Source organism: Cyanistes caeruleus, chromosome 14 (genome assembly GCF_971803275.1).
Source record: "Cyanistes caeruleus chromosome 14, bCyaCae1.hap1.1, whole genome shotgun sequence".
In the NCBI taxonomy this organism is placed as follows: domain Eukaryota; kingdom Metazoa; phylum Chordata; class Aves; order Passeriformes; family Paridae; genus Cyanistes; species Cyanistes caeruleus.
In genome coordinates, this window is record NC_141714.1 from 15,148,266 (window position 1) to 15,270,915 (window position 122,650).

The following is a 122,650-nucleotide window of genomic DNA, read 5'->3' on the forward strand; positions in this document are numbered from 1 at the left end:
AGTGAAAAAGGCAAATAGTGCTGATCTGCTCCTGACAAAGTTGATGAATCGGCATTTTTAACAATCCTGTTTTCCCAGCCCGATCTCTTTGCTCCGGCAGTGCAGCTGCTCCATCCTCCTGCACTCCTGGAGAGGCTGCTGGTCCTTGGGGCCGGTGATTTCGGGATTCTCCTCGGCAGTGGCAGCCCCTCGCCCCCGGTGTCGCCGTCACGGGGAGGTTGGCTCCAAAGGAATCTGTCACAGAAAATCCTCCCTCTCCTCTGCAGTGTCCTTCCCACCTTCATTTCCCTTTTCTTGCCTGTGGGTTTCTCGTGGAGGCACAAATTCCCTGGCAGAGCTTCTCCCTCTGAAGTGCTGGAGGACTTTGTTCCCTACCCTTGCCTCAGCCTACTCTGTTTCCTGTCCTTTCTCCTGCCTCCAGGCAAGTTCGGCTCCTCAGGGCTGAAAGGAGCCTTTGCAGCTCCCATTCCGCAGGCTCCTGCCCTTGGCCTCGCCTTTCCCGTTCCCACTCCCATCCCTTCCCTGCTGGAAAAGTTCCAGGGCTGTGCCTGCTGCTTTCTGCCAGGGCTTGGGCTTCCCATGTCCCCTCCAAAAGGAAGGACTCAGGCTTCCCCAAAATGTTGTGGCTCTTGGCATCCCTGCCCGTTCCCTGCCCTGGCACTGACACCACCAAAAGCCACTCCCAAGGTCCTGCCTGGGGCATTCCTGCTCGCTGGGATGCTCAGAGCTCATCCAGGCTGTGCCTGCGGGATGCTGGCGAGTGGAAAATGTCTCCCAGGGGGATCCTGTCCTTCAGCGCTGCTGGGACAGGACCCACAGCCCCCTCGGGGCTCGCTGGCACCACACCCCATTTCCAGGGCTCAGGAAGGGCAGCTGCCTCCAGCAAAGGATTTGGAAAATGAGGTCACTGCTGACCACATCGGGACATGGAGCTTTCCCTGCCTTGCTGGGAATTCAATCACTGCACCTAATGAGGGGAGCACAGGGAGCAAGAGCAAGGGGACACCTTTATTTTCCCTTGATGTCCCAGGGGATGCCCCAGTGAGATCCAGGAAGGTGCCCCCATCCCATTCCCAGGTGGAGAGGGGCTGACACCGGATGGGATTGGAACACACAGCCTTAATTTATCAGGAGAAGGCAAGAGATCCCCAGGGCCCCCGACCTTTCAACAGCCACATGCAGCCCCCTCCTGCTCCTGTTCCGCAGGTACTCCCTTGTTTCCAGTTGATTGAAACCTAAATAATGTCCTCAGCCTGATGGATCGCTGCTGCTCCACCGGCATCCACCTTCCAGGGGGAGTGGGAGGGAGAGGAAATGGTTCCTGTGCGCTTCCCACCCAGCCCAGTGCATGGAGACAGAACAAAGCACATGGAAAACATCATTGCTCCATGGAGAAGAACCGATTCACCCTCTGGAGCAGCTGGTGCAGTCCAAGGAAAGTCATGGATTTCATCCCTCCCTCAGCTCTTCTCTCCACCATTTGTCCTTTCTATTTAGATTTTGGACACTCATGGCTGCTTTTAACTATTTCCTGCTGGTTGGAGAATCTTAAATAAAAAAATCTCCCTTGTGCCAAGGGAGACACTGCAGGAAATCCCAGCTGGGAATTAGAACCACCAGGATCCACATCCAGAACTCTTTCCTTCCCTATTTCCCCACATACTTCTGCCCTAAAGCCCACAGCTCTGGGCCAGGTCAACATCCAGTGACCCTGGCGGGGGAGGTGACAGTCCTGGAGTGCTCCAGGGTGATGAGTGGGACCCTGGCAGGGGAGGGCACAGCTCAGCCCTTCGCAGGGTCAAGACAGCCGGGCAGGATTCCCAGATAACCCCCGGCAGAGCCAGGCGGAATTCCCAGATAACCTCTGGCAGAAATACGGCTGCTGCCAGGACCTGGCCTCCCTCCTCTGGTGAATTAAGGCAGCCCAAGCCCTGGGACATAAATCAGTGATGGGAATCAGTGATAGGAGCCAGCCTTTGGCCCGGAGGGGCCCGGAGCAGAGGGATCCGGAGCTGCAGTGCCCATCCCGGGATGCTCTGAGCCCAGAAAGGCAGTGAATTCCTGGCCAGCCTGGGGGCTCCTTTCCCCCCAGGAATGAGGGGGTGTTAATACCTGCTGGCCCTGAGGACACAGGTCAGGGACAGCTGTCCCAGTGAGCCAGGGGAGGTGGCCTTTGCAGTGACACTTGGCTGCTCCAGGCAATGTCACCATTGCCGGAATGGGGCCCCTGCACCCTGGGGATTGGGGGGCCCTGGGTGCCAGGCAGGCTCCAGCAGAGGGATGTGGGAACAGGGAACAGCAAACCCATGGCTGCCTTTGTATAGAGACCAGGCAGGAGGCAAAGATTTCCTCCACACTTTCCTTCCCTCATCCTCTCCTTGCTCACACAAGGAAAACCTTTAACGTTCCTGCCAATTCCCTACCACAAGAAACTGTGGAAAAAACAACCAAAAAAAACTCAGTTAAAAAACTATTCATGTGCACTGTTCAGACACAAGCACAGGTACCCCAGGGATGTCACCTGCAGCTTCTCAGGTCACCCCAAAAATGATGTTTCTCTGAAGGGATTGGGGCACTTTTGCCCCCAGATGCAGGCAGAGACACATCTGGTGAAGGGATGCCCATGGATTGGGACAAGGCAAGGGCACGGCTCCTGGACAGGGTCTGTGAAGCCCCCTCCCAGCACTGGGACCCCCCCACACCCTCTGTGTCACCCCGGCTGGCAGCACCTTAATAACCCCTGGCGCCATGAGCCGGGCCCTGAGCACGTGGGGCACTAATTAGCCCTGTGCTCATTAGCCCAGGCCCGGGGGTGGGGCTGTCAATGGATTTTGGGGGGATTAGAGCCCCACAGGGCTGGGACCCCCCCTTGCCACCCCCACCCCAAAGAGATGATGAGTCAGTGCTGCAGGGGGCAGGATCCCACAGTTCTCCACAGCTCTCCCAGGGACCGGAATTCTTTACCTGGCCGGAGTGATGGATGTCCCTGGAATGAACCCAAAATGGAAGAGGCCAAAGATTAAAACCACCCCTCCCCAAAAGCCCCCTCCCCACCCCCAGCGTTAACTTTTGGTTGAGTGCAGCAGATAAGAACAAGTTAAATTTATCTTCAAAGAACCCCCAAAAGTGACTCTCTCTTAACCCCTCCCTCGCCGGAATAAATCTTCCCCTTATCTGAATTTCCAAGGAGCAGGGCTGGCAGGGGACAGAGGGAATGCTGCAGACTGGGTTAAGCCAAACCCCTCTCTGGTTCGGATTAAAGAGGAGGATAAAAGAGCGCGGGGTCCCGGCGGGAGCATAAATAACACGGGATGGGCCCGGAGCAGGGATTTACACCCGGGAATGCTCTGAGCCCAACACAACAACAAGGGGGGAGCAGGGGGCTGGGCCCTGCCAAGGGGTGACGGTGGCTGTGGAGAGGGTGGAAAGGGCAGGAGGTACCGAGTGGGAAGCAGGGAAAAGATGGGATGCAGGAGGAATGGGAGCCTGGGGAACAGGCATGGTGTGATGTGGGATCCTGTGGCAGGAGGGAGGGGAAAAGGGGAAGGAAAAGAGAAAGAGAAAAGAGAAAAAGAGGGAGGAGAAGGGGAAGGGAATAGGGTAATGGAAATGGAAATGTGGAAGGGGAAGAGGAAGGAAAAGAGCAAGAGGAAGGAGCAGGAAAAAGGGAAAAGGGGAAAAGCTGAAGGGAGAGAGGAGGAGATTGGGGAAGACAAATGGGGAATGGAAAAGGGGAAAGGGAAAGGGAAAGGGAAAGGGAAAGGGAAAGGAAAAAAGGAAAAAAGGAAAAGAGAAAGGGGAAAGAGGAAAAAGGGAAGCAGATCCCTGCCCTGCAGTATCCATGCCGCAGTGTCCCACATCTCACATGCCAGCACATCCACATCCCTGCGGATCGGACAGAGGAAATCAGGCAGACACAGCCAAATTCCAGAAAATTATTTTTTCATTTTCTCCATTATTAGCTTTTTATTAGAGGGAAAAACAAGCAAGAGCTGCCTCTGCCCCAGCACAACCTTCCCCAGCCACAGCGGCTCCGGTTGGGCTCCAAGCGCTGCCCTGGATGGCCAGGAAGAGCCTGGATTTAGGAGCTGTTGGAACCCCCCTGCTCTGCTGCATGGGCAGGGGGTCAGGGAGGCTTCACCCCCCACCCACACACTGTGGATGCTCTGGTAAGAGGTATCCTGGGGGGCAGATCCATGGGAAAAACCCCCCTGGGATCCAAGTGCTGCGGGATCGGCAGAGGGGTGAATAAATCCACCTGGGATGGGAACATCCCTGCCAAGGAATGAGCTCACCATGGATGGTCGGATGTGGGGGGATAACGAGGACTCTCTTGCCTTGATGCAATCCGGGAAGACACAGCCCAGAGAGAGCCATCGGAAAAAGTCTTTGACCTTCCTGAACCCTCGGAAAGATTGAAGCTGCACCTCCGGCCTGGATTGCAGGGGGAAGGGAAGAGCGGGAGCAGATGTCCCTGCGGTGGGGGACACGTGCAGCAGCCGGGGAGGATGAGCTGGATCAGGAGGTGGGATGCATGGAATGGCCACCCACGGCCATTCCAGCTTGGATCTGAGCCCTGCAGCATCCTGGGAAGCTGATGCCCTTCCCACCATCCCTCCCTCAGCCGGAGCTATGCCACGATCCCACTGCAGCTGCAGGTTCCCCGTGCTGGAGGTGGGAAGGGCTGCCAAGATCCATCGCCCTCCTGCAAAACTGCTCCGGGATCTGGAATCAATTATTGTGCAGGCCCAGGGATTAGCACATTACAAAGGCACAGTGACTTCAGGAACCTGGAATGGGAACAGTTTTTGCTCAAATTGTCACCTGCTGCCCCTGCCTGTGCCCTGGGTGTGGGAAGGGCCAGGACACGGATCCCTGGGAGGGCAGGAACACCCTCTCCAGCAATCCTCAGCTCCAGCCCCTGGCCAAGGAGAGGTGTCCAGGGCTCACTCCCCATGTCACGGGGAATTTTCTCATTCCTGGGTGAAGCTCTCCAGAGCTCTGCCCAAGGTGAGAAGTGACCCTGGGGCTGCCACGTGTGTCCTCCAGCACGGGATGGAGGATCCCGACACCTCCCACCCGAAGCATCTCCCAGTTATCAGCAATTCCTCTCCCCTCCCCTGGCCACCGGGAAACATCCCACTGGGATTAGCGGAGTAACCCGAGGAGATACCGGTGGGGATGCTCCAGGGCATCCAGAGGAATGAATCTGTTTGGAAAAGCAGATTCTGCCTCCAGTGGCTGCGGGTGCTTGACAAGCTGCCCACACCAACACCCAACTCTTCCCCTTCGGAATCACCAATCATCCCATATTCCTCCTTAAACCTCCACAGAAAAAAGCTTTTCTAAGAGGAATAAACAGAGGAGTTCAGGTAGTGGGTGCCCCTGGGTGGGAGACACCTCACAAAGCCCCCAGAGCTCAGGCATCACCGGGGATCAGGGTGGGTGTTCATCCCCTGGTGTCATGGGTATAAACAGCAGCCAGAGCAACTGCCAAAAATTTTGGGAATATAATCCCCAAAGCCCAGGAAATACCGCAGATGGATGTGCAGGGATCATGAGGAGACCTGGGTGAGTTTCTCCCTGCAGTGCCCAGGGCAGCTCATGGAGCTGGGCATCCCAATGCCCTCTTCCTCCTCCTCCTTCTCTTTCTCCACCTCCTCCTCCTCCTCTGCCCTGGCTGCTGGCTCCAGCTGGAGCAATCCTGCTTTTTTGCCTCTCTCCCGCGCTAAGTGAGCTGGAGCAAATCACCCCGGGATTTGCATTAACAGCAGTCGCTACAACAAGATCCCAGCCAAACACAATACTCGGCTTTCCCCCTGTCCTTAGTGCTTCCAGATGGAGCCCCTCGCTCCCACCAAAGGCTAGGGGCCAGCTCCCCTCTCTGCTCCCAGCATGGACCTTTCTTTCAGCCTCGGGCTCCGGAGGGGGCGAGGAAGGACAGATCTGTCCTTTGTCCCAGCTCCGTGCCCGGTGCTGGAGCAGGGAAGGGCCCAGCAGTTTTCCCTGTTTCCAAAGCAGCGGATTTATTTCCGCTTACATCAGAGAAAGTTGAAAAAAATCATCATAAAAGAGAAAGAGATCAGGATATTCTGCAAGTCCCTTGGGATCTGTATAGGGGAAGACATCCTTGCAATAACATCAGCAGCCCCAGCACCGCCTTTGGAGCCGGCCAGGAACGGCCTCTCCGGGCACTAAAAGCACTCTAGCAGAGTGCTAAAAATATTCATTATCCAGGCGGGAATCGTCAGCGCAGCACAGGCCCCAGGTATTAAGTAGGTAGCAGAACCTGGCACTGACTCCTTGGCTTACACCTCCTCACACACATTTGGCTTTGTCATTAAAGCCTCCAGGCAGAGATGTTCCCGAGGAACGGCCAGGAGCAGAGGGGCTGGCTCGTCCCTCGCCTCCCTGTGCCAGGAGACCCCCATCCCATGGAGCTGACAGCTCCTTTATTGGAGCTGGAGCAGCTGGGTCTCTGCCAGGTGCTTCTGAGAAGAAAATCCATTGCTTGGTGGGGATGTGGGGTGATGGGGAGCACACGGACCCCCCACACCCACCAGTGTTGCTGTGTCCCCTTCCATGGACTGGAATTCCTCCTCTCAGATCCTCATCCTGTGGGAAGCTCATTAAACAACCAGGAGAAGTTTTGGCCAGACCTTGCATGAGCCCAGCATTGCTTTGGGCAGAGATTCCTGCTCTTCCCAGCCATTCCAATAGGAAATGGGTTCCACTGCTTCCTCCAGGTGGTTTTGTTCTTCCTCTCTTTTGTTGGGACTAAACCTCCTGCAGAAGTGCCATTGAATCCTCCTGGAATCACAGCAGCTCCCATCAGGATCACCAGCTCCAAGACTGCACAAAGAACCTTCACACAGATAAAAATCCCCAAAATTAAGTCACAGGTTCTTGTTTTTCACCCACACTTTTGCAGCTGCTGCTTCCAAACCTTGCATTGCAATCGTGAGGAAAGGGAGGCAAAGCATCCCAGCTGCACAGGGAGTGAACGTGGAGCCTCTGCACCAGGAATCACAGAATCACAGACTGCTTTGGGTTGGAAAGGGCTGTCCTTCCACCCCTTCCATGAGCAGGGGCACCTTCCACCGTCCCAGGCTGCTCCAAGCCCCTTCCAACCTGGCCTTGGACACTTCCAAGGATCCAGGGGCAGCCACAGCTTCTCTGGGTCCCCTGTGCCAGGGCCTCCCCACCCCAGGGGGAACAATTCTTTCCCAATATCCCTGTCCTAATCCTGGCAGTGGGAAGCCATTCCCTCTCATCCTGTCCCTCCATCCCTTGTCCCAAGTCCCTCTGCAGCTCTTCTGGAGCCCCTTTAGGCACTGGAAGGGTTTTTATATCTTCTTGGAACCAAACGAACCCCCTCAGTTCCCCCAGCCTGTCTTGCTGTCACACTGTGCAGGGGACACTCAGAATTGCAGGATCAGGATGCTCCTGCTGCAATCCCCCATCACCCCCAGCACCGCTGGCTCCCAGCCCCCTCCCCTGCTCCCCCAGGAGCGCTGTGTCCATGCCCCAGCACTGCTGGACAGATGCTCCTGCTCACGTCCTGTTTAGCCCAGGCTGCTCCCAGGTTTCCCAGCCCCCTGGACACTCTGCAAACCGGAGACAGCTGCAGCTGGAGGAGGGATGAGAGAGAGGGGTCTGAGCTGCTCCCCAGAGCTGGATGTGGGACAGCCCAAGGAGCTCAGCCTTGTTTATCCTGCTGTGGTTTTCCTACAGGGAACATACGTGAGCTCCTACAGGGACACACGGAGCATTCCAGCTTCCTCCCTGCCACGACCTCTGTGCATGTGAGGTCTTCCTTCCGTGAGAGAAGGACAGATGGGAGGGCTGCTAAATCAGAGAATCACAGAATGGTTTGGGTTGGAAGAGACCTTATAGCCCATCCAGTGCCCCCCTTGCCGTGGGCAGGGACACCTTCCACTGTCCCAGGTTGCTCCAAGCCCTGTCCAGCCTGGCCTTGGACACTTTCAGGGATCCAGGGGCAGCCACAACTTCTCTGGGTAACCTCATCCAGGCCTCACCACCCTCACAGGGAAGAATTTCCTTCTAATAGCCAATGTAAATCTCCCATATTTTAATTTAAAACTATCTTCCCTTTTCCTGTCACTGACTGTCCATGTAAAAGCCACTCTCCATCTTTTCCATAAACTCCCTTTAGACACTGAGAGGAAAGGCAAGAACTCTGCTCAAATCCTTCATCCAGCAAATGCAGGAATGTTTTCTCTGGCAGCTGTTTCCAATGTCACGTTTGAGGCTGGCAGCACCATGGAGGGGACCCAGAGCTGTGTCCCCTGGCAGGGCTGGCCCTGCAGCATTCCAGGCTCCGTTTTTATACCCATCAGATTTGCTCTGTGCTTTAAAGTAAAGCCCCTTGTAAAACCTGGCAGCCCTGAGGAGAGATAAGGGGGGTCTCAGGGAGCCTTTGGCTTGGGAAGGGGATATGGAAGGAGCTGCTGTGATGGAGAGCCAAGCGTGGGGGCGGCCGGAGCAGGGGGAGGCTCTGGGGCCACTGCAGAGCATTTGCCGGCCCCAATCCCATCCCTGGAGCCTGGAAATCTGCGTGGTGAGATCTAGGCCAGAACAGGGAGCAGAAAGCTCCTGCCTCCCCATCACACAGCTCATGGGTGGGGCTGTGGCCATGGAGGATCCTGGAGTTCCAGGGCATCAGGGACTCCCTGGAGTGGTGGAGCAGCTGCTTCACTGCTGGATCCTGGAGTGGGACCCATGGCTCTCTTTGGGTGGGAACTGGGATCAGGGGGATCCATTCCAGGGAGGTGCTGGGGTGCTGCAGGTGACAGCATGGGGGAAAAGCCACAACGCTCTGTTGTGGCAAATATCCATGAGCAGGATTCATTATCAGGATGAATTTTTTCATGGAAAGGGTCAGGCGTTGGAAGGGGCTGCCCAGGGAGGTGGTGGAGTCCCCATCCCTGGAGGTGTCCAAGAACAACTGGACATGGCACTCAGTGCTCTGAGCTGGGGTCAGGCACAGGTTGGAGTCAATTTTGGAGGGCTTTTCCAACCTCAGTGATTCCAGGATTCTGTGTTTTTAGGGATGCTCTGCATCTTTCTGACTTGTTGAGCAGGGCAGGGGGAGCTGAACTGGGTGCCCAGTGTGTCACAGCCAAGGAATAGGGGAGAGGAGAAGGTGGGAGCACAGGGCAGTGTGGAGAGGAGGCAGCGATCCCCCCATGGATAAGGGGGATATAATCCCTCATTTCACACACATGGAGATACCAAAAGCCAAATCGTGGAGGATAATTGCTCCAAAAAACAAAGGGGTGCTTCATATTCCTTGGCTCCCTGACAGAATTAGCACAGCAAGCGTTCCCTGGCTTTCCTTTCATTCTCCTCCAAAAACATCACTTTCCTGGGGGTGGATTTAGGGATGGGAGTGGGAAAGCCGTGAGCATTGCTGGGTCCTGGCAGCATGGGATGGGCAGCTGCCCACAGGAGCAGGGATTTGCCCACACCCCTTCCTTCTGCTCCCCCATTCCCCCAGCTCCCTGGACTCCCCCAGACCCTCATCCTGGGGGACAGCCGTAGCCCCCATCCCATCCCATCCCATCCCATCCCATCCCATCCCACCCCTGGGGCTGTGTTCCTGGCAGAGGTGGCACGGATCGTGGCAGGGGAGCAGCGTGTCAGCAGCACAGCCTTATCCACGGGGCTCAGGAGGCAAAAACAGCTGGGAAAGAAGAGCCTGGGAGGCTTTTTCCCAAGCTGGGAGAGCTCTCTGAAGCTGCTCGCCCCCGGAGCCAGGTGGCCTTTGAACGGGAGCAGCTCCGGCAAGCCCCGGCACGGGCGGCACCGGGAGTGCCCACAGCCAGGAAGGGCCATTCCTTACAGAGTTTTGGGATGGAACTCACCTGCTCGCCTCAAACCAAGTGTTTATAAACCTGCAGGAGGGTGGGTTAAGAGCTTTGGTGGAAGAACAAAGGGCACAAAAGGAGGGTGGTTGGTAAGAAGGAGAGGAATGGGAGGGGGTGAGGTGGTGGTGCGGGGCCAGGCATGGGGTGACAGGTCTGGTGACACCAGGGTACCGGGGAATCCTTGAGCTCTGTTTAACTTAATAAAAATACACAATGAGAAACCTTTTCCTGCTTTTGAGGTCTCATTTGAGGCCACCCAGTGACACCCTCCCCGTGTCCCCGCCACCCACAAGCCTCATGGGTGCCCCATTGCACCTCCAGCTCCCTTCTCCCCAGGTCCCTGTGAGTATCAGGGGACACAGTGGGGGCTCCCCCAGTGTCCCCACCACCAGCTGAGCCACCCCCAGCCCTGCCCCAGTCGCGTGAGGGCTGCAGCCCTCCAGGCCTCCCAGTCCAGATGGTTCTTCAGGGCTGGAATGAAAAAGCTGAAGTGTAAAAGAAAGCTGAAGGGAGCAGTGGAAGAACCGGATTTTCTTTTATTTGATTTTTTTTTTTCCTTTTCTGAAGGATGCTGTATTGAGCTGAACATGACAAATATGCCAGGAATGTTTGCCCTCAGGGCCTGGGAGAGCAGGGAAAGGCACTGCTGGCACCTTATCAATGCAGCAGCCCCGGTGTTTGTGCAAAAACAAGTGCTAGGGGCAGGTCCTGAGGCAGCAGCTGCCCGTGCCTGGAGCAGGATGCCAGCAGGAACCTGCTGTGACAAGGGGGGATGTCACCCTGGCACGGGAACCTGCCCTCAGCCTGCACACGGGGCAGAAGAAGCAGGTCTGGCTCTGCTCCCAAGGAACAAGGGACAGAACAAGAGGAAACAGCCTCGTGATGCCCCAGGAGAGGTTTAGGTTGGATATCAGGGAACATTTCCTCATGGAAAAGGCTGTCTGGTGGAGTCCCCATCCCTGGAGGGGTTTAAAAGCCCTGGGCACGTGGTACTTGGGGACATGGTTAGTCGTGGCCTTGGCAGTGCTGGGGCTCACTTGCACTCGATGATCTCAGAGGGCTTTTCCAACCTCAGCGATTCCGTGATTCTCTGAAAGAGCCGCGGCCCAGCTCCAAGGAAGCCATGTGCAGCGGGCTGGGGCCGGGGCTAATTAACAGGCCTCGTTAAAAATATATTGTGTTTGCTTTAAACAAGGTTCCCCCAAGCCAGAGGAAGCTGGTGAGGGACTGAGGAGAGATAGCGAGGGAGAGGGAGGCAGCAGGGAGGGGGAGGCGATGCCTGGGTGCATTTATTCCTTCCCTTCCTTCCATTTCTAACCCAAACCAAAGTGTCTCTGTGGCTGGAGGCGCCCTCTCGTCTCATAAAGTCCCACATAGGAAATTGTAAAGTACAGGAAAACAACCCAAACCCCCTGACCCCTTAACAAACTCCAGCCACAGCCGAAGTTGCAGGGTAAACAAAGCCAAGCCGCTGTCGCCAAACTCTCCTGGGTGCTGGGGCTGCATTCCTGGTCCCAACAGAGCCTGGATGGCCCTGTTGGAGGCTGGATGTCCCCAGCCAAGGATGGGTGTCCCCACAGCCCCACCCCAGCCACAGAGCTGCCCCTCAGCCTGAGGGTGCAGCTTCCTTCAAAGTCAGATGCTTCCTCTCCCCCCCACCACTGGAGATGATGATGCTCTGAGCCAGGGTTTGGTCTTCTCTCTCCCGTTCAGAGCAGGACTGATGTCCCTTGGAGCCTCAGGGTTTGTCCCCTGGGTCTGTCTGACACCCACAGAGAGGCACTGGCCCTGCTGCAGCGCCATTAGCGTCGGTGCCACCGAGGGAATGCTCTGTTTCCCTGGACACCGGTAATTCAGCCAGAACCTGCACAATTTTCTGTGCATAATAGTCCCAAATGTGCTCTCTGGCAGGCTCAGGAATCAGCAGCCCAGCGGAGGCAGCCTGGATTAATCAGGCTGGCCACGACTCGGAACAAACCTGCTGATGAAGCCTTGGCAGCAGCAGAGTGTGTGAGGGCTGTCCCTCCCCTCCTGCTCCCACACAGCAGTGAGGGACTGGAAATCTTAATGGAGTGACTGACCACATTCCTCCAGAGCTCTCTGCCACCAGCACTGTGCCTCCTGCTCCCTGTCCCATGTCCCCACACCGGCTGTGACAGGTGATGTGGGGCTGCTGCTGCAGAGGGGGGTGAAGGGGTCAGGTCATCCCAATCCTGGGACACTCTGCTGGATAATCCAGCCACACACCCCACCAGGAGCTGCCTGTGCTCCTGCCTGGAGCATGGGACAGGAAAGCCTCGTGGGATGCTCGGAGCAAGCCCACAGGTTCATTGTGGTCCCGAATCCTGGTGTTTCTCCTGTCTCCTTCTTTCAGCCTCCCGTCCTCTCTGCCTCCCATGCACGCTCTGGCTGAGATTCCACTGTCCATGGGATGCAGGTCAGGAGCTTTCCTGGGGTATCCCAACCCACCCAGGACATCCCCTTCTCTCTTCCCCCCAGCAGACACCACGTCCTCTCCCTCTGAAGGGCCAGCATGAGCCATTTTTGGCAGGTATTTGTCTTTTGGATGCTGCACTCAGGGCTGGCACTGGCAGCAGCCTGCAGCCAGGATGTCTCCTGCATTCCTGGGCATTCCTGGGGATCCTTGGGGTGACCAGGCAGGTCACAGGGACCATGCTGAGCTAGAGGGATGTTGGCACTCTCCTGTGCCTCCTGTGATGGGTGGGGGGTGCACAAGAAGGACAGCCCTGCAGAGTGGGAGGCCGGACACCTCCCCCCTCCTAAAGACACAGCAGGATGTTTACATGATGGATTCTGGCTGGTGAAGAACACACAAAGCCTCGAAAAAATAAAATGAATAACAAAAAACAAATTTCTTCTGTTGTTCCCTGCAGCAGATGGAAAATAAACACAGCTGCTCCTCTGCCCCGAGCAGCAGCCGCACACCCCGGCCCCCGCAGGTCCCCGTGCCCAGGACACACTGCCCAGGCAGCCAAATGCCCATGGGATCCATCCCACAGGAATCCTCAGCACCCAGGGGGTGACAGCGTGGCTCTGATGCTGTGTGAGGGCCGTGGGAGCTGAGGTGGCGCTGCCAGCCCAGAGGGATCCAGAGAAAAGGGATTGCCCAGCCCAAGGAGCCATCCCAAGGTGGTGCCAGTCCTGCTGGTCCATCCTCTGCTGTCTCTGCCGGATGGGGGGGATAATCTGACCCCCTGGAAGGAGAACCCTCTGAGGGGGTGTGAGTGGAGCAGGGGACCAACCCCCACCCAGCTGGAGCAGCAGAGGAGCGGGGACAGCGCGGGTGTTTGGGGACAGGACAGGCTGTGAGGCCACGGCTGCCCCATCCATGTGGAGCACGGGGTGAAGTGGAGGTTAAACACCAGGAAACACTTTCTGGCTCTAGATGGGAAGGGGGAGGCAGGGCCAGCTCCCAGCTGGGAGCCCCCTCTGCGGGAGACCCCCAAGTGAGGGCTGTGTGTCTGTCACGCTGCCAGGCCGGGATGTCCTGTATCTTTTTTCCTCCTGAATTTTAATGCCAGCAGCAGCTGCTTGCAGCAGGGCCTGCTGCAGCCCCCCGGTGCACAGAGCCCCCACCTCATCTGACCTGAAGCTGGGGGAAAAGAGAACATTTCCCATATTTACTGTGAAACCACAACAACTCTTGCAGAGGCAGATGCTCCCTGCAAAGTAACACTCCAGGTTCTGGATTTAAATAAAGTACAAGTGTCTACAAATCCCATGGACAAGCAGAAGTATGAAATACCCTGCAATTTCACCTCAGGCATCCCAAAACCTCTCAGTGTCCTGGTCCAGGGGACTTGAGAGTCCTGAGTGAGGTTGGGCTGTGCTCCAGGCTGGGGGATGATCCAGGTGGTTTGGAGGAATGCTGTCAGGGATGCCCGGGCTGCAGGGATGTTTCCAAGGATGCAGGGGTGCTGCCAGGGGTCTTTGGGACTGCAGGGATGTTGCCAGGGACTCCCAGAGCTGCCAGGGGCTCTCTGGACTGCAGATCTGCTCGGGGCTGGAAGAGCACTTGAGGCTGGCAGGGATATTCGGGATTGGCAGGGACTCAGGACCGGCAGGGATGCTCCGAGCTGCGGGGATGATCCGGGACGTGGAATGCTCGGGACCAGGGGTGACCATGGCCGGGCTGGAGGTGCCGGCGGGCGGGCAGGGGCAGCGGGGGCTCCTCCCGGAGCTCGCGTGGAGCTCGGCTGTCCTCTAGTGCACGCCCGGCTCCATGACACGGAGCCGCGGGGCTGGGAAGGGCTGGGAAGGGCAAGGAAAAGCTCAGAAAAGCAGGCGGGGCAGGCAGGGAGCACCATCAAGCCCCACCTCCCACTTCCTTGCAACCTCCGCATTTTTAGGGACTCCAATATTTATTCAGTACCCCTTTGTCCCTCGCTTTTTTCCCACGTCCCAGTCCCCCTTGCCCTTCCATCCCTTTTTTTGGCCAGTTTTCTATCCAATCTCCACTTAATTTAGTGGTCCCCAGTTATTCCTTAGGCTCCTGCTCCTTTTCAGACTCCCGTTTTTCAGCGGCCTCCACTCTTCATCTGCCTCTCAGTCTCCATTTCTCATTTTTATCGTCTTCCCACCTCTCTTTGGCTTCCCCCCCTCCCTTTTTCAGCCCCCAATTTTTCCTGATTTCTACTCACCCTCAATCCTCCCACACCTCTTTGGGCTCCCACCCCGTTTCGAGGCAGGGGAGCCACCACAGGCACATGGCATGGGGAAAGGAGGGAAAGAATGAGGGAAGAGGGATGAAGTGCAGGTCCCTGAGCACCGGGGGCTGTCACAGCCTCAGCAGCCTCACCCACACACCTGCCTGTGGCTCCATTTAAGCTCAGCCTCAGCTCCTTCCCCACCTCGCTGTCAGCGCTGCCTCCAGTCCCACAGCCCATCGAGGTCCCCCTGCCCTGTCCCCGCCGGGGCTTGGGCACAGGGGAGGCTCCCTGACTTCTGCCAGCGCTGCACAGGGGGACCCCTGTCCTTAAGCCACGGCGGTCGGTGGTGGCCCCTGTCCCCTCCATGGGCACCTCCATGGGTGTTTTGGGGCTCTTCTGAGGTCCTTTGGGGATCCCGGGTTGCGTTGTCCCCGCTCTGTCCCCGCTCTCTCACAGCTCTCTCCCAGAGCTGTCCCCGCTCTCTCCCAGAGCTGTCCCCGCTCTGTCCCCGCTCTGTCCCCGCTCTCTCCCCGCTCTGTCCCCGCTCTCTCCCAGAGCTGTCCCCGCTCTGTCCCCGCTCTCTGCCGGCACTGTTCCCTCTCTCTCCCAGAGCTGTCCCCGCTCTCTGCCCGCTCTCTCCCGGCGGTGTCCCCGCTCTGTCCCCGCTCTGTCCCCGCTGTCCCGGCGCTGTCCCGGCGCTGTCCCGGCGCTGTCCCCGCTCTGTCCCCGCTCTGTCCCCGCTCTGTCCCCGCTGTCCCGGCGCTGTCCCCGCTCTGTCCCCGCTCTGTCCCCGCTGTCCCCGCGCGGCGGTGGCGGCGGTGGCCACGCGAGGGCAGCAGAGCGCCAGGGACGGGCGGCGGGAGCAGCCCCGGGACCCTCGGCCGGGCAGAGCCACGGGACGGGTCGGGACCGGGACCCGAAACACCGCCCTGCCCACCCCTGCCGAGGGCAGCGACACCTCCCGCCAGACCAGGCTGCTCCCACCGCCGTCCAGCCTGGCCTTGGACACTTCCAGGGATCCAGGGGCAGCCACCACTTCTCTGGGCAACCTGTGCCAGGCCTCCCAGGATGCTCTGATCGAGCCAGGTGTCGGCTCCTCTCTCCTAATCGGGCAACTCCAGGACCTGGCATTGCTCACAAGGGCTTCTTCATCTTCAACCACCAAATAACAGGGGATTGAGGAGCCACCTGTGTCTGTGGATGCTGCTTTCCCCTCTACTCTGAGTCATTCACCTATCCTGTCCCAGCCCTGGCTGAGGAGCAGGTTTGAGGATCATTATTCCAGAGCTCCTTTGCTCCAGCGGGATGAGCTTCCCAGCATTTGCTGCTGCAGACCCGGGTCTATCAGCCTGGCCTCGGGCTCTGTGCCCAATCCGATATCCATGCATGACCCCCCCTCGCCAGCCCCCTCTCCCACCCCCACCATCTTCAAAGCCAAGGACCTGGCAGTGGTTCTGAAAGCTGGGCAGAGTCTCCATGCCATGGCTTGGCATGGAACTCAAAGGCTCAATTAGCAACATCTGCTCTTGTGGGCTGTAAAACCCTCTCACTGCTCCCCTCCCTTGCTCCGAGCGCTCACAGCTGGGAGCAGCATGAGGCTGCAGCCAGCCCGGCCAGGGGAGCTGTGCCCCTGGCTCACAGCTGTCATAGCTTGCTGTGCCACCTCTGCCACCGTGCCACCTCTGCCACTGCTCTCCAGATCCCTGAGATCCACAGCCTGATGGCAGCTGAGTGTGAGGGATGAGGAGCGAGCTCTTCTCTCTGGTGAGCAGGGAATGGCTGGAGCTGTGTCAGGGAGGGTAAGGCTGGATATTAGGAAAAGTTTCTTCCCCTAGACAGAGGGGTCTGGAGAACTGAGTGGCTGGGAGTGCTCAGGAGAAAAGGAGGTTCAGGGGAGACCTTCTCCACAACTCCCTGACAGGAGGGAGCAGTCAGGGGGGATCGGGCTCTACTCCCAGGGAACAGGGACAGGATGAGAGGGAACGGCCTCAAACTGCACCAGGGGAGGTTCAAGCTGGACATCAAGAGGAATTTCTTCATGGAAAGTGTGGTCAGGCATTGGAAGGGGCTGCCCAGGGAGGTGGTGGATTCCTCATCCCTGGAAGTGTCTGAGGAAGGACTGGATGTGCCACTGAGTGCTCTGGGCTTGTTGACCAGATGGAGATCGGTCAAAGGTTGGACTTGATGACCTTGGAAGACTTTTCCAACCTCAATGATCCCATGATTCTATGAAAACCAGCCCATGGCCTGGAGGCTGGCTGAGAGCCCCCGCCAGCACCCATTGTTCGGGAGCTGAAGCAATCGGAGCCCTTTCCCGAGGAGCCTGGCGGGCCGGGCCGGGCTGTCCCGGGAGGGCTGTATAGCAGCAGGGCTGGACACTGCTGTCATCATTCCATGGATGCCTCCAAACGCAGCCAAGCGGCGCCACACGAGGCCACCAAGGTCGGGAGGGCACGTAGCCAGCCTGGAATGGGATTTGTGAATGGGAGCAGGACAAGCAGTGCCTACAGGGTGAGACTGTGGGGCAACCCCTAGAGAGGGGGTCCCTGAGCCCCCACTTGGAGGCAGCCTGGTGCCAGGAGGGGACAAGGGAGTCCCATGGCAGCACTGATGTCTGACACTGGGCACCAAGCACTTCCCCGCCTTTCCCAGCCTCATTCCAAGAATGTCCAGTATGTCCACTCCTTCCCCACATTTTGGCCATTAGATCTGATTATCCTTGATTTACTCGCTGTCTGGGGAGCTCTCAGAGCCTCTCCCTCTGTACGAAGCAACCTCAGCTGCATTCTGGCTGCAGCAAAACATCTCACCCTGGGGACATCCCTTGGGAGATTCCCCAAAACACCGGTGCCCTCCTCAGGTGGCGGTGTCCCTCAACTCCTGCCTGGGAGCTGGGGGACAGCAGGGCTTCCCAGAACTGTCACCCCATGACAAACAAAGGATATGATCACAATCCCATAAAAACACATTATTGAAGCCCTTTGCCAAGGCCAGGCTGAGCCTTATCTGGTGCAGTGGGTGATGAGAAAACACCTTGTGCTTGTGGCGACTTCCTCCCTACTTATTTCCCCACCAAGGATCTGCCTCACAGGTAATCATGGAAACTCCAAATTCCCCAGGCAGTCCTCCCAAGCATTGAGGCAGAAGCTGGCAGAGCTGCCTCTCCCACCTGAGGAACCAGGACTTGAGTGCCAGCCTGTCCATATCTGTTTGGAGTGACAAAACCATCCATAAACCACATTTTCCTTGGAATGCCAGCAGTAAAACATCCACACAACATTGTCCTTAGTACACCAGCAGCAGCAGTAGAGGGAGAGAAGCCAGAGGAGGGCTGAGCAAAGCTGTTCTCTCCTGGAGGGTCATGTGTGAGCCGCTGGTTTTGCAGGCAGTGGGAGGAGCGGATCATATTTTCCCAGGCAGAGGAAACTCCTGGGTGGAAATAGCGCTGTGCCCTGGAAACAGAGCCATCAGCAAACAGGGCTGGTGCAGCCTCATCTCAGCAGGTGATGCTGAGCTGGGCACAGGCTCTGTGGTGGATGAACTGCTCCCGACGGGAATGGGAGAGATGAGCTCCCCCCATGGCCCTGTGGGAGCACAGGGGAGCCGAGCTCAGGGACAGGTAGAGTGTTCCTGCACAGTGGCTCTCTGGAACACCCTCTCCATGCCCTCTCTCCCAGTTTCATGCAGCCCCAGGTGCATAAAAGGACCAAGAGTGCTGGGACAGGAAGAAAGCTGAATCCACAGGCTGGGGAAGAAAGCTGATAAAGGAAGGGAACAAATGGAGCTTTGTGGGGATGGACAGGAAATAAGAGAGAAAGGACAGCGGGGCTCAGTGTCCCATAATTAATGGGGTGCACAAGGCTTGGAGAGGTTCTGTTACTGTCTCAGCTCTTCCTAGACCAGGACAGGACAGAGCTGATCTCCTGTCTGCAACACTCCCTCTGAGATGTGAAGTGATGGGATACGGGGGAATGGCTTTAAACTAAAGAAAAGGGAACTTTACATGGGATATTGGGAAGAAATTCTTCCCTGTGAGGTGCTAAAGTGGGGAGGTGCTGGCACAGGTTGTCCAGAAAAGCTGGGGCTGCTCCTGGATCCCTGGAAGTGCCCAAGGCCAGGTTGGACAGGGCTTGGAGCAACTTGGGATAGTGGAAGGTGTCCCTGCCATGGCAGGGGCATGGGCATGGTGATGTTTAAAAGTCCCTTCCAACCCAAACCATCCAGTGATTCCTCAAACCCCAGTCTGATCCTGTGCAAACAGCACAGGCACAGACATTCCTGGGAAAGAAACCCACCAGAGGAACTGCAGAGCTGCAGGAACAGCGCTCTCACCTATTCCAGCATCTCCTCCCAGCGGGGCCGTGGCCATGCTGGAGCTGCAGGAAGGGATGGGGTGGGAAATCCAGAGGGAGCAGCCCCTGAGGGAATCACAGGTGTCTGTGCCACGGCTCAGAAGAGCTGAGCCTCCAGCCTGTGTTGCAGATCCTTATATCACTCCCCGTGATGTTCAACATTTGTTCGTTCCGGCTGTAAAACCTCTCCTGGCTCCGCACCAGGTATTTTCCTCCCTCAGTGCCTCAGCCAGGGCCGAGCTGTTGGAGCGTGAGCAGCTCACACACCACAGCCTTTGTGAGTAATGGCACCAGCTGAGGTGACAGCCCCTCCACCAGAGCCCCTTTCCCAAGCTTTCCACAGGTTAGGATGGTAAACAGAAGAAGGATAAAGCCTCCAGTGTCCCTGTGCCCGCAGGATCCCACTCTCCTGAGGGAGCTTGGGTAACCAGCTCCAGCACCCCATGGCCTCGAAGGAACTGGTTCACTTTGGGACAGAGCTTGAGGAAATCCCCAGGAACAGAAACACCTGAACCCCACAATTCCCACAGCCAGGGTAGTTCCCGAGGCTGAGGGTGGCTTTGTGGATGGAGAAGGACCCTCTAAGCAGGCTCTGCCCTCTGTTCTGTGTACACTGGGGTTTCATGTCCATGGAATTACGGAATCATTTAAGCTGGAGCAGCTCCCAGAGACTGTTGAGTCCAGCCATCACCCCCCGCACCACCAATGCCACCATTAATTCATATTCCCAAGTGCCGCTTCCACATTATTTTGACCTCTTCCAGGGACGGTGACTTCATTGCTTCCCTTGGTGTCTGTTTCAATGTCTGACCACCTTTTCAGTGAAGAAATTTTCCCTAATATCCCACCTAAACCTCCACTGGTGCAACTTGTGGCTATTTCCTCTCACCCTGTCTGTTGTTCCCTGGGAGCAGAGCTCGATCCCCCCAGCTGTCCCCTGATGTCAGGGAGTTGTGCAGAGCCAGAAGGTCCCTCCTGAGCCTCCTTTCCTCCAGGCTGAGCCCCCACAGTTCCCTCAGCTTCTCTTTATTTTCCACTCCCAGAGACCTGATGGTCTCTCTGGGTTTAGCCATGCCAAGAACCCCTAACAGGGATTTGGGGACATGAATAAGGGACATCCCTGGAAGCTGCTTTTGCTGTCTGGTGATATCCCTCTCCCAGTCAAGCAGAAATGGAATCCTCGGGGGCTCTTTGTGGGGCTGAGGGTGCGAGGGCAGTGAGGGGACAGCAGGCTCTGCTCCCAGGGGACAGCACGGTGTGCACGGCTGCTGCTGGAGCCCCCGCCGCCCCTCTCCACTGGCACCTGTTGACACCGGGGATGTGGCTGGGACCAGTCCGTGAGGGTGAGGATGGAGGCGAGGATGAGGACCCAAGTGAGGGTGAGGTGAGGGTTAGGATGAGTACGAGTGTGAAGATGACGGCAAAGCTGAGGATGACGGTGGGGGTGAAGTGGCGGCGAGGATGAGCGATGAGGGAGAGCGTGAGATTGAGGGTGCGGATGAGGTGCTGATGAGGGTGCAGGTGACGCTCAGCGCGGGGTGAGGACGGGGCAGAGCGCGGAGCCGCGGCCGGGGCTGTGGCGGGGGTGTCCCGGCCGGGCCGGGCCGAGCGGAGCTGTCCTTCAGCACCTCGGCAGCGCCGGCCGGGCCGGGCCGCGGCCGTGCCGGTGCCGGCGGAGCGGAGGCAGCGCGCAGGCGCAGCGCTCGCGGCTCCTCAAGGTGTTGGCGGCGCGGCCGAAGATGGCGACAGACTGAGGGCGATGGGGCCGGGCGGCGGCGGCGGCGGGCGCGGCGCGGCCCCGGCACCGCGCCGGGGCAAGCGGAAAGCCGAGTGAGGGCGGCCGGGGCATGCCCGGGGCCGGGGCCGGGGCCGGGGCGGGCGGCGGCGGCGGGGCGCGGCGGGGGCGGCGCGGGCATGGCGGCGGCGCGGGGCAGGTGACAGCGGCGGCAGCGCGGCGCTGCCCGCCCGCCGCCCGCGCGCCCCCGGCATGATCCGCGGCGCCTGGATGTCCCCCCGCGGGGGCGCCGCCGGCGGGGCCGTGTGCTGCGCGCCGCGCCGCAGCGACAAGCCGGTGGCCGACCCCGAGCGGGCGCAGAAATGGCGCCTGTCGCTCGCCTCGCTCCTCTTCTTCACCGTGCTCCTCTCCGACCATCTGTGGCTCTGCGCCGGGGCCAAGCTGCGGGCGCGGGAGCGGCCGCGGGGCCGCGGGCCGCGGGCGCTGCTGGCGGCCGAGCCGGCGGGCGGCGGCGGCGGCGGCAGCTGCGAGGCCCTGCTGGGCAACCTGAGCCGCGGCCCCGGCGGGCCCTGCCCCGCCGCCCGCGGGGACCTGGACTCGGCGTGCGCCCGGCTGCTCGCCCCGCAGCGCCCGCGGGCCCCCGGCGCGCCCCTGCGCTCGCCCCCCGCCGCCGCCGCCGCCGCCGCCGCGCCCTTCTTCGCCTCGCCCTCCTCCAAAAGGACCTTCCTGCAGGCTTACTTCAGGAACTTCAACCTCTCCTTTTGTGATACTTACACGATCTGGGACCTGCTGCGAGAGATGGCCGGCCCCGACGGCCTGGACTGCAGCCTGGACAACCTGATGGTGGACCTGGTGGTGGCGGCGGCCGGGGCGCTGGGCGGGGAGGCCTGTAGCAGCTGTGTCCAGGCGTACCAGCGGCTGGACCAACACGCTCAGGAAAAATATGAGGAGTTCGACCTCTTGCTGGAGAAGTACTTGCAATCGGAAGAGTACTCGGTCAGATCCTGCCTGACGGACTGCAAGGTACGAGGGGCCGTCCCGGGTGAGCTGGGCCGCAGGGGGCTCTGTGCTGTGGCGGTACCGTGGTCCCCTTGCTCTCACACCTTTCTGCAGGCTGGGATCTCCCTCTGCTCTCCAAACCTCTCGTGACAGTGGTGGTGGGACAGCTCTGGAACACTTGGGAAGGCTGGACAGGGTGGTGGGACAGAGAAGGCAAAGCAGGACTTGGTCTGAATGAGCACTCACACATCCCTTCACACCTCTGCACACACGGGCAGCTCCCAACATTCCATTCCCATCACCCTGCTCCCAGCACCTCAGTCTGAGCACCAGCTCCTGACACCTCACTCCCAGCACCCCAGTCCTGACACACCACCCCCAACACCCCTCTCCTGACACCCCAATCCTGATGTGCTGCCTCAGTCCAAGCACCTCACTCCTGACGCCCCAATCCCTACCAGCCTCATCCACACCCCTTTCCATGTGCACCCCTGTGCACACTGGGGCTGAGCTGGGGCAGCTGTGGGGCCCCTCACCTTTGCCTCAGATGTGCTGCTGCTCCTGGGACAGCCCAGGGTTCCGCCTGGCTGTCATGAGATCAGCAGTGACCTGAGATGAACCGTGGTTCAGGGCCCCTTCCCTGTATGCAGCTGCTGTTTTCCAGCTCTTTCACCCTTTCTGCCCAGGGAGATGACCCAGGAGTGCTGGGATGTGCCTCCCATCTTGGTGTTCTCCCCAGTGTCACTGAGTGTCCCCAGCCCTGGGGTACAGCCCCTGTTCTGAAAGCTGATGGGTTGGTTGCATCTCCCAGCATCAATGGGATCGAGGCTCAGTATGGAGCCATCTTCTCTCCCAGATGAGAGTTGTGGTTGGATCTCCATAAGACCCCCAGTGTGGTTCTGCTGGATGTTCCATTCTTACAAGCCCGTGGTGCCTCCAGCTTCCCCCTGCTGCAAGCTGCCTGGCTCACCTCCAGACATCACCTCTGGGAAGAACAATGGTCTCCAGAATTAAACCTGCTTCCCTTGCTCGGAGCTGTGTCTTGGGCAGTGTGACAGCATTGTCCCCACAGGGATGGTGGCAGAACTTCCTCCCTGGTAGTACGACAGGGTTGGCTGCTCTTCTTCTGAGACAGGAGTTTTGAGGGACACTTGGAGTTGCAGGGAAGCTCTTGAAGTGATGTTCATGCCCTGGGAAAGTGCGGGAGCACCACCAAGAACAGCACTGGGACACTGAGGTGTCTTTCACCAAGGGCACATTGGTGAGATCGTGGCCACTACTCCAAGGGTCGCTCTGGTGAGGTGCTGGGTTTGAGCAGGAGCCTGTGCTTGCATTCTGGGCCTGGGCCAAGGCAGGTAATGACAGTCTGCTTCCCAAATTCCTCATGTTTCCAAGGGACATAGCATTCAGCCTGCTCTGAGTAGTTTGGTCCTACTGCTCCACTTCCACAGGGAGTTTGGTGCTGTCCATTGTGCTGCTCCTGCTTCCAGGGGCCCAGCAGGATCAGGATCTCCCTGTGCCATGTCTGATGGAGCATAAACATTTCAGATTCAGGCTTAGCTTCCATCTCTGCTGGGAGACCCAGAGAGAGAAGCAAAAGAGGTGAGAAAATAATCATCATATTGGGACTCCAAAATATGTAGAAACAGAGCCGTGCTTCAGTGAGTCTCCATTAAGTGTCCCTTGGTTTAACATCCTTATGGGAGAGCAGGAAATGTGCTGGGGAGATGCAGAGCTGGAGGCAGTGGCAGGACTCAGCCCTCTCAAACTGGTTCCGTGTTGTATCAGTGCATCCTTAGAGCATCCTTGGAGCATCTGTGAGCTCCAGCCTTGCATTCCACAGGCAGCACTTGGGAACAGGAGGCAGGAGGAGCAGGGACAACCTGTGCACACTCCCCTGGGCCACCCACTGGGAAATTCCCATGGGAGTGCCTGAGTCTACACACTCCCACCGGAGCCCTCACAGCTCCCATCCTTTTGGTTGCTCCTGAAAATCAAGCTGCTTTATTTAAGGCCATTCACTCCATATTTATGTGTCTTACTCCAGCCTTTTGCATCCATGAGACTCAGCTTTTCCCTCTCAGTGGCTGTTCCCCATCTGTGAATTGAGGCTACTGCCAGACCCCTCCAGCATTGTGGTGAGGAGGGAGTTTTGGCCTGATTTCATGATTTCTGGACGTGAGCAGGGACTGCAGTTACTCATTGCCTTGGAAAAATGTGGCTGGCGGGATTTTTGAAGCAGTTTGAATTTGTATTTCCCATCCAGATACTGCATGATACCTGTTTGTGAGGGATGGCAGAGCTATTGTTTGATGGTGATAACATCTGAGAGCAAATAACAGGAAAACAGGAGAGGAGTGGAGGAAAACAGAGTGGAATGTGCAGTTCAGCCAGTGTGAGAACTCCTGCAGAGCCCTCACAGCAGGATTCTGGCTGCATGAGCTCTGGAGTTGGAGAAACAGGATTTAAATGATAATTCTGGGACACAGGACCATGGGAGCGGGGCTGTGCATGGAGGGTTAGTGCTGCTTCCCATTTGCATCCCTGCCATTCCGTAACAGCAGCTGGAAAATAGAAGTTGAGGAAGCACAGCAGCTCCAGCTCACCTGCTCACAGCCTTCCTCTGCAGAGCCACGGATCCCTCTGGAATTCGGTGCCTAAGAAGTCTGGCTCAACACACAGCTCACAGGGAACTCTGTGGCAGCCAAACCACTCCAGTGATTCTGGCTCTTTATTCCACCTTATTTCAAACAGCAGCAACACCAAATCCCAACTGGAGCTGCCAATTCCTTCTTATGGCAGCAGGTTTGACCCCAAGCTAAAAGTTTGGAAGTGTCTGAAGAGTTGTGGATTGGTTTTAGGAGACACATAATCCCCTGTTAATAAATCATCTTGAGAGCTGCCCTCAGGTTTGGGGAGAAAAGGGAGGTGCTGCCGGGAGGGGAAACAGCATCCTAGGCATCCCAGCCCTGGATCCATCTGTGCCTGGAGATTGGGAAAGACTGGACCAAAGTCTCCCTGGGAGATAGGAATCCCATGAAATGGTGGGGTCTGTGTGTAATTCAGGTGCTGAGATTACTCAGTGCTGTAATACTCTGCCTCTTCATTCTCTGCTTGGGGATCGTTCCTGGGCAGATCCCACTTTCTGCACATGTTGTTATACCTGTGCAGCACTGTCAACTTCCAAATCACTCCTTGGAAATGTTTTATTTGTTACTCTTACAACTAACCCCAGAAATCCCTGTGGCTGAAGGACAGTAAATCATGAAGATGCACTTCTGGGGGTTATTTTTTGCATTTCCCATTTGTTGGGATTTTGGGGGGTCTGACTCCCACAGGGACACTCATGGACAGGAGGAAGAGAGGGAAGTGGGTCCACAGGGTCCATCCATCTTCTCAAATACATTTCACCTCATGTTGCAGGGATCTGCCTGCCAGCTGCTGGGTCACGGTGCTAGGTAGGGATGATGTGGATAAAAGGTGGAAAACGCCTGTGTTTTTCTGAACATAAGAGGGAAAAGTCATTAATTGAGTCAGGAGCAGCTGCTGGACACCTCCATCTCACCTGTTGCTATGTGACTTGTACCCTTTGTCACTGCAAGACACAATGAACTTGGTGCACAGTTGTGGGGACACTTTGGAGCATCCTCCTGTGACCAAAGGACGTCACAGCCTGGGAACATGGATATTGGACTTGTATATCCATCAGGAAATGTGAGGCAGCAACAGCACTCATATTGTCAGCCCAGGCTTTGCAGGACTTAATGCAGGAGGAAATCGCTGTCCTTCCAAAGCAGTGTCCTGCTTAGGGCTCAGTTGTGCCTTTTTCCTGTCTTTCCAAACAGGAAAAGAGCAGTGTTGCTCCAGCTCAGACACCAGATGAGAGCTTTGCTCGTGCCAAGGCCAAGCTCTGCGTGCTGGCTCCCACCCCAACAGTTCCCAAAAGTGCCCCCTCCCACCGGCGCTGGGGCAAATCAAGATCTATAGGACGAAGCCTGTGGAATTAGAGTCATTAGGCTGCAAGAAACAAAGCTGTGGTGAGAGAAGGGCTGACAGGCAGGAGGGAGCTGGCAGCAGAGCTGGGCAGGCTGGGCTGGACAGGACCTGTAGCATCTCAGATGTGATTAGATTATCAGGTTTCTCTGCGCACGGGCCCGTGGCTGTGGGATCTGGTTCTGCACCTCTGGTTTCCCCAGTACCCCTGGCAGGGCAGGATTTCACTCCTGAGGCTTCACAGTGATGTGGTGAGAAATGGAGGCTGCTCCTGCTCTGGCATCGCCCCTGGCACAGCCCACATGGAGCAGGGAGCAAATCCCCAGTGCCCTCAGCAGCCTCTGGGGTCCTGTTTTCTGGCTCTTGTTTAACCAGGAATAGCATCAGTAATCGGCATCGCTGCGGAGCGTCCCTCCCTGTGGAACATCCTCTGGAAACCCGAGCCTGCAGATGCCAGGAGCTTTAGAAACACCATGTCTTGGGGTTATCCCAGTGCCAGGGACACCTCTTGGGGGAATCAAAGCAGCGTTTTACCTTCACGAAAGTAGCTCAAGTTGTGGTTTTTTTGGGCTAGGCTTGTCCAAAATACTGCCTCAACCTGGTGCACTCCTACTCTGGGCCTGGATGGCTCCTTGCACAGAGGGAAGGTCCCTTGAGAACCATAACAAAAGTGGTTTCACCAAAACCTTGTGCTTTTTAAAGGGAGTTACTTTAGTACTGAGGCTTCCAGAGAATCTGTGGATGGGTGACTGCAAAGTTGCACCCTGGACCTGTTTCAGTGTGGAGCATTTGGTGCACCAGGAGCAGCAGCACCTGGGAGGGAAGAGGCTGCTCCCAAACACCTGCGTCCGCTCCAGAGCTTCTCCTCCAGAACCAGCCTGGCCAGTGAGGCATTTCATGAGGTGAAAAAAGGTTCCAGAGTGAATTCCAAAGTAATTCCAGCAAATCAGCGCAGTCATTTGGCAGCTTGAGCAGGAGCATATGCACAAGCTTAGTCAAGTGTGTGGCTCCATGTTCCCCACCCATTCCATGGGAGCAAAGGGAATTTTTTTGCAGCCCTGTACAAAGATGTGGTTCAGTTGTATAAAGAATTTGGGCTAAAGGACCATGGTAGGTTTGGTCTGCATGTGCTGTGGCTGCCCAATTCCGGTGCCTTGTGTCTGGTACCTCCTTGATGCTTGAAAACTGAGATCAAGGCTTGGAAAATAGGAGAAACAAAAACTGAACTGCTGGAATAAAAGATGTAGAGGTGTCAGGAATGTGCCTTGTGGTACTGGGACTTATGAGGGCTGCAAGCCAGCCGGGAGTGGGAATGCTCAGATGCTGCTTGGACAGTCTTGAATTTTCCTTGAGGTTGAGACCTGGGAGTGTGTGGTGGGCTGGAGGCGGAAGCTACAGAAGTGCTGTGGGGTGAAGCTGCCTGGGGTGGGGTCAGGGTGTGAATGGGAGGGGTTTATGGGGGCACTGGATGGTGTTTGACTGCCTTCTTTGTTCTGGTTGTCTGTCAGTCCTTGTAGTCTGCCTGTCCTCACTTGCATCTGTCAGTGGTGCTGCAGGGACAGCCCACAAGTTTCCCAAGGCAGCAGCAGGTCTCCATGGAGCAACAGGCAGGTCGGCAAATGGTGCAGGGACAGCGAGGGAGGGTGACATCTGTCTCCATCAAACTGTCACCAGTAGCTCCAAGTGCCACAGGCTCCGGCGCCTGTTCCTTCTCCGTGTGCTCCCGGCTGTGCCTGCTGCCATCTCAGCTCCCCTGCTGCAAGTCCGGGTTCTTCTCCATGTGTGCCCATGCCTGGGAGCACGGTGGGCATAGGGGCTTCACCAGCAGGGTGGGATGAGCTCCTCAGAGATGCCACCTCAGCAGCTGGAGATGGAAAGTATCCGGCTGCTCCGTGTGGTGCGGGAAGGCTCTGGGAGTCAGGAGCTCAGCAGCGCGTGTGGTGATAGCGGAATGTGAGATCTGGGAAAACCACACGACCCCCAACCCCCTTGCTGTGCACATCCATTGTCACAGGCTGCCTGTGGCTGTCCGGGTCAGGGCTGTCTTGCCACGCTGCTTTTCCTGCCAGGCAGTGATCCATGTTCCCCACGGACAAAGGGATCTGCTGGTGCCACGCTGACTTCCAGCCCTGCACGCATCTGGGAGAGGAGGCAGCACCTCCCACACCAGCACCGGGAGGAGGGAGAGGATGCACAGGGTGTCTGCTTGAACCCAGCTGGAGCTGCCCTCACAACGGGCTTCACCTGGTCCCTGCCTGAGGAAGGATTCTTTCCCGTCAGGAAGGGAGCCGTTCGTGCCCAGTGGGGATCACACGTGGCCTAGCCTGACCCCGGTGCTGGGCAGTGCCAAGCATCACACACAGAGAGGGTTTGTCAAAACAGCCCCAGGCCTGTCCCTAGGGATGGCTTTTCCTCTGCTGTGGGCTCCAGAGCTGCCCTGCAGGGTGGGAGGCAGGCAGGAGGCAGAGGCAGGATGTACTTGGCTGCCGGGGGGCTATTCCCGCTGTCACTGGGATGCCATTAGGATGCGACTCATGCCTGGCTCCACGCAGGAGCTCAGCTCTGCTGTCCTTTGAAGGGCAATGACTCAGGGACAGCAAATCTGTGAATGAGACACGGAGGCTGCCTGGGCAAGAAGTAGCCATCTGTCCACGCTGCTCCAGCCCCATTCCCGTGGGCAGAGCCAGCAGCTGCCTGCCTGGAATGGCTTGCCTGCTTCAGCCTCACTCCTCTTCCCAGCTCCTGGCTTTTCCCTGGGGCCTCTCTCCCAGCTGTGCTCCTGGGGTGTCACAGCTGGTCCTGGCGGCATTGACTCCCCCAGATGCTGCCAATGTGGCCACTCTGTTTAAAAAGCAGCATGAAATGGCCTCACCTGGCAAGGATTTGGTTTTCCAGAGCTCTGTCCGTGCCAGCATCCTGGTGTTCCTGGTCCTGGCTGGAGAAGGTAATGCCACCTGCTCTGCTCATCCTTTTGGGAGTAACAGATACACGTGTTTGACATCTTGGCTGGAATTTTATCCCTGCACAGCAGCTCTGCAGCTCTGCTGGTGGGTGGAGGCTGTGGATGGACAGGAGAGCAAAGGTAGAGATGGAGAGGGGGCCTGGAAGTGGCTGGGATGTGGGATTTCCTGGTGAGGGGTGTGCTAGCATCTGGGTTTGCCCAGATCAGCGAGCCTGGAACACCCTGTGCCCACAGGCACCAGTCCCAATCATTCCCCACTGCTGGTGTTTGCAGAGGGAGAGGAGGCAAGTGGAATTTTCTTGGCATTTTCTGAACAGCTGCAGTTTGGGAAGGACTGACTGGTGCTAGCAGAGCTGGAGCTGTGTTTCTCTCTTTAATGTAAGGAGTTCAACCCCCTTCAGACCTGGGCATCTCTCTGCCCTGCTCTTGGTCTTCAGTGTCATATTCCTTGGAGCTGGTTGTCTTCTGTGTCATTTTCCATAGATGTGGAGAGGAGGAATCCTCTCCAGGGAGACATTATCTCCAGGGATGTCTGCCTGTGTGTGCAGGGAGCAGCGTTTTCCTGCCATGCTGTGTTGCTTGTTATCATTCCTTGCTCTCCCATTCAAATGAGACTGTTGGGAAGCACCAGGAGCTCCGGGGTGGCAGCCTGGCTTGGAGTGTGCTCCTGGGACCTCTCTCCAGACATCCCTTGCTCATGGGAATGCAGGGGAAGCACTTCTACTCTGCAGAGCATAATCAGGGACAGGGATAGCCCCAGCCTGTCCTGGGCTTGCTCCAGGGGAGAGCAGCAGGAATGGGGCTTCCCTGCAGTAACGCATCCGTCGGGATTCGCTGCCTGAGGAGCGATGCCAGCCGGGAGCGCCTGCCTGCTGCTCACCACGAGACTGGGAGTTATCCTGGGGCTTTCCCTCCCTGGAAGGGAGCAGGAGATCTCTGCAAGTGGTGTTCAGCCAGGGATAGAAAAGCAGAGGTTGCAGCTCTGGGGTCTGACATGAGCCTGTGGTGTGTCTCCAGCAGTAGGAGCTGCCAGGAGTGCTGATAAGCATCTCAGAATCATCTTTGCTTGCATTTAAGGGACCTGTGGGCACAAGCTGAGGTGGCTGCAGGGCCCAGCATGAGCGTGGAAAACTCCACACTTCCCTGTGACCATGGAAGGTGCCCAGGAGCCGGGATGCTCCTGTCCCCCCACTGTTTGCTCCATGAGGGAGCAGGGATGGGCCAGATCCTGCTGCTTGCCCATCTCTGTGGGGTTCACAAGGATGACATGAGGGACCATGTTCCTCCTGCTGCCTTATACCTTGTCCCATTCCCACTCAAGCCAAGTGGGACCTCACGGGATGCTGTGCAGGGGGCTCCTGGCAGAGTACAGGATTATCCCCTTCCATAGGTGTTGGATGCAAGATAGTCCGTGCTGGGCTAGATGCTCACACCATCCTGAGAACAATTTTCCAACCTCACCACTTCCTTGGAAGGGGGATGAGCAGAGAAACTTCTCCCTTGCCCCCATCACTGGCGGGTAATATATGGCTCGTGGCACTGAAGTGTCTCGCCTTTATTTTTTTATATCCTATCTAATGTAACAGGATGTTCTCATTAGCTGTATAAATGTTTAATCCACTTTTGAATCCTGCTAAGCCCCTGGCTGCAGCAGGATCTAATGGGAGTGAATTCCTCAAGCCATTCTAATGGATTGCAGGGACCTCACTTTCCCTCTGTCCCCAACTCCATCGTGTTCAGCTGCAGTTTTGCAGAGGTCTTTAATTACTTTTTAAGTCATTGGGCTGGTAGGATGGGCTGGTATCTGACCCACTGGGGGCTCGCAGGTGAGGGATTGTACAGGATGGAGCTGCTGGAACAATCCTGAGGAGGCCACAGAGCTGCTCTGAGGGCTGGAGCGCCTCTGGAGCCAGGCTGGGAGAGCTGTGGGTGCTCACCTGGAGAAGAGCAGGCTCCAGAGAGACCTTAGAACCCCTTCCCTTGCCTAAAGGGGCTCCAGGAGAGCTAGAGAGGAACTTGGGACAAATACCTTGAGGGACAGGACACTGGGAATGGCTTCCCGCTGCCAGAGGGCAGGGTGAGATGGGATATTGGGAAGAACTTTGCTCAGAGTGTAGTGAGGCCCTGGAACTGGACTCCCTTCTTCCACCTTGGGGCATGGCCATGTGGTGTCACAAGGACAGAGCCCTCCAGATGCCAATAAGAGCTGCTCTCTCCCTGGCCACCAGCTCCTGTCTCCTGGTGTCCACCCCCTTCCCACACAAAGCTCCACACTCCATCTGGCCTTCCCTTCCTAACAAGTTTTACTTCTCCCCTCTCTCCCCTCTCCCCTCAGCCAAGACCCTTTTTGAAAGGGGAGAACAGAGCAGCAGCCTGGATTAACTGCAGCCTGGGAATGCTGGTCCCTGTGGCCTCACAGTGCTCCTCCCTGGCTGGGATCATGGGACAGGGACTGGCTGTGCCTGGGGTCTGGCAGCAGTGCCCACAGGCAGCCCACCATGGCTGGACCACCATGTCCCAGACACTGCCAGGGAATTCCCAGGGTCACTGCAGGGGACACAGCCAGGGTGTGAGGAGGGGGGACTGAACAGGAGACTGACATCAGGAATGCTGGGATAAGAGCTCACATCCATGAGCAGAGCACTGTCACCCTGTGCTCACCCCCCTTGGAGAGAGGATGCATCTACCCTGAGGTGGGGTTTGATAATGAAATGGAAATATTCCATGGGAATTGGGATGTTTTGTAGCAGTGATCTGGGAACAAGAGCCTCCTGCAATGGGCTGTAGGAGTGGTCGGGCAGGGCTGGGTGGCTGGACAGGGGGTAACCTCCAGCCTGCACTGGGAAAAGTGGGAGCTGTGGTGGGAGGGAAGGGGCTGCAGACACTGCTGGGCAGGAACATGGAGCAACCTGTGACATGCACGGAGACAGGGACTGGCTGTGGGAAGCAGGAGGGCCTGGCAGCGGTCACTGCCTTCCTGTTCATCCAGCTGTGCCATTAATTACTGTGATTAATCAATAGACACAGGCACATGGCCATGTCGGGGTGCCACGTGCTCTGTCCCCTCAGCACAGGAGCTGCCAGAGGTGTCCAAAGTGACTCCACAAGCTCTGCTCTTCCAGGGAATGCTCCCTGCTTCAGTACAACCATGAGCACAAGCTCTTCCTCCTGGGTTTGTTCCAAGGGGAGTGTGGCATCTGCTGGGATGAGACCAGACTTTTCCTTGGGCTCTGCACACAGCAGCCCTCGGTGCCATGAGCTGATGAGCAAAGCCAGGAGGCTGTGACTGTGGTGTCTGTCCCCTGACAGCACTGGCACTGCCCCTGGCACTGCCACCCCCCTGCCCATCACCTCTGGGTGCTGGGGTTGTGTGTGTGTGGTTGCAGAGACAGGTTGGGGTGCTGGTTTTCCCATCCTTTTCCACTCCACTCCTTCCCAAGGCATGTGTTGAGCTGCCTGATATTGTGACATAGTGTGACAGTTGTTACCTGGGCCTTGAGGTGTGTGGGGGTCACACTTTAAAGCTATCTTCTCTTAGTTTTGGCCAATGAGCACCTGAGGCATTGTGTGTCTCAGACTGGGTTTGAGTGGTTTGGAGGGGAAACTGGGGCCCTTCCCTCTAGAAGAAGGAGCATTCAGACAATCTCTTTAATCCAGGAACTGGGAATTAAAGCTAAAATGCTTTAAAATGAAAACTAAAAGTTTTAAACTTTAAAACTATCAGCTGCTTCATGAGGTGATTGAGTGGTGAGTGAGTAGCTCTGACAAATTGTTTCCAGGCAATTTGGAAGTGATTTCATCACTCAGGTCAAGGGATATGGTCTTGTCCTATGGGATGTAGGTGGGAAGCCACAGTTTGGGAGCGTAGGGGACATTCCACTGCCCAGGACCTTCCCTGAGGATGAGCCTGGTCAGTGCCAGACCTGGACCACCCTGTGCCCAGAAAAACACACAAGAGGGATGCAAAATGCTGTCATGGATGGGATGGCTGAGGGAGAATTTCTGGGAAAACCAGCCCTGGAGAGGGGTGGGCTGCAGGGTAATGGAGAGCCTGGAATGGGCACGTGCCAGCCAGCCCAGCAGCTCCATGTGGAGTTTCCAGTGGTGTCTGAGGAGCACCCACTCCAGCTGGGATTACCATCAGTGCCATTCCCTGCAGCCTGTGTGCATCCATCCCCATTCCCCCATCCCCATCCGTGTCCCAGGCATTCCTGCTGGCAGCCCCATCCCAGCACCCACCACAGCCGCCACTCTGTGCCCTCTGGAGCTGGGTACAATGGGCAGAGGCTCCCCTGGTTGGGAAACGGAGGAGCTGCGGCTCCAGTGCTGTCATCGCCAGGCAAAAGGCAACTTAATATTAAAAATGAAGGAAAAACAATACAAATCCCATAATCCTGCCCAGTTGTTGGGGTTTAGGGTTGGGTTGGTGTTTTTCTCCCCCCTCTCCTAACCCAGAGCATGTGAATGTGTCAAGGCAGGGATAACAACTCCAGAACTATCAAAGAAACCAAAAATCAGCTGTTCCAGAGATGATGCTGGAACAGCCCATAGCAAGGAGAATTTTTAAAAATGCCTAAAAGAAGTTGGTTTAAAGCTCCACATTGTTAGTGTCTGAGTTAATTGAATACAGTGGTAATTGGACATTGCAGATGTGTTTGTGACTCCTCCTGGCTGGCCCTGGACCTCAGCATTCCCTTAATCTTCTGCCATCCAAGGGGGCTCTTCTCTCCCCCCCAGCCTGTCCTGCTTCCCGCGCTGCATCCTGATGTGCCAGAGCTTGGAGAGCTGCCCAAGCAGCTCATTAGCAGTGCTCATTTCCCTGTGTCCAAGATTAATGAGGCACAGCCACTCCAGATGCTCCTCTCAGGCCAGGGTGGAAATGTGAGTCCCAGGAACTGCTCTGGAAGGGGAGGGGGATGCTTCAGGCTGGGGGTCTGGCAGGGACAGGCAGGGATTTTTCTTCCCATCTCTGCTGGGAGCCGGGTGCACCCAGTGAGAAGAGGGAAAGGAGGAGAGTCATGATGGTAGAGCCCAGCTTCCATAGTGATCCTCACCTCTGGTCCAAGCACACTCCCAGATCTTCTTCTGGGGTTATTTTGTAGGGAAAACAACACTATTTCCCTCTCTGCATCTCCCCCTTCCAGAGAAATGGATTTTGGGCTGGGGTTGCTGCCCCAACCCCTGCCTCTAATTAAGGAGAAGGGTTTGTTACATTTGTGCCATTAGCAGGATTTTCCTTGGGGAAACTTCCTGAGCATTGATTCCTGTTCAAATGGGAAAACAAACACACAGTTTGTTGTGTTAATTACAGCTGGCATTCCCGGTGGGCATCCAGACTATCCCAAGCACTGCATCCTCTGCAGTGGTGGTGTATCCTGAGAATGCTGCTCCATCCCTGCTCCTCTGCTGTCCCAAAGTGGAGCTGGGATGGTTCCACAGGCAGTGCCAGTGTTCCCAGCATACTGGCAGCAACTGGACTGGCCTCGAAGTGGCCAAATTTGTGCAGAAATCCTAAGGACACAGAAAGACTTTGGAGAAGCTCTTTGGTGGGGAATGCTCTCCTGTACTGACAGGAGACAGAAGAAATAGTGCAGGCAGGGAAGAATTCCCATTTGGCACAGAATTCCCTGTGAAAGCACCATCCCTCTGACTGCTGCTTCCAGATCCCACTGGAAGTGTGAGCAGACAGGGAGCTGAATTCACTATTAGAAATCAAATTCAATTTGGGTTTTTTTTAATGTCATTTATGATGAGGTTTTTCATCCCACCTGCAAAATTTTGATGTGGACAGATAGTCTGTCCTCTTCCTTCCATATAAATTGGGTGTCTGAAGTTGGCTCCTTTCCTAGGCAGCCAAATTCCGTGTGCTTTCTCAGAGTCATGCAGCCAGTCCTCCAGAGCTAAAAATGCAGGAAGAGGGCACCAAATTGAAGCTATTTTGGAGTTGAGGTCACTTATATTTACTTGGCCAGGCTGGAGATCTGCCAAAAGCCAAACCAGAATGGAGGGAACACTGATTGCAACCCAACCTGCTTCCTGAAGAATCCAGAGAGAGCAAGGATGAAAACTAGGGAGCTTTCCTAGTTGATCTAAGCAGGGAATCAATTTCTTCCTGTCCTAAATTCTCACATGTTCTTTCTAACAGCAGAACTAAGGAGGTTGTATGGGGTAAGCTTGGAGATACCAAAACCTTGAGCATCCCAGGTGATTTGCTCCTTGTCTGTGACATGGATTTCTGTGGGTGAGTGATGGGAGGACACTGGGATCTCCTGGAGATCTACCTGTGTCTCAGCCTGATCCCAGGGGAGTGGGAGAGCCCTGTTGGACCAGCAGGTCTTGGATGTCTCTGGTTTTGAGTACACACAGGCAGTTTCCGTCCTGCAGAGCTGCAGGAATTCCTGCTGCAGCCCTTGGAGGGTGCCACAAGGGAATGGCAAGGGCTGGCTGGGGTCATTGCTTCCCTTAGGGAAGGCAGGTGCTCTGGAAAGGGAAGGAAGAATGGAATGCAGCCAGGGAATCCTGGTTCAGGTCCTAGATGAGTGCTCCAGCTCTGCCCTCCCCGGTGGTATCACCAGCCCCTTGCAGTCTCTCCTTCCATATTTTCATTAAATTCATGGAATGTCCCTGTGTGTGTGACCCCAACACTCTGTCAGATTTCCCTGATGGAAATCATCACAAACATTCAGGAGGAATATGTGTGGATCCATGCAGAACCTGCTTGTGCCAACTCTGTTTCCACGTGAGAGCAGGATGAACCAAAGCAGCTTCCCACGAAACTCTGGGAAATCTCCTGTTCCGGCTGCCTTTTCCACCCAAATCTGGAGCTGGGACAGCTCAGGTGACGCCCACAATCCTGTGCTGGAGCACTCAGTGTACCCTCCATGCCAGGCTGCATGTGAGCCCAGGTGGGAGCTGGGATGTGACTGGGATCTGGGAAGCAGCGTGGGAGAGAGTCGGAGCTGGGAGAAGACTGGCAGGAAATGGGAGCGAGTAAATCAGCCGAGCTCGCCTGAGTTGTGACTAAAGGGGGAGCGTGAGACATCTGCAAATATTAGAGATGTGTAAACACGGAGCAGGGAGAGGGAATGGTGGAGGGAATGATTGAAGGGAGTGAACTTTTGGATGGAAAAATGTAGGTCAAGTATGAAGGAAAACTTGTAGGCAGCGAGATAAATGCTGTAAAACAACCTCCTTGGGAAACACGAGGAAGTCCCACTGATGGAGATGTTTATCCTGAGGTAGATGAGGGTTGGAAAAGAGGCTGAGCTGGAGGGATGGATTCAGGGTGTCCATCCCAGATGGGGCTGGGCACACCAGTGATGTCCATCCAGCTCCTTGTGTGTTCATAATTCCCTTTCAAACTACAGGCTGGTTGTGGTTTAGTTAATCCATCTGGATTTTAATCCTGAAGATTTCTTGGCTGTGGGAGGAATTCACCTGTCTGACTTCAGCCAGTTCAAATTCAAGCAGGTCATCCACACCAGCTGTCCAAAATCCTGGATGTTCACCAGGGGAAGGAGAAGCTCATCCAGCCCCTCACTGCCAGACACTCCGAGGTTTGGGGTGTTCTCAGGACACCCTCTCCTTGTTGCTATAAAGGCAGCCCAAATAATTAAGGTTATTAATAAGGCCTCTCTGTGTTTTGTTCCAGATTACACTGGAGTGTGTCTGGAGCATGTGGAAACAACAGCATCATGTCCAGGCAGGGGTTTGTTGAGTCCTCAGATTAGAATAAGGATATGGCCTGTCTGAATAAATCCCGGGCACTCAGTGGGTGCTTTGGAGCCCATTTTACACCCCCTGGTGCTGTGTCCCTTCAGTGTAAGGTGTCACTGTCCCCTGAGCTCTCTAACCCTCCTTTACCTGCTGTTGAGGTTCCATAGCAGCAGTACCAGCTCCTGCTTTCCCAATGAGAAAAACTCGTGGTGCTTGCAGAGGGCCATGTGCCACCCACTGAGGGGTCCTGCTGTGTCCTCCTTGCTGTCCCTGTGTCCCCAAGGGAGCAGAGGCCATCAGGGAGGGCAGTGTTGCAGTGGGGGTTGTGGCCCCTCCAGAGCGTGGCCTCTTCCTCCTCAGCTCTAGGGAATCAGCTCAGGCAGATCATGGAGTCGTGGAATGGTTTGGGTTGGAAGGGACCTTAAACTCATCCTGGCCCTGGACACTTCCAGGGATGACATGTTCAGGGATGCAGAACCAGACCACAAAATTCTCCTGCTTGTGTCCTCACACTCTGCAGTCATTCCCTCCTCTGGAGCCATTCTACCGTGTCCCAGTAATTAACATCCAACAGGACAAGGAGAACAAGCACCTGCATTCCCTCGTCCCAGGAGGAAAACCCTGGCCACAGTACTGGGGACTGCTCCAAAATGTTCACTCCATAAATTGTGTCCTAGTGCCCTTTATACTTTTTGGGATGAAAGTTTCACCAAAGCTAACACAATTCTGTAAAAATTCTGAGTTTCATGATTTGGCATTTTCCAGGGGAAAAAAAAATCAAACTAAAATAACTTGCCAAGAATTTCCCAACCAGCTTTAATCCTGAGACACTACCGTGGTCCAAACAAACGATAATAAGGATATTTGTAAAACATGGGGAAACAAAGAAGTGATGGCTTTAAAGCCTCCAGAAAATGAAAATGCAGCTGGAAGGAGAAGCACGGAGTTTCTCTAAGCATGCCAAGGAGGGAAACTCTTTCCCTTTGAATCACAGGGAGCCCTTTCTAGCTGGTTTCAAAGGAAGTTGGATGCGGTGGTGGAATGACCGCGGTGCTGTCGCTTGCGCCCACATGAGTTCATGGATGAGCTGGAAGTGCCACGGGTTTCTTGCAGCCTGAGGAATGATGTACACCAGGAGAAATGGGAGCTTTCCCTCCCTCTCTGCTGCAGCCAGTGGAGACAACTTCCCCTATCCCTGATGCTGGGGAGAGAAGGGAGATTTGGGAATATGGTTGTAACTGAGGCCATGTGCGCTATGCCCAGCTGTCTGCCATGGGCACAGGCACATGGAGGCTGGAAGGGAAGAGGGGAAACCCAGGACTGGACAAGCTGGAGAGGCAGGGAATGTGACACAGCCTTGCAGCTACAGCTGAGCCCCCAAGGTGCTCTTCCTTCTGGAAATGTTGCCAAGCACATCTTGAGCTATCAGGAAGGTGAACAGAGCACATGGAGACACCTGTACCACTGGTACATCCCAGTGCCAGAGCATCCATGGAAAATGAACAAGTTTCCCCCTTGAGCCAAAAGAAATGGCAAAGCAGAAGTTCCAGATGTCAGGGAATCAGGAATCTCTCCCAGGACCTGGTGGGGAAGTTGAGGAAGGTGTTATTTGGTGACAGAGAGGGACAAGCCTGAGGTGCACTGGCTGCATGTGCTGCATCCCAGCTGCTTTTGTCCAGCAGATTTTCCAGCAGGAAGTTTCCAGTAAAGACCAGCCCATGATGTGTTTTGCTGTCCCATGTCCAGAGCTAATGGGGGCCAAGGCACTTTAGAGGAGGTGAGAATCCCTCCCCTTCCCAGGAGAGCAGTGGGATGTCTTGGGGATGAGGAGGATACTCTGGGTTGGGTGATAAACAGCATTTGAATTTTTTTGATGGTCTGAGCTCTTGGGTCACTGATGTTGGCAGAATCTGTTACAGTGCCTGGCTGTAGGGGACATTATTCCATGTGGTAATTAGCTTTATTTTTGTGGTGGATTTAGCTGGATAGATGAGTTCCACCATTACACTCCAGTGGGTTGTTTGAATCCATCACTGTTCAACAAATGATACCAACACACATTTCCCACAGGAGCTGGGAGTTCTCCCCTCCTCTTCCATGCTGCGATGCTCCAGCAGTCCCAGTGCTTAGGAAATGACTTATCCCTCTCCATGATTTCCCCCAGGCTGTCTACAAGGCGTGGCTGTGCTCCGAGTACTTCAACGTGACCCAGCAGCAGTGCCGGCAGCGGATCCCATGCAAGCAATACTGCCTGGAGGTGCAGACCAGGTGCCCCTTCGTGTTACCGGACAATGACGAGCTGATCTATGGAGGTTTGCCTGGCTTCATCTGTACGGGTAAGGAGGGCCGGGCTCACACCGGGCACAGGGGGTGATGGTGAGCCCTGGGGAATTTCCAAGCCACTTCCCAGGTTTGGAAGTTGGTGGAGTGGGAGGAGGGACAGTGTAGAAACATTGCCTGATGCCAAAACACGGCCATCTCAAGGATATGGGATAAGGGGTTAAGACAGCAATATCTCAGCCCAGGAGGTGAAAGTCCTACCTCTGACTGAAAGCTGAAGCATGGGAGGAGCTGCAGATGATGGGTTAAAGCAGGGTGGGAATACTGAACCGCTGTGAGCAGGATTTGAGGAGCCCTGAGCTCGCCTTGCTGGTGTGTGCAGGCTCACAGATGCACTGGGGCCAGTCCCAGGGGGTGTCTGGGTGTCTTCGTTCTCAGGTGTGCCCATCTCACTGCTGGTGGGCACCAATGCTCGCTTCCTCCACAGCCTCATCCTCAGTGTCCCACTGACCCGTCCTTCTGCTTCCTTCCTTCCTGCAGGGCTGCTGGAGAACCAGCTGCCCAACGAGGAGGCCAAGTGCTGCGAGGTGCAATGGGACTCCTGCGAGCACCCCCCAGACAGCAACGAGGACACATCCCCCAAATCCACGGCGTCAGAGTCACTCCATTTCCACCGCCACGACCCCCACCTCCATCACCAGAGGCAGAACCACTACCACCTCTACCACCACCACCACCACCAGTACCACCAGTACCACCAGCCCCACTCCCCGTCCTTGCTGCCGGTCTCCGCGGGGTCTCGCCTCAGCAGCAGCAGCAGGATCAGACTGTGTGTGCTGGTCCTGATGCTCCTCCACACCATGGTGTCCTTCTCGAGCGTGCACGGCGGCGCTGGGGGGCTCAGCCTGGAGGCCCCACCTGCCCTGGAGGAGAGCGTGGCACGGGACGAGTGACACAGAGGGCAGAGCCGACCTCCAAGGAGAACACCAGATCTTTTTCCACAAGGGGGGCACATGCTATTCCTCCAATGGGAGGCACGGGATTGGGGGTGGCGCACACGCACCCCCGCACATCCCCCAAGAGCTGCTCGCGGGGCATCCCCGTGGTGAAGAGTCTCTAACGCGCACAGGGCTGCGGGACCCGGCGCCAGAAGGGTTCGGGCAGGGCCAGCATTCCCGGCCCCGCAGGCGCCGGGCGGGCAGGAACAGCACGGGGGCGGGGAGACCGAGGGGAGGGGTCCCTTGGAATCGAAGGGTGTCCCCATGGGACTGCCGAGGGTCCCCCGGCCGCTGCCGCGAGTGCCTTGGGCGCCCGCGCCTCCCCCTCGCGCCGTGCCGAGGTTTGACGGTCGGCCCAGCCCTCGTTCCTTTTCTCCTGGGTCTGTGAATCCCGAGGGAGCAGGCTGAGGGGCAGCACCTCCCGGCACAGCCTGGCCCACTCCTGTCCCAGGGAAAAGCCACCGGCTCGGGGCAGACTCGCCCTGGTGGGGTGCAGTGTCCTCAGTGTGGCGCTGCCTCGCTGGTGGCTTTTGGGGACAGGAGTGGGACGCTGTGACACTGCACTGTGGTACCACTCGGGGTTGGTCTCACTGCATCCCAGCCTGCTCCTCCAGCCTGGCCTTTCCTGCTCCTCTATGCGAGGAGGAGGAGAGGGAGGAGGCATGGAGCAGGAGGGATGTCCCCAGCATTCCCACATCCCACTTTGCCAAGTGTCCTGATGATTTGGTGTAACCTTTTCTGTTGTCCTTCCTGGCTGGTGAGACTGGTCTCAGTGAGGAGTTGGGGAGATGTGACTCCAGCAGCACACAGGCTGTGAGGGAGAGGGTTCCCATGTGGCAACAGTTTGGATGCAGGGAATCCCAAAGGCATCCTTCCATGCTTCCCGGCTACAAATCATTGACTGGATGGCAGGAGGACTGGGCAAACGGGCTGGAGAAATCTGGCTTGGAGGGAGAGTCTCCCACACAAAGAGGCACTAATAATGCCCAGCTAGGGAGGAGCATTTTTGTGAATAGTTTCAATCCATGGATGCCCCCAGATCCGGAAATTTCTGGGAGCCCAGCTGGACTTGGCCAGGCAAGGTGCTGGCTGGTGCAGCCTCATTCGGCTCACTTGGGGTGATTTTTTTTAACCTGAGCTCAGCATATCCAGGGATTCAGCCCCAAACAAACATCAGATCTCTAGGATCTGATCCCTAGGTCATTTCCTGGGAAACTCCCAATTCTCCACCCACCCACCAGAACTGTTCCCAGCATGGACACTGTGAGGTGGTGCCTCCGGGCCGGGCACCAGGGGCTGTTATTTGTCCTGGGTGTGGGCAGGGAAGGAAGAGAGGGTGTTTTAGCACAAGATCACGAGTTGGGTGTGAACTCACTCCCTGCTCCCAGAGGGGCTGGGATGGTCCCTCTGTTTCCAGACTGGCTCTTGACAGGAACCTACAGCAGAGCCCTGTGTGGGTCACTTCAGGAGACAGGGATGGAGCAGGAGGAATGTCCTGCTGCATCCCAAATGGATCCCAGATCCCTGTGAGGGTGCAAGAAGTCTCAGAGCTGATGACCTGTAGGAGTTTTGTAGTTTCTGGTCTGTTGAGGTGAAGCAGAGCCCCGTGAGCAGAGCCCCATGAGCAAAGCTACTTCCTGCCTGGCTGGAAGAAGGAAGTACCAGGCATCTCGTGGGAAGCACAGGTTTCCTGACATTTCCAGCCCATTTCCAGACCAAAGAGGCTCTGAGAAGCAGCTGAATGTTTGATTCCTGCTTTGACTTGAATCTCAGAGCTTTGGGGTGATGTTTACACACCACCAGTTGCCTGTTCCCAAAGTCCTGCAGAGACGAGGCCTGTGATCCCATTGTCCCATGGGTTTTGGGATGGGAGAGGTGGTGCTCATGGAAGTTGGAGAGTGTTTCCTGACCAGATTCCCTTGCTATTGCCACCCAAAAAGTAGGATGTCTCTCATTTGACTATTCCTCATGACATCCATATAATTTCAGCCTAGTTTACACCAATCAGAAGAGTTGGACATGGAGCAGTTCTGCAAACCGGGATCCAATCCCTCGGTTTTCTGTGAGCAGTGGGTTGGGGAGCTGCTCTGATAAGGAGTAAAAGCTCCCAGGCAGGCCAGGGGAGGGAGCACAGCCCCATCCCTGCCTCCAGACAGCCGGATCCTGAAGGAAATTAGATTTCTCCTGTACTGCCAAGAGTTAAGCTAATTCCAGGCGCCTCTCTCAGAGATAGACTGTGTCCAATCTTGGAGCGACTCATCGGGAGAGAGAAGAATAGCCCAGTGTGGTGCGTCAGCAAGTGGCCCTGAGTCACTGGCCCTGTTCATTGTGTCATGTGTGACACTGAGCAGTGCTGGCGGGCACGCAGTGGCCCGGCCTCAGTCCCTGTGCCTCATCCAGATCCGGCACCATCCTGAGGGATGTGTGTCCTTCTCCCTGCCCCGAAGCCCTTGTGCCCTACGGGTGATGGAGCATCAGACCAGGCTGGTGATGGGTGATGTGGGATTCCCAGAGAAGCTGTGGAAATGTCCAAGGCCAGGTTGTACAGGGCTTGAAGCAACCTGGTCCAGTAGGAAGTGTCCCTGCCCATGGCAGAGGGTGGAACAGCCTAAACCATTCCATGATTTCATGATTTCCACAGAGCTGCAGGAGTGAGATCCAACAACCCAAGTCATCTTCAGGGTGTGCGGGCAGGGATTTGCTGGGATAACCTGGGAGCTGTGAGAAACAGTTTCACCTTCCCTAACACCAACTGGAGGCTTCCCCTAGGAGGTCAGGAGCGTGTGTTGCATCCCAGGGAATATGGAAGTGGAGCCAGTGCAGAACTGGGCTGGTTTGGGTGGCTCCTGGAGAGGTTTGAGCCCCATCCACTGGGAATGAAGAGGCCTCTAGGGCAGGAGATCCACACGTTTTCCAGGCCGTGGCTCCCAGGGGGTGTTCCCAAGAGAATGAGATGCCAGAGAGAGCACAGGGGATGCAGATCCTCTCTGGGAGCGTGGGATGGGCTTTACCTGCTGCAAGTGGAAGGAAAGTGCTGAGTCTTCCCAGAGCCAGGCTTTGGAAGGAGATCTTTTCTGTAGCGAGTCTGGGCTGCTGTCAATAAGTTTTGTGGTTTTAGGGCACCATATGCTGCATTCAACACTTTGCCAGTCTCCTTAAATGGATCCAGACAAGGCTGTTCCCAGAGCAGGAGCAGCTGGAAGTGGTGTATGGAGCAGTCCATCATCAGGAGCCCGTCGGATAAAATTCCTGCCTTTGGTCTGACATTACAACCTCCTAATCCTCCGTCCCCGAGCGCTCTGGCTTTGCTCTCTGAGAGAACAGCCCAGGAAGCAGACGGTGACATTGTCTCACTTAACACCACTGGCATTATTTTTATTTCAAAGTGGAGGGAATGTGCCTGGAAAAGGAGGGAGTGTGCTTGGATAAAGAAGGAATGTGCCTGAATAAGGAGGGGAAGAGCTTCCTTACCCTGTGTGTCCAGGGATGCTTTGCCCCGAGCCCTGTGTCCACCAGAGCAGGGCCCTTTGCAATCCCAAATGCTTTTCACATTCCCAAAGCCACCTTGGAAAACGTGAGCTCTAAATGATTTATCCAACCAGGAACTTAAACCCAAGGGGCTTTGTCTTTTTCATCCAATGATCTTATCTCTTCTCCCTAAAGAAGATGCCCCATGTTGGGTTTAATGTAAAACTCAACTTTTCCTTCAGTGGACAAACTTCTCTTTGCTCAGAGAAAATTCCCAGTGGGAAGCAGTGATTCCTCCCTGGTGAGGGGGTTTCTCATCCCCAGACAAATGAGGGATGGTGATGTCTCCACAAGCTCCAGGTGTGGGCAGAGAGAAGGAGCAAAGGGAGCTGGGTCCAGTGTTATTCCCGGGTTTTGCACTTTCATGTAGCTGCCAGTTGTACAAATTAATTAAAAATAACTGAAGAAAAATCCCAAAGAAAGGCCCCGCTTCCTCTGGGGAACATTAATCATTAGCTGAGTCTTTTTCTTATGAAAATACAGATCCATGGTAGCCCCAGGCAGAAGATTCCCAGGGAGAGCCCTTACCATTCGTGCTCGGAGTTAGGGAAATCGCTTTGAAAGCATCTGACAACTAAAGCAGAACATGTTGAGTAACTTGGCAACACTGGGAAAACATCTGGAACTGGTTTTCCTTCAACACATTTTGCTTTGCTTCAAGAGGAGATGTCAGGGCAGTTCATTCACTGCCACTCAAGGCCATGGGCGGGGCCAGGAGACACTCAGCTGCCGCCTGGAGGAAGGGAATAAAGGGAAAATCCTGGACATCTGCCTCTCCTGGGCAGGATTCTGTGGGGCCAGGCCATGGAGTGTCCCTGTGTGGAGCTCTGCAGATGCCACCTGGTCTCTGGTGGCACCGATGTGGTGGTTTGGGATGGGCTGTTGAGGTTGCCTGGAAATGCTGTGGCTGCCCCATCCCTGTGAGTGTCCAGGGCCAGGTTGGATGGGGCTTGGAGCAACCTGGGATAGTGGAAAGTGTCCCTGCCTATGACAGGGGGTGGAACTTCATGATCTTGAAGATCCCTTCCAACCAAAACCATTCTGGGATTCCATGATTTCCACAGAGACAAAGGGAATGAGGTCCCATAGCCCAGGTTACCCTCAGTTGTGGTTCATCCTAATCCCATTCCTGCTGGCATCTGGGAAAGGAATGCCTGTAGGGCTTGGTGGAGACAAAGTCATGACAGAAACATTCCTGGATTCTGCCAGAAAGTGATGGGGCAGTGTACTAGTTTGAAAGCAAACCAGTGGGAGATTCCAAGTCAGAATTATGATTTAAGAAGAAAATTAAGATAAAGGCAGTAGTACAGAAACACTGGCTTGGACTGACAGAGTCAGAGCACGACCTGAGCCCCTGTCAGTCAGGGTGGTGGTAGCAGTCTGATTTAAAGGTGGCTGCAGTTGTATTGGAGTGATGGAGGGGCTTCTGTTGAAGCAGTGATCCTGCAGAAAGATCTGGTCCTTCTCTGGAGGTCTGGTGGTGGTTTTGGAGCTCTTGTCCTCTGGGAATCCAGTGGTAGTGCTCCCATGGTGTTCCAAGCCACAGATTATATCCAGGTAGGAATGTTAGGTTCCTGTCCTCAGGGCTGGGGGACGCACAATGAGATGATGTAATTTCATGAGTCATTCTGGGAGACCCTTCTTCAACACGTGTCACTTGCTCCTCCTCTTCTGGGCATCTCCCACAGTGCTGCTGGATGTTGTGGTGGTTGTGGAAGCAGAGCTTGTTGTTGTACCCCTTTTAGTGTCAGTCACAAATTTAATCTTTGCACGTTCCTTCTTGGCCTTCTCCAATTTGTCCATCTCAGTCTTCTGGGCTTTAGCTAGTGCCTCATAATTTGAATCCTCTGACCAGCTATGGGGATCAAACATGTCCTTTGGGTAATTTGTACCAGTTTCATCAATGGAACAAAACTGGATCAGTTTTTCATAGATGCTGGGGTTGCAAAATTCATTTTTCTTCTGGATGATATAGTTCATATCCATGCCTTCTTTCATTTTCCTCTCATACAACTTGCCAATTTTATCCTGTAATTGTTTACAACATCTGCCTGGCAGCTCAGGAGGGATTTTGATCTCATCTGGAGACACGTTCCACACTCTCTCTGAAAAAGAAGCAACTGGTTCCCAAGGATCTTTTTCTTCCACAGAATTCCTTTAGGTCACCAGCCTCAGGTTTTTCAGTTTGTGAATCATCATCTGCTGACAGCCTGCTGTTCTCATCATCCTCCTCTTCGTACCCTTCCCTATCCAGGCAGGTAAAGTCATCTTCTCCATACCCAACTCACCCCAGGCCTCCTTCCTCTCCCGTGGGTGCTCCCCCATCGATCCCCGCTGTGTCCGAGTCCTTGGTGCAAGGAGAGGACACTGCACTTCACCACTGCCTTCTTCCACCTCGGCCACGCCTCCAGGAGTGCCCCACTTTGGACACCAAAAATGTTCTAGTCTGAAAGGAAAACAGCAGGAGATTCCAAGTCAGAATTATGATTTAAGAAGAAAATTAAGATAAAGGCAGTAGTACAGAAACACTGGCTTGGACTGACAGAGTCAGAGCACGACCTGACCCCCTGTCAGTCAGGGTGGTGGTAGCAGTCTGATTAAAAGGTGGCTGCAGTCGTATTGGAGTGATGGAGGGGCTTCTGTTGAAACAGTGATCCTGCAGAAAGATCTGGTCCTTCTCTGGAGGTCTGGTGGTGGTTTTGGAGCTCTTGTCCTCTGGGAATCCAGTGGTAGTGCTCCCATGGTGTTCCAAGCCACAGATTATATCCAGGTAGGAATGTTTGGTTCGTCCCCTGGGTGGAGCATCTCACAGTGGGATGATGTAATTCTGCAAGTCATTCTGTGAGACCCTGGTGGCCCATTGCTGGTGATAGTGAACTGGAGGGAGTTACCAGGGCTGAGTCATGGGGAAGATAAAGAACACTGCCCCACCTATCTTTTGGTTACAGCTTACATTGTAACCCAAGACAGGCAGGGAATTCTGTGTATCAGCTTTTTGTGCTTTCCTAGGGCTTTCCATCCCTGGGGCTTAAATCTCTGAAACTAGGCTGGAAAAGTTGGGAGGGGCCATGTCTGATGTTCAGGTTGGATGTTAAGGATCTCCCTCAGCCCAAAAGTTAGCTCATGGACATCCCAGCTGGAGGTACCACCATCACACAGCCCCAAAACCATCCTTCCTCCCACCCAAGGAGCCTGCTCGGAGCTCCTGGATCACAGCAGCCCTGGAGCTGCACAGCTCCCACCATGAGTCCATTTTATTCCAGGAATGGAAGGATTTTTTGGGTGTTCTTGGTCCAGGTGGTTCTTTGGGTGACCTCCCAGCCCTACGTGTCTCTGTGAGGAAGGAGGAAGGGAGTAGAGGGAATGCTGCGGTAGGGGATGGACCATTTTTAATTCAGGATCATAAATAAGGAATATTAAATTTTAAGTTGTTGGGATTTTATCAAAACTCTCAGCCCCTCTCAAAGGCCTGGGCAAGAGATGGGTGAGATCCTGAGCCCAGTCCCTCCACCCTTTCCTGCTCCACATCTCCAGGACTTGTGTTCCAGGCGAGGAGCAGTTTCCAGCCTTCTTAGCACTTCAGGATGATCCTTTTTCAGCCCAGAAAGTCGACAACTCTGCTTGTTGTAAACTGAAACTCAGCAAAAAAACCCCAAGAATTAGGTTTGGCTTATGAAATTTGGGGTTGGTTTTACCATTTTTAAATGTATTTGGGAACTGGACATGCCTGAATTGCAAAACAAAAAGACAAAAAGAGCCAGACAGTGATTTTTTTTAATTTTGAAACTTGTCAAAACAAGCCAGATTGATCATTATGACCAATTTTTTTTTTTTTCTTTTTTTGCAAATTGAGAAATGCATCCAGAACAGCCCTTTCCCACAAAACCTTTCATTTTCCAAAAAGAATATGAGGCAAAAAAAAAAAAAAAAAATTAAAAAATACCAATCACACTTTTTCTGCTCGCACAGTTGGAACGGGCAGCAGCGGATTGGGAGAGAATAGCAATTTGTAAGGAATTCCAACCAGCTCTCCTTAAAATAGCATCCAGCCAGTTTCTCCAGGGCAGGAGGCTGGGTGGCTCCGTGGTGGGAACAGGCTGGAGTGAATCCTGGCTGAGCAGGTCGGGATAACACCTTGGGAATGCAGGGACACCTCCCCCGTGGGAATCAAGAGATGCTGACACTTGGGAGGAATTCCTGGGGAGCCCAGCCATGCCTCTGTGGAGGTTTGGTTTGGTTTTCTGTTCCAACCCAAACTGATTCCAGCTCCTCCGAACCTCCTGTTCGGACACAGCCTCAGGATGCCTTCAAAAGGGAGATGCTCCTGTTCCCAATTCCACAGGGGTGGAAATTGGGAACAAATTCCGTGTGCTGGTCCTTGAGGGAGCCAACGCCGTGTTCAGGAGGGATGTGGGAAGGGAGAGCAGGAGGAGACCCCAGCCCCTCGTGCCCTTCTCCCCCTGGAGCGTGTCTGAGCTGGGGCTCCCTGCCTTGTGCTGGGTGTCCCAGGGCCTTGGGGGGACCTGTGGGGACCTCAGGGGGACTGTGGGACCCGACCCCTGCAGTGCTGCTGGTGCCCGAACCCTTCTCAAGTGCTTGTGCCATGGGTGGTGACAGAGCTCGGCCTGACCCCAACGAGGTCCTTTAACAGTGCGTGGTGGTGAAACACAAACCAACATTGCTGAACTCAAAGTATCCTTTCTAATCCCCCGGCCCGGTTTCTCTTTCTTTCCAGCTTTTCCTCCTCCGCCTCCTGGACCCTCCCTCTGTTCCCACCCCCCTTCTGTTTCTCTTTCTCCCTTCTGTCATAAGAAAGTGACTGTGTCCTCGAGGGGACAGTTTTCTTATGCCATTTTATACACTGTGCTTCATGTTTAGAACTTTTTTGCACTAGTTCCTATTACATTTATTTTCCAAACTGGTTTGACAAAAAACAAACAAAAAAAACCCAACAAAAACACAATCCCATGCTATAATTCAGTTGTATTAAAATATTATCCTACTACTCTCTGTGTTCAATAGTCTCTGTACCTGTAATGCTTTCAGTTCTGTTGTATTTTGGGGCCGAGGTTTTCTCTGCTCCTTGTTTAACCCAGTAAAGAAATAAAATGTTAAGAATTGATGATAACTCCTCCTCCCTGTTTCTGCTGTTCATTGGGGCCACCAGGGTCCCACGGGGATGGGTTCCCCCCAGAACCTGCTCTAAACCCCAGCCACTGTCCCATGGGGGTTGTTTTTCTGCCAAATCCAATCCCAACTGGAGGCCAGAGAGGCAGGATGGAGGGACAATAACCCTGCCTTAACTGAATTTGATTTCGTAACCTTTCTTTATATTCTTTTGTTTCTTGCTTTCACATTTCTTGCCACGGGGCTCACCTCAGAACAATAGGGGCGAAGGCTGTCACCAAGAGATTCATCAGACAATAATGACTCAACCAGGGTATCCAAATTTTGCCCAGCTGAAGTCCACACCCACACATAATCTGGAATTAATTCCTCTGGACAACAGAGCTCGGCATGGAACAGAGCGAGGACACCGCGCTCCAAATTGAGCGCTGCGTGCCAGGCTGGGAAAGGCCACGGGATAAAGCTCTGGAGTTACACTGTGGCCATCCCCATCCCGAGCTGGAAACCCCTGTTTGGAAAGAATAGCAGGAAAAGGGGAAGAAATTGGTTGGGGAGGGAAATAAATGTTTCAAAAAACCAGATTGGTGCAGGAGGCAAATGGGGGAGGCACCAGCTCTGCTGGAGAGCCAAGGCACGGAGTGGGGGGTGAAGGATGGGGGATTTAGGGGGCTGGGGGGTCACTGAGAGGGGTGGGGGTGATGATGAGGGGGCAGCACTTCCCCAGCGTGGGCAGCAGGAAGGGGGGATTCTGTCCCTCTGCCCTGCTCAGGTGAAACCCCACCTGCAGAGCTGCCTCAAACTCTGGAACCCCAAAATCAGAAGGACCTGGAGCTGCTCTGAGAGTCCAGAGGAGGCCACGGAGCTGCTCCAAGGGCTGGAGTCCCTCTGGAGCCAGGCTGGGAGAGCTGGGGGTGCTCACCTGGAGAAGAGGACGCTCCAGAGAGATCTCAGAGCTCCTTCCAGAGCCTAAAGGGGCTCCAGGAGAGCTGGAGAGAGACTTGGGACAAGGGATGGAGGGACAGGACAAGGGGGAATGGCTTCCCACTGCCAGAGGCAGGATTAGGTGGGATATTGGGAAGGAATTCCAGGCTGTGAGGGTGGCAGAGGTTGTCCAGAGAGGATGGAAGAGGTGTTTGGCTCCCCAGACAGGAAAGCACCCACTGGAGCCTGTCCCCAGGAAGCCTCAGGTGCCCCAGGTTGTCCTGCTGCAGTTACAGCAGCCCAGGTGATTCCCAGTTCCAGAGTGACTCCTCCTGAGTGTACCCTAAGCTGCCCCAGTCTGAGAGCTCTGGGTCCCAGCTGGGCTTTAGCAACTACATTTAGGGTCCTGCAAGGGCCTGGGGTGGTGAGCAGTGTTGGGATGCAGGGTTAACCTTTTCAGGAGCGTGTTTGGGATGTTCTCCTTTGAGAATGCTGCTGGCAGGACGTGTCCTGGCAATCCTGGTGCCATCTCTCATTCCCACCAACCTCCTGGGTGCCTGGGGAGCATTGCTGCCACTCCTGAACTCCTAGGGAAGGGTTTTGGTGGCCACATGGTGCCCAAACTGCTGCAGCAGCTGCAAATCCACCCAGGAACGTGCTGCTTCCCAAGGATTGGATTAGCAGGGATTTGAGTTAAGTGGATGTGAGTTTTCATGGCTATAGGGCTGTGCACATCAAAGCTGGGAGGCAGCGTGGGGCCAGGGAGAAGTTTCTCAGCTGTAAATTTGCCTCGTGACTCCATAAAAACTGTGATGGGCAGCATGGAAAGAATTCTGCTGGAAAGAGCCTGGAAAATGCTGAGCCTCCGAGAAAAAGGCAGAAAGGGCAGCAGACCCAAATCAAAGTCCAGGCCTGGGAATGTTTTGAGGTGTGAGATGGGACTCTCCAGATGCTGAAATCCTGGGTGGGGTCTGGATTTTGAACCTCAGCCCTTCTGGATGTGGATTAGGAATTCCTCTTTTATGTCTTATGTTTATAGTTTAATAGATGGCACACCAGCTCCTGCTTTCTGGGTTATCAAAAAGGTAAAGGATCACTTTCAAATGTGTATTTCTGAACAATTTCAGACCTCCTGCAGCTTCTCCATCCTCCCTGAGCAGAGGAGAACTTGGGATTTATGGAAATTCAGAAACAGGGCTCTAAAAATGTGCTTGAGATCCCTGTTTTTCACATCAGCACTTGACCATGGGAGATTAAGAATTCTGAAGAGAAGATTCCTCCTGTCAGGAATGCATTTTCAGGGTGTTTTCCACCTACCAGGAAACTCCAGGATGATTTTAGGCCTTTCTAAGTCTGGACATTCTGGATACAGTCCAACTGGAGCTCCTGATGTTGGTGAGTTCTACATTTATTTTTCTGGGATCAGTCAGGTTTTTTTGGGTGTGTTTATGGCTTTTGTGACTTGACAATGTGATGCCACCTCAGCCAACTGATGAAAATCCTGGAGTGAGGAGTTGACGTTATTAATGATCGTCATTTTCCACATTTTTTGCCTGAAGGACTCCTTTGTTCTCTTCTTTTTGTCTCAAAATCTGTGTTAAGTAACAGCTTACAATTAATTTTTCATTCCAGCCCCTTTTGCCCCAGCAGAGCCTGGAGGGGCTGTGGAAGGTGGGTTTGTATGGATTTCCATGGGTGCTGTGAACCAGATGGGATTTACTGGGTGATTTCTTTCTCCCTTGTTCTGCTTTTCCTGGTTTCTCCTTTGGATCATGGCCTTGGATCTCTTTTGGTACCTGAGGAAGATCAAGGTTTCACTGATGTGTCTTCCCCATTGAAAACTCCATATTTTTATTAATTCAACTTTAATTGCAGTGAGGAGAAGCCCTTGATGGGAAAGAGCTGGGGAGGATTGGGTTTCCTGCTTACCCTTCACATTCTAATTGTCACCTTTCCAAGGGTGCTTGGAGCTTCATTCAGCTCTGATTTCTGCTCTCTGTGACCAGGGTCAGGATCCAAAGAATGGCTGGAGCTGTCAGGGCAGGTTCAGGTTGGATTTTAGGGAAAGGTTCTTCCCCCAGAGGGTGTCAGGCACTGAACAGGTTCCCAGGGAATGGGCACAGCCCCGAGGCTGCCAGAGCTCCAGGAGGGCTTGGACACCGCTCCCAGGCACAGGGTGGGATTGTTGGGGTGTCTGTGCAGGGCCAGGGCTTGGATTGGATGATCCTGTGGGTCCCTTCCAGCTCAGGAAATCCTGGGATTCTGTGACTCTCCTTCCTTCAGCATCTTCCTACCACCCTCTTCTCTCCCTCAGCTGTGTTCCTTGATCTTGTCTCCAAAACTCATTGAGATTGGGTTTTTTTTTAATAGAATTAAATTGGGTTGGGATCTTTGGGTCATTTCTACCCCACTCTTGTGCCTTGCTGAATGGGTTGTGTCTCCCCCAAATCCATTCTCCCACAGCTCAGAGCCCAGCCCAGGTGAAAAATCAGCCCCAGGTAAACCCAGCACAGTCTTGGAGCAAAGCCTCGCTGCCAGGAGATCCCCTGACATGTTTGTACTCATAAACTTGTCAACATTTGGCTTTTTTGTCCCTCTTGGGGGAAATTACTGCTGTTCCTCACCCCTTGTCAGCTCCCGAGCCGCGTTGGGAACGGTGCTAAAACCCCTGCTGTGGGTGAGGCTCCGGTGGGAGCTGTCACTACCTCGGGGTCAGGAAGCCAACGGGAACCTCTGTTCCATAAACTGTGAGTTTTTCATAAAAGCCTTTCTAATTTGTACCAAAGAGACTCCAGCACACCCTTGGGACTGGTAAAAATAATAATAGCTTGAGTGGTGGAAGACTGTGAATTTGAAACAGAAGGTTGTGAGATCCACGAGAATTACCCGAAACATCAACGTTGGACATCAATAAATGTAATTTAGATATACAATGAGATAGCAAAGATTCCCACAAAGAGCTGTCAGCTCTTACCTCTTCAGATCTCGGTGAGATAAAGCAGATGTTCCCATCCCATTGATCCGGAGGAATCGGCCCTTCCATCCCAGAGCGCGCTGCCTCCAATCGCACGGGAATTATTCTTCACCAAAATTACAGGGTTTGCTATTTCTCAATCATTTTTTTATTCATTCTGAGATGAAATGCACATGTTCCCATCAGCAGGTTTAGCTTAGGAATGCTGCATTCCCAAAGCCAGGAGTCTCCTCGTGGAGAAGAGGTGAAGGCAAATGGCGCTCGGAGCTGGAGCTGTTCCCTCTGGAAAGGTCCCTCTGTAACACCCAATTTAATCTTTACTATTCCATCCCCAACAAATGGCTCCTGCCCCTTCCCAAATCCCCTCAGCCAGGCTCACATGGAGTGCTTTATCCTGCCTTGATCTCACATGGGCTCCACAGAGGAAATTGCTGCTTTAGGGCTGTGTTCTGGAGGATATTCTGTCTGAGCCTTGTGATCTTTCTCCTCACTTAAATCCACAAGTGCTGGCACGCTGGGAAGAACAAACACGTGGGGTTTTCCTTCCCTGGTTATTGCTGTCATCTCACATTAACAATCCCAAGGCTGGAAATCGCTGAAATCCCGGGTCACCTGGAAACTAAGCCCCGGATGTGGGGTCCTGTAGCTGGATCAGGGCCTGGGCGTGCAGTTTCCAATCACTGTGAGCAGAAAAAGTCACTTCCATATGTTCTCCTTATGACTGCTCCTGCTTTGATATGAATTCCTTGGATTTACCCTTTTTGAAGCCAGGGCTTCGGTTCTTAATGCTGGACTTGCCCTGTCTTACCCGAAATGCTTGAAAGTTTGAGTTTAGGCCAGAACTGGGCTTTGGAAAAGGGCCTGGAGTGGCAGGAAAAGGGGGAATGGCTTCAACCTGACAGAGGGCAGAGTTAGAGATAATTTTGGGAAGAAATTCTTCCCTGGCACAGGGTACACAGAGAAGCTGTGGCTGCCCCACCCCTGGAAGTGCCCAAGGCCAGGTTGGATGGGGCTTGGAGCAGCCTGGGCTAGGGGAAGGTGTCCCTACCCATGGCAGAGGGTGGGATGGGATGAGTTTTAAGGTCCCTTCTCACCCAAACCATTCTGGGATTCTCTACTGGGGCTGGAACTGTGGCCCTGCCCCACAAAGGGTTTTAGTCACTTTATATTTGTCTCTCTTAATGCAGAAATTGCATCTTTGGGCTCAAATCATTCTCCACAGAATTTACATTTCTAAAGAGAGAGAAGCAAAAGCCAAAGAGGCTGAAATGGACACACTGGCCACAAACCTCGGGCAGGGGATTTCTGGGAGCTCTCCTGTCAGAATTGCCCCTTGCCCAGAGAACACACAAGTGGTGACACTGAGGTTCCAGTTTGCCATGCCCACAATTTGGTGCTAATCCCATGTGCTTCTGGCAGTGGGAATCCATTCCCTGTGCCCTGTCCTTCCATCCCTTGTCCAAAGTCCCTTTCCAGGTCTCCTGGAGCCTTTTTAGGCACTGGAAGAGGCTCTCAGGGTGTGGCAAAGCTGCTGCAAACCCTTGTGCTGTGAGAGCAGTCATGGTTTAGGTGGGGAAGGGTCTGCTTGGTGGGGGGGTCCCACCTGGACAGGGCATGGCTCTGTGGGGTGGCACCTTTTTCCCAAAGAGCCCCAAATCCAGAGCTGTGCTCCTGGACAAACAGGCCCAGAAAAGCACAGAATGAAGTCGGAAAATACCTCAGAGATCATTGAGTCCAACCTAGGATCCAACAAGGCCATGGCACCAGGAAGGTTGGAGAAATCCTTGGCACCAGGAAGGCTGGAGAAGTCCTTGGCACCAGGAAGGCTGGAGAAATCCTTGCCAAGGGGCAGGGAGAGGAGCCCCCTCCCTGTGGTCCCTGCTCCGGCTCAGCATCAGGGTGCAGCTCCTTCCTTTTCCCTGCCTTTTGGTGAGCGATCCGAGGGGCAGAGCAGGCTCTGGGCTCTCTGGCAGAGCATCTTTCATGTATCACGTCTGCTCCTCGAGGCACAGATCGTATCCTCTTTCCCTGGCACCAGCACAGCCCAAAAGTGGCACCCCCAGGACAATGCCTTGGCCGGCTCCGGCGCTGACCCGGGATGTGGGAGCCGAGGGGTCGGGATGAGGGGGCCAGGAGGCACCGGGGAGGTTGAATAACGTGGTGTGGAATATCATTGTTCCAGCCAGGATGAGTAAGAGCACAGCTGAGCCTGGTCACCGACGGCACTTCCATGATTCCGGGGGAGGCAGGGGCTCGGAGACGGCTGAACAGTTGAAAATCAAGACAATGAGTCTATAAAAGTTTAAGAACTGAATAGATCCCGAACATTTGGTTCTCATTATCACCAAATAACATATAAATAAACATACAACAGAACCAAGAGCAGCATCTTCCTCACCCCCTCTGCAAGAAGTTGTGTTTAGGCTGAACTCGGCCTCCTTGGCCAAACCTCCTCCGGCGTGCTCCAGGATGGAATCGTGGGGCTGCCAGGCCTCATCCTCCTTCACAACAGAGCAAAGCCTGTTCCATGCAGGAAAATGAGGTGTCAGTGTGCTGCTGGTCCTTAAAAGTCAGCAGTGCAGGGGGAAATGTGAAAATAAGCCCAGCAAGAGTCAGCACAGCTTGTTGTTGTTGTTGTTGTTGTTGTTGTTGTTGTTGTTGTTGTAAAAAGCCCATCCCAGCCCCTGCCATGGGCAGGGACACCTTCCACTAGCCCAGCTTGCTCCAAGCTCCATCCATCCTGGCCTTTGACACATCCAGGGATGGGGCAGCCACAGCTTCTCTGAGCAACTTAGTGCTCATTGTGAGAATTCATGGAGTAAGATGAGAGGGAGAGATGAATGCTCAGAGACACTGCGATGTCCTGAGAGGGAAAATCTTGGAAGAGTCCCTGGCAGAGCTAGGAAAAAAGCCATGAATGTGATTCCTTAGTACATCTTGCTCTTCTAAGATGAACATATTGCTCAATCCCTGCTCCTCTGGAAGCAGTTGGACACAAATAATTACCTTTCCTGCACAGACAGAGCTCACAGTTACTGAAAAAACAGTCTTAAGCAAATCAGATTGTATGGAACATCTTAGATCTCACTGAGGAAGAGTAATTGAGATAGCAGCGCTGGATGGAGGCTCCATAAAATCAGGATTCTCCTTCCTAAGGGCTCATAAACGCCTGTGGATGTGCTGTTGGAGTGCCAGGATTTCAAGTTTTAGGAGACTTTATTGTACTCATGTTGTTGAGAACATCACTGAGAGAGCAAGGGATGGCTTTCCTCAAAAGTCAGGAATTCCAAAGCTTTGAGGTCACACATGTTAAACTCGACTCTGCAGCCGCTGCAGGAATTGCAGATGCTGCCAAAATGTAAATGGGAAATGGGCTCAAAGCTGCTTTACATCACTGGAAGATTCCCTGATCTGTGGAATTCACATGGAGAGGGGCACTCAGACCTGCCAGGGAGTGCCCTGTGCTCTGCAGAGTTGTACCCATTCCAAAGGGAAGGGAAATCTCCTAAGCTACAGCAGCTTCCTCCCACCTGTGGTTAAATCCTGCTGGGGTGGGAAGGCGATGCTGGAAAAAACCCAGCAAGTTTGGGAACCAAGAGAAAAAGTCATTCCAGACATGTCCTCTGTGTGTTCTCCTCCTCTGCAGCCTCTGCCCACCCTCCCCAGGACCCTCTCAACTGCTCTTTGTTTTCCCATCCAGAGCATCAGGGATCCCTTCTGCATCTTCCCCACCCTCTGGCTCCTGCTTCTCCTGGACCAGGATTCTTGGAGCACAGGCAGGATACAAAAAACAACTTAAATCTCTGAAGTTCTTCATCCATGTAACAAAGTTTCTCAGGGATGGCAGAGGAAGGGGAAGGAATGCTCGGAAGAAGAGGAATTAAAATAAAATCCTGGAGAAACTGCAACCATGGGCTGTGGGGCTCGACTGCTCTGGGTGTGAGGATCCCACTTATTAATTATGTTTTAATTCCATCATCACATGGGATTCCTTTTTAATTAGTGGGATGCTGCTCAGCTCTTGGAGGCAGGAATCTCCCAATTTGGCTTAAATCCCTGATGAGATCTAGGCAGGAATGGAGAGCTCACATCTTCCCCCTGACCCAGCCCCAGGCTGACCTCTAAAATCCACCTTCAAAGTAACCTCAGTGACCCTAGAAAATGGGATGAGGCTGCTGCAAGTGTGGGTAGGTCCGTGTAGGATTTGAGTTGAGATTTTCATCTTCAAAAACAGGATTTTGGTGGTGCAGGAGTTGGTCTTGATGATCCTTGTGGGTCCCTTCCAATTCAGGATATTCTGCGATCCTATGAAAACCAGTAACAACACTGAGCACTCAAATAATTATAAATGTTCCCAGAATAATTGTAGGGTTTTGAACAGAGGGTTCATTTGTGTTTATTTTGCTTTTTGCTCCTCAGTTGTTGGGATTGGCAGCGCTTGACGTTTCCAGTTTTGCTCTCCCCAAATATTAGGGAAACATTTCTTTCTTAAATGAAAACAGAGACTCTAATGGAATTTCATATTTATGACACAGGACTATAGGAAGAAAAACCTTCCTGCAGGAAAAGAAGGCCAGGAAGGGCTGGGAAAGGTCGTCCTCCTCCCCAAAGGCAGGACAAGGCCACCAGGGGATTCTTTATGGCTGTGATCTGTGGGATGAAGACCCCACAAATTCGCAGACAATGTGTTCCAGGACTTGGAAGGGTTTCTCCTGGAAGGGACAGCTTCGTGGGAAACTCACCCTGCCCCCAGGATCTGGGAGCACAGACCTGGCACGGGACCACCCAGCTCTGGGAGCCCACCCAGGGGAGCTCGCCAGGACCCATCTCAGGGATGTGCTGGTGACAGCCCTTGGTGCTGGCCCTTCCTGGAGATCTGGGCATGGCTCTGACATCTCGCAGCACTGCTGACCTGCTCTGCATCATGTGATCCTCCAAAACCAGCTGGAATCCTCCTCTGCAGTGCCACCAACTCTGCTGCCATTAACACCTCGCATTTAATAACTTTTTGTCGTTTTTTTCATTTTACTTTTCCAAATCAAATCCTATTTTCTTCAGGCCACCTCTCAAGATTGTTCAGAACATTTCTAATTTCTCAAGTCAAATTTCCTGGCAGCCTGTGAGCATCACACAGCCCCTTACTCATCACATTATCCCTCTGGATATCGATTAAACCCCCTGACTGGGAATGGAACCAGCCCAGGCTTTGCCAACTCCTCTCCATGAGCTTTAAGATCCTTCCAAACCAAACCAGGTGTGATTTGATTCCGTGGTTCCCTCTCCAAACCCACTCCTCTCCCTGGTTCACTCTTTTCCAGGCTGTTTTCCAGCTTCCATAAGCTTCCAGCAGTGACAATCAACCTTTAAAAGGCTGGAGAAGGCAGCGACAGCTGCCCCAAAACACTCCCACAGCCCTGGGCACCCCGTGCTCGGCCGTGTCCCCCGGCAGAGCGGTGACAACGCTGCCACCACCGGGGATCTGCAAGCAGGAATCCTGGAACAGCGGCTGGCGGGACTGCGGTCACCGGCACCGGGATCGGGCCCGTCCATACCGGGATTGGGACAGGGATGGGGAAACTGACCGGCACTGCGACTGGGATCAGGACTGGACTGGGATCGGAAGAGGGACCGGGCCCTCCTGCACCGCACTGGGCACGGGCCCACCCATCCCCGCGCCTGTGCGTGCCGGGACAGGGACAGGGACAGGGACAGGGACAGGGACAGGGACAGGGACAGGGACAGGGACAGGGACAGGGACAGGAACCGGGACAGGGACAGGGACAGGGACAGGGACAGGGACAGGGACAGAGACAGGAACAGGGACAGGGACAGGGACAGGGACAGGGACAGGGACCGGGACAGGGACAGGGACATGGACAGGGACAGGGACAGGGACAGGGACAGGGACCGGGACAGGGACAGGGACAGGGATCGGGCCCGTGGCAGGGCGTGGCTCCAGCGCGCTCTAACCCCGCCCTTCTGATTTGCATATCCCCGCCCCGCAGCATCGCTGGGTCTGCCCAGGCCCCGCCCCCGATCAGGCCCCGCCCCCCGCCCGGACGCTGAGGCGGCGCTGCCCCGGCCGAGCCCCGCCCCTCCCGCCAGGCCCCGCCCCCCTGGCGGCCCGGCCCCGCCCCCCGGGCTCGGCCCCGCCCCCTGGCGGGGCGCTGGCGGCCCGGCCGCGCAGCCCGCGGTGCCCGGCGCGCCCCGGGAGCAGCAGCGCTGGGGCCGCTCCGCGCCGCTCCGCCCGAGCGCACCATGGGCGCGGAGCGCAGGGCGGCGGCTCCCCGCGGCTGCGCCTGCGGCGGTGGCGGCAGCTGGCGGCTCTTCCTCGGCTTCTTCGCGCTGTCGCTGGCGCTGCACGTCCTGACGCTGGGCTGTTACCTGGAGCTGCGCTCCGAACTCCGCCGCGACCGCGGCCCGCAGCCCGCGGCCCCGCCGCGCCGGGACGGGACGGCGGCAGCGCCCGGAGCCCCGGCCGGGGGCCGCCCGCAGCGAGCGGCCGAGGGCGCGGAGCGGCGCCAGCAGGTGGGTCCGGCCGGGGGCGGGGGCACCGGGGGCTCCGCGCCGCTCGGGGCCATCCCCCGGCTCCATCCCCGCGCTCCGGTGCCGCGCCGCGGGGCGCTGCGGGACGGCCCCTCGGCGGCGTTTGGGGGAGAAAGGGGGGAAAAGCCCCGAACTTGCGGTGCGGGGGTGAAACGCGCGGGGAACTCGTCTGGGCTGGGGGTGACGGGCTGCGGGGCCGCCTGTGTTCCACCTGCTGCTCGCCGTCTCCCTGTCGCGACAGACCCGCCGTGTGTCCCGACAGCCCAGCCTTGGCGGGGGGCAGCGGCTCTGCCCCGGCCCTTGCGGGGTCCCCCCGGGCGTGGGGTGCTGCTGCCGGGGAGCCCCGCACGGCTCAGCCCCGCACGGCTCAGCCCCGCAGCCGCCGTGCGCGCTGGGTCCCGGTCCCGCACGGCCTCCGCTCGCTCCCCTCCCTCCCTCCCTCCCTCCCTCCTCCTGCGCCGGCTTCGCGATTCCACCGCTCCCCCAGCCCCGTGCATCACCTTCTGGGTGATGCCGCGGTGTCCCCCCCGCAGCAGCTCCTCAGCCTGTGCAGGACAGGTGGGCAGCAGCCTCCCGGTTGTCCCCGCCGCTGTCCCCAGCCCCTGGCGGGGGTCGCCTGTCCCGAGAGCCTCTGGGAAAGCCGGAGCGGAGCTGGGGCCTCCGCTCGCAAACTTAGCTCATTTTTTCCAGGCACGAAACCTCGCTGCGAGCAGGATAAGCTGGAGGAAGGAGTTTCCTCCCCTCCGAGCCTCCCGAGCGGATGGCCCGCTCCCCCAAGGTGCCGGGGTGGCTTTGCCGCGGAGTCGCAGCGGGGTTTCGGGGGAGATGCCAAGCCCTGCCTCGGCACCCCGGCGGTCCTCGCCTTGCTGGTTATCAGCGTGTGGGGGGGAAGGACAAAAATAGCTTTGATAAAGCGGCGAGTTTGGAACTCTTCCTCCCACTTGGCAGCGGGAGCCGCGCCGGCCTCGGCTGCCCCCGGGAAAGCCGGGCGGGCTTGCGCTTCCTTCGCTGCCCGGATCCCGCGGCTTCCCATAATAAATCCAAGTCCAGCGTTGAGCCGGAGGGAAGCCGAGCTCCCGGGTCATCGCTCTCCCCTCGCTGCCCCTCGAGCAGTGTCAACACAGAGTGACTCGGAGCAGTTTGATGTCGTGCTGGGATTCCTGGGTTGCCTTGGAATAGCGCACGGCTGGAGTGCCTTTCGTGTTATCGTGCTGGATCTGTTTAGTCTTTCGAGCTCTTCTTTCCAGCGAGTGTATAATGAAATACCAGGGCAAACACTTGAGGCATTCATAAATTACAGCGTTAGATAATTTGTCTCTGGATGCGGACGGAGCTCTGAGCGTCGCTCGCTGCAGCTGACGGACTCCAGATAAGGTAACGCTAATTATTTATTTCTTTATTCTACATCTGGCCTGTCAGGCTTGAGATGAAATATTCTTTGGGGCACATTGAAGCAGTTGGGTTGGAGACGAGGGTTGCTGGTAGCGGGGACATGGGGAAGGGAGCCTGAGCGTCCCAAGCTGCTCTGGTTGCGAACGGCTGCCGTGACAACGTGTGATAAATGGGATTTTTAGTGGTGCTGCTCACCCGTTTCTCACTGATTTTTTCTGCCTTGAGTGGATGTGGAGCTAAAAACAAGCACTTTGGGTGTCCCGGGGTGCTGTGAGTGCATCCCTTCAGTGATTAAAGCAGCTAAATGAGGAGTTTGCAAACAACTTTATTTAGGAAGTTACTGTCCAGCTTTGGGGTGCGTGTGCAGTTCCTGGCAGCTCTTCCGAGCTGTGCTGCTGACAAACCCAAAGTGTCATCCCATACATGTGATGCATGCATAAATTGGGCTGAAATTACTGAATAATTAATTCAAGGGGTGTAATCGATGACATTTCTCTCCTGAGGACCATGGTCAGAGCCAGGGGTTTTTTTTGGGGAGCACCAATGACCACAGGGCTGTGAGCCCTCAAATGTCCTTCAGCTGCTGAGGTGTCCTCAGTGAAGAGGCCAAGTGCTGTGTGTGTTGTGATTGTACAAACTGACTTAAACCCAAAAGATACACCCCTTCCTGACCCTTTTTTCTTTATTTTTTTAATCATTTTATTCCACCCCCATCTTTCTGACCTGAGGCAGGAGGAAGAGGAGCACAGGGGGAAGGATGGGGAGCGATGGTCAGCGCTGAGATTTTGGCTGAAACCCCACCTGGCCACGTGCCAGAAATGACCTCATGACAGGAGTGAGATTTGGCAGCTCGATAACACCCCGCTTCCCTATCTCACAGGGTATCCAAATATGTAACTCATTTGGGATGGAAGGGCAGATTTTCATGGCAGAGGTTGAGGCATTGTAGTTCCACATCTTTGTCCCAGAACCCGCCGGGTGTTGCATCACCGCGTTGGCTGCGAGATGAGGAGTTTGTTAGAGCTGCTTTAATTCATTGACTCTTCAGTGGCTCAGAGGTGTCAGAGAGGGTTTGGGGAGTGGTGGAGCCTTGGCTGGTGGGATAAAATCTGATTAATCCCTCTGGATGGGTGTGCTGTGGGATGGGAGAGGGATTCTGTCTGATGAGCTTTGCTCATGGAGATCCACATCAGGGCACTGTGTCCCTTTTTTGGATTTTGTGTCAAAATTAAATCGTATTTTGTTGTCAAAAAATTATCCTTGGAATATTTGAGCTGTGCAGAGCATCACATTCCTGTGTTTTTTCTCCAACCAAATCTGTGTCATGCCACGCTTCTGCCAAAACTTGTTTTTTGGCTGATGCTGGGTGAAGTGTGTGCCCTGAGAGTGTCCCAAGATGGGGATAAAAACTGCCAAAGCCTGGGAATGGGATCAAATGCCATTGGTTTGTCAAACGAATTGTGGAGGAGCTTGCAGCTGGTGGGGGGGGGAGGGAGGGGAGGTGCTGAGTCATCAAAAAAAATGTGCTGAGCAGCAGTTTGCTTACTGGCATTTCACCTTCCCGGTGCCAAGGTGTCTGATCTGTCTCCGTTTCTCACTTTTACAACAAGGGATGTGCCCTCATCGGCGTTCCTGACCCTGGCGTCGCTCCCATGGAATCGTGGAATGGTTTGGGCTGGAAAGGACCTTAAATCTCATTCAGTCCATGGGCAGGGACACCTTCCACTAGCCCAAGTTGCTCCAAGCCCTGTTCACCCAGGCCTTGGACACTTCCAGGGATCCAGGGGCAGCCACAGCTTCTCTGGGCACCCTGTGCCAGGCCCTCCCCACTCTCACAGGAAGGAATTTCTTCCTCTTTTTTCCCCCCTCACCAGTGTGGAATTGCAGTTATTTTTCCCATTTTTTTTAGTCAGTTCTGGCTCCAGCATGAGAGGCAGCTCTTGGTGTGATTGGCACAGAGGCTCTGAAGGTGTCCAAGCTGCTCCTGAGGCTTCTCCCACCCTGAGCATACCTGCAGCTCATCCATGCGTCTTCATCCCCGTGTCTGCTTCCTGCATCCCAGCTGGAACCTGCCCAACGTGCTGAAAGCTTTGAGCTCCTGTTGGAAATGCTTCTCCAGCCTCCTCTGGAAGCAGCTGGTGGGCTCAGGCCTTTAAATCCCCGCTCAGGGCCTGTGTGCTGGGATTTCACAGCTCTGATCCCGGTTTAGGAAAAGGCTGGGTGTGTGCAGAGGGAAGGTGGTGATTAGGGAAGTGCCCCCACAGTGGGTTTTCCCTCAAATTTCACTTTGTGGGTCCTGGTTTTAGCTGGAAGAAGCTCTCAGAGGGCAATAAAGGGAGCCTGCAGAGCTCTGTGGCAAATGTCAGGCTCTGGTTACCTTCATTCACAACTCGAATTCTCGTATTCCTGCTGCTGTGCCTATGAATATTCCATGCAAAATCTGGCCTGAGTCCAGAACTCCTCCTGTTGAGATGCTGCAGAGTGGCAGGAGCGTGGCAGTGGCTGCGGGATGTGTTTGGGAAATTAATCCTTTGGAAAATTAAATCCAGTGTGAGCTCTTCCCGAGGGCTGGAGGTGCATCCCTGCATGTCCTGTGGGGCGAATTCCTGGTGTGAGGGGAAACCTTTGGCTGTGTGGGAACAGCCCAGCTGGTCCTTGGGAAATCACAGAAGGGTTTGGGGTGGAAGGGACCTCTCAAGGCCACAGAGTCCAATCTCTGCCACGGGCAGGGACACCTTCAACTCAGTCAGGACCTTCCCAAAGTCCTTATTCCCAGGTTTGTGGTGCTGCAAGGGTGCCTTTCCTTCTGCCCCCCCGGCCTCCTCCACAGCTGAGCTGGGGTTTCATTTCTGTTTTCCACTCATTCCATGAAGGAGGAAAACTGTGACTTTGTGTGAGGACCAGGACATTTTATCAGCATTTACTGAGTTCCTTGATGGAGAATGTTGCTGCCAGAGTAAGTGTTTGACTGACCCATGACCAAATTGCAGGGTTTTTCCACTATTTTTCGATGAGTTCCCTGGCAAATCCCTGAACTTGGGTTTTTAACAGCATTCCAAAGTTATCTTCCCCTTAACCCCAGAGTAAATAGTGCTGTATCAACCCCATATTATTTTAACCTTTTAACATTATTTTTCTTACCACATAATAACATAAATCTTCCCTGCTCTCCCATACACATGTAGTGTCTTGTAATGCTAATTAAACTGCACACCAGCCTAATTTTGCTCTCAGACTAATCCAATATATTTTTCTTGACTGGAAGCCAAACCCTGAGAGCTTCAGAGCATGCGGAGCTCTCATTCCAGTCTTATTGTATGTTAATGGCTTTATATTTTAATATCTTTCAACACTTGGGGAGGATGTTATTTTTAGAGGTGTCTGGCTGCAGAAGATACCGGTGTGTGAGGGGTTTGGGGGATGTGAAGCACTGAATAAACTCCATGCAGTGAGTAAGTGGGAAGTGTGTCCCTGGAGAGGTGGAATCTGTCAGGATCCATTGTGCACAAGCATGGAATCACAGGGAGGTTTGATGTGATTTTGCAGTGGTTAAGTGGAAGATTTGGATGCAGTTTTGCCCTGGTTAAGTGGGAGATTTGGATGCAGTTTTGCCCTGGTTAAGTGGGAGATTTGGATGCAATTTTATCGTGGTTAAGTGCCTTTATGGGGTGGTTGCAGTGGTAAGTGCTCTCTCGTTAAACTCTGGGTTTGTGTGCTAATGGTGCCGATGCCAGTCGGGCCTGGATGCTACTACAGCAGGAATAATCACTCCCAGATGGGTGTGGATGGAAACGAGCTCTTTCCCTAAGCCCAAATGAAACGCTGTTATAAGTGCAAAGTCCTAATGATGCAGGAGCCCATTGATGGGGTACCAGCCCTGTAACACCTTCCAAATGGAATTGCCAGCATCCTCCTGCCTGGCTGCACCTCAGCTCCGGGGATGGAGCTTGGAGCATCCTTGGGGATGGCTCTTGCAGTAGAATCCCAGAATCTGCTGAAGTGGAAAGGTCCCATCAGGATTTGGGTTCACTGCGTGGCGCAGGGTTGAGTTGTGTGACATTGTGTGACACGAGGTGGCATCGTGTGGTGAGGGTTTGTGTCCCTGGTGTGAGGGTCCATGGGGACGTTTTGTGTGGTGTGGGGATGGTCCATGTCCATGGGGATGGTCTGTGTTCTGTGGTGTGAAGGTCCATGTCCATGGGGACAGTCTGGGGTCCATTTCCAGGGTGTGAGAGTCCATGTCCATGGGCATGGTCCATGTCCATGAGGATGGTCTTGTTCCATGGTGTGAAGGCCCATGTCAATGGGGATGGTCTGGGTCCATGGTGTGAGGGTCCATGTCCATGGTGTGAGGGTCCATGTCCATGAGGATGGTCTGGGTTCCATGGTGTGAGGGTCCATGTCCATGGTGTGAGGGTCCATGTCCATGGTGTGAGGGTCCATGTCCACGGGGATGGTCTGGGGTCTATGGTGTGAGGGTCCATGTCCATGGTGTGCAGGTTTATGTCCATGGGGATGGTCCATGTCCATGGTGTGAGGGTCCATGTCCATGAGGATGGTCTGGGTTCCATGGTGTGAGGGTCCATGTCCATGGTGTGAAGGTCCATGTCAATGGGGATGGTCCATGTCCATGGTGTGAGGGTCCATGTCCACGGGGATGGTCTGGGGTCCATGGTGTGAGGGTCTATGTCCATGGTGTGAGGGTCCATGTCCATGGGGATGGTCTGGGTCCATGGTGTGAGGGTCCATGTCCATGGTGTGCAGGTTTATGTCCACGGGGATGGTCTGGGGTCCATGGTGTGAGGGTCCATGTCCACGGGGATGGTCTGGGGTCTATGGTGTGAGGGTCCATGTCCATGGTGTGCAGGTTTATGTCCATGGGGAGGGTCCATGCTCCATGGCTGTGTTGTGGTGGGAGCTCTGGCTCGGTGGCTTTGTGGCAATGGCTGTTGTGTGATGTGGCTTTGCCGTGGTGGATGGGGTGAGGGTTGTTTGTGCTGTGTGGGGCTGTGGTCACTGTGTGGTGTGGCAGGACAACGGCCACAAGGGCTGGAAGCTGCTGGACGCTCCCAGGACAGGAGGGAAGGACTGGGGAAGAGTTGCCTCCTGCCAGAGCTGCCTCTTGCCTGGCCCTTGGGAGATCAGACCCTTCCTGGGCAGTGCGGGTGCCCCAAGGGGTTAAATCCCATCCCTGAGTGACAGCAGGGTTAAATCCCGTGCCAGGCCAGCGGGGTGCTGTCCCTGAGTGCTGCCTTTGTCCTTTAATCCCTTTTTGCAATTCCTGTCACCTCTGGGCTTTTGGCCTCTCCGGAGGCACTCAGAGGGGAGAGGCAGGGAAGGTGTTCCCTGAGCTGGTGCTGGAAGTCAGATATACCTGGGAGCAGGTACAGGCTCTGTGGTTGTGAGTTATCTGCAGCTGGGAGGCTTGGGGAGCTGCTGTGTGGGACAGACCCGTTTGTGCTGCTTAATCCCAGAATGGTTTGGGTGGGAAGGGACCTTAAAGCTCATCCCATTCCCTGCCATGGGCAGGGACTCCTTCCACTTCCCAAATTGCTCCAGCCTGGTCTTGGACACTTCCAGGAACGGGGCAGCCACAACTTCTCAAGGCATCTTCCCAGTTGTCTCTCCTCCCTTTTCCATTCCTTCTTTTAACTGGATAATGCTGGCATTCCTTCCCAGAGAGTTGATATGATCAGAATGCCCTGTCCAGAAAAAAAATAAAAATTAAATACAGATCTCTGAATCTCATTCTTGTTTGATAATAATATTTACATTTTCTAAAAAAGAACTAAAACTGTGAATTCCTCTTTATGTTTCCTGATCCATGAGGCGGCAGCAGCTTTCCCTGGGTTTCCCAGGGATGTGGGGCAGGCACTAATGGCCTAAACAGACCTTTGTGATCCTTCCAGTCATCCCCACGTGCCGGGCTCAGTGAAATTAATCCAGGAAATCATTTCAGAGCAATTATTTCCTTGAACTTTGCAAACAAGTTGCTGAGCTACTGGTTCCCTTAACCAGCACTTTATTCTAATTTTCCCATGGGGTAGGAAAATAGGATAAGGCATTTAAAGCTGGCAGCTGGAACTGTTGCCAATCCAAGAGGATGGAACAGCTCAGACTCAAAAATGATGGGCTTATTTTGATTTTTTTACTGCAGTTGCTGATGTTCCTGTGGCTGCAGGAAGGCTCTGCCTGGAAAACTTGAATTCTCATGTTTTCCCCTAAAACATAACCTGTGGCAGAAAAGTGGGATCAGACAAGGAATCGCTGGATGTGCAGCTGATGGGGTGCATTTCCAGAGCAGGGTGAAGGAAGAAGTTGGGTTTTCTGCTGCAGCTGTTTGTATCTTTTGAGTGATAATGAACTCAGTGAGTAGTTGGCTGCCTTGGGGCTGTGGATGGGCTTGTTGGTGCTTGCTCTGGCTGTCTGGGGTGTTAACTCTTGCTGGGAAGGGGGGAGATCCCATCCAAAGGCGAGGGAAGCCCATCAGGAATTACCTCCACCTGCCTCAGTAAATAAATGCTGGCAGATTTCTAAGGTCAAAAGGAGGGGTTTTATTTTTTTCCTAGTGGGTCAGGAAGGCAAAGTTTAAAGATGGTAATTGTCCATTTTAAAGGAATGTTAAATCTTCCTTTGAGCAATATCTTTATTGCCAGCTTTATTGGGGTTTTCTCCTCTTGTTGACAAGAGTTGTTTCGGCTCAGAACACAGCTCCTGCAGAGATTCCTGGGCTGTGCAGGACTTGATGGTGAAAGGACAAGGGGTGATGGATTTAAACTTAGAGGGTTGATTTAGATGGGATATTGGGAAGGAATTCTTCCCTGTGAGGGTGTTGAGGCCCTGGCACAGATTCTGTGGCTGTTCCATCCCAGGAAGTGTCCAAGGCCAGGTTGGACAGGGCTTGGAGTAACCTGGGATAGTGGAAGGTGTCCCTGCCCATGGCAGGGGGTGGAATGGGATGGGCTTTAAGGTCCCTTCCCACCCAAACCATTCTGTTCTTCATTCTCTGGAAAGGGAATTTGTGCAGGAAAAGTCCTTGAACTGAAGGCTTCAGCTGAGCCTTGGGAGCTCAGCACTAATCCTGGCTCAGCTGAGCTTGGCCTCTGTGTCTGGTGAGACGCTGAAACCAAGAGAAAAACTCAACCTTTTGCTGGTGGGGTGGATTTTGCTTAGGAGATGGGAGAGCTACCATGCTCAGCCCCTGCAGGAATGCTGTCTGGTGTAATCCCTGGATCCCCTGGATGGAATCCAGCACTCCAGGCTCAGTCCAGTGCATCTCCCCTGTGTTCCCAGGGGCTGGTTCTTATTTGAGTCTCAGCACCAGCAGCAGAGGGGCAGGAGAGTCTCTGTGCCACTGCCAGGGATGCTGAGAGCCAGCACATTCCTAATAAAAGCAGGATTTGACTTCCAGCGCAGGTGCTGGGCAGGTCATTCACACTCCCCTGTGTGGCTGCAGGGCTTGGACAGTTCCAGATGTGCTGTGTCCGTGTCCTGGCTGGGATGGAGCTGCAGGAGGAGCTCTGGGAAGCTGAGGTCTTCAAGTGTTAAATCCCAAGTGCTGCTCCTGCAGGCTCAGCTCCGATCCCGGCGTCTGGCGCACGTTTCCAACAACAGCCTGGATTTGCCAAGGAAAATGACGCTGGATGCAGCAAAGAGCTGTCAACTCTTTCCTCCCTTCGCTGCCGGGCAGCTTTTCTCCTGCTTTCCAGAATAACTGGGCTGTTTGGAAGTGATATGGAATTTGGGGCTCTCAGCGATGCTTTGATCCCCTTGCCTCCATCCTCACCCCACTCCAGACAGCAGCGCCTCACACGAGCGCTGTGGGGTCCCTCTGCCATCCCATTGCTGAGGTGGCGGCTGAGGGTCACATTAACCTGAGAATAACTCAAGTTCTTCTCCTCTGGTACCTGAATGTTGGACTAGGGGGGTCCAACTGGGGCTGGAATATTAAAGAACTTGTTCCTAAGAAATGGTTTTTGAGCCTGGTTTTGTGCAGATGGGTTCAGGAGAAGTCCCCCAGGGACCCCTGGTGTCCCCCCCACTCACTGACCTTGAGCTTCTCTGTTCGGTCCTTCTGACTCAAAACTCTTTTTTTTCCCCCATCTCTGAAGATGCTGAAACCCCAATTTATAAATGATAATTCTGCTAACGAGGGTTCATGGGGTGTTTGGGGCAGGTCAGATCCCTTTAGTCAGATCCCTGTGAAGATCCCATGTGGCTTCAAGCTGGATCAGGTACTGAAGGAGTTAAAAAATTCCTGCTGCTGGTGCACACGAGCAGCGCCAGGTATCTCCCAGGGGATCCAAGTTTGCTTTCTGAAATCTGGCAAATAGCAAAAATTTTGATGTCTGTGAACAGCAATCACACCCCGAGGCGATGACGGCTGACAGGGAAGGGCTCCTGACATATTTACTGAACAATTTTCTTATCATGAAGTGCTCAAAAAGCCCAAACCTGGAGAACAATAGCAACAAAAACCTCACTGCAGGGTTTGTCAGCAGATGCAGCTTGGAGATAACAAATGATTTTTTTGCTTTTTGTTTGACTCCTTGGCATTTAGGGGTTAATTGGAGCGAGGCCAAGTATGGTGAGATAGTGCCTGAATCAGAGTTTTAAAAACACTGGGATTGGAAGGGTTTTAACTTTTAACTTCTGTGAGGCTCTTAGAGGCTGGTGAAGAGGTGGATTAGAAACTAAAGGAAAACATTTGGGTTGGGCAGTAAAACTTGACTTTGGAAGGGGTAGCCCTTCCTGAGACCCCAAAAGTCATCTCAGCCCTCACCCCAGCTGGGCTTCCCCTTGTGCTGGGGCTGGATTGGTCTGAGGTATTATTAAATGCTAATACATGGGAATTAAATGTGAATAAATGTTTCTGTGAGGGTTTTGTGTCACATGTTCATCCACCAGTCCCTCTGTCCTGGTTTTGCGTGTGTTTGAAGAATGAAGCAGAACTGCATTTGTGAGAAACGGGGACTTTGACACGAAAAATCAGGAATAAAGTTGTAATGTTGGTCCTGATCCAGCTGCTCCCTTTGATTTCGCTCCGATATAGAAAGGCACTGGCCTGAAACTGGTCCAGAGGGTGTCCAGGATGCTCTGTGAACTCTGGCATGAGGAATTCTGAGCAATAAAACTTTGGAAGTGTGGCCTTCGAGGGCTATTGTGGAAGGAAGGGCATAAGAAACATGACACTGGGATTGTGATTCCTGGCAGGAATGCTTTGCAATGGGGAAATTTCAGTTTGGTTTGTGTTGCTTACATGCCTTTCTTCTCGCTGAAGGGCAAATGACAGTGTCAGCATTAAATGTGAGGAGCTGACATCTTCCCATGAAATATGCCCGACGTCCCCAGAACAGAGCTGGAATTATTGCTGCTCCAGAAATCCGCCTTCCCTGGATTTTACTTTTGGCCTTACCCTGAAAGGGACCCGGCTGAAATGTCCCTGCTGATAACGAGGTTGGTTGTGGAGGGAATTGTGCTCCAGGGAGAGGTCTGAGAGCAGGAGGAGCCGTGGCTGAGCTGGATGTCCCCGTGTCCCTTTTGGCCCCCGGGCTCTCGTGTCGGGACGTGTCAGCCTGACGGGCGCCTGAGATGGAACAAAACCCAGGGCCATTGCTTGGATGTTTGGGGTTTTTTTTAAGGCCACTTCTCTGGGTTTGAAGATCTTGAACTTCTGTGGGGAAAATTTATGGCGGTTTAGAGATGGAAGAGATTGGCCATGTTCTCCGTGATGCCCTGTTGGTCCCGTGTCCCCGGCAGCTTCTCTTGTGGTGGCTTTTAGGTTGGTTGGTTCAGCTGGGCTTGGTGTAGCCAGGGCTTCACCCCACAGCGTGAGTGATTTAGGGAGCTCTCTTGACTGGGAGCCAGTGGAGAGATGTGTGTGGCAGCTGGGGCTGCAGGAGGATGAGGAGTCACTCAATTTATCCTTACATCCAGTGAATCCCATCGCTCGTTTCGGAGATCGGGAATTGCTCTCTGGGCTGGGCTGAGTTTGGGCCCCTCATGGGTTTTTCCACCACGATGTGCCAGGGTTGGTGTGCATGGGGAAGAGGAACCTGTCAGGCTGTTCAGGATCTGCAGAAGATCAGCAGGGTTGGGCCTTGTTGGCCATTAAGGGACACCTTGCACGGAAAGGGTTGTCCAGCCCTGGCACAGGAGTGCTGGAGTCCCCATGCCTGTAGCTGCATGTGGCACTTGGGGACATGGCCAGTGGTGGCCTTGGCGGTGCTGAGGGAATGGTTGGACTCCAATCTCAGAGGGCTTTTCCATCCTCAGTGATTCCATGATTTTCCTACTATCACTGCTCAGTGCTGTTGTACATGCTCAGATTGGAAGAACTTGGGTTATTTCATACAGGATCCTTGTTTTCTTCTTCCCCTCTGAAGTCTCCACAGCAGAACCATTTGCACATAAATGAAGCGGAGTTTTTGGCCAGCTCTCGTGCGCACCTGTGCACTCCAATCACCCGCCAGGAAATTGCTGCCCTGAAATGCTGCTCCTAAAATATTTGCCAAGGAATGGTTTGGGAAAGCTAAAAATTCTTCTTTTGAGACTTCTCCCGTGGTCAGTTGTGAATTAAGGCTGCACAGAAAGAGGTTGTTTGAGCAAATGAACTCTTCTTAGAAGCAGTGGGGTGGGTCAAGATGGGGCAACCCCCTTCCCATGGGCAGGAACACCTTCCACTATCCCAGATTGCTCCAGCCTGGCCTTGGACCTTTCCAGAGATGGGGCAACCACAGCTTCTTCCACAAAATGATGGAAAACACTGGGCTGGAGTGGCTCTGGTGAATATAGGATTATTTAATATACAGGATGATTTAATTTCTGTTTCAGTAGCTCTGTCTGCCATTGGGGGCTGGGGTCAGCTGGGGTGAGGGAGAAGGATGGAGGGGATGAGGCAGCGAGTCCCTGCTCCAGCAAGACAGGATTTCCAGTAGGAGAATGCCCTTGGAAGAGAGTGTGTTTGTGCCCACAGCCATTAAACTCCATAATCTTGGTGTCTGTATCGACTTACAAATGAAAGCTTGCAGTAATTTGGAGCAGCATTTGAATTGTGAGTGGTAGTGATGATGCTGAGCTTGTCTTTTAATGCTGAGTTTAGAGGCTTTGAGGTTTGGATTAAAAAAAACTTCAATGAAACCACAAAAAAGACATTGGAAGCATAGCTGAACAGGTGGAACAAATTTGTTAAATCTGTTATTGGGAAAACAGCAACTTGCTTTTAAGAAATAAATCAATCTGCAGCTCAGTGTTTCATAATGAGGAGTGGGATAGGAAAATCTAAAAATATCTCCAAATGAGAGCTAATGCTCCGAAGGAACAGATCCAAACTAGAATATAATATTGCCCATTGTGGTGACAATAAGGATTTTAAAGTTCATTGAGATCCTTGCTGGGATGCAGATGGGACTTGAAGAGCCAGCATATTTCCCTTGGCTGGGTCCAGTTTTTATTTGCATAATAACTTATTATATGTATTGCCAGTAGCTCGCAGAGCCCCTGGTCAGGATTGGGAAACCACGATGAGTTCATCCCCCTCTGCCTGCTGAGACAATATATTCCCCAAGAGCTGGGAGGGAGGCGTCTCTAGCAACTAAAGCAAGTGATTATGTGCTTGAAAAGGCAGGAAAAAGCAGGGTTTTAACCCCATGAACCTTTGTGTACCTCGGATCTTCTCACCAAGACCCATTCCAAGGGTCTTTGTCGTTGGGCTCCCTTTGTCCCCATCCCTCCTCCTGTGGCTTGAGCTTTAACAGCTGATTTCAATGAAGTTAAGGAGCTTTTCCAGGTGGAAAACGTGTCCTGGGTTTTCAGGAGGTGGGACATCTTTGCTGTGGTCTCTGTTGTTGTGGAACCATGGAATGGTTTGGGTCAAAAGGGGCCTTAATGATCATCTCGTTCCACCCCCTTTTGTGTTCCTTCCTCAATTTCCCCTGCGCTGTTCAGGCAGCAGAGCCAGCTCCGCTTCCATTTTTCTTGGAAAGCGATTCCACAGCCTCATCCCTCTCTCAGCAGGTTCTTCCCAGCGTTATTCCAGAGTTTCCCCTGCTCAGCAGAGCCTGGGTGCTCTGTCACACCCAGACAGGCCAGGCTGGGGCACTGCCATCACCTTTCATGCTCCATCGTCCCTTTCTTTTGGGACTTGCTGAGGGTTCCTGGGCACAGGGGGCTTCTTCCAGCGCTGCTGTGGAGTAGCTGCTCCCAACTAAGCAAATCCACATGGACAGCTGTTGCTCAGAGGGGAGTGGGTAAGTGCATCCCTAAAGTTTGGGATTTGTGCCAGAGGGAGTGCAGCCGGTGCACGGCTACGGCTCTCTGGGAGCCCTCGACACTTAAACCCAGAGAAACCAACCCCAAAACCTCTCCAACTTCCAGATTGTGGTTGAGGGAAGAATCGAGGTGTTGTGGGGCTGTAAAGGAAAATGCTGATTTTTCACAGCTGGGTATTCCCATTGCTCAGGGTCAGGGATTGTGTATGGCACAGCTTTGTTTTTGGGGGCAGAGAAGGTTTGCCTGAAACTGCTTCAGGCTGGATTTTAGGAAAAGGTTCTTTCTCCAGGGGGTGTTTTGACACAGAGCAGGTCCCCCAGGGAATGGTCACAGCCCCAAGGCTGCCAGAGCTCCAGGAGGGTTTGGACAACACTCCCAGGCACAGGGTGGGATTGCTGGGGTGTCTGTGCAGGTCCAGGAGCTGGACTGATGATCCACGGGGGTCCCTTCCAAGTCAGGATATTCCGTGATGCTGATTTTGGTGATGGGCAGGTTATGGTGCTGCTGTCCTCCTCTGTCCCAGGCTGAGGTGCCCTTGGGGTGACAAAGGCCAGTGCTGTCGGTGCCTTTGCCATGGTCAGATCTGGCATTTGGCCAGGTCCAACCCAACTGTTGGGGCTGCCGTTTTCCTTTGGAAGCATTTCTGAGTCCAGGGATGCTTTTCCACGGCTGGGATTCCCTAAGCACGTTGTACCATCACTTTCTGCCCCAAACCTCAGCTCAGCCTTCAAGGACTTATTTCTCACCTCGCAACTGTCACCGTCCCCAGCCTGGTCATTGTGCTGGGATCTGGATGGATCCATGGGTTTGGAAACTCCTCCTGTTGCTTTAGTGCCGAGAGGGGCTCGTGTGGTGCTGATTTGGGAAAGCCTGCTCTCCGTCTGCTCCCGTGGTTTGGGAGAGCTGGGATGGGATGCCCGGGATCCCCACTCCAACCACGCTGGCCCCGCTGGCCAGGAGCTGCCCAGAGTGGCCGGGAGGGAGGGATTTGGCACCCATGGGTGCTGCTGGAGGTGCCAAAGCTTTCGGGAGGTGCCAGGGACTCACTCCGGCCATGCCGACAGCGATTTTTCAAGGCTGAGGGGTTGGTGGAGCCTTTGTGTTCCTGCTTTGAAGCCCCGGCCTGAAAGTGTTGTAATGAGATTTTATGATGTATTCTGGCAAGGCCTGGTTATTTTGTGTGTGGATTTATTGTCTAATGAATTGAGTGATTTTGAAATGTTTTGTGCAACGCTTTTTTGGAAAGGACATTGTATTTTGTTTATGGGACGTGTGAGTTTTTATGAAACTTTATTTAGCTTTTAGCAAGAATAATCTTTATTCAACAAATAGTGCAAATAAATCTTTAATTGAACAAATATGTGCCAACTTTCAAACACAGTAACAAACAATGACATGAAACAAGGAAACTTTGGAACAATATACAACTTTAAACATAGTATTAAAAAAAAAAAAAAAGCAAAACCCAAGGAAAAAAAAAAAAAAACCAACCCAAAACCCCTAACAAAGCAGATTTTGGGCTGTGTAGAGGAGCGTGGATATGTGGGACCTGCCAAGAGCAGGGAATGTGGTGCCTGGTGGCTTTCCAGGGGTGCCCAGGGATTGGGGTGTCCCCCATTCTGGAGTTTTGGAGGGGATGGGAGCTGCTGGATGTGCCTGGGCTGTGGGAGCAGATGTGGAAACTTTCTTTGTGTGTCCCAGTCCTTCCTGAGCTGCCTTCCCAGTGGGGCATCCCCAGCCCCAAGGAGGGATGGGGGGCACCCAGGGGTTGAGGATTTGCCTCTTCCAGCCCCACGCTGTCTCCAGGCTCCCGGAGGGCACCCGAGGGGCTCTGAGGTCTGGGATGCTGCAGTGTCCTGTGTGAGCTGCCTGGGAAATGGGATGAGCATTCCCTGCTCCTCTTTATTCCTGCTCGGGCTTGACTGCTGCCACTTCGGTTGGGAATGGAGATTCCCATCCCCTGCACTGCATGCAGCTGGAAATCCCTGAAAAATTCTCAAATCCAACATGAAAGGGTTTGAAATGAGGGGAGGAAACCCTCAGCATTTGTTTCATTTCACTTTTTGAAGTGTTGGTCTTTAGGGAAGATGGGCAGAGTCACCTTTCTGTTTATTTACTTATTATTCTGATCCTACTGGATTTCCTTCCTTGTTCCAAGTATGGAACATTCCTTTTATATCCCTGGAAGTGTTTCAGGCCAGGTTGGACAGGGCTCAGAGCAACCTGATCTGGTGGAAGGTGTCCCTGCCCATGACAAGGGGTGGAACTGAATGGGCTTTAAGGTCCCTTCCAACCTAAACCATTCCAGGATTCTTTGCAAATAATTATCCTAAAGTATGGAAGGAATTTAGTACTGAAGATGCTCATACAGCTGCTGCTTTTCCCTGGAATTTCCTATATTGATGACAAAATTACTTGGCAGGAGGAGACCAAGCTGTGCATTTAAGTGACTTCCCTACATCTTCAAACCCCAGGAATATCAGGAATACCAACCCTGATATTTCTTCTTTCTCTGGGAAGAGCATTTTCAGCCCTTCGTTGCCCTTTTCAGGCCCTGGAATTGGAACAAAAGAGCTTTTCTTCTAAAAGTGAGCCGTGGAATTGGGTGTTAATGGAAACTAATTAATGCTGAATGGAAAATTCCTTCTCGGCTATGTTTTGCCATTCTCTTTTATAGCTCCAACCTATCAGACCTCTCTCAGGCTGCCCATACTTTTCCAGGAAGGATAAATGAGGCTTATGTTTCCAGAACCATCTCACCCCTCCATTCACCCTTGGCTTGATCTGACCCAACCTTCTCCAGACCTTTGAGTGGTCCTAGAAGGGCTCAGTGCTGCTCTGCACACCCACCTCACTTTCAAAGACTCCCTTTTTCCTTGGATTTGGCCTCATTTTCTGTTTCAGACAATCACAGGATAATTCAGGTTGGAGAAGCCCTCTGGAATCATTGAGTCCAACCCTTCCCCAGCACTGCCAAGGCCACCACTGGCCCACATCCCCAAGTGCCACATCCACGTGTCTTTTAAACCCCTCCAGGGATGGAGACTCCACCCCTGTGCCAGGGCTGGACAGCCCTTTCCATAAGAAATTTTCCCTAATATCCAACTAAACCTGCCTTGGTACAGCTTGAGGCTGTTCCCTCTCCTCCTGTCCCTGTTCCCTGGCAGCAGAGCCCGATCCCCCCCGGCTGTCCCCTCCTGTCAGGGACTTGTACAGAGCCAGAAGGTTCCTCCTGAGCCTCCTTTTCTCCAGGCTGAGCTCCCTCAGCTGCCCCTGGTGCTCCAGACTCTCTCCCAGCTCTGTTCTCTCCTCTGGACACAGGAAAAGCCTGGAAGAGCAGCAGGAGTTAGTGGGGTTGGGGAGTTTCACCCCATTCATAAATGGGGAGATGTTGGTGTGGCCAAAGTGGCAGAGTTGGCTGAGCCAACATTTTCCATTTGGATCTCCTGAGCACAGCCCTGAGCCACCAGCTCCAGCCAGAGCTCTGCCTGAAGCTCTCTGAGCCCTTCTGGCCTTTCAAACAGAGCCAAAAGCCCAACTGTGGAGGGAAACACCTGCCTGTGCTTTGTTTTGAAATCCATATTAAATCAGGAGATCAAGGAGTCTCTGTCCATGCAGAGGGATGGGGGAAAGCCATTGATGTGCCAGATGTGTGGTTGGAACATCTGTGGCTGGAGGTGCTCTGCCCAGGATTTCTCTGCTGAGGAAAGCAGGGAGGTGGTGCCTGAAGGGGCTGCGAGTGGTGCTCTCCTCTCTGTGGTAATTCCATCTTTTTCCTTAGGTAGGACATGGCTCAAATCCACAGAACAGCCAGGGGTGGTGTTGAGGATAAACTCATTGGATTCATGATTGGTGCTTTTAACTACTTGAATTCCCAGCTAGTCGTGGTGGGGATAATTCCCTGTAGGAGCAAACTGAGCATCAAAGCTGTTTGTCCTTGCTGAGCTGGGCTCAGACACAGCCAGTCTCCAGCAGAAAGTGGGATGGGGACTGTGGTGTTGGGAGCTGTCAGTATGGAGACATTCCACATCCTCGTCTCTGGATGAGCCCAGAGGAAAGGGACATTCCTCAGGCTGAGGCTGCATCCCATGAGGATCAGTGGGACAATTGCATCTGCCACTGGGGCTGCTGTCCTTCCAAAAGGCAGGAGGGAAGGAGCACTGGCAGGATCTTGGTGCTTGGCCAGTTTGGTGATGGATCCCAGTTAAGGATGGTGAGGTCCAGAGCACACACCAAGCTCTTCACATTCCCTGTGAGGAAAACCTTTCCCTTGCGCTCGCTGTCCACACTTCCATTCCTTTCCAGATCTCCCCATCCCTCCCCGTTTGTGGCTGCAGGGTGAGGGCCCAGAGCTTCCCCTTGGGTGGGAGGACGTTCCCACATCCCTGTGGGATGTGCAGGTGTCCGTGTGCCACAGCTGCCGAGCTTTTTTCGCTGGGATAGATCCCCGCGAAGCCTTGGCTGCCTCGGCTGCTGGAATTCCTGTCAGAGGATCACCTGCTCCCTGTTGGAAGTGGCAAGTCCTCTCTGTCCCCGTGTCAGCAGCATATCAGGCCCACAAGTGTCTTGGCAGGAAACTTTCCTCTCTCCCAGGCTCTTGGATCACAAGGGAAGGATCGACCAGATGTCCTCAAAATCCTGTGTATCCTGAGGCTGACCTGCAGCTGGCAGGGAAAACGTCACTCTGTGTCCATGGAATCTCTCCCAGGTTTTGTGAAGACAGAACCATTTCAGATCTCTCCATCCCTCCTGCCCCTCCTTGGTCTGTGTTGGGCTCCAGCCTCCTCTGGGGTGGTCAAAATGGAACCTTGTGAAAGACCAGAAAGGTGCTGAGCTTCTCCTGCAGGGGCTGCAAGGAATGTGTCTGACACTTCAGCTGGTTTTCCCTATGGATTTAAGGAAGGGGGTCAGGGCAGCAAGGTTTGGAGGATATCAATGATTCAACCAAAGAAGTAATTTATATGCACCAAGCTTGGCATTTGAGTGCTATTGGATAAGCAGGAATAATGTGTAGGATTCGTGGTACCTGTTTAAAATAGCTCTGTTGGAGCCCCAAACCAGACACGGAGGGTTTGCATTTCAGACCATCCTCTTGCTCCAGGATCTTCCTTTGGAAAGAATGCCAGAATATTCCATGCCAGCAGCTTGTGCTGCCCCAAAGATCCTCCTGTTTTTAGGATGCAGATTTTGATCTCAACCTGGGAGTCAGAGCACGCACTTGAACAGCATCTTAATGAGCTTATGGTTGAGAGCTATTTATTATCTGTTAGAACAGGCCTTTTATTCCACTGGCAGCCTAATTTGCATGGTTTGTTGTAATTAACACCATAAAATGTTTAAACAAAAGTACAGATAGAAATTAAATTTACAGGCATTGAATTCAATAACATCAGAATAAACCTTTGATTTGTTTTTTTCCTTTGGCAAGAAAGTGATTCACTCAAATTAAATTTAGGAAAAGCTCTCAGCTTGGAAGGAGGGATTTAATGAAAAAAAGGCATCCCAAACTGCTGGAGCAGCTCGGGGGAAAGCCGGGATTTCACTTGGACAAGGCTGCTGAAGGGAAACTCAACTGTTTTGGGTGGGAGAGGTGTCCTGAAATCCTGCTGCTGCTGGCAGCACACGTGCAGGCAGGATGGTGCCTTCACTGACCGTCTGCTCCATTTTTTTGTGCTCTGGCAGCAATTTTGGAGGCACTGAGGAGCTGGGATGGAGGCAGATTGATGGGAGTGTTCCCTGGAATTGTCCAGGGGTGGCTTGTGGAGCGAGCTGTGCTAGTGGATGGTGGGGAAGGAGTGGAACGAGATGAGCTTTAAGGGCCCTTCCAACCCAACCCATTCCAGGATTATTCTGATAGTTTGGAAAATCAACCTGAGACTGATCCGTGGGTGAAGGGGTTGGGAACTGCGCTGTGTCCCAGCCTTTCCTGAGGTGCTGCAGGCGTTTTCCATGGGCTCCTGTGGCAGTACATCCCCTCCTGCTGCAGAGCACGCAAGGTGGCTCTGGAAAAGTCTTTTATGGCACCAAAAGAGGCGTCACCACGTCCAACCCCAAATGAAGTCATCAAACCCAGGCCACTTCTGCTCTGATTTATGCGGCAAACATTATAAAAAAAAATATATTGTGAGCAAATGGTCTCTGGGTGAGGTTTAGATTCCCTTCTATTGTTTGGAATTTTGGGTTTAGTGTTATGGCTGGGATTTGTATAGTCAGAACTAATTTGTAGCGTCTGGGACCAAGGCTTGGAGTGGTGCAGGAGCTGGGGTTGAGCTGCTGGAGATGTTAGTGGGGGGGAGCATGTGTTCCCTGGGGTCGGGGCTGCTGGGATTTACGGCCTGTGGGTTCTCGGGAGCTGATCCAGCAGGAATTCTGGTAGTTGGAAAATAAACGGGGAGGGTTTAGCACATCTGTGCCTCTCCCTGGATCTTTGAGGCACCGAGTTGGGGTTTTTGGGGTCATCCACAGGTTCATGCTCTGCATCCCAAGGGGTTGGTCCAAAATTTCCTCAGTGAGACATTGCTGTAGAGGATATTCCCCAACAGGCTGGGTTTTGAAGCTTAAAAAGGTCAAGAAAGGTCTGTCCCGAAGGTTTGTAACATGAAAATTGGGGTAATGATGGAGCACATTGAAAGGCTCAGGTCTTTGCCAGCTCCTGGGCAGTTTGATAAATTTATAGTGGCTTTCTGTCCATGATTTCCTCCTGAAATCCCTCCTGGATTAGGCTGAAAACATCAAGGATATGTGTGTGTAGAGGACATGGAAAAACTGAGATAAGTGAACTTAAAGCAACTTTTTAAAAGAAATAAGGCTGACATGCATTGACCCCTCAAGGAGCAGTGCTGGAAAACACATTTTCTTGGCCAGGTCTTGCACAAACTAAGATTAATTAATTAATTTCTGTTGCTGCAGCAGGGAATTCTCCATGTTGGTTTATTCTTTCTTTTTAAGCATTTTAATTTTTACCTCTGGCTCTTACTGCTCCACTGGTTACATCTCATTCTTTCCCAATTAAACCTTTAAAAGGATCCATGAGGGTTGTGTCTTGTTTGGGTCTATTTTTTTTTTTCTCTATATATAATTATTTGGATTGGTTTGCCAAGAGAAACCCAGCCCTTCACCCACTGGGTGCTGCAGGTTCTGAGCATTGGCTCTACAGAAAATAAAAATTCATTCAGCTTGAGTTTTTTGACTTTGGGATAAGCTGGGAAGAAGGAGCATCTTGCTGTTCTCATGCCCAAACTGGAGATTCTGAAGCAGGAATAAAACTTTATCTCTCTCTTTTCAGTTGCTTTGTAGTGTAAAGGGCCAGGTAGGGCCCTCTGCTGGGGTTTGCAGCATTAATCAGTGATTAACAAAAGGAAAGTTGTGAAATTAGGAAAGACACAGAATTTAATGCCTGCAGTTTAATAACTGTGTGGTTTAGGGCTTTTTCACTTCAAATTAGAGGGTTTTGGTAACATGATAAGCTGCTGTTACATGTCAGAGGCAAAGGATTTGAAGTTTGCTTTTTCTAGCAGTGTTTTTTAAGAACATATTTTCCTTGTATTTCCTGTCAGTTCCTCTGGCTTCTCTTTTTCTTTGGAAATGATGTTTTTGGAATTTGGCAGGGTTGGAATGAGGTTTTTTTGACTCAGGCAATGGAGACTGAATTTTTGGCTTGCTGTCCCTGGTCAGGTGATGTGCCCTGTGACAGAGGTGACCCCAAATGTGTCCCTTTCACCCCAAACCCTCGTGTGAGTGTGGGACTCTGTGTCTCCATGTCAGAGCCCAGGGGAGCAGCTCAGCCTGGGAGCGTGTCTGGGCAGGGACAGGAGGGAAATGGGGAGCAGAGCTGCTATTAAAGGGATTATTCCCAACATTATTCATCAGCCAGGCTTGAGTGATGGCCTCAGATCTGGTTGTGTTTGTGTTGGGAGGTTGTGTGTGTTGCTGATGGGAAAGTGGAGCCTTGCTCTGGGGGGGAACTGGTTTTATACTGGTTTTGTAGCAGTTTTGGGGAAGTGTTGGTAAAGTGACTGTTTATATTTACACTTATGTATTGTGTACATATATCGGGTTTTTGGGGTAGGGGCACCTTCCATCTTTAACCCATGGACATCTCCATGGACACAGAGCCACAGAGGCTGTGGCTGCCCCATCTCTGGAAGTGTCCAAGGCCAGTTTGGATGAGGCTTGGAACAAACTGGGATAGTGGAAGGTGCCCATGGGAGGGGATGGAACTGGATGAACTTTTAATTTCCCTCCCAACCCAAACCATTCTGGGATTCTTCCTAACCCTCCTGGGGATATGATCTTGTGCTCTGGGCTTTGAGTGACCCAAGTTGTGCCAGTACCTTTTCCTTTTCCCTGGGTCAGAGTTTTCCTGGTCTGGTTGTGATGGGAAGATGTGACTGTCCTGACTGTTGGTGGAAAGGCCCCAGAGCCACATGAGATGTGTCTCAAAATCTGCTTGTTAGTGAATAACTGCTGCTAAAAGATATGAGCTGGCATAAGACATGAGCTGGCTGGATGTAAGTCAAAAGGAGATGCTGGAACATGGATGGAGCTTTAGCTGCAGCAGAGCTGAGGGTTCAGGAAAGGTGCTGGAGGTGCTAAACAAGGAAAAGGGTGGAGGAGCAGCTTCCACTCTGCCTGCTCACACATTCCCTGCCAGGAGTGTTCTGCTTGCACTGAGCGCTGCTTTTTCACTTCACAACATCACACAGAATCACTGGGGTTGGAAAAGCCCTCCAAGATCATCCAGTCCAACCTGGGAGCACCTTGTCACCCAGCCCAGAGCGCTGAGCGCCACATCCAGGCCTTCCTTGGACACCTCCAGGGATGGGCACTCCAAACCTCCCTGGGCCGCCCCTTCCGCTGCCCGACCACCCTTTCCATGCAGGAATTCCTCCTGATGTCCAACCTGCTCCTCCTCTGGCACAGCTTGAGGCTGTACTTGAAGCAAAGAGCACTTTTGCTCTCCTCGTGCCTCTCGTGGAGCGCGGGTAGCGACGAGCAGCCGCTGTTTGTTGTGGCTGTTGCCGCCTTTCCCTGGGTTTTCTGCCTGGCTAAGGAATTATCCTGATGAATACACGGAACAGACACAGCTCCTGGCTAGAGGGATGAGAGCAGCTAATCCACAGGAGCACAGCCCAGCCTTTTGTTGCTTCCCGTTGTGGGGAGTTGTGCAGGACAGGATTTGTCAACACTCGGGGCCTGACAAGGAGCCCGTGACGGCTGTGGGTGAGGCCAGAAAGCAGGGCCGGAGGGGAAGGTGTTGGGACTTGCTGCTGGAGCTGTGTCTGCACACACACAGCTGGTTCAGAAATCCCTCCTCTCCCGCGGGAATGCAGGACTGACAGTTCTTTTGGCATCCCACAAGGAAGCAGGTTCAGGAGGTGCGGGCGGCTCTCTCCGGCCACGGGGAGTTGTTTTTTAGTGGGGTGAATTTTGGGGGGTTCCACCTGGTGCTTCTGGGGTTTCATCCTTTTCAGATGTTCTTTCTCCTTTTCTTTTTTTTTTTTTTTTTTCTTCTACTCTAAAAGTTGAAAGAGGCCTTGGGTGGCTTCTCCTTTTGAAAGGTGACCTTGGTGCATAAAGTTGTCTGACTCTGTGCTGTCCGTGCCCAGTGATATATGGGAGCATCTGGGAATGAGGGGAGGCTGCTCAGTAATTCCCTGAATTTCTCTAGGATCACACACGGACCTCACGATCCCTTCCCAGCACTGGTGAAATGTTCCCCCTTTAATCCCAGCTGCCATGTGTGGGCAGAGCAAAGAGAAGTGGGGAATGGGCTTTTTTTGGGAGTTTGGCATATTCCAGTAGTGCCAAGTGTGTCTCAATTAGTCCAGTGCGTACATCTGTTATTTGACTGTGGTCCAAAGCAATGCATTCTCCTCCTGCCTCCCTGGCCGTGGTTTAATTAATTAAATTAAAAAATTCGGCCACAAGCTGTAGGTGAAGGTGCTGCTGGGGGAGTGGGAGCTGCTACCAAAATACCATTGTTAAATGGTGGTGTCATTCCCAAATAATCCACTTTATAAGGCTGTTTTATTGGTAGTTTCCGTACTTTGCTACTTCCAGAAGATCTCTCACCAGAGGCTGGTTCCTGCCCTGCTCACTCACTTCCCACCTCCACCCTGCACCTCTCCAGGCTAATAATAAAAATCAAATTGTTTTCTCTGCTGGAGAAAAAAAGGAGAGTCAGAACTGAGGCTGATGTGATCCAGACCAAGCATTTCCCTCTCCTTTGGGTGCTGCATGTCCGAATTCTCTGGAAATTAAAACCACCAGATGCAGTTCTGCCCTTGGGCACCCTGAGCTCCCTACAGCAGCATTCCCAGTATCCTTCAGTCCACATGGGATCCTCAGTCATTTGGTTCTTCCTGTTGCAATGTTACAAATTTCTGCTGCCCTGGATTTTATTTGTGGGTTTTTCAGGCTTAGCAGGTAATGGTTATAAATGGAAATTTGACTGCAGCACGTGGTTTCTGGCTGCAGTAAATTCATTCCCTGCGGGCTTGGGGACGGATCCCATGTGTTTTCTCCAGTGCAAATGGTTGTTTCAAACATCCATCTGCTTTATCTGCTGTTGTGTTTACAGTTCCCCTTTGTAGTTCCCAGCAGCATCTCCTCTCTCTCCTCTGCTTTTGTTTATTTAACGTTATGGTAAAATATCCCTCTCGTTTGGAGCTGTTTTGTGGGAGCCTTTCCCAGCTTGGCTGATCCCAGGGGTCAGGGGAATAAAATATCATGAACTGATCACCCCAGGGGAATCCCACAGTGGTGGTTCCAGCTGGTCCCTGGTGTTGTTGCTCCTCGGGAATGGGGACTTTAGTCAGATCCAGCCCTTGACCTTCCAGGGCTCTGCAGGCAGCATGGCTGGTCATTACTGAAAATTAAAGGGTTTAATCCACTCAGTTTGTAGCAAAATTTGACCAGTGGACTCATCTTTGTTTGGGTATTGAATTGTGTGATGTCCCCAGTTGTTTGTCTGTCCAGGATTGTTTAGGAAACCAGTTTCAGCTTTAGGAAAAAAAACAAACCAACAACAAAATAATACAACAAGCAAACCCAAACCAAGCTGTCTGAAAAATCCTAGGAGGATACATTTGATACTTTTTCCTGGCAAAAGTTAAACATTTTCCATCCTTCTTCAGTTTCAAGCCTTCAGAAGGTTTGTGGGTCCTTCTCCAGCACGTGGTGATGTCTCTCCATGTCCAGGCAGGAGCCGCAGGGAGCACCTCGGGGCTCCACAGCCTTTGGAGTTTCCCTCAGGTTTTGTGTCCCCATCATGGGCAAAATATGACCCAGGATGACATTTGGAGCGGTTGCAAAATTCTCTCAGTAAACAGTATTTTATTTCTTTTTTCCTTATGCTGAGCCCCAAGCAATGTCACTGCTTGTCTCGCACAGAGAAGTAGGAAAATAGTCCCTGGCTGCAGGATGGGGTTGTTTTCCTAATTTTCCTTCACCACAGCAGTATTTCCTGTTACTGGTGAGTGTGTGGAGTGCCCAGATGAGACCCCTCCAGCTCATGTGTCACCTCAAGCTGTGTTTTGTGGGACACTGGAGAGCGACTTTGGAGTGGAACCTGGAGTGCCAGGACAGGGAATGGCTTCCCTCTGCCAGAGGGCAGGGATGGATGGGATATTGGGAAGGAATTTCTGGCTGTGAGGGTTGTGAGGCCCTGGCACAGGGTGCCCAGAACAGCTGTGGCTGCCCCTGGAAGTGTCCAAGGCCAGGTTGGATGGGGCTTGGAGCAACCTGGACTGGTGTCCCCATGGCAAGGGGTAGAACACAATGAACTTTAAGGTCCCTCCAACCCAAACCAATCTGAGATCCTATGATCGTGAATTCCCCACCCTCTGCTGCTGGAATTGTCTCTTTTCCAGGGTCAAAAGCTGCTGGCCAGCTCCAAATAGTCCAAGCCAGCTGAGCCTCATTTTGGCCACTGGGTATGGACAGAACTGACCATGAAATTCTTTTTCTGGCTCCCTTTTTTTTTTTTAGCCTTACAGTTTTTTCAGTCTTCTGTTTTTTTTAACCTCACAGTGCCTCAGTACTACCATACGATGGAGAAGCAGCTGCTGCAGAGGCACGAGCAGCATCCAGGAGCTGAAATATTAAATCCTTTACTACTTTCCTTACTTAAACTCCTCTCAACAAACAACTCAGACAGCACAAAACCTTTTTCTTTCAGCCTCACAAAGTCAGAACATGTCATAGGGGATGTTGAGCTAGCGCTGCTCCCCTCCCAAGAGCTGCCCCAGCCCGACACGAGGCAGCTGTGCAGCAGCTGGCCTGGCTGCCTGGCTGCAAACATCTGGATGGGCTGCGGCGCATGGCGGGAGCCGCTGAGCCGATGCTGCTGTGCAGCCTCAGGCGCTGTTTGAAGACGTGCGTTGGGCTCTGCACTTCAAAGCCCGGCTCAGAAAGGCTTGGCTTGCACAAACTCACACCTCTGCCTCTGCTCTGGGGCTGCCCTGGCTCCCACCCGAAGCCAGAGACCCAGGAATGCCATAGTTGAGGTTTGTTTGCTGGGAGGATGATGGAATTCCTGTGCGCAGCCTCGAGATCCACTTGCTCGTGCTGTGCCAGCTGCTCGTGCTCGCTGGCCAGGCCGTGGGGGCTTGGGGATGGGTTGTTTGGATGGAAAACGAAGCTGTTGCCATGTGGAGAGGGAGTGGGGAATGTTGTTCTGATTAGGAACTGTCTGGTGCTCGCAGCAGCAAGTGGAGCTGGGTTTGGCGGCCCCAGAGCTGGGCCTAGAGGCAGCCGGGGATGTGCACAGTGCTGGGACCGGCTGTGAGATAGCGGCTTGTGGAAAGCTCGCATTCCTCAGCTCCTCCCAGCTCCTTTTCCCAGAGATTTTACAGCACATTGTGGTGCTTCTGGTCCAGCTCATCCCTCGTAGCTCAGGGTTGTGCTGCTCCAGTGCACAGGCAGTGGTGGGGCAGAGCCAGCCCGGTGCTCCCGGTCGATCCCATGGCACCGCTCCAGGCGCTCCACAGAGCCATCAGAGACCCCATGTGCCTCCTCGGACTCCCTCGGCTGCCCACATACCCCAGAGCACATTCCAAGGGTGAGGAGATGGCACAGCTGGCAGGTGGGTCAGGCTGCCACAGGTTTGCTTCTGGAAGGTTCCATCCCAGAAGTGCTGGGGTGCTGTTTTCCCCTCATGCCGGTGGTTTCGGTGGGTGCCATGGCGGTGGGAGCTGCTCCAGGTGTCCTCACTTCCAGAGGAGACAATTCTCGCTGCTGAACTCACCCAGGCAGGGGAAGCCAGGTCAGGAGGGGATTAAACAGCAGCAGAATTTGAGTTTTTTTACAGTGAGGGTGGATTTTTTACCACCACTGACCCAAGGTGCCCAAAGAGGAGGTGGATACCCCAACCCTAGAAATATTGAAGACCTGGTAGGATGAGGCTTGGAACAACCCAGACTAGTGGAAGGTGTCACTGCCCATGGCAGAAGGATGGGCCAAATGGTCTTGAAGGTCCCTTCCAGCCCAAACCATACTCTATTTCTATAATCCAATTTTTGGGAAGCAGGATGTTTATCTGGAGGCAGCTTCTCCAGTGCCACGTGCTGAGAAGCCCCTTGATTCTCCCTGAATCCAGGGTTTGAGGGGACATTCCCTCTTCTCCTCATTCCCATGCTGTGTCCCATTGGCTTCCAAGGAATCCCCGTAGGATCTGGAGTTTTGCAATTCCTGCATGAAGGAGCATCTCTGGCACCGCACCCAGCCCTGCCTTGCGGGGACTTGTTCCCGTGGCTGTGCCCGGAACGGAGCCTTGCAGAGCTCTTAATCCTGTCTGCATGAGGTCATTGGCTCCTTGACGTTAATTGCAGGGGATCTGATTAATTAGGCAACAGAGCATAATTTATTTGAGCAGATTATTGTATAGAATTAACCGGGCAGCCGCTGTCTCCCACCACAATTCCATGCATCCCTGCAGGTGTGGGAATCACCATTAAAACCTTCACTCTTGAAGTGGATGGCTGCGTAATAACTGGATTATTTCCCAGTTGCTGCAGTGGACTGTTTATCCACGTTATTTCATGGATGCATTATTTTGTGGGTGTTACATTTTCAGCAGACTTGTTTTCATTTTAATTCTATTCAGTTTGGACTGCTTGATTCCCTCCTCCTGTTTCCTTCACTTCCATTTTTCTTCTTCCGATAAAACGTTATAAAAATTAATCCCCACCGAAGGTCAAATTTAACATTCAGATTGAGAAAAGAGGATTTGAAAGCCCTTGTGCGGAAAAAAGGGAAAAAAATCACTCAGACAGGAAGTCTTGGGTTTGTTATGGAGCAAGGAAAAATGTTTTTAAAACTTTATCATAGAATTATGAAATCCCAGGGGGGTTTGGCCTGGAAGGGACCTCAAAGCTCATCTCATTCCACCCCTTTTCCATGGGCAGGAACACCTTCCAGTATCCAGGATGCTCCAAGCCCCATCCATCCTGTCCTTGGACACTTCCTTAAACAGCTCAGTTATCTGAACAGATGAAAGATTGAAAAACTATGAAGATTTTTTAAAATTTCCCCCCAAAAAACGATAGGAGGGGTTGTCTGAGAGCAAGGGCAGGATGAAGTTCATCAGTTCCAGTGTCTGACAGATGTTCTCCTGTAACTTTCTCCCGTATGGATCCATCTCCGTGAGTGAATCCAAACCAATCCTTTGTTGCAGCTGGTCGCACTCCAGGCCAACAGGGTTGTGTAGAATGGAGATAAAGGGCCAAATACCAGAGAACTGAAAAATGCCATAAATTTGGATCCTGCAGACACATTCCTAAGGGAAAGCTCCAGAGCAGGATCTGGTTGGTCACCTCCCGCAGGAAGAGGAGGCTTGGTCACCTGGAGTGTTTGTCTGCTTTGGAGATGGGTTCAAAAAGGGGCTGTTCATTGAATCAGCTGCTCTTCCCCAGTGTTGGAATTCCAGTGCTCCTGTCTCTTGAGAAAAGTCTGGAATAGGTGGGAGTTGAAGGAGTTGGGTGGCAGAGAAGCACCTTCAGTGGAGGTGATCCAAAGCATCCTCTGGGAATGATCCCCATGATCATAATGCTCCATGTTATGTTGGTTATGGGAGCAGCTGAGGTCATTGTTCCTGCCGTGACTAGCAGGGCTTCCCAGGAATCCCTAAAAGTGTTTTCAAACCTGGCAAAATGAGGTTTTCTCCTAAGGAGGGGCCCCAAGGGTGGTTTCAGGCTGGAGAGAGTCCAGTTCTACATTTTGCGGAGAACAGAGGTGCTCCAAGGGAAAGCAGCAGGGCCCTGAAGCTCTTTGCTGGAGCAGCTCCTGATCTGAGGAATATATTAAGAAGGATTCTGGCTTGAGGAAGATTGTGCTGTTGACCTCATGTTGTCCTGGATGTGCTGGAGAAGCTCCAGGTCGTGAGGAACGAGAGCAGTGGTGCAGCTGGAGAAAGGAAGAGGAACTATGGTTAACGTGGAATTGCTGAGGGTTGGGTTCCCCCAAATCAAGTGTGTGCTGTGTTTTATGAAATGCATGAATATTTTGGGAATATAACTGCTCAAATAAGGAAGGAATTGCTGTTGGAATGCAGGAGAAGAGCCCATGACCTCCATCTGGAGGGGGGCGTAGCCCAGCTGGCTGAAAATGGGCCTGAAAAGGGCTACAAAAGCTAATTAAAATGTGAAAAACTGAGAATTCCTGCTAATAGACAGCAGATCTCTGCCTGGCGCTGCTTCACAGCTAAATTTGATTTCCTTGGGAGGCAAAAGGAACTGATTTAAGTTCCTTACCTTGCTGACATTGATCCCTCTCAGCGTTCAACCAGCCTGTTCCCAGCAAGGAACTTCCCGCGGCTCTGCTGTGCCGGACCTGGAGCCTGCAGCAGGAATCTCTTACTCCTGCTACCAGTAAAAAATTCACTGCAGGTGTCTTCATGTGCAGTGTTAAACTCAGCTTTGACCTTGTTGTCTCACATCTGGGTTGTGTTTGAGCTTTCCCTTCGGTGCCAGCAGGTGTAAGGAGTGGGAAGCCTCAGCCGCTGCTCAGCTGGAGCCGTGTCCACCTCCGTGACGTTGTCCCCCCATCAAAGCCCTTGTGGGAGACACCAGCTCCCCTCCAGCACAAGGCAGCTCCAGGGAAAGGTGTCTTAGACAGGTGTGTGTGGACAAAGAGCCTCGTTAAACAAACTGAGGTCTTCCAGGCTTGAGGTGGTGCTGGTTTGAGGTCAAATTTAGTGATTGAGGTGCTCCTACAGTCAGGGGAATCCAGGGGTTTGGACTCTGGACCTGGTTCTGTTTTGTGCTGAAACCAATTTTCTGTGGAGGTTTAGGACAGAAAGTGTTTCTGAGGGTTCCACAGGTTATTCTCCCTGTGCTGAAGGAATGCTGGAACCTTCCTTTCCCAAGTTCCACTTCACTCCTCCTGTGAGGAGCAGATCCACCTGCCGGCTGCCTCTGCCAGGCTTACCTGCATTTGCTCCAGGTTTCTTCAGCTGATTGAAAGTAAAAATCAAGTAGTGTGTTCAGTGGGATCAGTGGTGGAAATGTAAATATTTGGGATGTTGCTTATTGAACTAAACTGAGCTGGAGCTGGGGAAGGTTTGGATTAGAGGAAAGGAGGAAATTCCTGTTCGGACTTGGAGCTGCAGGATGTGATCGCTGCTGTCATAGGTCCGCTTAAAGTCCAGCTCCACGTGGAAAGGAGGAAGGGAGAGGGGAGGTTTTGGTAAGGGTTTGCTTCTGAAGGGAAGTTTATAAGGTATGTTGATGGTTCTGATGACAATTGATTCCCTGTGTCCATTGCTTTGGCTTGGACTGAGAACCGGCAGTTGGATTTAGGGTTCTGTCCTGCAAAACACAGTGGCTTTCCTGGGTAATGAAGGTAAAATACCAATAAAAGCTTGGGAAAACCTGTTCCCTCCTCTTTCATTGGTCTCCAGTCGGTGTCTGTTACTGGAGTGCTTGGAAGAGCCAGAGTGTCGTTCCCTGGCCTTCTCCAAACTGGGATGGCACTGTCCTTGGGAGAGGCCTTCGTGCTCAGCACGGTGGCAGCACCCCAAATCCTGTTCCCAGAAACACTGGTGGCATGTTCAGGGTGTCGATGTGCTGAGGTGGGAGCTCCTGCCTCCCCCAGTCCATGGCATACCATGGTCCGTCTCCAAGTCCAAGGTCATTTCTGTTTTCCAGTGGTCGAATATTCCCTTGACTCCTTGGTTGGCATTTTTGTGAAGCTCCTCATGAGTGTTGGAAGGAAAGTGGCTCTGCTGTTACAGCTCCTGCCTGGACCAGAGCTCAATCCCTCCTCCCAGCCAAACTTCCCACCTGGATAAGCTCCTTAGCACCGCTGCTGTACCAGGATTAAAGAACAGCTTTGGGTGGAAAGTGCTTTTGAGGTTCCCTGCTGTGTCTGAAAACCTCGGTGAGGATCCTCGAGCACAGACTGGAATGAGGGGGAGTTGGGATTTTGTATCAACTCCTGCCTGAAGGATTGTGCCTCTGGGATCTCGGGCTTCAGGAAAAACAGCTGGAAAGAGCGGGAATGTGGCTGCCATTGGGAGGGAAGGATGACAGAGGTGAGGCAACAGGGACCAGAGGAGTTCTGGGCATCTTGGAGGACAAAACTGGAGCTTCACACAGAAAAAGCAGGGGTTTGTTATTGCTCCAGAGCCCTGGAAAGGATTCCCACAGCCAGGTTTGGGGAGGAAGGTGGGTAGTGGAGGTTGTACCATCTCTGCTCCCTCCGTCTCTGCTCCTCCCCGTCATGGTATTGATCACATTCGAGTTTTGCAGGCAGGGCCATGGCTTGTCCTGCAGACAAGACACGGTGTCAAAGTTCTGTCACGTTGAAATGGGAATTGTTCCCTCGTTTGCTCCTTGCATTTTTATGAGGAGCAAGAAACGATGACAAAAACAATTCTTAAAATATGTTGAATGGGGTTTCTTTTCAATAAAGCAAAGCTACTCCCCGAGCTTCTTTCTGGGCTGGTGGAATATAAATTATCTACTTGATCATTTTTTTTTTGCACATCGTGTGACCAGAGGCGAAGTTCTGGAGGACAATGGGGCTGATACTCAAGTAGCTGCTCCTCTGAACCACAGGCTGAACTTGAGAGCACCAGAAAAACAACAATATTGCTTGCAGAGAATGCTGCTGCAGAGCCTGGGCTGGTTCTTAGGCTCCTCACACCTCTGATCTCCCAAACTGCAAAGGAAATTTGACTTTAACAATCCTGTTAAACACTCGTGCAAGAGGGTGAGTTCATGCTTTTTTTATCAGGTGCTTTAAGACATTGAGCTGTGGGTTTCTGGATGAGATCTTTGGCTGGGTTTGCTTTGTCAGGAGGGATTGGGAGCCCTTGGAGGCAGAAAATCTTTAGGGTTTTTTTCACTTTTCACCCAAAAGACCTTGTACCCTGAAGGTTTGGGTGTTTTTTCCCTTCTGCAGGAAGAGGACACTGGTTCTTCCTACCAACTTAACCTAAGGAAAAATACACCCTTTGCATGGGTTGGGTTTTATTTTCCCACTTTTCTTCCTTTAAAGCTGTTTGACCATTGGAAATACCTTCCCTTGGTGTCCAGTGGCTCTACAAGAGACTTTTGTCAAGGGCATGGAATGATGAGACAAATAATAAATTATTTTATGAAAAACAATAATAGCTTTCTTTATCCTTACTTGCATGGAGTGTGGCATGTCCATCCTGCAAATGAGTTTGAGAGGCCCTGTTATTTTGGGAGTTCCCACTGTGCTCCCTTGACATCCATCCTCCAGCAGCTTTGTCCAACATTCCCAGGCAGGTTCTGCAGGGAAAACCAGCTCTGTGTGCCTTTGTTTTGCTTTATTTTGCCCAGAGAAACCAAGGCAGATCCGATTCCCTCCGGTGAGCAGTGCCTGTGCTATTGTTTCCCAGGTTATTTTGAGGAATGCCTTCCCCTGGGATTTTTCCTGTGTTGGCTTTTTGACCTTTTTGCATCCTATAGTGATTCTCTTGATTAAACCCATGGTGTTTCTAAAATTAAAGGTGGTTTGAGGGCTTTGGGTTGGAGGAGGAGGGAAATGGGGATTGTTTAGTCTGTGCAGGGAAAATACCTGCTCCCAAACAAGAAGCTGTGTGTGCTTGACTCCTGAAAAATTCTCTGGCTCTAAAAGTGCACAGGCTGAGAGAATCAGCTCTGTGTGACTGTGAGGATGAGGAGTTCCGGTGAAATCATGGACTAGGTAAGAATTCCTTTTAGAATTGCCCAGAAGGTGGCACAGCCAGGGTGCCCCATGAGCCCAGGGTCGATGCAGGGGAAAGAAGGAGCCTTAAAGATGATTTTGTTCCACCCCTGCCTTGGACAGGGACACCTTCCACAATCCCAGGTTGCTTCAAGCCCCATCCAACCTGGCCTTGGGCACTTCCAGGGATCCAGGGACAGCCACAGCTTCTCTGGGCACCCTGTGCCAGGGCCTCACAGGGAGGAATTTGTTCCCAATGTGTTACTGATATCTCGGGGGTGGCGATTGGAAAAAGCATCCGAGTGGTGCCGGCCACGATTCCCAGACGGACACAGACGGGCCCTTCATGGCCGAGCATCCCCCGACCTCCGGCAGCTGCAGCCCTGGAACAACGGAGCCCTTGAGTCCCTGGAGAGGAGATTGGCTTGGGAGGCTTGGTCACCCTTTCCCTGCCCCTGACCTTCCCAGGGATCTGAGCATTCCCTCCCTCCCGAGCCGGACCCCTGACCCCTCCGTGCCAGTCACTGGAGGGTCAGTGCCATTATTGGCGTAATTCAGAGCGCTGTGGAAGGTGTGACCTAGGGATGGGCCCCTCTCTCTGCTCACAGGGGTTGTGTCCATGCCCAGTGGAGTGCTGGTGTGTCACTGCTCCTGGAAAACACGCTTTCACGAGAGTTATCCCAAAGCAGCGGCTGCTGTGCTCACAATCAGTGTCAGAAGCTGCTTTATGGGTTTGTTTCCTGAGTAAAAGGTGTGATTCAGTCACTCACCTTCACTGTCGTTTCTCTTTCTGCAGAGTTTAATGGACAGAGTACTTTTAGCCAAAATTTAGTGTTTTCTGAGTGGTGAGTGACAAGTGACATCAGATTAAAACCTGGATCAGAGCAGGGGAGTTGGGGCTGTTCATCCTGGAGGAACAGCCTCTATTTCACCCTGTTCTGTAAAACTCCAGTAATGATCCAGGCAGCCACAGCATTCCAAATCCAGGCTGAGGATTTCATTGACACTTTAACCCAAACTGTAGTGCAACTTGTTCCTTCAGTTAGTTCTGCAGTGTCTCAAGGTGAGTTAAATAAGGTGTTTAAAGAGCAATTCACGTGTTCCCATCCCTGGCCCTGCTCTGGTGTGTCAGGAAAGGTGCTGGTGGTGCCTGCAGGAGCCTCCTGCTCCAGTGTTCCACACCTGGGGCAGTGCAGTGGGATGTGGGAGCTTTGGGAATGTGGTGCTTTGGGAATTATTCAAGCCCTTTATTCCTTCTTGTAAACAAGAGACTTCAGTCGTCCATCGAACCCTGTATGGCCTTCCTCAGACAGATGAATTTTACTCATTGTTACTTTTTAGGGATGTTTAAAAGCCCAGTAGTGACACTTTGGGAAGCTGATCCCAGGTCATCCCACAGCGTTTCGGGCTCCTTTCAGCCACAACACCATTGTAATGGCAGACACCCAGGAATTTTACAAACCTGCCTCCACTGGGACTGAAGAAAATAGCAAGAGTTTGGGAATTCGAGAAAAGCTTTGGGGGTTCTTCTTTGGAAACTAAAGGGTTTCCAAACACTTCCATTTGTGAGACTGCACCCGAGCTTGTTGGAGTAAAGCGAGGTGCAGATGTAAAATCTTGAGTGAAGGACTGGGATGCTGAGGTTGGGAGGGGAGCTGTGCTTGGGAAATACCTTGGAAATTCGGGGAAGAGGGAGGTGAGAGCCCTGGGGCTTGTGAAAAGCCAAGGGCCTTTTGCGATTATTGCTCTTGATAGGGACTTTTATGGGCTGGAGCTTAACGAGCCCGGCAATTCAGGCGAGGTGTTTGTTCTTCTCTGCTCTTTTCAAGATTGCTTTTGATGCCCCAGGTTTTGTTCTCAGAACAATGATGAGCTCAATAACCTTTGGGACTGCTTTTTGAAGCCTCCTGGTTCTTGTCTTGGGCTGTGTTTTTGTTTAGCTGTGTATTTACAGCTTAAATAACCAGGATCAGGTTTCTTCAGCAAGAAAACCCGTCCTGGTCGGAGCAGCCCTGGCTGCTGGATGCAGTAACACACAGAAGGTGTTTGGTCCCTAATTGATCTTTGACTTCCCTTTTTTATGAAGTGGAAATAACAGGAAAATGCTGCTGGTGATGAGCTGCCACACCCGGGGGTAGCTGGGATTCTGGTTTCTATCCCCAAATTCCAATTTTTAGGTGAGGATATTGATCTCTTAAAGAGTTTTTAAGGCAGCAGCAGTTCTTTCCTGAATAAGAGGTCGCTACATAAAATTTTTGCCTCTTGGCAAATCTCATATTACAAATGTTGCTGTAGGTTTAAAGTGTTAATTTATGTGGTATATTGGGTTGGATTTAAAGGTCCCTGAAGACCTTTGAATCTCAGTAGCTAATGAGGCTTGCAGAGAGGAGCTTGAGAGAGGAAAAACTTACTGGCAGTGAGTAATGCTGGAGAAGGAGCTCCAAGATTGAGCAAGTTTTGCAGAGAAAAATTAGGAATTATCGCATTGGCCTTTGAGGTGTTTGATTATTTCCAGCCATAGATCTCCCTGCATCCCTGGGGGAAGGATTCTCCATGCAGAAACCCCTCAGCTGGAGTTTTCCCAAGTCCTAGATGGCTTTCAAGGGGATATATCTCCTTGGGATGAGCTGAGATCCGCGAGCGGCCATCTCGCGTCCTCCTCGGTTCTCCTGCTCATCCCTGATGGAAAGGATTTGGCATTTTAGGCTCCAATATATAAGCTTGGCTGAACCAGCCTCGCAAAGATGCTTAAACTTCTTCCCTCTCCTTACAGCTGGCCTTGCTGAACTTCTTCCACCCCGAGGAGAAGCTGCACATTGGAGAAGAAGGGAGACGCGTCCGTCGGAATAAAAGGAGTAAAGGCAGCGAAGGGCCCGATGGTGAGTCCTGCTCAGTTTCTGCCTGATTTTGGTTCCATCCCAGATGAGGAATTCCAGGAGTTCTGATTTCTGCAACTGTAGGTCTTGTGTGAGTTAATGCTGCTTAGGAATTCTGTCCTTGACTCCTCGAACTGTCTTTAATTTGTACTTGTTTGCCTTTATTTGTTGTCCTGCACACACGGCTTTGCTTAAAATCATCCAGGGGATTTTCACAATCCAACAAAACAGCTGGGAACATCTGCATCCCAAACTGGTGACTGCTCTGAGGGGTTTTGAATTGCTGTGGAGTCTCAGGTGGCGTCAAAGCCCATGTGAAGGGAAGGCAAAGTTGTACAAAGTTTGGATTGAAAGAGCAGAAAGGTTCCTGATTTCTTTGTGAGGAATTTGATTTCCACTCCTGGAAGAGCTCCTGTGCTTCCCTACTGCAGGAAAGCACAGATCCCCTTTTATAGGAGCAGAGGAAGGACTGGATGCCAGGGCAAGCAGGGACAGGACTGATGGAGTCGTGGTTCTGTGCCTGGCTGAGCCCGAGCCCTAACTCCGTTATCGTCATTGGTCTTCCAGTTCAGCTCCGTGAGTTTCCCATCTCCCCTGAAACCTTTCACAGTGGAGAAGCATTTTCCTGTGGCTCTGCTCCAAGAAAGACCTTGGTGAAACTCCCTGGATTCCTCTTGCCCAGAATGCTGACAAGTCTGATGCATTTGGTACAGACTCCCTGAGTGATTCCAGCCCAGTGTGGGCCATCAGTTTTGGAGGCAGTGTTGCTCTGGTGTTCAGATGGCTCAGGCAGCATCCCAGTCCTTTTCCCAGTCTCCTTGAAATTTATCCCAGTGTCTTCACCAGTTGCTTGTGTAGTAGCAAGTTCCCACTGGAGGCGAGCGGTGCCGATGGAGCGCTGCCGGCAGATGTTGGGAGGGATTAACTTCACCCCTCAGGCTGCCTCTGCCTTGCCAGATGTGCAGAGAGCTGCTGAGGAGAGATAGAGAGGCTGAAGGTTGGTGTCTAACAAGGGTTTTGCCCATCACCCTTGTGCCCAGTGTCATCCTTTCATGACTGGCATTCCTTTCCTGGATTTCCCTGATGTTCCCTGGATGCTCAGAGTTGAGATGCAGAGCACTTCCACCACTTATCCAGTCCTGGGAGGGGAATGGAGCTGGGGAAGGGGCTGGGGCACCAGGAGCAGCTGAGGGGCCTGGGGGCGCACAGCCTGGAGAAAAGGAGGCTCAGGAGGGACCTTCTGGCTCTGCACAACTCCCTGACAGGAGGGGACAGCCAGGCAGGATTGGGCTCTGCTCCCAGGGAACAGCAGCAGGAAAAAAGGGAACGGCTTCAAACTGTTCCAGGGGAGGCTCAGGTTGGACATCAGGAGGAATTTCTTCTTGGAAAGGGTGGTTGGGCCTTGGAAGGGGCAGCCCAGGGAGGTTTGGAGTGCCCTGGTTGTGTCCAAGGAACACCAAGGCATGGCACCCCGTGCTCTGAGCTGGGATCGGTCACAAGTTGGGCTCGGTGGTCTCCGAGGCCTTTCCCAGCCTCGCTGATCCTGTGACTCTTACCTGTGTCTTTTTGAAAATTAGGGATTTGGACCCCACAGGTGGTGGAGCTGGGAAAACCTGCCAGAGTGGCAGTTTTGTCCCTCACTCTCAGAGTAAGGTTGTGTCCCTCTGGCTTTGGCAAGTGGCTGCCCCGTGTTTGGCTGTGGTGGTTTTAGAGCTGCATTTAACAAGTGGGAGCCATTAGGGCAGGGCTTGACCTTGTAACAACCATAAAATCGAGAAACAAACAGAGCCACAGCCTTGGGGAACTCAGGCTGTTTGTTTTAGACCTTCGTGAAGGAATCTTGCTGTCAGAGCAGGGCAATGAATCATTTAACTAATAAATAAAATCTTGTCATGGTCCTGATAACACCGTTTTCTTCGTGAGTTTCACAGAGGAAAAGTTGATCAAATCTTTGATCTCCAAAGAGCCTCTCGAAGATAAAAGTGGCTGAACTATAAATTCCCAGAAGGAAGGAGATGTGCTTTCCACTTGAGGCCTCGCTAATATTTGTCTGGAATTAATTTTATGAACTTTCAAGTGCTTTTACACATGCAGGGAAAGACCAAAGTGATGTGAGTGTGGAGGCTGGGGCTGGAGGGAGGCTGCTCCGACCCTTCCCGGCTCTTCCACTCCTGCTCCTCCTGGTCCCAACAACGGGCTGGCTTTGATGATTTATAAACATCAGGGAGAACATGGTTCTTTTCCCAAAAGCTTTTTTCTTTTTGGAGGATTTGCTTTCAAGCCTTTTGCTGTGAAAGAGGTGATTTTGGGGCAGGGCAGAGCTGGTTCTGTGCAGCCAGGGGAGGGTGGTGGCTCTGGCTGTGCCCAGAGCACGGAGCCACAGGGATGAGACAAGGGAGCAGCAACGCTGCTTTGGTGCATCTTCGTTAAAAAATCCAAGGAAAATTGTGTGAAAAGCCTTCAGTTGCATCCTGTCACTCCCCAACAGGACTCTGGAATTTCAGGGGCTCCTCCTTGGAGGACTCTGGTTTCAGCCCTCTGACCCCTGACATGTCTTATGGTTGGATTTGCTCAATTTTGGGTTGTGGCCCTGCACCCACGGTGCCCTGAGCAGCTGAGGTCGTGTCCTGTCCCTCTCCTTGTCCCTGCATCCCTCCAGCCCTGGGGCATCCCACAGGATCACTCAGGGCTGGTGCCTGTCCCAGTCCTGGGATCATCATCTTGAGGCCTCTTTCCAGTCCATGCCACCAGACCCAACTTTTGCACGGCTTTAAAAACTGCCACCAATTTTTCCAGCTTTTCAAGGCCCGGGGTTATCCCTTTCCACTCTATTTTTCCTACCTCTTTTGTCCTCACTGTCTCCATTTCCACCTGTTGCTTCATTTCCTTTAATTCTCTGAAATCTGCCCCTCTCCAATGCCTCTTCCCTGTTTTCTCTCCTTTCCCTCTCCTTCCCTTTTGCCCTGGTGTATTTATGCTGCCGTGGAACCGCCGCTGCTCCCAGATGAACAAATCATTCTGGAGCTGCTAATTAGCAACAGTTGTGCTAAAAGGAACCATCAAGGATGTTAAATTAGTCCACTTTTAAATAAACTGGGTATGAAATGTTAGATCTCTATTCCCAGAGTGCCAGTAAAAATGCTGCTGGCTCTTTGCTAACAAAGCCAAAATCTGGGAGTAGCGTGGTTGTAACTCCAGAGACAATTCCGTGCTCTGGAGGTTATAAATAATGACAGAGCATTTACAAAGCAGATGTCAATAGAACTCTTTAAAAAACATTGTTTTAAACAAATAAAATAGTTTCTTTTTCTCCTACTTTCATCTCTGTTCCCAGTTAGATCCCTGCCGGGCTGCTTTCCTGGTTTCTGGGTTTTTTTGCATTTTGGGGTTGGGATTGTTGGTTTGTTGTTTTTTGCATTTTTTGGGGTTTTTTTTTTTTCCTTCCTAGATTTTTTTCATATTGAGCTTGGGGAGAAACATCAGGGATTGTTCTCCAGGCTTTGATTGGGAGCATGGCAGCTGGGAAGAGGCTGAGCAGATGGCTGGCCTTAAGCTGACAACAATTTGGTTCCTACTACTTTGGCAGTTCTTCCTGCCGAGGAAAGTCCTGGAGGAGAACTCCAGCACTGCAAATGGCTTTGGGTTGAAAGGAAAATGAAATTCGGGGGGATTTAGAGCTCTTCCCCATCCCTGCTCCTACCTGGAGCTTTGGAAGTGATGCCCCAGCTACCTGGGTCCAGTTTCACCCTCTTAGGATTTGTTTGGTGGTTTTAAGGGTGATTTCAGTGTGGTTTTAAGATGGCTTTAGAGTGGGTTTTGGATAGGTTTAGAATGGTCTTACAGTGTTTTTAGGGTGGGTTTTGGATGGTTTCAGGATGGTTTAGTGGGTAGCTGATGCCAGAGCCTGGCTTTTAGAGTGGTTTAAGAGTGGGTTTAGGGTAGAATTTGGGTGTTTTCTGGATGGTTTAGCAGGGAGCTGGTGCCAGAGCCTAGATTTTAGGATGGAGTTTGGATAGTTTAACTTTTAGGATGGATTTGGGATGATTTCTGGACAGTTCAGCAGGTAGCTGATGCCAGAGCCTGAATTTTAGGATGAGTTTAGGATGTTTTCTGGATGGTTTAGCAGGTACCTGATGCCAGCCTGGCTAGGGGTGCCTCACTCCCCCCAGGCAGCCCCCAATCCCACAGGTGCCCTGTCCCAGCCATCCCCCTTTCCTGACCCAGCAGCGCTGACCATGCAATAGGGCTTTTTTTCCACTTTAGGATTTTTTTTTTAATATCCAGCTCACAATAGCAACTTTTCCTGCCGGCTTCCTCTCCTGTGGAAAGGGCAGGTTCGTCCCTCTGCCTCCAGAACAATGGGTGCCTTTGTGTCGGCCCAGTGCAATTCCCAGAGCCCCAGCATTCCCAGAAACACAGATGGATGCAGGGCGATAGAGCCTTATTGTGCTGCGAAACCATGGTGATGAGCACGCAGTAAATACTGGACATTTCCTGGATCCTGGAGCAAGGGAGACGCTCCCAGAAGGAAAGGCTCACCACAAAGTGCTTGTTCTTACTGATTTCCCTCAGAATTTCTCTATGATTTCCCCCTAAGTGGGAGAAATTGGAAACAATGTGATGTTTTTGGGGATAAACTCATCCCTTTCCTGGGATGTTGCTGTCAGTATTTGTTATTACTGTGACAGAATTAAGGCTGCTGCTTCTTTACATATCCCTATCTCCATGTTATTCCCAGGCTTATGAGAGCAGGGATCTGTTTAAGGTCTTGTCCCTAAAAACCCAGAGTGGTGTTTAGGTGCTGGTTCCAGCTCTGGCACAGGTTGTGCAGGGAAACTCCTGGAAGCATCCAAGGCCAGGTTGGACAGGGATAGTCCTGATGAACCTGGGATAGTGGGAATTGTCCCTGCCCATGGCAGGGGGTGGGATGGGAAGAGCTTCAACCAAAGCAGTTTATGATTTCGTGACTCTCTAACTGCTGAAGTCCGGAATGCCTCACTCAGCTCTGCTATGTGTTCTGTCCCAGTTGGATGTTAAATTGGAAAAGCTGGGAGAGGCCCGAGCCCAGTTGTGCGGTGTCTGGGGTGAGGAATGGTCCCATCTCACAGGGAGCACAGTGAAATGATGGTCAGTGTGTCCTGACCCAGCCACAACATCCCTTTGCCCCCTGGCTTCTTCAGCAGCGCTTCCAGTTGGGATCTGGGTTGTTCCAGAAGGAAGTCAGCTTCGTTATTTGATGTTTACAAAGCTGTGATGAGGTTCTGCTGGTCTGGTCCCTCCCTGGAGCTGCTCTGGGGGTGTTTGTCCTTCCCTGGCTGGGATGAGGCCGTGGGGTGGCCACTGGGAGATTGGGAGTTGCTGAGGATGAGCAGGAATTCTCTGGCCATTGTCACCCCGGTGGTACTTTCAGACACTTGCCCTGGCTGCACTTGTGGGTGGATTCTGAGCTCCCGGGGGCTGTGCTCAAACTTGACCAGAGCTCCTTTTCCAGCTGCACTTTGAGCAGCGAGCGACGTTATTGGAAGTGACTGGTGATTCCGTCTGAATTCCGCTCCTGAGACCTGGGGCTTTTCAGAACGCCCCGGGTCAAACACTGAGCTGCAGGAATCTCACAGAGTTCCTTGTGTTACAAAACAGGGCCAGCAGTAATGAGAGGAGAACAGATGTTCCAGAGGGGCAGGAATGTGGCTGCAGCTGAGCTGTGAGTGCAGCTGAGCTGCACCGAGCGCTGGAAATGCCGGACTCCTCTGGAAGCTGCTGCTCCCCTCCCGCAGCATGAGAGGCTCCATTGTCTCCCTGCTGGCGGATTTGCAGCTGAGCTTTGATTTCGGTGAATAAACCCTCAGCCAGGGATGTTCTGCAGGCTCAGCACATGCTCCAGGCCCCTCTGGTTGCTCCAAGTGCAGGAATTGTTGTGGAACTGGATCAGGTCCACCTTCCCCACCTGAGCTCCCACTCAGGTCCTGCCCCTGCCACCACAGGGATCCTCCTCCTGCAGACTTTGGGATGAAGCTTGTTTTTCTGTCTGGGGGGTTATGGCAGGGCTGAGGGGATCTCACAATCCATACAAATATCTCCAGAGGGTGTCAGAGGATGGTGCCAGGCTCCAGAACAAGGGGCAGTGCCTATAAACTACAACACAAGGAGCTCCACCTCAATACGAGGAACAGCTTCTTTCCATGGAGGGAGCAGAGCCCTGGAACAGCTTCCCAGGGATGGCGTGGAGCCTCCCTCTCTGGAGACATCCCAAACCCACGTGGACATGTTCCTGTGTCACCTGCTCCAAAGGGTGACCCTGCCTAGGACTGGATGATCTCCAGAGGTTCCTTCCAACAGCCAAACCTGGAGCTGCTGCTCTGGTGGTGGCAATTGTGATTGTCCTCACTGTGCCCTCTCTGGGCACTCACTGCAACCCTCTGGGCTGTCACAGAGCAGCTGCACCAGCCCAGAGCTGCAGAGCTCCAGTGAGGAATTCCTTGGGGAAGAAGCTGTGAATGAGGCTGGGGTTGAATGTTTTCATGAGGGCTTTGTTGGGCATGACGTATGGAGACATTGTTGGAGTCATATCTGATCCCACTAATTCCAGCAGGATTTGGGGAAGTGCCTTAATTGCTTTCAATGGCTAAATGCAAGGGTTGGCTGAGCCAGGCAGCATTCCCTGTGTCCCAGCTGCTGCAGGAATTTCACTCGAGCTTCCCAAGAGTGGTAGAGCCTCTCCTGGGTTTCCTTTTTTCCCCGCTTTTTTCCCTTCTTTTTCCCCCTTATCAAATTAATCCAATCCTCACAAGAGCAATGGGGGTCTCTCTTGGGTTTCTTTCTTTTTCCCGCTTCTTCCCCTTTTTTTTTCCTCCCTCCTTTTTCCCTCTTTTCAGATTCATCCAGCTGGAAGTACCTGTGGATGCACACAGGCAGATCCTTGGATATAGACCCCGTGTTTTCCCATGTAATTAATCCACCAGTTCTCAGGAAGCTGCTCAATGCCATGGAGGTTTTCCATCCAATTAGGCAGGATTATGGATGGGAGGAGGAAAAACTCATCAAGTTCTGCAGGGATGAGACAGTCAGAGAGGTTTCCTTCCACCTGCCCTCGATTCCTTATGGATAACCACGGGAAGAGCTCATTTCAGACATCCAGCAAACAATTCAGGAGAGCCTCTCGTACTCCCACTTCAAACCTTGCTGCTGCCCCACTTGGGAATCATTTCTGCTGGAATTCATGACATATGTTCGTTGTTTATCTTAGTGGGATGTGACTGAAAATGTCAGAGTGTTTTGTGTTAGGCAACAACCGAATAAAGCAAACAAAATAAAAGCACAGCTGTAACGCTACGCTTCAAATTGTTGGATTTAAATATGTGGGATTGATAAAGGAAGCAAGAGGGTGCAGTGGTGGATAGAAAATCAGCCTGGTGACTCCAGCCAGCAGCCAAAAAAAGCCTTGGGATCCTCGAATTAGAACTGGGAATGTTGTTTGTCAGCTCTGCGCTTGGAATCCAAGTGAAATGCCTGAAGGGAAACAAAAGGCACATCACATCCTCCTTCCAGAGCCAGCCAGAGGGTGGAAAATGAAATATGATGGCCACAGGTTCTGGTGTGAACCCCAGGAACTTGGCTGGGACTGCTGATGTGGGAGCGTAGCTGAGGAGGGTGGAGATTCCTGTTTGATTGGCTTTTTGTGTTTCTGAGGAAGCAGCACAAGAGGATTTTGCCAGCAACAGTGGCTCTGGAGTTAATTGGGAGCAGGATTTTGTCTTTGCTCGTGACCACATTTGTGCTGTGGTGTTCTTGCACCTACTCAGAGACTGGTGCTGTTTATTCAGAGCCTCCTGGTACCAGCAGCCTTTCCTGGTGCCTTGCCATTGATCCTGCAGTGGATCTGGATGGGATGGAGGAGGGAAATCACCTTGGCTGTTCCTTGTGTCCTGTAAAGCCTTGGAAATTCCCATTGCAGTGAGCAGGAACACATCTGCCTCGCTCAAGGAAGTGAGGAGGGATTTTTAGCCAAGCTCTGGCTTTTGGAGAGCGGAGTTGAGCTTGTAGGATGGAGACAGCCTCTCCTCCTGGATGGTCACTGTGACAGAGGTGACAGCAGCAGGGGTGACAGACCTCTAAAGGACAGGTGCTTTTCCATCCTGCTTCTCCTACAATCCTGCACCTGTATTTTTCCTGATGCCAAAAAGCCCTTAGGAAGGAGATACACAGGGCTGGTGGGGCTCTACCTGCTCCAGCACCTGCTGTCCTTTGAGTCCCATCATCCTTCTGAAGGTGGAAAAACCTGTGGAATGCATGAACACAACTAATTCATCCTGCTCCTTTTGTCCTTCCCAGCTGGGGGGTTGCTCCCCCAGCACCTTTACCTGGAGCAAAAATCAGGTTGATGAGTGTCTGTCCCTTAGGTCTGTCTCCTGTTAACACTGCGGTTCTGACCATCTGCAGTAATCAGATTTTCTTTCCCTTGGATATGATTAAAGATGAGGACAAACTACATCACTACCTACTGCCACTATTGGTGTTATGTGTAAATTTTTGAGTTTAACTGTCCTTAGCAGCTTCACCAAATGATTCCCCGAGGAATCCTGGGTTTTGTCAAGCCAAGCAAAAATCTCTGAGTACTGGCAGGAGAAAAAAACTTTCTCAAAAGCAAAAAAAGCCCTGTTCCTGATGAGATCTTACGTGGTCTGAAGCTGTTTGAGATGAGAGATTGTGGCTCTCTGGCATCTCGTGTCTCTCCAGGGATTCCAGGGATGAGCTGTGACTTCCCTCCATTTGTTTTCAGCCCGATGAGCTTGAACTGGGGCCTGGTGTTTGGGATCAGAGGAATGGGGAGGGAGCAGGCTACTGATCCATGGAGCTCCTGGAGCAGCATCTGCTCATCTGGATGACACATGGATGGAGGTTTGTCCTTTGGTGGAATGCGAGGAGAGGAGCAGGGAGGCAGCAAAGGCCACTCTCATCCTTCAGCCACCGCGTGAGAGATGATTCCCAGCCCTTGGTGCTGAGACATGAGCTCTTCTCATACCCTGTGGCCAAGCAGCCCCAGGATTGACCTCAGTGCAGGACACTTCCCCTGGAGACACATGAAAAGTGCATCAAAGAGACGAAGAATTGCCTCAAAAATTAGATGGAGCCAAGGGAGTGCCTTAGAAGAGCCCAAAATGAGCTGCAAACTGTCCTTGATCTGCCAGGCTGGAGGAGACCGGCTTTGGGCTGGGGCAGTCCAGCACAGGGCTGGGGGGTGACAAGTGTCACTGTCCCCAAGCCATTTCTGGGGACTCAGCAGCCTCTCACTCCACAAGGGGACAGGGAAACACAAAGCAGAGGCTCCTGAAGTCCAGGGCTTGTGTTGTGCAGGTGGAGCGGGCTGGGATGGCCCTCTGGTGACTCTGGGAATGGCACGGGACCAAGATCCCACTGGATGAAGGACAGGGAGGGAACGCTGGTTTGTGGGGTGTTCTTGTGGAACATCTCGATTTAAGGTATAACCAGGCAAAGACCTTGAAGGGTGGCTGTGTTCACACGTGAATTTTAAGGAGTTTTAAAACAAGGATGAAACAAAAGCAGGGAAAGAACAAAAAGAGGTGGCTGAGGAAAGCTGGGATGCCCTGGGCTCTGCCCTATGGATTCAGACATCCCACAATGCTCTTTCATCCTTCCCCTACTTTGTGTCATGAATTCCCTCCCCATTCCCTTACAAAACATATTCTCTGTATTCAGATTTGTTGAAATTAGTTCTAGTTCACACCCCTTGGCTCCTGCAATTGTGGGCAGCACTTTTCCTTCACTCTTAGCAGAAGATCCCCCTTCCTCATCAAAAAGCCACCCTGGGAAGATGCACCAGAATTCTGGAGTAGCACAGGATAAGATTTACCTCTGGGGTGTTTTCCTAGATTTATCATTTATCATATTCTCTAAATATTCTGGAGTAATAATCCCAAAGCTGCTCTTCAGCAGACCCATTGCTTTCTCTCTGGAGTTGGTAAAGAAGCACTTTCTTTTTCAGGGAAAAGGGAAAATATTCCTCTTGTTTCACTGTTTGTATCACTGACTGATAGTTCAGTAGGGTCCAAGAAGCTTTCATCTGGATAGACCAAATTTCCTGAAAATGTTGAAAACATATTGGTTCCAAACCTCCCCCGAAACCACATGTTCTAGATTAGGCATGTGTTGGGAGCTAACATCCCTCTTTCCCCAATCCACTGGAATCTGGCATTAATAACCCCACATTTAAAAATATTTGAAAAGCTTTACATTTCTCCTAGCCAGGGGAATGAAGTGAATGTCACTGCATCAGTGCTGGAAAGGCAGCAGCCGAGTTCTGGAGGTTACTTGTTCCTTGGGAAAACTGACATCCCGGATAGCAGGAGGTTCATCATCACCTGAATCTCAAGGGATCTCAAAAAATCTCAAGGAATCTCAAGGAATCCCAAGCAATACAGCATCCAGGCTGCTTTTTCCACCTTTGGTTTTGGTCAAATAGGGATAGAGGGGTTGGTTGATGGGTAGGGCTTACCCCAGAGCCCTTGAGGTTGGAAAAACCCTCCAAGATCATCCAGTCCAAGCTGTGACTGATCCCCAGCTTGTCACCAACCCTGAGCACTGAGTGCCACATCCAGTCTGTCCTTGGACACCTCCAGGGATGGGGACTCCACCACTTCCCGTGTTTGAAAGGACCTACAAGGAAGCCCGAGAGGAGGAGTGGGTGCAAACTGAAAGAGGAGAAAATTTCAGACATATGGAAGGAATTCTTCCCTGTGTGGTTGGTGAGGGGCTGGAATGGATTTCTCAGTGAAGCTGTGGCTGCTCCATCCTGGGAGGTGTCCAAGGACAGGTTGGACAGGGCTTGGAGCAACCTGAGCTGGTGGAAGGTGTCCCTGCCCATGGCAGGAGGTAGGACTGGATGGGCTTTGAGGTCCTTTCCAACCCAAACCATTCCATGATTCTGTGACTTAATGATTTAATGTTTGTTTTATGAAAGAATGAGAAGTGATGTGGTGTTTCTGGACAATGCCAACCTCTCTTTAATCACCAGGATTTCATCTCTCATCTGTAACCTGGGATGAGAATAATTCCTCAGTACCTCCATCCTCTCATCTCTCAGGGTGGAGGGGAGATGGAAACATGAGGTGCCCCAGTTGAATTATCTGGTCTTACATGTCCCCAAATCAACGTCACACTTGGGGAAGAAGATTGAAGATGTTCCATAGTAACTCAGTGCTAGGAAATAGGAGAGGGATCAGTAATTCCCAATGAATGCTGAAAGCAGGTTGGCAAAGGGATGGATGGATGGATGGATGGATGGATGGATGGATGGATGGATGGATGGATGGATCCAGGGATCCAGGGATCCATGGATCCATGGATGGATACCCAAAACTGGTGGCTGCTGCCATGTACATTTCCCAAACTGAACAAACACCTTAAAGACATCACTTGGTGTCATGTCCTGATTCAAATGATGCTGTTTTAACATGGTTGTGGCATTCCATGACTTTTTCCTGCTCTTGGCAACTGGGAATTCCAGCACATTCAGCACCTCCTTAGGTGTATCCTTTGTTTGGCTGATTCCTATAAAGGTCAATCTTTTATAGGTTTGATATAAAATCAGTGTAATTACAAAGATCTGTTCCCATCCATAAAACCAGTTGGAACTGTTTGGCAGGAATTTAAACTATTTCTTGTTAATCCACACACACAGCTAATAAGGGAAGGCATGGGTTTTTTAATATCCTATTTATATCAGCAGATGTCCTAAAGAAGTTTGGGATATTTCTGTATTTATAGTAAATCATAGCAGTGTGTAGCGTGCAGAAAGAGAGATTGGAAGGGGGGGAAAGTCAACTCTATTAATCTTGCTAAGAGCAAACATGTCACATGTAATATCCTTGAGTTGCATCACCATCTGGGATTTTTCTGAAGGCCTTGGAATTGATCCAGCAGATGGTAGGGCTGCAGGAGCTGAGGTTGGAACCTGCTCCCTGAAGCAAGGGGAGATGTCTTCTGCTGCTGGCTGGGCCACAGCTGGGGGTTTGCACACCAAAAGCTCATCTCTTGCAAGTGTTTTCCTCAGCTTCAAGGGAGATGTTTGCATCTGAACCCAAAGTGCTTCTGCTAGAAGGGACTTGGAATTGTTTGGAGTGGCTTGGAATGGTTTGGAGCCTTCCTCTTGTGGTGGCTGTGTTTGGGTTGAGGTCTTTTGTCACCATATAGAGACATCTTCCCTGCTTGTGCCTTTCCCATTAAGTTTTTTCCTCCTTCAGGCTTGACATTCCCTCCTTTTCTGATGTCCTTCCCTTTTATTTTCCCAGCAGTTATGGAAAATCAGTTTTTGGAGGAGTCTAGCTCTGGAGCTCTGCTCACAGCCAGGGTGTCCAGAGCCCAGTGTGCAGCATTCCTGCTCCCATCCTTCCTGGGGGAATGTGATTAGGAACTCAGCTGCTCCAAGGTACTGCAGCAGAGTCAGGAGCTTTTCCTACAGGAAATCCAGGGAAAGGGAATATCAGTGGTAGGAGTAGATCAGGTAGCTGCAATGTTTCCAGCAGCAGCTTCAGTAGCCATGGCTTCGGTGGTGAGGGAAAAGGAATCCCAAAAGTAACATTCCAAAGGGACTGGCAGACTTTAGAGAGACTTCCCAGCCACGTCCTGTGACACAGGACAGCTGACTCTGAGCCAGAAGATCCCCTCCAGACCTGTGCTTCTCCTTGGAAGCCTTCTCATTCCCAGCTCAGTGGTCTTGGGAAGCAGTTTGGATGTGCCAGAACTATTCTTGAAGCCCTGCAGGTCTTCTCCTCCTTTAGCCTTTCCCAGTGGTGCTCTCATCCCTTTCCCAGTGCTGGTAGCCACCAAGGCAAGCTCACTTGCCCACTTCTTGCCCTTCCCAGAAGCCTTTCTGTGGAACTCTTCTCATTTCAATTAATCCTTCTGTATCAGAGGATCAGGATTGACTTCATTGTTCCCAGGATTTCCTTAACCCTTCACTGAATGGCAGCAGGATTTCCCCATGTTTTTCAGAGTTATTCCCATTTCAGGATTGTGTTTCTGCCTTGTTTGGCTGAGCAGCAGCAGCTGAGCACGTGCAGGTGTCCTCCAGCATCCACCAGAACACTTTATTATTTCCCATGTATATATATATTTTATAGGACTGTATATTTTGTATGACTGAATCTCATTCCATGCTTATTATCCTTCAAAGCCATCCAGCCTGTCCTGCTCTCCCAATCCTTTTCTGAATTAACAGTTCTGGCCAACTTCCCTCCCCCTAAACAAGGGGGTGAACAGAGCTGACAACTCCTTGAAGGAGGGATCAGAGTTTAAACATGTATTTAATCAGCACTGGAATAAATCCTCAACTGCAGCATGGCAAAGCCCTAAAATCAGGTATGGGAGGCGTTGATCAGTCAGAAGTTCTTCAAATCAAACGAGTTTCCTTCTCCTTGAAGGTGGCAGATCTGTAGACTCTGGACCAGCAGGAGATATCCTGTAATTTGGTTTTTTATACCCCTGTACAGCAGAGGAACAGGGTGGATACACCTGTGATCCACGTCTTGGAATGGAGAAAAACAGAGTTTTCTCTTAGGCCATCCTTGGAATCAAGGCCTGGATGAAACTACAGTAAATAAATGTGGCTTGTGTATCAGGCTTTGAGTCCTGGAGCTCCTCCATGGGAGGAATGGGATGGGGAGGTGGGATTGGCAGTGTGGGGGAGAGTGTGGGAATGACTTAGGTTTGCATAACTTGTAGGTATTTAACCATCAATTAAGAGGTAGCCTGTGGGTCAAATGTATCATGGAATCCCAGAGTGGTTTGGGTGGGAAGGATCTTAAAGCACATCTCATTCCCCTGCCGTGGACAGGGACACCTTCCCCAGTCCCAGGCTGCTCCAAGCCCCATCCAGCCCGGCCTTGGACTTCCAGGGATGGGGCAGCCATTATATTATAATGATATAATGTTCTGTGTGTGTCCAACCACTGCATTTAACAAGTTTAAATATTTTGAAAAGTATTTTAAAATATTTTAACGAGTTTAATGCTTAAATATTGAGTTGTGGCCTGTGAAAATCCTAGCAGAAAGGATTTTTTAATTACCATTTTTCTCCTCTGCACACTAATGCTGGGACAACATCCATCAAGCCAAGTTTTCAAGCCTTATGCCTGAACACCTCAGCACCTGAGAGGAATATTGATCTGAAATTTTGGTGGCACTCAGCTTACACTCAGTAATTTATCACCATTTCAGCCTGAATGGAGCAGTAGCTCATGAACTCCTGTTTTGAGCACAACTGAGGGAAATTCTGCTCCATCAGAAGCTTCAGCTCCAATTAAACGATCCCCCCCTGCTCTCGGGAGGCAAACAGATGCAAACCCCAGAGAGACTCAGAAGCTCCCAAGCTTAATAATCCTGGGTTTGTTTTTTTTTTTTCCCCCCACCTCGTGTCAGGAATATTTTTGTGTCTGTCGAAAGCTCCACTTGCAGATCCATAACATCTCTCTCTGCCGTGCCTGGAACAGATGCGTGTGTTGTAATATAGACTGCGAACATTGACATCCCATGTGGTTCTCATTCCTCCCAGTCATCTTTGAAGCTAATTGGATCCAGCCAGCCCAAATGTGTCTGGCTGGCCACAGCTATTTGTACTTTCACTCTGGTTCTGGTGCTAATGGTGGGATCTATGGAACATGAAATAAACTCTCGTGACTCCGAGGGCTGCCGAGGCACAGCCGCTCGCGTCTCGTTGAGTTGGGATGGGCTGGGATCTTTAAATGGGATTTTTTTTCCTCTTCTAATGTTGTTCGGTGGCTGGTGGCTACAGTGAGGACTCAGAAGTGCAGAATCAGGAGCCTGGTTGTCCAGCCTAAAATGTCTCACAGTCTGGTGTGGCTTCCTAGCGGGATATTGGGATGACATCGTTAGGAATCCATGTGTTGTCCAAGCTGTGAATATTACTAAAAAATAGTATAAAAATACTATTAAAAATAGTGAATTAGCAGACATTACCATTTAGATAACAGAATCATAGAATGGGTTGGGTTGGAAGGGCCTTAAAGCTCATTCATCCCCATGGCAGGGACACCTTCCCCTATCCCAAGTTGCTCCAAGCCCTGTCCAACCTGGCCTTGGACACTTCCAGGGATCCAGGGGCAGCCACAGCTTCTCTGGGCACCCTGTGCCAGGCCCTCACAGGGAGGAATTTCTCCCTAAAGTTACAGATACCGCTGTTTATAGATAATATATTTTATAGATAATGCTTTTTGTAGCTAATAGTGTCATTTTCCCATAACCCACCAGCACAGTGTAGGAAAACAAATATTCCTGTTGGAAAGGCATCAGTAAGGGTTGATGGGTAATTTCTCCGGTCCTTTTCCTGTCTTTCCTCTAACTATCCATGGGAAAAAGGCTCTTCCATTAGGAATTTACCTTTCCCCACCCTCTCAGACTCAAAGCAACCTCATTACCTTCAATTGGTTGTAATTTTATCTCAGTTAAAGGTAATTTCAGTCATTGCTGTGCTCAACCCCAGGTTTTAGAGGGATTTCCCTGATGAATAGTAAGAGAATATTTGGGGATTTTTGCAGTTCATTCCCATCCATGATGAATTCTTGGGGAAGCGGTGGAATATGTTTCACACTCCAGCCTCTGCTCACAAAGTCCCTTCATTTCTCAGCTTCACTGTAAATATTTTCTCTCTGTGCTCGGGAGGTTTGGGTTCCCATTGTTTCAAACAGCCAGTTCAGAATAATTCTTTGCTTTTGTGGTTTTTTAGTGTTTTATTCTTGTTTTCAAACAACTTGGCTCGCAAGGAGTCAGCAGGGGGGTGGACCAGATGATCTTTAAAGGTCCCTTCCAACCCCAACCGCTCTGTGATGCTCTGAAATTTGGGTTACTGCTCTCAGCTGAGACCATTCCTGTGCTGCTGCATGGGCCACAAATACATCCATTGTCCACTTGGAAAATAAAATAGCAATGGGGATTTTCTCTGATGAAATGATCCCTGAATTTCACTAATTTTCTTTTTTTTTTTTTTTTTTCCCTTTGTAGGTCCAAGTTCAGTGAAAAACAAGAAAAAGGGTAAGTTTGAGTTTTCCTTTCTATGCTTTGTGAATTTTCTTTGGCCAACACCAAGGAGGAGCCAATGGCAGCTTCCCTCTCCAGGAAAGGCTGGAATAGCACCCACAAGCACGCTTAAAGCCTCCTTAAACACTGCAAAAAGTGAATTATGTTGTACAGAAGTAACCCTGAAGATTCTCCAGTTGAAGAGTTGAGTCAGTACCAAATACCAGGAGCTGTTGCTGTTTACCAGCCTTGGCTTTCATCCCAATCCTGCCAACCTGCAGCTTGGATTCTCCTTCAGACCCACCAAACTCAGCAGGAACACAGTTTGCATCCCGCTTTTCCTCGTGTTAACCTCCAAATTATCATTTTTGGAGCCTCTTCTGAGAGTTCTGCCCTCAGGGTTTTGTGGATTTGTTGATGTTCCTCAGGCAGTTTGCAGTGGATTGTTGGGATTTGGGTTGTTCAGGCAGCCCTTTTTGGGGCGGTTCCTGATGCCATCCTTGTTTCTGTAGGACTGCTGGGGACACTTAGGGTCCCACACTTAGGGTCCCACACTTAGGGTCCCACACTTAGGGTCCCACATTGACTTCCAGGTGTTTGAGCGAGTCCAAGGATCCGAGCAGTCGAGTTTTCCATGTCTGTACTACTGCAGTAGCACATGAAATGGCTTTAATCCTTGGATGCAAACTCCAGAGCCGCAGCTGAGAGGTGGGAACAGGCCACACTTAGCAACTTGTATTTACTCTGAGAAGCAGTGTAAAGTTTTATGTTGGAGAAGTTTGTCCTAACAAAGCTCAACCCGCGTTCAATCAGCCCAACAAATAACAACTGAGTGATGGCTGCAGAGCAATTCCAGAGGGGCAGGGGCATCTCGTGGAGCTGGATTGCATACAGCTGTATAAAGCAGCTTAATTTTATGGTATTGTCACATCTAATTAATTTTAGAGTTCCAGTTCATTGTTAGATGAGGGAGGGTTATGGAGAGCTCCCTGCTTCTGCCTGCTCCCAGTTTCGGAGCCCGTGGGCACGGACATGGAAGATTTGGCAGGCTGGGATTTGGGTGCTGGGACCCTCCTCGGAGACCTGATAAGGGAGCTACCAGATAATAAAGGGAATATCTTTTGTCTTGAGAGGTTTGTTCGTGCAGAGAGGTGGTTGAAGTGCCTCGGAGGAGGGAAAGGCGCGGAAGTGTGTCGCTGCGATGAGCGATGGTGTCACTGCTCAAGCAGCAGCTCCCTGAGCAGCAGAGCAGATTTCGGAGGCAGATGAGTTAAACCAGCTGTGGTGTGCATCCCTCTTGGGAAGGGAAGCCTGGAGTGACAGCAGCAGCATTCCCAACTCTCTGCAATCCTCCCTTGGATGGCCTGGATTTGCGGGACGTCAGTGAGAGGACTTGGTGGGGTTTAGGGAAAACGGGCGTGGTTCAAGGTGATATTTCCAAAGCACAGCATCATCCCAAGGAGGAGGAGAAGTATAATCCTCCTGGATTAGAGGAAGGCTGGATTGTGGCCAGCTCAGGTTGGAAGTCATGGCTGATGATTTGGAGAGAAATATTGCTGTGGAGATTTGTCCCCTGAAGCCTTTTCTCACTTTTTGTAGGACACCAGTGTGGCTTCACTCACCCCTGCTTACTTTAACTTCATTTTCTGCACCTTTAAATTATGCCCAGAGTTGTCCCACCCTGATGTCCTTGCTCCTGGATAGTGGCCATCCAGATATTCCCACTCCAGTGCTAAAACAGATGGATTTTTTCCTTACGCTTCTGTCCATTGTAAAGATGGATATTAGCAGAGAAACAAGTACATGAATGTACTCAGAAACTAATCCAACAACTATAATTTCATATCCCAACTGCTGCTGTCATCTAAATATGAGTTTAATTCTGTCCTACTGGGGACCTTGTGGCTGCAATTGAAGTGATTTTGCTCTGTTTATGTTCCTTGGCAGAAAAGCTGCTCCAAAGTGACATTTTAAAAACTACATCAAAAGAACATCATTTTTGTCGGGAACGTGAAAAAAACGGGTGAGCAGGGACCAGGCTTCCCCTGCAGAGCTTGTTTCATCCCACTCTGTGTGTGTAGGAGTCATTCCTGATGTGGTTATGTAATTTCTCTTCCTTGGGACGTGTGAGGTGTTTGAGGATCATGGTAGGGAAGAAGGTTTTTATCACAGGGCTGGTAAAATACTGGGAGAGGTTGTCCAGGGAAGCTCTGGCTGCCTCATCCCTGGAAGTGTCTAAGGCCAGGTTGGACAAGGCTTGGAGCAACCTGGGACAGTGGAAGGTGTCCCTGCCCATGGCAGGGGTGGCACTGGATGGGCTTTAAGGTCCTTTCCAACCCAAACCAGTCTGGGATTCTGTGATTGTAACAATTCACCAGTGTTTCCATCCCCTGGATGGGGTTAGTCCTTCCCGAGCCCCTCAAGCCCAAAATATTGAATTATTTTGAGGCACAAGCAGCACAGGGGCTCCTCCAGCGATGCTGGGGAAGAGCTGGAGCTCAGCTCTGAACTGCCCTCTGGAGGAGACCAAGCCATGGGGATCATCTCCCAATCCTAATGTGCAACAGGTAGGAAAGATTATCCCTGTTCTCCATCTGGCAAACTGAGTGACTGCAGAGTGGTTCATCTGGACCAGAACAGCCCAGCCTTGGCTGGGTGTGTTGGAACGTGCTGTGAGAGCATCCTGGCTGTATCCAGAGATGATCCTGGGTCTGTAGGGATGTGACCAGCCAGGGCATGGGACTTGAGGACTGACCCCATGCCGAGAGCAGAGCTGTGACCGGAGCTGTGGGAAGAGACCCCTGGAGCCTCCATCCCTTGAGAGGCCCTGGAGAATCCCCATGCCTCGTTTAATTCCCAGCAGGAAGGAGCCCCCAGGGTGGTGACCTGGTCCTGCCCTGGTGGCAGTGTTGTCCTTGTGTTGTGGAGCTGTAGGACCCTCACCCTGGCTGTCCTGCAGCTCCTCCTCATCCCTGCCTGCAGCCAGGAGCATCCATCCCCAACCTCCCACTTCCTGCGGCTCCAAGCCCACCCCACAGCCCCAGGTAACGCCTGTCCTTGTGTTTTCCAGGTAAAAAGGCTGGTCCTCCAGGGCCCAACGGTCCCCAAGGGCCACCAGGGCCTCCCGGGCCGCAGGGTCCCCCCGGCATTCCCGGCATCCCTGGGATTCCAGGCACAACCGTCATGGGACCGCCCGGTCCCCCTGGCCCGCCAGGCCCTCAGGGACCACCTGGAGTGCAGGGCCCCTCAGGTAAGGATCCATCCGTGCCCTCTGCTCCCGGCTGGACCGGCGGGAATGCCGGAGGTGTCACCGGGTGCCATGGCACCACGGCCTGGAGCAGGGCTCGGGTGTCCTGGGCCACGTGGGACAGAGCTTGGGGCAGCCTATGGAAGGTGTCCCTGCCCACGGCTGGGGTGGAACTCGGTGGGCTTTAAGGTCCCTTCTAACCCAAACCATGCTGAATTTCTGGGATTCTGGGATTCTGTGGGATTCCATTAAATGGGAGCAGCAGGAGCCCCTCAGCTCCGTGCTGTGCTGCCACAGGCATCTCCTCCTTAATTAGGATTTGGTTCCCAGGGAAGGGAGAGGCAATGAATGACCTGCAGAGAGAAACTTGGCATCTTGGCAGCCAAGAGGTTTTATTCCCACTGTGGATCAGGGAATGGGTTGAGGAATTTTTCCTTCTAGTGGAAACCTGTTGAATAATGAAGAATTTTGATGGTTGGACAGAAATGCTGTGAATAAACTAGGGAAATGTAGGATGAGTGTTTTTCTTATTTGTTTTTGAATATTTCTGAATATTTAATATTTCTGGTTTATGTATTTTAACATTACCTGCACCCCATATTCCTTCTCCTGTTAAAACAGAGGTTTAATGGTTATTATGGAGTAAGAAAAGTGATTTGCATGGGGCTTCAGGGTTATTTTGAGGTAAAAAAAATTTATTTATAAGGGGGTTTAAGGGTTATTTTGGGATAGAAGAAGTTTTATTTGTGTGATTTTTCACTCAACCTTCCTCTTCAATCATGTGGAATTGCCTTTTGCAGGTGCCACAGACAAGGCCAGCTCCAGAGACATCCAGGTGGGTTAATCTTTCCATGGAAAAAAACAGCTTTGGGGGGGATTTTCCCAGACTGGTGCAGTGCTTCCCATTAATCCTCAATCTCTGTGCTCTCCCTTGCAGCCAGCTGTGGTCCATCTCCAAGGCCAAGGCTCAGCAATCCAAGTGAAGAATGGTAAGGATCTCTTGATAATTGTGGGTACTGGGAAGGGCCCCTCCTGCACCCATAGGGATCCTGGATCCCATCCCATGACACAGCTCCAGGATGATCCCAGCCCATCCCTGCCCTCCAATACTCCCACCCAGACCCCCCAGGAAAACTCTTGTGTGGAGTCTCCACCCCCCTTTCCCCTGAGCTCCTGTTTATCTCCCAGATTATCCCTGTTCTGCACATCCCAGTAATTCTGTCCCAGTAAATCTCCCTTCCCCCTGACCCCCAGGTACATCTTGTGCCTCCCCAGCCCCTCCATGACCAGGCCTTTTTTCCCCCCATTCTATTTTAAGCCCTCAGTGGATCCTTGTCCTGTCTCATCCCTATTTTCCCATTTTCCTCCAGTTTCCCAGGAATTTAAGGCAGGGAAGACCCAGTGATGAGAGGACACAGAGGTGTCCAGCCACCAGCTCCTCCTGGGAGCATCTCTTCCCCCACCCCAGCCTTCAATCCCAGATGCTGCTGAGCCATTTCTCATCCACAGGCTGCTCCTTGCTCTCCTCCTCTTTCCCAGATCCCCATCCAAATTCTCAAGTTCCTGCTCTCCTTGCCAACAGCTGGGGCTCATTCATCACCTCCTGCCTCCCTGCTCTGGCTGTGCTGGAGAGGAGCTGGCTTGTCCCCTCCCCGATCCCCACGTGCAGCTCCCCAGGGATCACATCCATCCATCCATCCTTGCCCCAATCCCACACTGGATGGGATGCGGCTCCCGAGGGTGGGGGCAGCAGGAAGGAGCTGCAGGATCCCTGTCCATGAATTCCTGCCTCACACAAGTGGGATGAGGAGGGCTGGCCACTGCTTCTGTGGGAAGGCAGCTTTCCCTGTGAGCAGTGGCAGCTGGAATTTCTCATGGATAGGGACTTGTGCTTGCAGCTCCCCAAAATTAAAAGGAAACCGCCCGTTCCCAGGAGCAATGTGAGGGAAAAGATGCCGTTTGCTTACGTTCAGAAAGCAATTATCCCTTCATTACTGGGAATGCTGAGGGTTTCCAGAGGGAACGCTGCTCTCTAAGAGCGGGAATGCCCTGTGAGTGTCCTTCCCTGCTGCTCAGGAACAATCCAGAGCTGGGAGCCAGGAATGCTGTCCAGCTGCCAGCCTGGCGAGCTCCAGCTGGGAGCAGGGAGAGGACAGGCAGATGGAGACTGGAAGGAAAAGAGTGGAATTTGATAAACTGAAGCACCTACAGAGATTGGCCCAGTTTGGGGCTCACAGCAAAGTCTGTCCCTAGGTTATTCCAGTAATTCCAGTGCCAAAGGGCTGGGTGGTGGATCCATAAATCCCTGACTGTGCTGAGGGACCCCAGTTAGGGGTTACTGTGTTATGATGCAATTTCCTACTTTGTTGTTATTCTGGCTTTTGAAAACCTTAGGAATTGTAAAGGCAAAGGTTTTGTTAAAATCATCCCAAGTACAAAGTCAGGACTGGTGAAGTCAAGGAACACCAGAATTAAAATCCACCGTGTGACCCAAAGCTGGCCTCCATTTGCCAGGAGAAGAGAAAGCTCCAGGGAGCCCCTTCCAGTGCCTGAAGGGACTCCAAGAGGGCTGGAGAGGGATTTTGGACAAGTGACAGGACAAGAAGGAAAGGCTTTAAGCTGAAAGAGGGTAGATTTAGATGGGAGATTGGGAAGAAATGCTTCCCTGTGAGGGTGGCGAGGCCCTAGCACAGGGTGCCCAGAGAAGCTGTGGCTGCCCCATCCCTGGAAGTGCCCAAGGCCAGCTTGGACAGGGCTTGGAGCAGCCTGGAGTAGGAGAAGGTGTCCTTGCCCATGGCAGGGGCTGGAATGGGATGGGCTTTAAGGTCCCTTCCCACCCAAACCATTCCATGATGGTTCCGTGATGACCATTCCCATGGACACAATCGGGAACAGGGATCAAACAAGCTCAGCTGCAGGCTCAGGAGGAGGCAGGTCCGTGTCCAGCCCTGGGATGAGCAGAGCACACAGCAGGCTGGGTTTTGAGGCTGACAGCACAGAGGGTTGGGGGAACAGGCGACCCCGCAAGCCACGGTGTGCTCAGAGCTACAGAGGAGTCCCTGCTCCCACTCCCTAGCCTGTAATCCTGGGATTCCCCCTGGGAATTCCCTGCTCCCTGTCGTGCTGTGACTGTGTTTGTGTTGCTCCTGCGCTTTTCCTCCTGACGGGTACTGAGTGACCGCCGTTTTCTCATACTGAGATCTTTCAGGTGGAGTCCTCAATGACTGGTCTCGCATCACTCTGAACCCCAAGGTGTTTAAGCTGCATGCCCGCAGTGGGGAGCTGGAGGTACTGGTGGACGGCACATACTTCATCTATAGTCAGGTAGAAGTGAGTACGGTCCTAGGCTAACTCCTCCTATTCTTGTGTTCCGGTGGAAGCCTTGCATGAACCACGAGAGGGCTCCAGACAACAACCAAATGCCAGCAGCTCGTGTGGAGCTGTTCGGCTCAGGATGGGTGTGGGGAGGAGTGTCACACACCCCTGTCACCGCCAGGACACCGCCCGCCAGGGGATTAGTCACTGAAATCACACCCCACACCCACCAATCCCGGGGTTATCCCTCCAGTTATCCGTGCAGGTCATCCCAAACCTCCCTGCAGGCAGCACGCTGAGCTCAGCGCCCTAAAGACGCAAACGCTGCTCGCTTGTGGTTATTTTGGAGCTGTGTCACTCTGGAAGCGCAGGACTCCCAGCCCAGGTGGTTTGGCCGGGTTCCAGCCCAGGTGACTCCGTTTGCCTCCCCCTGTTCTGTGTAGCTCCATCCCAGAACCAGCTCTGGGATGAAGTGGCCCATGGATGCTCTTCCATGGAATTGGTGACACGTGTCCAGTTTGGATGGGGACAGAAAATAGAACTCCACATGGGCCAAAGTGTAATTGTTTCCCGAGGGCTTGGTGCTGATTGCTGACCACAGTCTTGGCCCACTGAAGCCTCATAGTTTGTAGTCCATCAAGAAATAAAAAAGGGATTCAGTGTTCAGGCAGCTCCTGCCTCCAAAAGGGCTGGATTAACTTCCTCAGGAAGGAGCAGCTCCCTGAGACTGACTTCTCCTTCGACAGGTCTTCCTCTTGCAGTTCTTTAAGAATCAGAAGTCTCACCAGAATCAGAATCAGGGTGTGGGAGAGGGTTAAAGGAGGACAAATAGAGTCACAGGGCCTTGGAAATCAGGGAGTTCAATCAGTAGAAACACTGTGAGGTGATTTCCTTCCAAGCTGTGGAGGCTGGGAGAGCCTTTTCACTGTAATAGCTCGTGCCTGTGCAAGCACCGAGTCCAGTTACCCAGGAGGCAGCTCCCAGAGCACCTTAGGGCAGTTCTGATGTCACCACTAAAGGAGGCTCCTGGCACCAGGAAGCAGGACTGGCCAGGTAAGTGCAAGAGGCCTTCAGTCAAATGTGTGTGTCTGTGTGTGGGGTGAGAAGCTGCTGTAGCACACAGGGGGTCCTGCATGGCTCTGTGCAGGCTTGTCCCTTCCCTGGAATAAGCAGGACGGTAGCTCAGCCTTAGGCACATGGATTCAGGGCGTTCTGCATGCTTGGGTCAGTCTGAAGCGGAATAAAGGAGGTTCCTGGTTGGTTTGGAGCTCCCCCTGCCCCGCACAGGTCACCTGTGAGCGCAGGTGTTGGGGCCAGGAGGGGCTGCCCACACCCCCAGGACGCTGCCCTTGCTCCCCACACCCCAACCCCCTCCCTGACACCTCCCTTCTCCCTTCTCCACACCAGGTCTACTACATCAACTTCACCGATTTTGCCAGCTACGAGGTGGTGGTGGACGAGAAGCCCTTTCTGCAGTGCACTCGGAGCATCGAGACCGGCAAGACCAACTTCAACACCTGCTACACGGCCGGGGTGTGCCTGCTGAAGGCCAGGCAGAAGATCGCCGTGAAGATGGTCCACGCTGACATCTCCATCAACATGAGCAAGCACACGACTTTCTTTGGGGCCATCCGCCTGGGAGATGCACCCGCATCCTAGAGAGGAACTTGGCGTGGCCAAGGACACCCACGGAACTGCACAGTGCTGCTGTTCATAAAGCGTATCAGTATTTCAGGGGTTCTGTAATCCGGCCATAAAGGAAACTGATCCAGAGCTATTTATTCCTATATGTGAATGCAGGAAGCACAATTGTCCTCTGTGACTCGCGGGGAGACTCGGATCAAACCAAAAAGCTGGTGGGGAGAGCGTTGTGAGGAGGAAAGGCTGTTGGGTGTGCCTTGTCTCAGTATTTCAAGTATTACTGCACTGATACTCTGCTCTGTGACCTTCACACGAGGCTTGGTGGGAGAGCTGGGGGCTCTGCTGGGATGCTGCGCTGGCAAGAGCACCCCAGGGGGGAGCGGGAGGACACGGACTCCCGTCCCAAAATCCCAGCCAGGCTCCTGCTTGTGCACGCTAACGACAGCCAGGAAGGGGGTTCTGGCTTCCTGCCTTCCCAGGGGGAGCTGGAAGCCGGGGGGCGAGGGGAGGTGGGTGAGACAGGCTCAGTGGTGTTTACATTCATCCTCAGGAGGAGGAGGAGGAGGAAAAAGTGCCTCGACCTAGAGCTTGGAAAGCAAAAGCAGGAAGTGCGAGAGGAAGAGGAATAACTAGAGCAGGCTTAGCAGATAGGAAACTGCCTCCACATTCCAGAAACCACCAAATCCCAAAGAAAACGCCGATTCCCAGGTCCAGGCCTCTGCTCCTTTCAGCTCCTGCCCTTACCCCAGAGGTAACCTTGCCCCAGCGGGGGCTGCCTTCAAGTACTGCTGCTGTTACAGCAAGTTGAGTTGGGTTGTGGGGGTATTTTGGTTTTTTGGGTTTTTTTGTTTGTTTGGTTGGTTTTTTTTGGGGGGGGGGGTGGATTTTGTTTTGTTCTTTTTAATTAATATTTTGCAAACCAGAACACATTTCTACAGGCTTCACCGAGCCACGTAGAGCAGCCACAAGTACTTGTGACAACACTCGGAGGAAGTTTGTTATGTTTAAGAATAAAATATTCAAACAGGATTTTTTTTTTTTCTGTTTTAATAGCAACTGTCCTGATTTTAGATGCGGTTTTTAGCCTTCTTCCCCCCACCCCTTTCCTTTTGGCACCCTCCTACCTAAAATAAGTGGTGATAGAGACTTTAGCAAAGGAAAAAAAGGGATTTTAAAATCCGGTCCAGCATGAAGTCACCACTTTTTCTTTTCTCTGAGCCCTGCTGAGTCTAGTCATGACTCGATTTCTGGTGACTAATAGAGGAGCTGGGACACTATTGTTTCTTTTGGCTTCTTGAGCAACTCTGTCCCGTTACCTCCCCTCAGCTGGGGAGACCTAAAGCCATAAGATGCTCTGGAGCTGAGGCTCAGGCACAAATTGCTCTGTTGTCTCAGCCCTTGGCTCACACTTGCTCGGCTTGGTTGGGGTTTTGTTTCCCTGTGTTTCTTTCCAGAGCCTGTTTGTGCTTTCAAGAGGGGAGTGAAGTTGCAGCCTGTGTAGAAACGGGACAAATCCAGAAGTGGCATCTTCAGCCTGGAGCAGGGGAGGTTTTGGGGACCTCAGTGCCTAAAGGGGCTCCAGGGGAGCTGGAGAGACACTTGGGACGAGGGATGGAGGGACAGGACAAGGGGAAGTGATAGGGTTAGGTGGGATAGAGAGATGGAATCCTTTCCTGTGAGGGAGGGCAGGCCCTGGCACAGGCTGCCCAGAGAAGCTGTGGCTGCCCCTGGATCCCCTGGAAGTGTCCAAGGCCAGGCTGGACAGGGCTTGGAGCAGCCTGGGACAGTGGAAGGCGTCCCTGCCCATGGCAGGGGGTGGAACTGTTTGATCCCACAGCCCAATCCTGTGATTCCATGATTTGGTGCTGGCTCCGTGCAGAGGTGGCTCACGGTCACCTGCAGGGTGTGGAAGGGACATGTCCCAGCTGTGCTGCGGCCACCGAGGGCCCGCCCTGCCTGGAGCATTCCTGGCTCCATCCCTAGCGAGTGATGTCCCTTGCCAAGTGTTGCAGTTATTGGGAGACAGAAATTCCTCGGGGCAGCGGCGTTGGCCGCAGCCTCGCTATTCACAGGAGCCGTGCACTTCGGGAAACAACTGCGTGACAAATGGGCTGCTCCGGCTTTTTAGTGGCTTCTCCTCCCTTCAGCCTCGACATGTGGGACGGGCAGGAGCCTTGGGGGCTCTTCACTGGGCTCTGTGGTTTTATTTCCTTTCAAACGGATTAAGAGGGACATGTTCCTGTGACAAGAATGAAGCGAGACAACTGTGTGCAGCGAGAACATGAAGCAAATCGTTAACAGGACTGCTTTAGAACAGGCCTGAGCAGCAAGGCTGGGGGCAGCCGTAAATAACGGGGGGTTGGGAGGGCCGGGGATGGAGTTGGCATTCCTTGTCCCCCGCTGGCAGGATCTGGGATGTGCTCCATGGCTGCGGGCAGGGGGGGCAGAGGGAGAATCCCTTTGCTCTGTAAAAGGCTGGAGCACTGCTGTCCCCTCTGGTGTGTGCTCGGGGTGTTGGAGGAGAGAGCAATTCCTTGGGATGCAGGAGGGAGCAATTCCTTCATGGAATGAACGTGTGAACATTTTTCTGATGCTCACACCAACCAAAGTGTGAGTTGGAGATGTGGAATTGGAGCTGGCTGCAGGTGACCTTGGCAAACAGCTTTTTCCTGTTCCCGGTGGGATGTCCCTCCCCAGGCACTCCAGGAGCTCCCAGGGAAGGTCTGTACAGCCACACTGTGCTTTGTGAGGGGACAGCTCCGTCCTTCAGGGCTGGGAGAGGCACCGTCCCTGGTGGGATCAGAGCTGCTGAGGAATGCCCTGGGAATGCACGGAAGGAAGGGCAGATCCAATGGACTTGGATAACCAGGAATCCTTCTGCTCCCAACAGCCAGGCTGGAGCCCAGCACCCACAGTGTGGATGTGACCTGGACAGGTGCTTCTGTCCCCGCTTCCTCCACACTCCAGTCCTGCTGCTCCTTCCTCACACCCCTTGGAGACTTCTCCCACAAAATCCTTGGGGGAACAGGGAATCCCTCCAACAGACCCTGCTGGAGCCCTGGAGCCATCATGGAGGGCTCAGGAAGCACAGGATAGCTGGTTTCAGAGCAGATCTCTCCCTGTTCAGGCCGTGTGGTTCACTCTGCCTTTATCACAATCCACGAAAAACCTCTCGGTGTTTGCCAGCTCTGATCCACACCCGGAGCTCCTGCAAAGGGAGTTCCCAGCCCAGGGATTCTCTGTAGAAGTCCCAGATCCAAATCAGGGACTTTTCAGCTGCTGCCAGGGGCTGTGTCACCGTGCAGACCCAAGCCCAGCAGTTGGGGTGCAGGGGGACAAGCCGGGCTTCCCCGGGCGTGGCAGGGCTGGAGTGCCCAGGCTGGAGCGCCCAGGGCCGGTTCCGCTTTTGGGAGGGCTGGGGGGGTCATCCAGAGGTCGGTGTTTCCCTGGCAGGAGGAGCTCACATCTGCACAGATGTGCTGTGTGCTCACAGCTGCTTCCAGCCCCACCCAGCCCCGGCACGGCGGGGCATCAGCCCAGAACGCTGTCCCTGGCCTGTCACTGCTGTCCTGCCTGCCATGGATGCTGGGGACACCCGGCCAGCTCAAGGCTGAGTCACATCCTGAGGTGACAAAGTGGCCCCCACCACGGCAGCTATCAGAGGGTGAAGGGTAACTCCGATGTGTAACTATATATATATTTACTATTATTATTATTATTATTATTATTATTATTATTATTATTATCATCATTATTTTCATTATTTTCATTATTTTCATTATTTTCATTATCATTATTTTCATTATTACTATTATCATTAGAATATTTATTTATTTATTTATTTATAATCTGTGTTTATTTATTTATGTATTTTATGTCTATATATTATTTCTTTTTCCTGCCAGGCACCTCCAGGATTAGAGCATGAGCTCCGTGGCTGAAGCTTCACATCCTTGGACAACCCCTCAGCAGCCTGAGCTGCTCCTTCACATGGA

The 122,650-nt window shown here is 52.6% G+C and overlaps 2 protein-coding genes and 1 pseudogene across 6 annotated transcripts; 2 read left to right on the forward strand and 1 right to left on the reverse strand.

The window, feature by feature from the left end:
* Positions 1-20,850: 20,850 nt before the first annotated feature.
* On the forward strand, positions 20,851-43,520 carry NALF2 (NALCN channel auxiliary factor 2). Its single transcript, XM_023925961.2, has 3 exons — positions 20,851-21,670; positions 38,482-38,653; positions 39,138-43,520. The coding sequence occupies exons 1-3, from the start codon at positions 20,900-20,902 to the stop codon at positions 39,548-39,550; spliced, it is 1,356 nt and encodes a 451-aa protein (XP_023781729.2). The 5' UTR covers positions 20,851-20,899; the 3' UTR covers positions 39,551-43,520.
* A 1,256-nt stretch (positions 43,521-44,776) lies between these two features.
* On the reverse strand, positions 44,777-46,142 carry LOC147650585 (SAP30-binding protein pseudogene; annotated as a pseudogene).
* A 12,206-nt stretch (positions 46,143-58,348) lies between these two features.
* Positions 58,349-119,684, forward strand: EDA (ectodysplasin A). 5 transcript variants are annotated; one of them, XM_086850418.1, is made up of 8 exons: positions 58,349-58,673; positions 94,303-94,408; positions 110,438-110,467; positions 113,523-113,702; positions 114,500-114,534; positions 114,637-114,688; positions 116,899-116,987; positions 118,422-119,684. In XM_086850418.1, the coding sequence occupies exons 1-8, from the start codon at positions 58,404-58,406 to the stop codon at positions 118,671-118,673; spliced, it is 1,014 nt and encodes a 337-aa protein (XP_086706544.1). In that variant the 5' UTR covers positions 58,349-58,403; the 3' UTR covers positions 118,674-119,684. The 5 variants fall into 5 exon arrangements, with proteins under 5 accessions (XP_086706544.1, XP_086706542.1, XP_086706540.1 ...); XM_086850416.1 differs by having other exon boundaries at positions 58,350-58,673; positions 116,908-117,029; XM_086850414.1 differs by having other exon boundaries at positions 58,351-58,673; positions 116,899-117,029.
* Positions 119,685-122,650: the final 2,966 nt, after the last annotated feature.

What these genes read in the sequence shown, in the direction of transcription:
- NALF2 (XM_023925961.2), top strand. Translation starts at nt 20,900, where the DNA reads ATGATCCGCGGCGCCTGGATGTCCCCCCGCGGGGGCGCCGCCGGCGGG. An exon ending in CCTGCCTGACGGACTGCAAG is followed by an intron (nt 21,671 to 38,481) that starts GTACGAGGGGCC and finishes GATTTCCCCCAG; the next exon opens with GCTGTCTACAAGGCGTGGCT. An exon ending in GCCTGGCTTCATCTGTACGG is followed by an intron (nt 38,654 to 39,137) that starts GTAAGGAGGGCC and finishes TCCTTCCTGCAG; the next exon opens with GGCTGCTGGAGAACCAGCTG.
- EDA (XM_086850414.1), top strand. Translation starts at nt 58,404, where the DNA reads ATGGGCGCGGAGCGCAGGGCGGCGGCTCCCCGCGGCTGCGCCTGCGGC. An exon ending in GCGCGGAGCGGCGCCAGCAG is followed by an intron (nt 58,674 to 94,302) that starts GTGGGTCCGGCC and finishes CTCTCCTTACAG; the next exon opens with CTGGCCTTGCTGAACTTCTT. An exon ending in AGTGAAAAACAAGAAAAAGG is followed by an intron (nt 110,468 to 113,522) that starts GTAAGTTTGAGT and finishes TGTGTTTTCCAG; the next exon opens with GTAAAAAGGCTGGTCCTCCA.